At 45.0% G+C, this 121896-nt stretch overlaps 1 protein-coding gene and 1 pseudogene across 2 annotated transcripts; both read left to right on the forward strand.

Annotated features, from left to right (window-relative positions):
• The first annotated feature begins 13873 nt into the window (after positions 1-13873).
• Positions 13874-120949, forward strand: LOC129387165 (uncharacterized). Of its 2 annotated transcripts, XM_055075885.2 has the most exons (9): positions 13875-14156; positions 54920-54999; positions 66634-66979; positions 76084-76170; positions 90261-90311; positions 101639-101766; positions 110656-110881; positions 115529-115624; positions 120605-120949. In XM_055075885.2, the coding sequence occupies exons 1-9, from the start codon at positions 13967-13969 to the stop codon at positions 120649-120651; spliced, it is 1251 nt and encodes a 416-aa protein (XP_054931860.1). In that variant the 5' UTR covers positions 13875-13966; the 3' UTR covers positions 120652-120949. The 2 variants fall into 2 exon arrangements, with proteins under 2 accessions (XP_054931861.1, XP_054931860.1); XM_055075886.2 differs by lacking the exon at positions 76084-76170 and having other exon boundaries at positions 13874-14156.
• LOC140216000 (uncharacterized) lies at positions 48846-50911 on the forward strand (annotated as a pseudogene).
• Positions 120950-121896: the final 947 nt, after the last annotated feature.

Raw genomic sequence — 121896 nt, forward strand, 5'->3', positions numbered from 1 at the left:
GCAGTAACAACGTTGCCCTCACACCACCACAATATAAGGAGATCCGTAAGCATCAGCACATGCACGTGTTTTGGAAATGAATACCTCGTAACTGGTGTCATCCTGAGAATAGGTTTCAACTGGACATGTCTTGCAAGCTCACAGGCTACAACTTGTAAATTGCAATGTGGGCAGCAAAGTAGTTAGTAAAAGAATTACACTTAATGTGGGCTTCATCATTTCACACCAGAAGAGAGATCACGCTGACACGTAATAGTTTTGAGTGGGGTCTTCTAGCGGGAAACTACAGAGGACAAGGGCACTGCTAACAGATACTTAATGTAGCGCACAAACTGCGTTCCCGTTCCTGCATCATGTGAAAGCCCTTCGCAGTGCGCATTTTATGTTATCTTCTATGACCTCGTACGACCAAGTCATAAGTCAGCTTGTCGGCGTTGCCAACTAGCCCACTACTGTATAGAAACACGTTGAAATAGCTCTTTTTTTTTTTTTCACGTGCGCCCCTGAATGCCCATAGCTCAATAAAATTGGCACAAGGTTAGAAGAGTCGCTTAAGTTTTGACTGAAAAATGCTGAACACGCACCGCTAAAGATTGATCTGAACGTAAGCGTGGACACGGGGTTTCAGTGGGCCATGTGAGACGTTGCGCACTCGACGACACCAGCATGGCGGCCGCACATCTTCTGCGGCGTTCTTTACCTCAGCTCGCCGGGCGCCAGCCAAATACGTCACTGCGCTATGGACCTTTTGACGAGCTTGCACCAATGTCGCAAAAATGTGAAAGCATACCTCCTCACCTTGCTTAGCCGAAGCCTTCATCGGCGGGCTCAACACCCCGGCGCCACTTCCGGCGATCACGGGCGACCGGATCTCTGCGAATGATTTGTTTGATTAGTGTCGTGACCTGGAGGTTACAAGTCTCGTTGGCTGTACTACTACCAAGAACATGCTAGTGGATGTATACGACCTTTTATACACGACACTTCAAGCTTCGCATTTGATTGATGAACTTTCCAGCATTAATGAGCTGTACTTCTTATGCCTCTCTTTCGTAATAAATGGCCACCACCTTCCTTGAATGTACCGTACTCATTTTTGCAAGGAATTGCTTCTAAATGAATGGCTACGTACGCTCAGACCAACAAAAAAGTGTCATTGCTACGCTGTGGTTTTGGCCTTCACTGCTCAAATTTCGAGCATATTAAGGAAGTTAGTTTAATAGGCGAGCTTAGCGACTTAATTGGCTGTCCTCCCTACTTCAGTTTTGTTTAGTCTGATGCGTTTACCTATGCGTTTAAAGGAGGACAAACAAATACCACGACAACACAGCGAATAAAAGAGTTAATATAAGTTTAGTCGCCCACAACTTTAAAAAATAAAATAAAAATTGCGGGTAGGTGAGCTGCCGCCGCGATGCTCACTTCTGCACCTGCAGCCAGCACTTTTCACTGTGCCGCTACCTGTTGGTTCCAGGAGCCTAATTTGTGTGTAGAAAGACGCTCGACAGGGTGGGACATTGAGCTAGTTAGTTCGATATTAGGAATGGTAAAGCAGTGCGAATGACGTGGACGAAAGGATGACATAAGACACACACACACACAGGCACTAACTAGCTTCGCTTTGTTTCTTTAGACGGGCATATGTACATAACATGGTGCAATCATACAGCAAATGCGCAAGACTGCACAATAGCACAAAATGCACAATACTGTCTGCTATTCATTGATAACCGTTGCACCCTATTTCTGCATATTCTGTTGAGTTGCGCCAAGGTATTACAGATACACACGCGCACACAAACACACGAACACACAAACACACAAATATATATATACACAGTAAACTCTCAGTTGTACGAACATCGGTTTATCGAATATTTCAGAATAACGAACTTTTTAAATATCCCCAGCAGTTTTCTTATAGATTCTATGCAAAAATGTTTCACTTACACGAATTTCGGAACAGTCAATATTTCAGTTTAACGAACTCGCTCAGAGGACCAAGGCTTATTTTTACGTTATTTTTACGATCGGCAATGTAACATCGCTGGCGCTACAGCGCCTCTGGGGCAAAGCGGCGGCGCGGAAAACGAACGGCAACGAGGCATGGCCTCTGAGATTGCCCGCACAAAACGAGCAAGCATGTAATCTCGGAGGCCATGAACAAAGTGACATCGCCGAGCCAGTTTCAAGCCCCATAACTCTAGCTGAGGTTATAGGGTACATTGGAAAGTTGATAGACTTTGTATCTCAGCAGCAACATGTGCCAGAAGAAGTGTACAAAAACATTGACTCTTCGGACAGTTTTGTTACTTCCTATGCTATAAAAGTACAAGTACAGAAGAAGATTACAGATTTTTTTTTTTCTAAGTGAGAAAGGCAGCATTATAACTGCTATGAACCTTGTACTTGTTGATATGTACAAATTACATTTCACACATTTCTAACACTATCGATGCGATGTCTTGCTCCATGAATTGCACTTCAAGCTTTTGACTCTGTATGCCATGTCTTATGTTGGTCTAGTGAATATTCAGTTTAGTGAACTTTCAGTTAAGTGAACTATTTCCTTCGGTGTCTTGAAGTTCACTGTATATATATATATATATATATATATATATATATATATATATATATATATATATATATATTACAAACAGGGTGTCCCAGCTAACTTGGACCAAGATTTTTAAAAAACCTATGCGTTCTTCAGAACACAAATGACCTGGATGCTACTAGCGTTTATCTAAACTTACAGTACCATTCTTGGCTCGTCCTTTTTTAGTAATTAGCCGAGATAAATAATTAACTTTTAGAGCGCAGCTCTTTGGCGTCCGTTCCTGGGTTTCGCGTCGTCGTCGGCGTTGTCGTCGGCCTCGTAACCAGCTCCGCCCCCCTTTCATCCCCCCAGCGCTAGCAGCGACCGACTGATACCGCTGGATGCCGCTGACGCCGCTAGAGAGTCAAGATAACGTGACTGCATAGAACACCGTCGCCGCCATGCAGAAAGAGGAGGAAAGGGTCCCCCCCCCCTGTTCTTGTGTGGCGGATAGGGTGCTCTTCAGTTGCCGACGCGCCGGTTATTTCACGTAGGCCCCGGCACGTCGACGAATACGTGACCACCTTCCCACGGCTAGACCTGGTTCTTAGCGCTGCGGAAGCGAGGGTATCATATTGTTTGTGTCGGCATCGGCGGCGTTGTCCCTGAAACCAACTCCGCAGCTGGGGTTGACTCACTATCGGCGTCAGCGGCATCAGTCAGTCGCTGCTATCTCTTCCCTCCTCCCTTTATCGTGTTGTCCGCTTGCTGCGCGCGCTTCTGCCCCCATCGTTTGCCGCTGGGTGTACACGCCGCCCCCCTCCCCCCTCTTCCTGCGAGTCTCCGGTTGTCAAAGCGCCGGCTCGAACTTAATTCCTTTCTTCGCTCCTCCTCCAATGCAACCCCTGTGCGGTGGCAATCAGAGAGCCAGATCGGTGGCGGCGGATCTGTATATGTGCACCGCCCGAGCCGAAATTGCCGCTGCCGTTCGCCCTGTGCGGTAACAATCAGAGAGCCAGATCGGTGGCGGCTTGACATAAAGACAAACAGCAATTTCCTAACACTTATGCGGGAGAACATCCCGTTCCTCTCGCTCGTAACGCGTCCCACGGCTGTGACAACCTCGCGAGGCACTTGTATAGATCTCGTCTTTGAGAATCAAGCATTGGTGTACCAAGTCGAACATATATCAGTCTATTTCTCCGACCACAAAGCTTCCTTCATGACTGTCAAGAACTGTTAGTGGAGTCTTTGTTAAAGGAATACGTGTGAAAAATAAAAAAAAAATTCTGTGATAGCGCATACATGTGTTGCTCGATTTCTTTGCCTCAATCTATCGAAAAGGTGAAACAGCTTATTTGCTGCGCTCAAATTTCGCATTAGGAAGTAACGTAATCGTCGGTAATTTTTTTTAAATATAGCTTGCAACGTTCAGGCGTCAATAGGAAAGTTGTGGAGCTCCACAAATATTGCCCAACCCAGCCACTTCCAACGAGATAGACTTAGAGTGGCCGTTTTTATTCGGGAAAAACGAAAGCCCGCGGTGTTTAAAAAATACCACGTGACAGCGCGCTCTGTGCGCCCGAATGCGCCGCGATTACAGCGCTCTCATGAGTGATTTGTAAAAAACACCCTCGCTTCGCGCCTTTCGAGATGCCCACGACAGAGCTTCGCGTAGTGCTTGGTTCCGAGATAAATGCCAGTGGGTTCGGGCGGCAGTTCAGCACGGCTCCCGTTTCTGCGGCGATAATTGCACTCTCATGCTAGCAGAATGCATGCGGAGGAAGAATGACAAGCTCATGCGTTCGAATTTGGGTGCAACCCCAACAACCAAACACGCAATATAACAAGCTTGATAACGCCGTGTGAATTATGCTGGTTGTAAGAAAATGAAGAATTGTAAACTGACACAGAGGGTTGCTTTTTAGCTCCCTGTCCGTTCCTCGTCGGCAGAGAATTTGTAATTTCATATTACTTACTTTGCCTTATCCACGTCGTACAAAAGTTTCACACAGAGGGCTCTTTTCATGGATAACGGTTGCAGAGATTTATTCGCTGTGATGTCTGACTAAAGAATTTGTTCAAACAAGTCGCCCTCTGCTATAATGCAGTATTGGCGGCTTTCGAGCACGTCCGATGTAGCTTTTTTGATGGCGCAAGACGGTATCTCGCTGCGGGTCTCAGCAATCGCTGCCTTTAGCGCTTCTGGTGTAGTTGTAGGTTTGCGGTACACTCTTTCACATGTGCCCACAAGAAGAAGACAAGAGGTGTCAAGTCCGGTGACCTTGCAGGTCATGCCACTGGTCCATGCCGCCCGACCCACTGGCGCTTGAAGACTTCGTCAAGCCAGGCTCGAGCAAGGCGGCTGCTATGAGCTGGTGCACCGTCTTGCTGATACCAAGTTCGCTTTAAAAACGCAAGAGGGAGATCACAGCGAAAATCTTCGTCCGGGCCTTCCAAGATGTCGTTCACGTACCGCTGAGCAGACAGCATGTGGTAAAAAAAATATGGGGGCCAATTATTCTTCCGTCAAAGGTACCGCACCACACACTGAATGACCATTGGTACGGGTCTGCGCCACCCAATGCGAGTTAGTATCGCTCCAGTAATGCGCATTATGAATGTTGACTTGAGAATTTTTGGAGAAGGTTGCCTCATCTGTCCAGAGCACTTTGTGGACAAAATACGGTATTTCGTCACTGTTCACGAGTATCCGATCGGAGAAATCAAGCCGTCATTGAAAGTCTCTTTCTTGCAGCTTTTGATGCAGTTGTAGGTGATGCGGATGCATTTCATGCAGCCTTGCTAACTCTTGACACTGAAGACTTTGAAATGCCGACCTCACCACTCACATCACGCACGCTGGGTAGAGGGTTTGCAGTCGTGAAAGCCAAATGTCTCCTTCAGCCTCTTCACTGATGGTTCCCTTTCTGTGCCGCGACTTCTTGAAGCTATCTGTTTCTTTCAGCGTCAAATAACTCATAATTTTGCTCGCGCTATGTCTTCCCCCACATTGCCCATTTCGGTATACCTTGGCAGCTTTCCTCTTGTCGCCCCGTGCCGCTCCCAAGGCTAAGACCATGTTCGTCTTCTGCTCGCTTGAGTACGACATGCTTTAGGCGCTGCAAACAAATTCGAAACGGTTGCGCGGCACGACAGTAATAGACAGTCGGGCTCGCATGCATCTAGCCGCTGGCACAGCTTGGAAGAAAAGCGGTATTGTAACAAATTATGCTCTCCCTCGCACAGGTTCCAGATGTATGATGCATGGTTTGTGTGTATTTCTTCTATTCCGCATCGACATGAACGGTGGAAAAAAAATTGTTCTCGTCATATCGGAATAAACAGCTGATGACGGCGCTTTCTTCGGCGACAGGCGCGAGCGGCTGCTACGAAGCGCTTTTCCGGAGCGCCGTCGCCAGCAAAGGTTGAAGCCCTTTCTCGTAAGTGAAGGGAAGGCGCGGCGCTGGTGATGTTTTTACAAATCACTCATGAGAGCGCTGTAATCGCGGCGCATTCGGGCGCACAGAGCGCGCTGTCACGTGGTATTTTTTCAACTCTGCTGGCTTTCGTTTTTTCCGAATAAAAACGGCCACGCCTAAGTCTATCTCGTTGGAAGTACCTGGATTGGGCAATATTTCTGAAGTCCCACAACCTTCCTATTGACACCTGAACATCTCAAGCTATATTTAAACAGTTAATTAATTTATCTCAGCTAATTACTCAAAAAAAAGGAGAGCAAGAGAATGGTACTGTAAGTTTAGATAAACGCTAACAACATCCACGCGATTTCTGTTCTGAAAAACGCATACTTCTTTTTTCAAAATCTTGGTCCAAGTTGGCCGGGACACCCTGTATATATATATATATATATATATATATATATATATATATATATATATATATACGTGTCAATAAAGAAGTTAAAAGTCAGCGCTTGTGCGTTCCTGACGCCTTGCTTTCGACCCGCTGTTTCGCCCTAAGCGTTGCAGCCTTTAAATCATCGGCATAAGTGCGAAAGATCGCTCCCAGTTGCAGAGAAGCATAACGCGTCCAGGCAGGCCTTGCTATTTGTCGAACTAGGCATGATGAACGCTCTGTACAAATCACAGCTGGGTCTCATCCGACCACCCAGCGTGAGCGCCACAGACATCCGCATACCACAGTTAGTAGACAAGGTGTAACCTTCTAAACATTTGTTTTATCGTTGCCCAGTAGTTAAAGAAATCTTTTTTCATAAGGCCAAAGTAGCAGGATATGTCATCTTCTGATCGGTCATATGTGACAGTGAATTCTGCCTTTTCGATACATTTATTTAGATATCTCATGGGTTGTCCATACTCTCGCTGTCCTTGTGAAACATGGTTGCGTCTCTTGTTTTGCATTGTAAGCATAACCTCTATTGCTTCCATTTTTCTGCTTTTTCACTGAATAATTTCGGCTGATATTCAGCCATTTTTCTGTGACGTTGCCCTCGTGTGACTGTGGCAACGTTAGTAATTATGTTTTAAGAAAGTGGTTGCGCGGGACCCGCCCTGTATCCTGTCCCGAGAGCGGCGTATATCGATGGTTCGAACACACTCACTGCGCACAGTTTACAACTCTCGTGACTAGTAATAATATATGCGCAACATTTCGGGTTCGACTTTTACGTTGTTGTATATACCCAATGACATCATCATTATCAACCAATACGTGATGGAGCAAATAAATGAAGCATACATTTTTTCTTTTTTTTTTCGAATAAGCATGAGCAATGCGGGCTTTTGCGTTGTCGATGAAAGCATTGCGCCTTCTATATTATGACATTTAGTTACGACGGCTGAAGACTTATAGAAGCAACGCGACAGTCAATTACAACGTGAATGAAAAAAGAAATTATGCATCTCTATAGTGCACAGTATATCTATAGTTACAGTGCATCCATAAATTACGCATCTCTATAGTGCACCGCTATCTGAGGATAACCGCGCGCCCTGAACTGACGTCTCCCTTCCGCATTCCTGGTAGATGTGCGAGAGTTCAGTTTAGGTGCGTAGACACTTTGGCATCGGTGCACAAGTTGCGTTAAACGAAGCCATACAAAGTTTCTTTGAACTTCGGTGTTAGAGGACGGCTATAAGGCGCAGCTCCCCCCCCCCCCCCCCCCAATCCGAATGCCCGGAGAAGACTCTTCGGTCCGTGGATTACCTTCCCTCAAAGCCGTCGCGTTGTTTACAGAGCTCGCTTTATCGCATCTATAAAGCTCGCTTTATAGGAAGCACACTGAGTTGCACGCGGACGGCCCGCTGCAAGCCATCGCCACCCGAGGTGCCCAGTGCAGTATTGCGTACTACATACTTTGATGCTTTCCTTTCACTGATGTTCAAGTCAACAATACCCATTCTCCCATAAAAGAGAACCTGCAAGTGGTAGCCTCGATTCCGAGTGATGAGTATTCAAAAAAAAAAAAAAAAGAGGGACGACTAAAAGAAAGTGTGCATCAATTAGGACTCCTTCGAAATTCCTCATCGACTCACAAAGGCGTTTCACCGCTCGCACAATATCCGTGCTAATGACGCAATAAAAACTTAGGATTTACCCGCTGTTGTCTCGGCTTAATGCGTTCCGTGAGAGCAACAACATAAGCAAGATGTGTTATAAGCATTTCTAACCTTGTTTGTTGTCCTCGTTCGAAAACATCGCCGCTGCCTCTCCGGATGGGGTCCTGGGAGTTCGTGGACGCCGGTGCGTTCGCCGAAGGCCGGGCAGCGAGTTTGGACAATCCGACGGACAGGATCACACGCACTGAACCGAGAACAGATCCGTGGTCTGGTTCGCTCGGCGTGGGCAACGGACGACAGGTGACGAAGGCGAGGTGCTGCAGCTGCTCGCACGGCGCGGGTTCGGCGCAGGTCGTCGCGATAATCGGTCCTCAGAGGCTTCGCGTGCGCAGGCCTCGGGCATTGAGTGCGCGTTCTTCTTCTTCTCGACGATTACCAGGCGCGTGGCAGGCGTATCGATGACCATAGGGACGCATCGATTGACAAAGTCGGCACGCACTTGCGCCTACCACAAATCCGAGTTGTATTGGCCATGCATTGCGCCAAAAGAGGCTGTCTGTTTATCTTTACACATCCCTGTATTATCGCAACTTTAAGTGTGCGCATTCAAAGTACCCTGACACTCTATGGGGTCACTTTCGCAAAATTAAAGTAATTACCCCTTGATTACGTCGTTGGAAGCTCGCCTTAAACACGCGCAAGTTTTGGGGTAATGTGGTATAGCCTTCCTATTTTGTCCATACTGTGAACAATATACTTTTTTTTTTATTATTCTGCCGCCTTCCCCATCTTTACGGGAAAAAAACATTGTATGATAATGCCGCTTAAAGGGACTGACAAATGGCCAGATTGTGTTGTGAAACGTTGATGGAAATAAAATTAGCATGATTTATAGTAATAGAATGCATCACGCTGTTCGCGATTTACGTCGGAATTACAATTTTAAATTGGCAAAAAAATGTCTCAAACCAGCAAGTGGCGAGACCTGGCAGTGAAAGCTTGGTACTTCGGATGAATTCAATGAGATTACTGTACCGAAGTCGACTGTTATTAAGTACATCATAATTATCGCTTAAAACGGCAATTGCTATATTATTATACACTCGCGCATCATTCTATGCTTCGGAAATCAAAAATGCACGCGTGGCTACGGTGACACGCTGAACTGTGTGTCACATGTAAAGGCGTCGTTTCGTTTTTGACCCGATTGGCTTTGTTTTGACTGGGTAAATGCCAAAGCAGTTGGACAGGAAACGACGAAAACACGTAGCTATTATCACAGAAATCATTTAAGAATTCGGAAAACATGAATCGCAGGAGCATCGACTTGATAAACAAAATCATACTTTGTTACAGCTACAGCCACACTTGTCGTATGCCTCCCACTAATGCCGGCGCATAGTCGCTATCTCGCTCACTTATAACCGCAGAAGAGTACTCGTATTGCTCGAAACACTTATAACCGTTTTCAGCGTGCTTAAATCCTCACTTAAGATCGAGAAATTCTCATAAAACATGTTGCACGGCATTTTCCGCCTTATCATTTTACGATTAGGCACTGTTGTGATCGGCCGTTCGCCCCGCGACCCCCTTCGGTCACGGTTCGCATGATTATGGGGAACGGCCTCGTCAAAATGGTTCTCGACACGGATGAATTATGACCAGCGCGGGAATACCTCGTTCAGGAGAGGTTTGAGGAATTAGCAATGATACGGCTGTCACCTGCCCGCAGCACAAATTGGCGTGTCCAAGCCGGAGACGCGGTCAGTGCGATGATCCGGCCATTGCCAGGTGTCAGAGTACGATCGGAGTCAGCGAAAAGGGCAACATACGTCCGGACTGGTGGGACCTGATGTCATCAGTCTCCTGACATCGGATTGGTGGGACCTGTCATCGGCCTCCAGACACCGGATTGGGGGAAGCGGCTAAACAATGATCACGCAAGGCATAAAAGGAGCTACGGACGGCTGCTGTGATGGGCGACTACAACTTCATGATCAACTTTTCAGTTTTCTGTACATATGTAAATATAAACGTGTTTGTCAAACGTCCTGAACATCGGACCCAGCCTCACGTTCACTTACCCCTCCGAATGGAAAGAGGATCCCACGTCTTCGAACCCCGAGTCACAACATCGGATGGCAGCGGCGGGATAGTCTGCGCAACGCTTCGACTTCGGCATGGTGAGTGTACGACCTTTTCTCCTTGAGAGTTGCCAGGCTTAACGTAGTTGTTCCTCGTAACAATAAGGATGTAGGAAGCCTTGTTGAAAGATACCTTGCTTCAACACCTAATTCCTTGAGAAACTTGTCGGCAAAAGACAGGTACACATTGATTGGAGGAAGTTGCGCAGAACGGACCTAAACGCGATATGCGGGGAATTGGGGATTGATTGTGGGAAGCAGCCAGGGAAGGCGGAGGTCATCGATGTGATAGAGGCAAGCGGCAAAGATGACGAGGAGATCGTGGAGGCTTGGGAGCAGTGGCGTAGCTAGGTCGTCTGGCACACGGGGCCCATATGTCTTCTGTCACCCCCCCCCCCCCCCCCCCCCTGATGTAGTCGACGAAGGTGAGGATATCGACAATTTCCGGGTTTCAGCACCAGTACAGCCGCCTTGGATACCGTGCAGGTTCCCCGGGTCCCCCTCTCCTTCGCATTCTTTCCCAGAGATCGCGAATGCAGCAAATATACACGCTGTTTTTCCTGCGCCAAATAACACAGGGTGCTGCACTGATAACGTGTGATAAGCCCATGTGCACATCTTCTGTCAGACTGTAAAGCTTGGCAGCCAATACAAATGCGGCATCGTGGAAAACATGACTCACGTCACAAGTAACAAAAAATATCTTTATAATAAAGTTTTAATTGCCAATTTTAGCGGCAACATTGCATTTGCAAAATTGAAGCCCGACATTCATATCTTGCCCAACGACAACTTCACAAAAATCGTCGTAGGTACTATGGCACGCAGTATTTTGTCTGTGGGCAGCCCTGAACGAAAACGAAAATTAAATTGTTTGTCAGTGACGCTGATCTGCCCACCCTATTAGAAAACGCTACCTGCCTCCCCGCTGCGCGGGCGCCAATCCTATGACAATTACGAGTTCTCTTCATTCTGATCAATAAAGCCTTGTTTTCATTTGCTGCTATACGGACAAACGTGATTATCCGAGCTGCGGTACCACTGCAAGATTGGCAACAGAATAGAGCACGCTTCGCGTCGATTCAATTGGCGTCACCATAAAAAAGAAAGAAAAGGCCGCGATGAAGCCCGTGCCAGCGAAAGCTTGCACTACTGTTGGTCGGCACTCGCAATGGAGAGGATTAAGTGATCAACGTCACTGGTCCACTATTTCATATTTCTTTCGCTGCTGCCATATACTGGGCGCCGCCCGCAATGCCAAAGTACTGTAGGTTGTAGCACCCAAAACGATTTTGTTTAAGAAGTTTTTGTTCAGTTAATAATACGACTTTGAGTCCTCAATTCTCGAATTGAAGTGCTTCCTCTATAAGTACTAATTACGGGATTATTAAGGATATGGTTATTACTTATCTGCGATATTTTTCGCGCTACCGAGTTCCTAGTAATCACAAAAAGGCATAACTTCATAGAATCTCGATCGAGAAATATCCTTACAAAATTCACCTTTTTTTTTATAAAGCTCTGTGCAGCTGATACAGACACTGTACTTGTGACATGAAGTCACACAACAACAACAGTTTTCTGAAACTTTCGAGGGTAAGAAGGAAAGCGTGAAACATAACGGCAGGTTTCGCAGCGGCTTCTCGGAGCGAGCGGGAGAGGGGAAGTACAAGCGAGCCGGACATCGCGGCGGGCCCGCGACTACAGCCTGTCGAGTCATACGCCGCCAAACTCTTCGGATGAACCGAGTCTGAAGACTATCCAGAAAATCCCATTCGCGACTTTTGACGGCCCCACTTATGCAACGTCGCTCTCAACGAACGCTTCGCCGTAAACGCGAGCGCCGGGCGCGCTGGTTGAACGCCCTGTTGCTGGTGTCTTTGTTCGTCTTCGCTGCGCGTTCTGAACGGAAGAGGGACCCAAGAACCAAGAACCCAACGCCTTACAACGCCTCACTGTGTGTTTAGCGACTCCTGCTCCCAGCATGAACGCACAGCACACGTGGCACAGCACGAGCGCACCCCACATGAAACGTTCCGCTAAGGCGAGTAGTTTAGCGACCATTTCGCGAATTGAATTTTTTAGCCCGCACATTCGTGCAATTATTTCGCGGGGTGTTGATAGAGCTGCAGCTGACAATTCTGCGGCGCAACGCATCGGGTGCATGAGCTCGGGCTTCTGGATACCGGAGCATTCTTTGCAATTTGCGCCCAGTCAAGCCGGCGGAAAGAGGGGTGTCTTCAGGCGTATATATAGTTTGAGCAGTGCTCCTCTATGGCTGCCTTTCTGGCGCTCGCTGGTTCTGACCTCGGGATTAATTAAGAGAGAGGGAGGATTACCTGGCCTATCTCGGAGGGGGTTTGGGCGCTTGCATTGTCGCTGCACGGGCTTGGTCACTAAAATGTCAGTTCCGAGTATACGACCTGCAGCCAATCCTCCCTCCAAGATGGCCATTGGACGTGACCCTCCCGGCGAGCCCGGGACTTGGAGCCGGAGCTGAGCCTGCTGAGTGGGCAAGGCTTCTTCAAGGGACACTGATGAGCTGACCCCTTGCGAGCCCTCTTGCTGGCGGTGGACGGGCGGCTGTTGTGATCGGCCATTCGACCCGCAACACCCTTCGGTCACGGTTCGCACGATTATGGGGAAGGGGCCGACGGCCTTGTCAAAATGGTTCTCGACACGGATGAATTATGACCAGCTAGCGCGGGAATACCTCGTTCAGGAGAGGTTTGAGCAATTAGTAATGATACGGATGTCACCTGTCAGCAGCACAAATTGGCGTGTCCAAGCCGGAGACGCGGTCAGTGCGATGATCCGGCCATTGCCAGGTGTCAGAGTACGATCGGAGTCAGCGAAAAGGGCAACATACCTCCGGACTGGTGGGACCTGATGTCATCGGTCTACTGACACCGGATTGGTGGGACCTGTCATCGGCCTCCTGACACCGGATTGAGGGAAGTGACTGAACAATGATCACGCAAGGCATAAAAGGAGTTACGGACGTCTGCTGAGATAGGCGACTATAACATCATCACCAACTTTTCTGTATTTCTTTTTGCATTTTCTTGTACATATGTAAATATAAACGTGCTTGTCAAACGGCCTGATTATCGGACCCAGGCTCTCTTTCTCTTACCCCTCCGAAAGGAAAGAGGATCCCACGTCTTCGAACCCCGAGTCGCAACAGCACTCTGACCGGTAAGCTTTCCATTGCACAAAAAAAAAAAAAAAAAAAAAAAAAATTAAATAAATGGTACCATGACAATTGGTTGTCAGTCCTTTGAGGAAATTTGAAGCGATTTTTTCACTTCATGTCATTTGTTTTCTCGGAGCCTCATCTTTTGAGAAATGTCACAGAGATGATCGTTCAGACGATGAAAAATTTGCAAGGGTGTTTTTGATATCACGGAGGCCATGAGCAGACTACAGACAAGTCCTATAAGTCTTATAGTCGCTGAACTTTTCTTCCCATTTTTTATTTCTCGCATTCGTGATTGCTACAGATACAGGTGTACCAACACCCACTGTACAAAGATACTGGGGCGATTCTACACTAGTACCACGACCTACTGAAGCAGTAGGTCGTGCTAGTACTAGGAGTAGCCAGAAAAATTGGCCGTTTACTGGCTGGATCTGGCCACCATGGTAAATCTGTCAGTCACGTGCACGTTGCTTTATTGGCGGGTAGCTTTGTTTTCGCGGAACGACGCATTGTCGGTGTTCGTTGACAATAACATACCATGTTCATCTATGTGGAGTACGAACATTCCCTCAAGGCCATCGTAGTCGAACACACGCGTGTTCGCTGCTCTCCTACGGAGTCTTTTAGTCCGGAGGACACGAATGACTTCAATCGTGCCAGGACCTACTACGTTCGATCGTGCCACAAGGACAGAATCTATGAAGCAGTCAAAATCATCCACATGACCGGTAAGCCGTCGGATGTACCTTCTGGCGTAGATGCCTCCCTTATAATTGGTTCAGCGAGCTTGAGCGGTATGAGCTGGAGCGTTGGCGTCTCGACCGCAGCGGTACCAGTTGCAGTTGAAAAAGCAGACAGTTCGCAGAAGCACAACTTGACGGCTGGTATCAGATTGCGGGTGTTTTGAATGAACGGTGTGATGAAGCCGCCGTATGTTTTCCAAAGCTGAATGAGAAGGGCAGTCTTAGCCGTACGTGCTACGTTACGTGTGACAGAGAGGTCAACATTGTTTACAAACAGATCTTTGTCCGAGCTCTCGGCGCTGGCAGCACGTTGTCATGTCGATGCAAAGAATGGAAACAAAAACAACATAGATTTACAAGAATGAAAAGAAAGAAATTAGGAGGGTACCCTGCTATTGAGGCTCGAGCTGGTTGCCTAAGGACAAAAACACACCGGAGCAAATATTCGCAACTAGATGAGGCATGTGTATGCTGCAGCAAAAATCCGGAAACCACTCAGCACATCCTAATGTAATGCGAAGGGACTCACCCAGTGAAACCCATGGGTAACGTACAACTTCCAGAGGAGCTTCGATTTAAAGTGGATGGAAGCATCCACCGGTCAGCAGTCGAGATAAGCAAGATACGTTTAGAATATTGGTGGAGGAAAAGCAGGGCAGGGCTCTTTTACAGGCATATGTAGCAGCACAAGGTAGACAGAGAAGACAGAGACAGTAAAAGGAAAACGATTAAAAAGATGTGTACAAAAATACTAGAATGAAAAGCATGTATAGCGTACCTGAGTAACTCAAGCAGACCAGGTGATTATGTTTCACAGCCCCGTTTCAAAGAAGATATCAGTTGTAAAGGTTTGGCCAGATGCTTTGCTTCCAAGTCAATGCTTTCACAGCGAAATTTGGAGCCTTAACGTCAATATTTTTTTAACACTGGAACTTTTTCATCCCCGGCAGTTGGGAAGTACTATTTCCTGGTTATGCTGCATGAATTGTTGCCAGATCGTAGGGTTGAAGTGTTCTGGTGCAGTGGTTCATTTCACCCTTAAGTGGAGAAGGGATTAGCACACGAAGGAGGGATGCCGAACAGTTCAGAGTGCTACTTTCTGGGTGGCGATTCAGCAGAATCAGCTTTGCCCTACAGTCAAGTGATCAGCTGCCTGGCAGCATCAAGTACATCTACTCATGGTTACCGGCAATGATTACTTTCTAAGGCTGTACCATATGTACATGAACATGCACAATATGTATGTGTGCTGTAACAATCAGAATGAGTCTTAAGAAATGTAGCCAGAGTGCCCTCCAGCGGCAAACTGGTGGTGCCAGTTCACAATGTTGCGAAAGCAAAACAATGATTCTTTTCTTTTCTTTCCCCCAATTAGAATTGCAATTATTCCTTGAATATACAGTTGCATCCTCTTTATTTTTCGAGCCCATTACAAGTTGTGAGACGTGACATTTAGTTTGCACAATTAAGTCAGCGACAAAGCTCGTGAAAAGCCGTGGACCATCTGTGTTGCTGACTCCTGTTGAAATAGCTTAGTTAATGTAGCTTGAATGTAGCTACATGCATGTCATGGAGGTATCATTAACTTCGCATCATTTGCTGTGCAAGTTAATTACTGTGTTGTCCCAGCCAGTTTACCAGGAGCACACCTTCACTGTGTGGTAATACTTTGTGGTGCACACAAACATGCATTTAGTATTTTTTCTATGTAATAATGTTGTCATGATTACTGCAGTTTCAACAGATCTGATGTCTTCATTGAACTCAAACTTGCCGGTATCAAAGTCAAGGTATCTTGTTGCAGTTGTGTGTTCATAATATCTGGTGGGTACAGTCATTATAAGCCTGAGAATTGTGCACCATGAAAGTGCGCAGCCATGAAAACGTATACCTGCACAGTATTATCATTGACATAAACACATGCCAGTTGAGACAAAATTGTCTAGATCTACATGCGAAAACTAGACCATCACTCGAAGACATGTACAGAAAATATAGTAATGCAATTCACAATGATAAAATGCCTGATTTGCATCATCAATGTTGCAGACATTGTCTGAAAATGTGCAAATAAGTGCTCTAGTGGACTACTCATTACGAAAAGGACGGCAATGCACTAGATTCATCAACACTGGTGTGTACAAACTTTTTTTTTCATTTAGCTGTAATCGGCACTCTGCATTTTGTGGGTCTGCTTTTTATGTAGAGAATCAAAATTGCTTTTTTTTATATAGCTGGCATGCACAGTGTGCACTGTGCTTATGCACAGCTGTTACAAAAGAAAGGTTTATGTGAAAAGAAAGCCAGTGTTGTGCACAAAATCTAGCTTCGATGGCAAGATCATCAGAGGGTCACATAGTTGAGTTGCCCATGGCATGGATGAAATGTCAATCTGTGTGCTTGCACAAATAGTGACTCCTATATTTTCCAAAAGAAACCACCTATGCCTTGGTCAGAGCAAGATGGTTTTTCTTTTCCTGATCACTCTCTCTCTTTATTTTTTTGTGACGAACAAGAAAACAACAATGAATGCTCCCTCCTTCTTGCAAACAGCACTTTTGTCGGCATCTCTTTCTTGCTGATTTTGATAAGTCTTTCCGAGATGGGTACACTTATGGCAGTTGCACAGGATGAACCCACCTCCCAGACTGCACAACTTTAAGTTCTGGGAAGCTATCCTGGCTTCGAGTGAGACCAGCTTTGAGGTCTTCAGTAGCCTAGGAAGCAACTTCAACAAAGCACTGGGTTTAAAGCACTGGGTTTTTGCATCCACCTTTACTTGCCCTATGGAAATAAGCAGTCAGCTGCTTGCCTTAAACCGAATTTTTGTTTATTGTAGTTTTGCCATTATTTCTTGATTTAAAAAATACATATTACCTACTATTTACTGCATGTGCTTTACAATATTCATATATTTTGCCTTCAGTAGTCTCCTGGAGGTTTTAAAGGCGAAGCTTTTCTTTGCGAACTTTGCTGAGTTTTGTGACCGTGTGCGCTACGGCCTGGCTGTTTCCTTGTTGAATAGGCCAACCAATCGCAGTTGAACATGTGCACTGATGGGTTCCTTGCAGCACCATCAGATGACGCTCGCCTCCACGCCAGCAGCGACCATGCAGAGCAAGGAAAAAGAAGGAACTAGAAAGCTTGCCGCATCCGCGACAGCACAGTAATAAGAAAGCAAACACTTCTTGCAGATAGAAGAGATTCAAAATGCACTACGTACGTATGCTGCCTCTGAAACCATGATGCATTCAATGCATCCGTTGTACTTGCTAGTAGGCAGCAACTCTACTTAAAGGGCCCCTCACCAGGCCCCATAGCAAATTTTGGTTATGCACTGGAAGTTGTTACGTGCCCTCTAGGGAGTGTTCTGCTGCAAAAATTTTTCAAATTGGCTCATTAATCGCCGAAATAGAAATATTTCAGTACCGCGAACTCATGATTTCAGCAGGCAGCCTCCACTGCCAAGCAACACGCTCTCTCCACTCGCTCCGTCTAGCCTCCACAAGCAAAATTCCTTCCCTGCGTTCTTCCATACCAGACCTCGAGGATCGCATGATGCATACGGCACAGTGAAGGCATACACCTTAATTTTTTTTTCTCCTCGCTTTCTTCTTTTCTTTCTTTTTTTGTCGGTGCTATGCACTTCCACTGACGGCGTCGAGCGCAAGCTGTTGTCTCCTTTGTGCAGCGCACGATTTTGTGCGTTGTGCATAAGGAAACATGACTAGCTGCATAATTCAGTGCTATGCGAATACTGAGGCAGAACAAGCGGATCGCAGAACATCTTCACACACTGGAACACGGTAGAAAATGGCAGAGTTTCGGTACCTGCGCACATGACCGCACGTCCTGTGGAACAAGCAGACGAAGCGGAAGTACATCTCTCTTGCTTCGGTGCGAAGTAAAGCAAAAAACACGCAGACATTCTGTTTGTGTGTTCTATTATTTCTCTAAACTTTAATTCGTCAATTCAAGCAACAGATCGCACAGATAATTGCTGCAGGTCCAGCTAATTGGACCTGCAGCAATTTTTTTCTTACTTTAGAACTGCGAAATTATCTAACAAAATGCATTGGGCGGGGCTACATTTATTGCAGTTCATCAAGATCAAACTACTATGCAGCATTTAAAAATTACGGAGCTGTATAGAGAGCATGTTAATGCAAATACCCATTAAGATAGCAAGAACTGTCAGATCTTTCTGTTATTTGTGTGCCGTAACCTTAGTGTAACGTAACCCATATCTATTGCGATGCTCGGTTACTTGAGGGGCATGGCCTAGCCTTTCACTCAGAAAAACTGAGTGAAAGGGCCCGAGCTTCCTCCGACGTTTTCCAGGAAGGGCTGAGCCCCTTCCCGAGCGATGCCGAAGCCCCCCCCCCTCCCCCTATAGCTTTGTCACCCACATCATTCGAGGTTTTTTCTGATTTTCCGTCACCTTTTCACTTGAAATTTTACTGGAGCTAACATCTTACTGCATCATTGTTGCCGCCAACGCGCACGGCTTTTAATTCATACTTTTGCTTTATTTCTGCAAATCCTGTAATAGGAGGACACGCGAATTAGAAGCACTAGCGGCGGCTGCCTCATCTGTATTTTCTCACTTCAAGATTGTTTTAAATTTCCACTGTAAACACCATGCACATACACAATCTATATAAATATACACACAGGACAAATTTTATTATATTTTTGAAGGAGATGGAGGTAGCCAATTAAAAATTATTTCTAAAGGTTTGGATAGCCTATGCCTAGGAATATGAATATGTTGCTGTGCGTTCACCACGCTTCAAATTGCTTTGCATGCTTTTTTGACCGTGAAAAATACCTATAGACTTCACTGCCCCCTACAGCAGAGTCTTTTATCAACGGCATGGGAAATGCACGTAAATGTTGCGTGTCCCAGTGTTGCTTCTCTTTCCAGTAAGCAATGCTAAGGACTCATGAGTAAAAAATAACACTTCTAATCATTTACAACATTTATTGAGGATGGAAACATCGTCACTAGCATGTAATGGTCATAAATATATACAGGGTGTCCCAATTAACCATCATGCACCAAAATTTATAAAAAGAGCAAGGCGTTACTTGAAGAAAACCTAGTGCATATTTTTTACAGTACAGTAGAGTAGCTGGCAGTAATTATTTCGTAACTGATATTTAATTAGGTAATTGTAATTAATTATCTAACTCGAGACATACTATCCTAATTATCAAAGTGTCAATGAGGCATTTGAAAGCACAGCCAAGGGGCATCTAACTGCGGTATTTTCAGCGACATACTAATTGCATACAATTTTTTTTCCGACTGATAAATAAACCTAGCGAAATATGGAGATACCATGTGACTGCGCTCCCACCGGGGTCTAAAGCAGTGCCCTTGAACAGGCTCCCTCTGAGTTATCCAGAACGAAATAAAGGAAATAAAGAAAATCATTGTGATCAAGCTAGTGCCTTATTCACCACGCCCTGGCTGAAGTAACACATCGCGTTTGGTGTTAGTTGGAAACAAGCTGTGATAGCGGTTGTCTTAGCGTAGGTAAAGTGCACAGATGTTTTTTTTTTCCCCAGAACCTATCAGCACAAAAGCAAATTGACAACTTCAATACAAAGGTTTAAAGGTGCGTTTTGTTTCATCCCGATCACCATGTCTTTCTCTAATGAGCAGAAGGTAAACATGATCCTTGCCTTGGGATGTGCAATTGGTAACAAGAGGAAAGCCGCAAATACATATCAGTCATGGAAGTGTGTCGGTAGATGAAACGCATCGTCTATCATCAGAAATTATGAAAACTGAGACAAACCGGCAGCGTCAAGAAGCAGTGGCGGAGGACTCCATCTTTGAGTTCTAGCCTACGCACGCATGTTCTAGCATTTACAGCCTCAAACCCTCATGCTAGCGTGTGGGACATGGCCGCCCAGGTACCAGTTTCCAAGTCATCAGTTTGGAGGATTTTAAATGATGGCCTTTCACTCGTACCACCTTAACCAGCACCAATGCTTGGAAGATATTGATTTGTAGAATCGTCTAGATTTCTCTTATTGGGTCCTCACAAAAGCTGATGAGTCACCGGACTTTTTGAGCAACCTCATGTGCACAGATGAAGCCAATTTTTCACAGAAACACCTAGGTAAATTTGTCTAATGCATATTATTGGACAGACTTCAATCCCCACTGGGTAAATGCAATCGGCACCAGTACCAGTGGTCGCTCAATGTGTGGTTCAGAATTTACACTGATGCTATAATGGGTCCCATCTTCTTCGATCATACACAGAATGGACAGCTTTGTGTGAACGAAATCCTTGAAAGAGTGGTGGATGAGTTTCTAAGCAAAGTCCTGCTGTCATGTCTTCCACTTCTGTGGCATCAGCAAGACGGGGCACCTGCACACAGCAGCAGCCAAGCACGAAACGAGCTGGATGCGACTTTTCATGCACAGCAGATTGGAAGGCACAGGCCTGTAAATTGAAGTAAGGTAGTTGTTGGGCTAGTCGGTTTATGGATTCAGCAAAATTTTAAACTGCACGAGAAAGACGGGACATGAACAGAAACATAGACGCACACACTGAGCACTTAGTGTGTGCATCTATGTTTCTGTTCATGTCCCGCCTTCTTTGCGCAGTTTAAGATTTTGCTGAACCTGTAAATTGGCCGGCTAGGTCACCTGACCTCTCTCCACTTTATTTCTTTCTTTGGGGTTATGTGAAAGATCATGCTTACATGATCGAGATGGATGTCAGATTAGTTCAAGGCAAGGATAACAGATGTCGGCCGTAGAATTCCGGTGTCAGTCATCAAGAAAGCCACTGAAGATGTGATAAAGCAGATACAGTACTGTATAGATGCAAATAAAGACCTATTCGAACACATCCTTTAGGCAGCAGCTGGTGTTCAACGGAGCTTATGAATTCATAGATAATAAGGGCACACTGAAATCTGATGGTTCTTTTTTTTTGTGCAGACACCCTGATTGCCTATTCGGCACATTTAGAAGTGGGTTTCTTGAACGCATTGGCTTTGCCTTTTCTCTACACATCGGTCGCTTCACGGTCTGTTTGTATCGCTTTTATCTTTTGACGCAAACCTGTTTTTGCAGCTCATACACACTTTCATGAAAAATAAAACGGTCACTTTAATTTGGCTTTGGTCCGAAGCAAGTTTCTGGTGCAAGATATAGCTTGGCACGCGCTCTTTCATTTCATTTCATTTATTTTCACGTTAAAGGTCTGGAGGCTTTAATTTTTGCGACAATGTTAGAACAAATGTAAGTCTGCTCGCACCGCTTTCGATGCGGTGCGAGCAGAGCCGGGGTTTTGAAACATTCTATACCTATTACATCGCTTTTCACGTTTCGTGCGTAGTCAGAGTGGTACTTTGGCTGCTTTATCAAAGGCCTTTTGTTATTACTGTAGTCAGTTGGCCTTCAGAAATGGATCATAAGTGTAATGCAGAAATGAGAGGAAGGAATAGCTGCGAAGCCACGATACCTGCTGTTGGCGCTCCTTCCGTACCTTATCAAGGTGATGCGCTGTTACTTCGGGTTTGTGACAGGCAATGCAGTTGCTTTCATAAGCTTATTTGAAGGTGCTGCTTTATGATATGGGTGGGAGCGCACTCACATGTTATTTTTCATACTTCGTAAGGTTTCTATGCCAGTCGGAAAAAATTTTACGCAGTCAGTACGTCGCTGAAACACTGCAGTTAGATGTCATTTCGGGTGCCTACAAATGCCTGTTGGCACTTTGAAAATTAGGACAGTACCTCTCGAGTTAGATCATCAGCCTACTTTATGTCCACTGCAGGAATAAGGCCTCTCCCTGCAATCTCCAATTACCCCTGTCCTGCGTCAACCGATTCCAGCTGGCACCTGCGAATTCCTTAATTTCATCACCCCACCTAGTCTTCTGCCGGCCTCAACTGCGCTTCCCCTCTCTTGGCACCCATTCTGTAACCCTAATGGCCCACCAGTTATCTAACCTACGCATCACATGACCTGCCTAGTTCCATTTCTTTCTCTTAATGTCAATTAGAATATCAGCTATCGCTGTTTGCTCTCTGATCCACACCGCTCTCTTCCTGTTTCTTAACGTTACGCCTAACATTCTTGGTTCCATTACTCTTTGCGCGGTCCTTAACATGTTTTTGAGCTTCTTTGTTAGTCGCCATGTTTCTGCTCCATATGTTAGCACCAATAGAATGCATTGATTGTACACTTTTCTCTTCAATGATAGTGGTATGCTTCCATTCAGTATTTGACAATATCTGCCCTATGCACTCCAACGCATTTTTATTCTTCTGTAAATTTCCTTCTCAGGATCAGGGCCCCCTGTGAGCAATTGATCTAGGTAAACATACTCCTTTACAGACTCTAGAGGCTGACTAGCAATCTTGAAATCTTGTTCATTTGCCAGGCTATTGATCAATATATTTATCTTCTGCATATTAATCTTCAACCCCACTCTTATACTCTCTCGATGAAGGTCCTCAACCATTTGTTGTAACTCGTCTACAGCGTTGCTGAAGAGGACAATGCCATGATTTGTAAATCCAAGGTTGCTGAGATATTTGCGATTGATCCTTACTCCTAAGCTTTCCCAGTTTGATGGGTTGAATACTTCTTCCAAGCATGCAGTGAATAGCATTGGAGAGATTGTGTCTTCTTGTCTGACACCCTTTCTTCATAGGTATCTTCCTACTTTTCTTGTGGAGAATTAGGGTAGCTGCAGAATTTCTGTAGATACTTTCCAAGATATTTACGTAAGCGTCCTGTGCTCCTTGATTACCTAATGCCAGATCTCTACTGAATCAAATCGCGTTTCATAATCTACGAAGGCCATATAGAGAGGCTCATTGTACTCTGCAGATTTCTCGATTACCTGATTGATGACATGGATGCGATCCATTGTAGAGTATCCCTTCCTGAAACCTGCCTGTTCCCTTGATTGACTAAAGTCCAGTATTACCCATATTCTATTGCAGATTATCTTGGTGAATATTTTATATAATACTGGAAATAAGCTAATGGGCCTATAATTTTTCAATTCTTTAACGTCTTCCTTTTTGTGGATTAGTATAATGTTTGCATTCTTCCAGTTTTCTGGGACCCTTGATGTCGATAGACAGTTCGTATAAAGGGCCGCTAGTTTTTCAAGCATTGTCTCCTCCATCTTTGATTAAATCGACTGGTAGTCCATCTTCTCCTGCCGCTTTTCCCCATTTCATGTCTTACAAGGCCCTTCTAATTTCATCGCTAGTTATAGAAGGAGCCCCCGTAACTTGTTCATTACTTCTTCGAATGGAGGTATCGTGGCTGCTTTGGGTACTGTACAGGTCAGTATAGACTTCTTCCGCTGCTTTTACTATATCTTCCAGATTGCTGATGATATTACCATGCTTATCTTTCAGTGCATACATTTTAGTTTGTCCAATGCCAAGTTTACTTCTCACTGATTTCAGGTTCCATATATATTTTACTGCTTCCTCAGTCTTTCTCACATTATAATTTCGAATGTCCCTTATTTTCTCCTTGTTGATTAGTTTTGACAGTTCCGCGAATTCTATCTGATCACTTGAGTTGGACACTTTCATTCTTTGTTGTTTCTTTATTAGCTCCTTTGTTACTTGGGAGAGCTTACCTACTGGTTGCCTGCCTTACTTCCCACTTCAATTGCTGCTTCTGAAGCCAGCCTATTTATGGTTTTATACATTGCCCCCCATGTCATCTTCATCTCTCTGTTCTAAGGCTGCATATTTGTTTGCAAGTGCCAACCTGTATTGGTCCGCTTTTACCCTTACAACGACTAGGTTGGCCTGTTTCTTCTTGACCAATATTAATTTTTCTCTCTTGAAATTGAGGTGAATCCTATCCCTCACTAACCTATGATCACTGCACTTTACCCTACCTAACACTTCTACATCCTGCACCATGCTGGGATCGGCAGAAAGTATGAAATCAATTTCATTTCTTGTTTCATCGTTAGGGTTTTTCTAGGTCCACTTTTTATTGCTACTGTTGCTACGCTTCCTGAAGAAGGTGCTTATTATTCACAGTTTATCCCTTCGCTGTATTCTACTAGCATCTCTCCTAGAGTGTTCCTAAAATCCACGCTGTAGTTGCTAATTGCCTGTTCACCAGCTTGCTTTTTCCCCACTTTTGCATTGAAGTCGCCCATTACTGCAGTATTCTGAATTTGCACCTTTTGCGTCGCTAATTCAACATCTTCATAAAAATGGTCTATTTATTCATCTTCATGACTGGAGGTCGGAGCGTAGGTTTGTACTCTTTTGTTCTATACCTCCTATTCAGCTTTACTACGGCTACTTCTACCCTCTCATTAATGCTGTAGAATTTGTCAATGTTGCCCGCTATGTCCTTATGGATGAGGAATCCTACTCAGAGCTACTTTTTATCTTGTAGTCTTCTATAGCAGAGGATGCGGCCGTTAGCACTGTATAAGCCTCACCAGTTTTTCTAACCTCACTAAGGCCAATGATATACCAAACAATGCCTGATATTTCCTCAAAGAGTCCTGCTAGGCTAGCTTCACTCGAGAGGGTTTGGGTGTGAAACGTTGCAAAGGTCAGTTTCCATTGGCGGCCTGTCCGGGTCCAGAGAGTCTTAGCACCCTCTCCTGCCTTACAGGTCTGACCACCACCTTGGTCAGGTGCTCCGCAGCTGCTGGGGACTGAGGGTCATTGGTTAATCGAATGAGTCAATTGGGAAGGAGTGGCCGAATACTGTACCAGGGAGGCCGATTCCCGTTCTGGTGAGGGAGTGTCTTAATGAAGCTTAGTGGGTCTTCCAAATTTGGCTGTACCTGGATTAGTATAGCCCCACTTGCTCTTGGTTTTTTTACCAGTGTCAGGTGCCACTCCGAGCCTGGAGATGTAGTGTACTGGGGGAGGTGAATTTGAGTTTCCCACCATGATATCAATTCAGTTCAATTTAAAATGCATATAGAGGAAGTTTTCCTCCTCATATTCTTTTGCTAACTCCATATTTTTGTGAAAGTGTTCAGCATGCAAACGCTGACTTTCAGCCCCACACAGGTTTTGATATTACCCAGCTCAGAGCACCCACGAGTAGCAAAACACTGAACATGCATCCATAAGAACATGCTGCAGGAACCTTGAGGAATTCTGCAAAGGCAGACTTACCTTTAGCTGCTTGCTTCGCTGTCTCCATGGCTGTGCTAAAGCTGTTGATGAAGTCACTGTAGACGTAGGGTACGACTGGTGGCATGAGCATCTTGATTAAGAGCAGCTTTTTGAGAAATGTCTTGATAAATGCAATCATCATGGCTGAAGCAATTAGGAGAGCATTCATAAGGTCAGCGCATTGAAAGCTCAGAGGACAGACTGCATTCTACACCATAATTAGTTTTCTTTGCCACTAGAGGTTGTCGACGCCCAGGGACAGCTTGAGTAGATCGACCTGCATTGTTTGCCAGGTCTCAAATGTGTCAATTGAGTCAGGGACGGAAGTGCTGCGCCATCATGTGCAAAACCACCTGCCCGCACCCACATACACCAAAGTGCGACTTTCGGGAGGCACCCCTAAACGTTGCGCGGTGTGCATCTTTAGTGGCAAGTGCAGAGCGTTGTCCACAAGGCCAGTTTTATCCAATCCATTTTAGCGGCTTCCCCCCAGCAAAACAGAGCGTTTTGGCTCAGCAAATGCAATCCATTTCAGCGGTCGCTTCATAGAAAAAGCGTGCATTATTTGTGCGTTGTGGAAATTGGCTATTTTTGGCAACTCTTATGACTTGCTGGATCTATGGCTGCTGTCAAATGAGCAAAAGTATTTTCTCATTTTTCCGTTGCAGTATGCACAGCACTGACTTGGTCGTATACAAGGGGGGAAAAAACATTTTCTGTTTCCAGATCTATTCCGAAAACCATGAGGACACGGTCACCGAGTGATCAGGTCGCGCAAGCTTCCTATATATGCCGTAGTTTGAAAGAAAACGAAATGATTTTAATCGGATACACTGCTTGTTGCATTGTACACTGCCAAGCGATTTTTTAGTGCAAGTTCAGTGATACTCTGCACCTGCGAATGCTCAATGTGATGCGCTTTGTTTCGGTGTGCAGATGCATAACTCTTGAGGGACTATGCTGCACATTTGTGGTATAACAAAAATAGTGTGGAGTTCGCAACAATGTGCAAGAGTCTTTAGCGGTTCTCTCAAAGCGCCCTTGGGAGTTTTCCATGTCGCAGATGGGCGCGCAGCTTTTTGTTAGTGTTTTTTTTAGTCATCTGTAACTTGATCTCCGTCGACTAATGGCTGGCTGATTCACAGTGCAATATGTTGACAGTTGGTGCACTCGCTGCTGTAAAGCCTTTGGCTCCTGCATGCAGCTAGGATTTGACGTCTGGAAAATTTTTTTAAAGTTTTAAAGTTAGATCCTACATTACGCCTTGACATTTATTGGATCGAAGTTGCGTCAAGCCGAGTGGCCAAGTGGCACTTAGGAATCCAATATATTTCGCTTTGGCGAAAAATGCATCAGGTCTTGTTTACTGTCACGATCTTCACGATGCGGTGGTCCTAATTGGTCCAAGAAATCAAACAAACAATCACTACAAACAGTACATAATTAGTTTTGTTTTAGTGAGAACTAGAGGCATGAAATAAATTCGATTTTGTTATGGGGTCCGGGCTTCTAAAGTTGCCTTTTTCTGGTTTCATAACGGTGCACCAAATTCAGCATCGAGATGCTGAACTAGACGGATGGCAGTGGAGACTTATGGAGGCTTAATCTATCTATGGTGTCAGCCAGCACTGAAAGACACTGACAGTTTCTGCACACTGTGCAATGTTACTCTGCATTGCTCGCAGCACGGTAGCACAGCTGTTATGTGCCATGCAAGCTCACAGAAGCACATTCAGAATATGAGGGAAAAGCGCAACAGTGAAGGCATGCTCATGAAAAGCTCTTTGCTTTGCTTCAGAGCACGATTGATCTTTTTCTAAGAATGCTGCATCAGGGCATTTGCCAAACAAGGTTGCCAAAGCGGAAACGCTTTTCAAACTTTCCGTGGTGGCAAACTCTGTGCCGTACAGCTGGGGAGATGTTGCAGTTAACGTGCACCGCCATAAGTTGCTTGATTCAGAAATTGTGAAGGGTTTCCAATGCGGCCACAAGAAACCTTCCTACATTATTTCTGATACACTGGAACTGTATTTTAAAGCCAACGTTCTTGGAGAGACCTGCATTCCCGACATTTTCTACTGGGTCACGATTGATGAAACACCTGTGCTTGAGGCCAGAGTTCAGCAACTGGATAGGCTTGTCCAGTACTGCTCCAGTACTGCACGAGGTGTAGTTGTTGAACACCTCAAATCCTTTCATCTGGGGCTTGCCACAGCAGAAGCACTGTTTTCTTGCATTGAAGACGCACTTAATGAGCTTCCAAAGGAGCGCATGATTTGCTTTTTCAGTAATAGGCCGAACGTTATGAAGGCTCTGAAGCTTAAATCAAAGGCAGGAGTCAGCCCCAACATGGTTGACATTGGGGAGTGCAGCCTCCACAAAGTCTGCAATGCATTTGCCACTGGGCTGGATTCATATTACTCTGAAATTGAAGCATTTGTGTTTGATATTTACCAGTACTTCAAGTATGCAACAAGACATGCAGATGTGGCACAGTTGAAACAAAGTCTTGGATTGGCTCAAGTCGAGTTTTTTTATGACGTAGACAGCAGATGGTTGACATTGATGCCAAGTGCAGACCATGTTGTTGACTACTATGATGCTCCATAGGCGTTCTTTTTGAAATCTGCTGAGCGAAGTTCATCTTAGTCCCTAAGACACAACCGCTTGGCCTTAACATTTGCCGACACCCCACTACGAGCTAGATTTCTTTTCGGTAAGTGCCGCCCAAATTTTTGAGGAATTCCAAACACTGTTTCTATCCAAAGAACCTCTCTTGTACATTTTTTATGGTGAGGTGGTGGCATTGGTTCGGCAGTTGCTTGGTAAATTTCTCAGGCAGGAATCGTATACAAGTGTATCTGGGTTACGCCTGAAAGACCTCGAATCACTGGAAGACAAAGGCTGAAGGAGGGTTGTGCACAATGCCGTTGCTATACATTGCCAATGCCCTGCCGCAAGTCACTAATCGCAATAACGTATCAGCTCTAACAGATAAATGGAGCTCTCTTGTTTGTGAAAGCTGTGACTGGGAATCATCGACAAGCTTTGTAGTGCACTGGGAAAGTGTGTTCGCACTCAAAAGTACCACCGGCGAACCCAGATATCCAAAATCTTCAGAGCTTGTGAGGGCTGTTATTATTTATTTATTTTACTTATTTATTTGTTTATTTATTTATTTATTTATTTATCTATCTATCTACCTATCTATTGTCGCAGCACTGCGCGGCTGAGGCAGAGAAAGAAGTGAGAGTGTGCACGCGTGATCTCGAGGTACTCTGCGCCGGCTGGGCCTCTCCTGTAGCTTCCCTCTCAGACCTCATTTCACCCTGTAAATAAACATAATTCGTAACATCTTTGGTGGACATGCGGGGTAAATCTTGGATCATCCTGGACGACCCAGCTCTACCAACTGTCCGACGGAGTAGACGCTTGGCCGGTTTACGACCACAAGCAGCGGACATGGCCGATTCCGGAGAAGGCAATGACGACCCCACCTGCAGCGGACCAGACAGCAATCACGCAGGTCAGGCTGGCTACTGGACACCGCTGCGAGAGTCACCCACCTTTTCGGGGTAGGCGAACGAAGACGTCGACGACTGGCTTAAACACTACAACAGAGTGAGTCACCACAACCACTGGAGCACTATGAAGCAGCTCGATAACGTGGTATTTTTCTCGCTGGAACCGTGCTCCTCTGGTTTGAAAACCACGAGAGCGTTTTGACAAGCTGGGATAATTTTGTAGAAGAATTCACCAAGTGCTTCGGGGACCCAATCTCTAAGAAAAAGAAGGCTGAGCAGACGCTTTCCCAACGAGCTCAATTACCTGGCAAAATGTGTGCAACGTACATAGAGGCTGTTCTGAAATTATGCGGGATCGTCAGCGCTACCATGACAGACAAAGACAATGTAGGACATCTGCTTAAAGGAATCGCTGAAGATGTTTATAATTTTCTTATAATGAAGGAAGATCTTAGTACTCCGTCTGATCTGAAGAAACGCTGCCGGGCGTTTGAAGCGCTGAAAATGAGAAGGATTGGGCCAAGGTTTGGACGCTTGGACAATGTTACTACTATTGCAAGTGTGTCCGTCCCAACCCACGACGACATCTCCTCGGTGATTCGGCAAGTGGTTAAGGAAGAGCTTGAACGCCTTAAAGTTGTTGACGACGCTCATGTGTGTCATCAGTGTGCATTTGATCACCGCTCTCGTGTGCCACTGTCCACCTGGGCACCTCAGAGTTACCGAGAACCTCGCAGGACCTATGCTAATCGTACGGAGAGCAGCAACTTGCCACCGCAACCGATAAGTCTGGGATGCCGACTAGGTGCACCATAATGATTTGTTCCGCAGGCTCTTCCCTCCTACAACCCGCCTGAGAGTACATTTCTACCCATGACACCCATGTCACCGGTGTCACCCGCGACAAGCCGCGACTCCCACATTTGCTACAGCTGCGGTGTGCCTGGACACATTGCTAGGTATTGCCACCGCCGCCAGCAGCGTGCTGCACGGTTTAATTTCTACACACCCCGCGTAAATATTGCAGCACTGCGCGGCTGAGGCAGAGAAAGAAGAAGTAGAGTGTGCACGCGTGATCTCGAGGTACTCTGCGCCAGCTGGGCCTGGCCTGTAGTTTCCCTCTTGGACCTCGTTTGACCCTGTAAATAAACATCATTCGTAACACTATTTATACCTCAAATGTCCCTGGTGCGGGGTTTTACGTGAGGGGTGGGTATTACATTTGTGCCACATCTTTGATGAATGTCTTGAAGTGGTTAGGATTGGAGTGGTGCGCAGCGTCGGTGGGCAGATGATTCCATTCGTTTGCTGTTCGAATGAAAAAGGAGTTTAGATGCGCAGTAGTGCGCATCCAAGGTGGAAGAAATGGGTATACAGCTTTAGAATGACTCGCGAAGCGAAAGGCGATGAGCAGGTTTGATAATCGAGCAAGCAAGAGATGAGTGATAAAACTTATGGTAGAGGGACAGGCGTGCTATTTTTCTGTATGACTCAAGACTGGGATGATTAACTCTATGTTTTAGTTGAGTAACGCTAGAATAGTTAGAATAATCTGAGAAGACAAACCTAATAGCGTGGTTTTGGATGGATTCGAGAGATTTTTGTCAGATAATCTGATGTGGGTCCCAAACTGCGCATGCGTATTCCAGCTTGGGACAATTAAATGTTTGGTACGTTAGATGTTTTACGTGAGAAGGGATGAACTTAAGGTAACGCCTAACATAGCCAAGGATGCGGTTAACATCGTTTGTTACACTTGCTATATGGTGGGACCAGTTGAGATGATGAGATACTGTGATGCCCAGATACTTACTTACAATGACGCTGAAGATAATTTAAAGCCGAAGACAACGTACTTATATGCTTCGTTAGAAGCTCGGTGGTGGAAGGAGATCTGGAAGTTTTCTTGACATTTAAAGACATTAACCAAGTCTTAAACAACTTTTCAACCATTTGTAAGTCATTTTGAAGGGAAATGTTATCATGGAAACTATAGGCAGCACGGTAGATGACACAATTGTCTACGAAACGGTGAATACAAGAGGAGATTTTGGTTGGTAGGTCATTGATGAAAATAAGAAAAAGTAATGGTCCGAGGACGGTGCCTTGAACACCGGATATAACGAGTGCGAACGAGGAAGTATGCCCATTAGTACAGACAAACTGTTTCCTGTTTGTGAGGAAATCGCACAGCCAGTCGAAGACAGGGCGGTTAAGATTTAGGCGAGAGAGCTTAAGGAATAGCCGTTTGTGTGGCACCTTGTCAAACGCTTTCTCGAAGTCCAGGCATCTATGGGAATATTGTGATCGATGCTTGAGCGATGTCATGAATAAATAATGCAAGCTGGGTCTCACAGCATATGCCTTTTTAAATCCATGCTGCTGTGGGTGAAAGAAGCCAACAGAGGTTAGAAACTTGGTTATGTATGAATAAATGATGTGTTCCATTAATTTAGAGGGCACACTCATTAATGAAATGGGTTGATAGCTGTTACGTGATGAAGTAGTACCTTTCTTTGGAACTGGGATAATCTTGCCCACCTTCCAGTCCTGTGCCACCACACCTAATGACAAGGACTGTTGGAAATATGAGACGGGATAACTCTTGGATATTGTTTGGTATTCTTTAATACTTCGAGTTTATACCATCGATGCCTGCAGAAGATGACAACTTAAGATTGTCAATTAGTTTGCTGATATCATGAGGAGGGCTGAATAGTATGTCGGGCATAGTAGGGTAACTATATTCTGGAAAATTGGGCAGTTCATCACTGGGTTTGAAGGTAAATACAGAAGAATAAGTGTCCTTGAGGGACCTCCGTTTCAGGAAGAGGGTTATTGTTATGGTCGCATAATGATATTTTTATGGTGGCCTGGTTTAATTGTTTTCCAGAATTGCTTTGAATTATTCCGCAGCATGGTAGGTAATGTCATAAACGAAATCGTTGCTTAGCTTCCGCTGTAAAGGGCTGAAATGTTTTCTCTGTCGCCTTGTATCTTGCCGAAGTGCATGCGTTGTTTGAATTTTTGGCAGCTCGTAACTGTCTCTTCTTTTTGTTGTTCAGACATTTTAAGTTTTTATTGAATCAAGGGGAGGATACGTGCTCTGTAACACAAGTGGTTGGTATGTATTCATTAATTAGGTTACGCATTTTGTTTTTAAACAATAGCCAGTTTGTTTCAACTGATCTACCCAGAAAATCAACTAGGAACCAAGCGCAAAACTCAGTCAAGTCTCTAATCATGCTGGCATAATCCCCTTTATTGTACAGTGTTAATAATTTCCTTTCTTTTTTAGGGTGTAATAGCTTGCAATGAATGGAACCGTGAACTATTACGTGATCGCTCAATCCAGGTAATATTGTTAGTGGCGAGACATTATCAGGATATGACATCAGCAAAATATCAAGTATGTGCACGCTTTTATCAGTAAGCCTCAATGGTTCCAAGATTAGCCTTGTAAAACCAAATGTGAGGGACATGTTCAAAAATTCGCATTCTTCATTATTCTTTGATGTAGATGATAAAAAGTCAAGCCAGTTTATGGAGGGAAAGTTAAAATCGCCATATAAAATGATGGAAGCATCATTGTATGCGGACATTACAGAACAGAGTAATTCGTGTAGCGAAACAACAGAGGAAAGTTGAGCATCAGGAGGGTGATAGCATACGCCAAATATGACAGGTGGATGTGAAGTTTTGCAAACAAGAACTAAGGCTTCAATTGGTGTAGCTATGTCGTTTAATGAACAGCTAAGACTACGGTGGGTCACCAGCATGGCACCACCGCCACGCCTACCGTCTTGGTCTCGCCGAAAAATATCAAAATCAGAAAAATGCGGAATAGTTCAGAATCATCAGCGGAAGAATTTAGCCATGTTTCAGTTTACACAATTACTTTAGATTCAGTTGTTTCGACAAGGTATTAAAGTGAAACACTTTTCGGAAGAATGCTTCTAATGTTGGTGCAAAGAAATGGGAAAGGGTCGCACATGTTTCCGGAAGCATTGTGAGGCAGCCATGTTTCAGATCGGATGACCCTATTGTTAGAGTGGTCAAATACGTAGCTCCAGTTATCTATAATCAGCTTGTTGTGGCGAAGTTTAAAAGCTGGCCTTTGGGATTTGCCATATTCTACGAGGTTTCTGTGGGTAATACGGGTGTTGCGGGAGTAATCTTCAGATATTCTGAAGCCTTGCCTTCTTAGTCTTTTGCATTGGAAAGAACACATTGTTTTACTTTGAAGTTGGCGATCATCACTATAATTGGTCTGTTTTTACTTTGTTTGAATTTTCCAAGCTGGTTGGCGTGCTCTATGTCATTTGACTGGATTTCATGATTAAGGTCTGAACTGCAGTGCCAAATAATGAGACTTTCAGACTGATCCCACATTTCACGCTCGGAATCTGACAACCCAAAAAACACTGATTGCTACGACATGACCTATCTTCAGTGTCGTCTATTCGGGCAGCCAGGTTCGTAATATCAGTGGCGTTACGTTTTGTAAGGTTGTGGGTGCTATCTAATTTTGTTTTCATTGCAGCAATGCATGAACAGTCCTCCATGATCTCGTCTAGTCTTTTTTTAATACTTTCAAACACCTTGTCATTTTGTGATAGCTTAGTGCTAATCGATTTCATTTCATTTAGCAATGAGGTCTGCCCAGAACGAATTTCGTCGAGAGCTGACATGATGTCCCCCAATGTTTGCGTAGTAGCGGAACGAAGACTAGGGCCGGGATTTTCTTCGATGTCTCCGGTGAGTAGTAGTAGCTTAGCCAAAACGCACATGCATTGCTTCACAGTGAACAAGAAGCTGCATGGGTCCAGCCGAATAACAAGGGCAGTGTAACTAGTGTGATTTGCAAATAAAGAACATTTGTTATTTACCTGCAAGAAAAGCAGAGGTTGAACGTAAGGTGACCACATCATTGCAGTGCTGCCGGACCCACTGAGAAGGGGTGGGTGGGAGTAGCAATCCTTTTATCGAACAAAGCTGATGCTTGTGTCAATGCTTGTGTTGGCTCCAGTGGGGGCGCCGCAGGGCAGGTGCGCTGTCGGCTGATTCCGCTTTCCAGCTGAGGCGGTGATTCAAACACTGGGACAGATAAAACCAAGGGTTCTGTAGGGAGCCAATTATTGGTTTGATGAAGGGAGCAGCCGATCACGAGACTTTTGGTCACGGATAGTGGCAAGAGCAAGAGCCTGCAAGAAAAGCAGAGGCTGAACGTAAAGTGACCGCATCGTTGCCATGCTGCCGGACCCACTCGCACACGGACCCACTTTGCCGGACACTCTCACACGGAAATGCTGATTGTGAGAGGGGTTGAATGAAAACGAGCACGCAGTTAATCATCAAAGCTTGTTGGCCATAACTAGCATATCGATCCTGCATCAAACAAAAGCTTGCATGAAGGGTTACCATGGAGATGATACCAAATTGCCTTTCATCGAGGACCTGCCTTGTGCTGTGCAGGGATCTTGCAAGGCATACTGGGAATTGGTAGAAGGAGAGCAAGCTTAAGTAACATACCACAAACGAAAGCCTGAAGAACCACCACCTGAGCAGCCAAAAAGAAAGAAACTTATGGACAGGAATGGAAGTGCTGCGCTAATTATGCCATCTTGCACCAAACCGTGGAGCTGCGCCAACTTGTGCCAAAACACTAATTTTGGATGTGTGGGGATGCGCGACTCTCGCGCGTCCCCTGATGTTTTTCCCGCATAGCGCGCCTCCTGTAGTGCGGCTTCGCCGCGTGGCCTGCGTGATGCCCGCGGCGGTCGATGTGGTTGGGGCGCAGTGCGAGAGATGGCGCGAGTGTTGCGCTGCTAACGCCGCCGACAGGCGGGGCTACTTGGGTGCCGGAAGACAAGGCGCTCTGTCTTGGATTCGGGACTGCGAGCGGCACGGACGTGCCGCGCCGCGCGTGCGCCGACCCATGCTTCTGCGAGACCGTCTCGCGTGGCCGCCTTGGAATGCGCCACCATTCGCGTGACCGTACACGCGAACGACCAGGCGTTGGGATCCAGCATGGGGCGAAGATATTCGCTCGCTATGCGGTCGCGGGGAGTCGGACTTCTAGATTTGTCGCGCGCCCATCGGCATGTTTTGGGGATAGCAACTCGGCTAGCAGGCATTGATCTATGAAAGGTGCAATAAATGCCCTTGTGATTGTTTGCACTACTATGTTGTCGTTCCTTTGTCCCAGGAGTACGGGAGGAGAATCCCACAGATGAAGTTACCAAATTTAGCAGGATGTGTGTGTTCAGTGGCAAGCACACAGCCACAGACATGTGTTGGCAAGCGCTTAGCCCTGCAATCGAAGCCTAAGCAATCCGTTTCATCGTCGGCGTCTTTGGAGTGTGGGTGTGTTTGGTGGCATAAAAGAACCCACATGCGTCGTATGTGAATTGCCAAACATCTCGGACCTTATACTAACTAATCACCCGGAAAGTTTATTAACTCCTACTTAACTTTGTGAAATTAGCGACCACAAGATTCTACATGCTTTTTTCGCCTTCGTCCCGGAATCGTGCCAAATGTTCTATAAAACGATTCGCCTTTACGACAAAGGCAATTGCAATGAAATTAACAACCAATTGCTGGCTTTTTCGCAGACTTTGAAAGAGGTTTCCACAACCGATCAATTGAGGATAACTGGCTTCTTTTCAAAACCAAAATTACAGAACTAACAAGCAAATTTATTCCCATCATTACATTTCATGCCCATCTTAAACCATTGTTCACAAAGTCTTTGAAAACACTTGAGAACAAAAAGAAATGACTTTTCCATGCAGTAAAATGAAACCCAAGCGCATGCACATGAACCAAATACTACGAGGCCGAGTCAACATATTTGCAGTCCATTTGTAATGCCAAACGCGCATTTCTTCAACTGAAGATCCTAACCAATAACCCCAGAAAGTTCTGGTAACTTCTAAACCCAGATAATGCGCCTATTATCACTTACCAACACATTTGGTGAGGAAGCGAGTGATGTTGAATGTGCATGTATATTTAACACTGCATTCTCATCCATCTTCACAAACGTAACTGATATGCCACCATGTGTCTCAACTGGCCAACCAGGATCGCTAATGCCACCAGTCACATTTGCTGAGCATGGCATCACCTGTGTCATACAAAATGTTAACATTTCATCTTCTGCTGGTACTGACGAAATCACCAGCACACATTTAAAAAACACTCGGCATGCTTCCTCAGTGTATCTATCATTGTTGCTCACACAATCACTTCCCACAGGTAGCATACCCAGTGATTGGAAGGTGAGGAAGGTCGTTCCAGTCTTCAAATCAGGTAACAAAGAATTGCCCCTTAATTACCGCCCCATCTCTTTAATAAGTGTTCCATGCAAAATCGTGGAACGTGTCATATATTCTTACATAATGACTTTTCTTGGCTCTAATAATTTCTTTCATCCTTCTCAACATGGATTCCGTAAGAACCTATCCTGTGAAACACAATTAGCTATTTTCGTCCATGACTTGCACATGAAACTTGATTCTAACCTTCAAGCTGATGCAATCTTACTAGATTTCACGGAAGCTTTTGACAAGGTTCCTCACATGCACTTGCTACTAAAGCTTTCTGGGTAAACTTATGTCATAACATATTGCAGTGGATAAAGGAATTTCTGGCTAACCGTACCCAATTTGTTCACATTAATAATCACGCCTCTAGGTCTCTTCCAGTAACATCAGGCATCCCACAAGGGTCCGTCCTTAGTCCCCTTCTATATTTAGTATATATTAACGACCTACCAACACATGTCTCCTGTAATGTCCGTATCTTTGTTAATGACTGTGTTATCTATCGCACAGTCACTAACCCCTCTAATCAACTAACTCTCCAAAGTGACTTAAATTGCATCCAGGACTGGTGTAACCAATGGCTCATAAAACTAAACCTCGATAAATGCAAACTTGTGTCATTTCATTAAAAACGTAATCCATTCCTGTTCTCTTATACAATCTTGCACGTCGCGATAGAATTAACATAGTCTTATAAATACCTTGGTGTAACATTGTCAAATGATCTAACCAGGAAGGTGCATGTCACTAAAGTCATATCACATGCAAACAGAAGCCTTGGATTCTTAAAACGTCATTTACGTCAAGCGCCATTAAACCTAAAATTGCTTGCGTACACGTCACTCGTACTCTCCAAGCTGGAATATGCCCCTGCCATCTGGAGCCCTAGCCAAAATTATTTAACAAACTCTCTAGAATCGGTACAAAATCGGGCCACAAGATTCGTTCATTCATGCTGTTCATATTGCTACTCCGATAACGAGGCCTCTGCATTCTCGCATTTATTCGACCTTCTCACAACGCCTCCCGTTCTGGCCCATTTCTATCCTTCTGTGCCTACCGAAGTCCGTACTGATGCCAGCGATCACGGAATTGGCGCAGTACTGGCAAAACGCCAGCGCGGCCATGACCGTGTTATCGCTTACACCAGCAGGCTCCTCTCGCCCGTGGAGCGCAACTATTCCATCACTGAGCGTGAGTGTCTGGCCCTAGTTTGGGCGGTTGCAAAGTTCCACCCATACTTATATGGCCGACCCTTTTTCGTTGTCACAGACCATCACGCGCTTTGCTGGTTATGCTCACTGAAAGATCCTACAGGAAGGCTTGGTCGCTGGGCCTTTTGCCTACAAAAATATTCGTATTCTGTCACCTACAAATCTGGCTGACCACACAAGGATGCGGACTGCCTGTCTCGCTACCCGGTAGACGAGCCTGACAACGCCGACACTAGTACTGCCAACGGCATTTTCTCTGTGTCTGCCTTCGCTAACATCGCCGATGAGCAGTTTCGAGACCTATCGCTGTGAGCACTCGTCTAGCGTCTGCGCTGTACACCTACCGACGCATCCATTCGCCGATATGTCCTCCAGGGCGGCATTCTGCACCGAAGGAACTTCCTCCCTGACAGATCTGATCTTCTTCTTGTCGTGCCAGAACATGTACGACAGACTGTGCTCTTTGAGATGCATGAGACACCCACTGCAGGACGTCTTGCAGTAACCCGCACGTACGACTGCGTCCGCCGCCGCTTCTATTGGCCTGGTCTCGCTCTCTCCGTTCGACGCTATGTTGCTGCCTGTGATCCCTGCCAGCGTCGGAAAACACCTCAGGTGCTACCTGCCGGTCATCTCCAGCCGATCACCATCCCTGTGGAACCATTCTTTCGTGTTGGATTAGACCTCCTCGGTCCTTTTCCCATGTCATCCTTTGGGAACAAACGGGTAGCCGTTTCAACTAATTACACCACCCGATACGCTCTCATGCGGGCTCTCCCTACCAGTTGCGCCACTGACGTCACGGACTTTCTCTTGCGTGACATTATCTTGCTTCATGGCGCCCCGCGACAGCTGCTTACTGACCGTGGTCGTAACTTCCTCTCGAAAGTTATCACCGACATTGTGCGTTCCTGCTCCATTCAACACAAGCTGACTACCTCATACCATCCTCAAACCAATGGCCTGTCAGAGCAGTTAAACCGTACTCTTACCGATATGCTAAGTACGTTTCCAAGGACCACCACAACTGGGACATTGCCCTTCCTTACGTCACATTTGCATATAATTCTTCCCGGCATGACACCGCCGGATTTTCTCCATTTTATCTACTGTGCGATCGTGAACCGACATTGCCCCTTGACACGGCATTTCCTCCTGCTGCGATCTCAACAAGCGAGTATGCGCGCGACGCCATCGCCCTCGCCGACCATGCATGCCAGCTTGCCCGTACCCGACTGACAGCCTCGCAAACCACTCAGTAGTGTCAGTACAATGCCCGCTACCGTGATGTACAGTTTTCGCCTGGTACGCTCGTGCTCCTGTGGTCGCCCTCATGTCATGTCGGACTTTCAGAGAAGCTTCTTTTGCAATACGCAGGGCCCTACAGCGTGCTGCACCAGGTGACGCCTGTGACGTACGAAATTGCTCCTGTGCGTTCAACCTCGTCCTCTACTCTGGCATCTAGTGATGCTCAATCAGTGATGCTGATCAGTGATGCGCATCTAGTCAGTAGGCTCAAGGCCTACTACACTGCTTCCGCGTCCGGCCTTTAGTCGCTCCGGGATGGCGCTTTTGCCGCCGGGGGTAGTGCTACGAAACAGTATTTGCGATGACAAAGAGGCGAGCAGGGTGAAGACGACAACGACGATTAGAGGCTAGCGCAGGCTGTTGCCTCTTGGCCAAGTGCGGCGTCTTGCCTTGTAAATATACTTGTATATAGCTTTAGGTCGGCGTCTTCCTACGTAACAATATAATGCCAGTGGATCATCGTTAAAAGCGGAATCCAGCCTAATAGCCCTGGCTTGGTGGCATTGTATTGCTAGTATGTACGTATTCCATAAGTTTTTTTCAGCTCACTTCATCATCCATCCTACATCAGTCCTCCAGCATGCATTTTACTCTGCACTGGTTATTCCCTTCAAGTCGCCCAGCCACGTGTGCGCACTACCACTTTTGCCTCATCATTCTTTCCACGCTCAGCCTCAGACTGGAACGGCCTTCCACACAACATTGCCGCAATCACCTGCCGATTCACATTTTGAACTGTATAACTACCATATTTAACAGCGGGCAAATGTGTACCGAAATGTTTCTTCTTTGTGTATTTAATTTATTTTATATTTGTTACCCACCCCTTATGTAATACCTCCAATCCTGGGGGCCTTTAAGGTAATAAAGTGAAGTGAAAATGAATTGGGCTCTTGCCTCCGAAGAATTCAAGCCAGGGATGTCAAGTTTCATATTTAGTCAACCTTAGTGGCAAAATGGCGGTCGTAATTGATCCACCGTGGTTGCTTAGTGGCTTTAGTGTTGGGCTACTAAGCACGAGCTCATGGCATCAAATCCCGGCCACGGCGGCTGCATTACGATGGGGGCAAAATGCGGCTGTGTACTTAGATTTAGGTGCACGTTAAAGAACCTGAGGTGGTCGAAATTAAACCGTCGTCCTCTGCTACGGCATGTCTCATAATCGAATACTGGTTTCGGCATGTAAAATCCTATGTACATATACGTTTTATTTTGTGGTCGTAATTAAACATTTTGCGATAACGCAAACCTCCGAAATTGCATTCACAGCAACGATGTTCACGACGCGACTTGCACAGATCGAATCAAAAACTTCTATGAAACATTTTTCGATGCAATATCGGTTGCTGCTTTACACTGGCTTTATGGCACCTGTGGCTGAAGCGCGAATAAGCTCGAATATACGAGCTTATTCAAAATATTGGTCGACGAGGCAGAGTGGAAAGCCAGGGAACGTTTTACGTGCAAGTGTAACTGGCCAGCTCTTCAAATTGGCAGTGTCTGTCTTAAGCCGTAAAGCAAGCGAATGAGGGAGGTGCCTGAAGGTGAAGAGAATTGCGCGCCAGGGAAAGTACGAAGAAGTGCGCTCAGCGTGGGACAAAGTAACTTCACCTAGGGTAATGTTCAGGTAACATTGAACGAAGTGTAGATGAAGAAACGAGGTGAACTGTTGTGTAGGAGAAAGGTAGGCAGTGGCACATTGGGTTGGCATCCTCTGGCAGTTGCTTCAGGTTTTTCGGTTTTCTTTGAGATGCATGTGTACAGGGTTCGTCTGGTGATAATACTGTCCTTTCATGCAGTATGCTGTGTGTGCGAGTGAAAGCATGCAGTGGCGAGCTGGCAATAACGGCTCAATCTTGCAGGCGCAAGGGAAAGAAGCGTGCCGTATTCCATTGCGCACATGGCACCAGGGGAGGAGAGGGAGGGGGGCATTGTACTGCGGTCGCGCAGGCTTTATCTTAAAAGTGATCGGCTTCGGGGGCACAGTCTAGGTGGGCTGATGGCTCGTAGCTTTTCGTGTGCTGTGCTCTCACCGCTCAGTTTGCATTGAAGTGATAGACAGTATGGAAGTCGCTTCGCTTGCTGCTGCTGCCGTGAATTCTCATGCCAGCATTTTGACAGCAAGTGTCCGCGGTCATCGAGTGTGAAGTGTTCATTTTTGCTTGTGCACGCTGACACCATGCTCGGTAATTTGGATAGTAAGCGAATGTTTACAACGGGGCATTCTACTCCGGCATCTGCTGCGTATGGCGTGGCCGCACAAGCCCTGTCTTGAATACGATCCGAGATGCAGACAGTGTAGGTGCCTAGGTGCAACAAGGGCTGAAATTGTCATGTGTGCTATAGCGTCCATACACCTGCATGTCACCTGCGTTTACGAAGTGGAATGCCACTGCATTTTTATCCCTTTATTGTTTTCAAAAGTATCTTTGAGCTTTCTTCTCGGCAAACAATGTTAAATACTTGCATATGTGCAATGACCACTGCGTCACTTCACATTTATTCTACTGTATTCTGCTATCTTAACTTAAGGTTGCCAGAAAATTGCCTGAAGGCTCTACGCTAACGGCGTTCACCGTACCTTTGTGGGTGTTGTCCATGGTGGCACTGTAGATATTTCTTGTTCATTGTGCACGAATACGTTTGATCATCATCACCAGCCTGTTTTATGTCCACTGCAGGACAAAGGCCTCTCCCTGCGATCTCCAATTACCCCTGTCCTGCGCCAACCGATTCCAACTAGCGCCCACTAATTTCCTAATTTCATCGCTCCACCTAGTCTTTTGTCATCCTCAATTGCGTCTTCCTTCTCTTAGTACCCATCCTGTAACCCTAATGGTCCAACGGTTATCTAACTGGCGCATTACATGACCTGCCCAGCTCCATTTTTTCCTCTTGAAGGATATCATCTATACCCGTTAGCTCGCTGATCCAAACCGCTTTCTTTCTGTCTCTTAACGTCATACCTAGCAATCTTCGATCCATCGCCCTTTTGCACCGTTCTTAACTTGTTCTCAAGCTTCTTTGTCAGTCTCCAAGTCTCTGCTCCATATGTCAGCACTGGTAAAACGCACTGATTGTACACCTTCCTTTTCAATGATAATGTTAAACTTCCAGTCAGGAGCTGGAAATGTCTGCCGTATGCGATCCAACCCATTTTTATTCTTCTGTGAATTTCCTTCTCATGATCAGGGTTCCCTGTGATTAATTGACCTAGGTAAACGTACTCCTTCACAGACTCTAGAGGCCAACTGGCAATATTGAACTCTGCTTCCTTTGCCTGGCTATTTATCATTATCTTTGTCTTCTGCATATTAATCTTCAACACCACTCTTACGCTCTCTCTGTTAAGGTCGTCAATCATTTGTTGTAACTCGTCTACATTGTTGCTGAATAGAACAATGTCATTGGCAAACCGAAAGTTGCTGAGATATTCGCCGTCGATCTTTACTCCTAAGCCGTCCCAGTTTAATAGCCTAAATACTTCTAAGCACGCAGTGAATAGCATTGGAGAGATTGTGTCTCCCTGTCTGACCCCTTTCTTAATAGGTATCTTCCTGCTTTCCTTATGTAGAATTAAGGTAGCTGTAGAACCCCTGTAGATATTTTCCAAGGTATTTATGTAAGCGTTCTGTACTCCTTGATTTTGTAATGCCTCTATGACTGCTGGTATCTCTACTGAGTCAAATGCCTTTTCGTAGTCTATGAAAGCCATATAGAGAGGCTTATTGTACTCTGCGTATTTCGCGATAACCTAATTGATGACATGGATGTGATCCATCGTAGAGTATCCCTTCCTGAAGCCAGCCTGCTCCCTTGGTTGACTTAAGTCCAGTGTTGCCCTTATTCTATTGGAGATTATTTTGGTAAATATTTTATATAATATGTTTACTTAGTTCAATTTATAAATTTATGTAATCGATGAGATGGCAATGATAAAGTTGTAGATGACGTTGACAGCCCGCTAACAGAATTTAATACAATCTAGGGTTTGTGAATACATTTTTAATGGGAAACAAAGGCCGTGAAATAAATAAAAAATAAAAGAAGACAGCTGTGACCATAACAATGCTTCTGCCCACCAAAAACTGCAGCAATCATAATGCATACCTTATCAAATAGAGGTACTGAGAATTAGCGGCCACACTTTTTTCTTGCAGTGTCAGCAGTTATTGGCACGCATCTTCAGTCCTCATCAATCGCAAAGTAGCGCGATTTTGTAACCGTTACACAAGACCTTGACCCATGTTTGCATGTTCGTAATATACAAAATGCACTGACGATGATTTTTACGTCTGAGACTACTTATATTACTGGTGCAAGGACGCACGATCATGTAGATTATGAAATAAATATGCAGGCATTTTCTTGTTGTTTTTTTTGTTGGAATAAAAACCACACGTGACCTAGGTCGCAAATACGCTGCTATCGGTCATTTATCTACGTGTTCCACAACCTCTGCATTAGCACATTATTGAATAAGTTAATAGGAGTGAGTTCATTAAAATTAAATATTAGTTGCTTGTTCACAATGAAGAAAAAAAAATTTAGCTAGTATTAACAAAAGCTTATCAACATAGAGTGGGTGCTGTTCATGAAAAACCCTCGGCTATGTTTTTCTCGCCCGAATATCCGATTTCCGGCACATCCGATATGTATTTTAATGGTGGTTTCTTAGGAACCTTTATCTTGGTAGCTTCATGCCACAGTTGGGTGGATGAGAATATTTCCCTGTCATGAATTCTGCTCGCTTTGCGGGCTTCCGCAGAACTGATCTGCCGTAACCTAATAGTGTTCTGCAAAGTGAAATAAAGAACACCTTTACTTCATATGCCTCTATTTCACTTACTTTACTAAGCTGCTCAAAAACGTGTCTTTACTGCTCCAAAACGGACAATTCCTGCTCCAAACCAGCTGCAAAGTGACAAATTTGCTGCTCCCAGAGCGTCTACGACACTTCCTTGGCCACTTCCGTCCCTGTGTGGACGAGAAATATCTCCAAAGTCGTCTGTCTTCACTCAAGGCGCTCCTAGTGAGTGCACAAGAACTCATAAGTAGTATTGTGGCAGCTAAGGACATCTGCCAGTTGTATTGGACTGCGTCTATGTAGTTGACTCTCAGCTTCAATCCACTTGCAATAATTTTTTCGGACTTTTTCGCGGCCCCTAGGGAGTCCGAAAAATCGGATGCTGACTGTACAACTGTCCAAGAGGATGCTTCAAATAGTCCGTGTGGCGAACACGCAGCTGAAGGAGAACAAGAAGACAAAGAACCTACGCATTCAGAAATTAACGGGAAAGGAAGCATGCCGCCGCTTTTTTGGAGGAGCTTCCACTCTAAAAGCAAAGCGTTGGCTGACACCGAGATGCAGGTGTACCTCATCCAAGCAAAAAAAAAAACACTCTTTAAAACAGTGAAACGCAACACTGAGGCGTTGTGCACAGGCTCAGAGTATGTCTGGACAGCTAAGGTTGACTCACCAGCTTCTGCGAGAGAATCTCGCTTGTGATAAAGTTCGGGCCTCATACCAATTAGCTTGCTATCAGTTGATAGAAAAAATATTTTGTATGCATCTCCCTTTTTGATTCGTACTTGAGAATGTTCGACTCAATTTGCAACAGGTTTTACTATTTCTTTCGAATATATTTTATTCACTGTGCATTTTATTAACCCCTCCCTTCTGTTTCCTTTTGGAATAAAATAAACACTGCCCCTTACTATTCAAACTGGATTAAGTTTTTTTTTTTTTTTAACATGCTTACAGAGAGTGACACCATTGGTTGACATGATGTAGGGAGCCCGTCGTGACAGAAAACAAAGTTCTGTGTCACTCAGGGAAAACCTGGAAAACTCAGGGAATTTGGAAATGTCAACTTGGTAGACACCCTGTTCGGTAGGAACGCTTGAGACATGGGGTTTTTCAGAAGAAGCTCCTTGCTTGGTCAATACTGTACATCAATGTTTTAACGTGTTTGCAAAATCATCCCTTGTAACCTTTCCGGCACTTGATCAAACTGTTTCCTCATGGATGTTTGCAGTGGTTTGTGGTCAGTAAGCACAGTTGTGTGTCTGCCATAAGTATACTGATGGAATTTGCATAGTGAGAGTACAATTACAAGCATCTGTTTTTCTATCTGTGCATATAATGAGTGCTCTGCTTGCAAATGCTACTGGCTGATCCTCTTGTAGGAGTGCAGCTCCCAAACTGCGTTCACTGGCATTGCACTGTACAAGTGGTTTCTGGGGATCATAGTATGCCAGTACTGGTGCTTTAGCAACAAGTTTCTTGGCCTCTTGAAATGCCTTGGCGTGTTCATCTTTCCACTCCCACAGTTGACGTTTGACTGCTAGCTTCCCGAGCAGCTCAGTTACTTCTGAGATTCTTGGTAGGAAGCGTGCGGGGTAGTTGACCCTACCACAGAAAGATTGAATGCCATAGACATTGGGTGGCATTTCTCGTATGGCTTTGGCCTTTTCAGGGTCAACACTTAGTCCATCAATTGTGAGCAAGTGTCTAAGAAACGTCATACTTGTACGGTGAAGTTAAGTTTTTTTCCTTGTTCAAACGTCCGCCGATCTCCTGACACCTGTCGAGCAAGCTGTCGATCTTGAGGTCATGATCACGTCGTGCTTCCCTTTCAGTTTCACCGACACCAAAAACCAATATGTCGTTCGATATGCACTGCGCACCTTTGAGACCCTCGAGGGCTGTTTGAAGCTTTTTCTGAAAGATTTCTCTACTCGCTGCCAAACCAAATTGAAGGCGAAGTCATTTGAAACATCCCATTCGTGTCTGGAATATAGTTAGGAGACAAGGTTCTTCATCCAGGACACACTGCCAGCATTCGTCGGGTAGGTCAAACTGAGTTCTCAGCCTTTGCGAACTCTGGAAAAACGTCATCCAGGACAGGTAGCAGGTGTTGTTCGTGTTACAGAGCATTGTTCAGGGCTTGTGGATCAATGCAGGTCCTCATTTCACCGCTTTTCTTTGTGGCGACGACCGTTTAGCTGACCCACGGAGTAGCTTCATTGACACTCAATTTTTCCACACTGCTCCATGTGTCTGAGTGTTTTTTTGAGTTGTGGCTTGATGCTGACAGGGATGCGGAAGTTTGTGACTGCTTTTGGACAAACTGGCGGCTTGATTTACTTTCCCTGGCAGCAAACCTAAGGATTGTTCAAAGACAGCTGGGTGCTTGTGGAAGATGCTATTCGTCGATCCTTTTGTGTGTTCCTCAGACACTGGCGACAAGATTTTAATGAGTTCAGTAATGAGTCCCATGGCCTCAACTGTCTGCCGTCCTATAAGTGGTCTGAGGTCATCTCGCACAATGATGAACTCTGCAGCATGCTCCTATCGATATGGAGTCATCACGCTCAAGTTTTTCCTGCCTATTGGTATCACCTTTGCACCTTTCAACATGCGCAGACTTGTTGATGTCGGCTTTATCTGATGTGATGTGACACTTCTGCATGATGATAACTGCAGCTCCACTGTCAACCTGAAACTTCACTTTCCTTCCATTGACATCTAACATCGTGAACAATGGATTTGCTGTGCCATTTCGAACCATAAGTATAACATCAGAGTCGTCATCCTGCGGTTTCAAGCTGGTGACAGTCTTACTGTTCCTGCACATACTTACAAAGTGGTTGAGCTTTTTGCAGTTGTTGCATGTTTGCTTCCACGCGGACATACGTTCCTTGAGCTTTCGTGACTTCCTCCACAATAATTGCATGTTTGTACAGTTCTCCTTGCTGCTGGGTGCTTCCCTTTGTTGACCTCTGCGTTTGTTATGCGGCGTTTATTCTTTGTGACGGCATGCACATCTTTGGCCGGTGTGGCTGCCGCTTTGGAAAGCTTCATCTGCTGCTTTGTTATTTCATGCGCGAGGCACACCTTGATAAATTTCTCCAGCGAGGGGTCTTCCAGCTTCAAAATGTCAGCATGAGCTCTTTCGTCTTTTGTTCCGCAGACAATCTGGTCGTGTATTATTTTCTCCTTTTCCACCCCGAAGCTGCAGTCTCTGTTCTTCAGTTCCAGATCCGTCAGGAAACTGTCGAAGCTTTCATCGGAAAGCTGTAATCAGGTGCAGAAGATGTAATAGGAGTAGACTTCATTTTGCCTTGGCGAGAAATGCACTTCATACAGTTCTACCTCATGCTTGAAGTTGGATTCTGGGTGCGGTTGCACCAGAGTTGGTTCTCCGAAGCTGAGTGTGTTGTACACATCAAGGAGAACATCAAGGAGATTTGATCTTCTGACCGTGAGAACTGCAACTTGCCTTTCCGAGGATGCCTCAGCGGTATCGGTCGCTTTCAGGTAAAGCATGAAGACTTGTTTGAACGTACGCCATTGTTATGCAGTGTTGCTATCCGCTTCGAATTTCGGTGGTGGCGGTAGCCTGTCCATGCTGCTTGGTTGCTTCGCTCACTTTTCACATCAGCGGTTTCAGTCTTCCACTTCTGACACCATGCTGATTGCTTGTATGGAAGACACAGGATTTCAAAGAGACAAGTTTATTAAGGTTACACTGCCTTAAGTATCACGCTTTGGGGGCTGCGAGGCCTAGTCTGCTTGACGAGAAGCCTGGGAGCGGGTTGTTAAGAAGGGATTGCACCACGGTGTGGTGGCGCCATCTGGAGGCTGCTCATGTAATAGTGAGTAAGCATTTTCTTTTATGACCTGATCTTAAAAGGCAGGCGTAAAACACAGACACAATAAGAAACAAAAAAAAAAGCAAAAGTGCTGTGTTGTCCTTTTCATAGAAATAGTCATTTTCATCTCTTGTCCATATTTTTCATGCCCATATTTTATTATTATGAGTCCTTTACCAACTCTGACAGCCTCTTATCGTAATGTTCTTTGTTTATTTAAGAGAAATGACCCCCGTGTTCATTTACCATCAGTAATTCTTTACAGGCTGTGATTAAAATGGCAACCATGAACTGTTCACTGAAATGTGCATTGTGTCTAATATACTAAATCTGGCAAATCGGAGTATATAAGTGTGTGTGTTCTATATATATATATATATATACATAGAACACCTATTCCAACAACCCCATCCATTCTCTGTTGTTTACATGCAGTATGTTTACAACAAAGGGTGTGCACAGGTCCTTGAAACCCTTGAAAACCCTTGAATTTGAAAATCGTGTTTTCAAGGTCCTTGAAAGTGCTAATTATTTTTTAATCCTTGAAAGTCCTTGAAAAATCTTGTGCGAGATGGAAATCCCGATATACACAAAGAAAAATTAGTGCGAAACCCGTGCATAAAATGGAAAAATTTTTATTTTCTTGGCGCATAGTTTTCTACTGACCGTTAAAAATATTTCTTTATGGTGGAGCCCGTTAGATATCTGGCCACATTGAAGTGGTGTGATCGCCTGTTCAAAAGTCTACGGCCGTATCACTATCGGCATCACCGGCCGTTGGTTCGGCGTCTCGTGGTTTTGCGTTGCACATGCGTATGATGACGTTTGACCCTTTGGGCAGCCGTGGGTTCAGACAGTTCTCTGTGTGTGACTGCAGCAATCCCGCAATGCACTGAAATGCCTCGAAAGTGTAAATTTCAAAGCGCGTGGCTCAGTAACAGCACCTATAAGGATTGGGTGGCACCGGATGCAACGAATCCACATCAAGCAAAATGCAAACCATCCGGGAAGTGCTTCGACCTGGTTGCCATGGGCGAGTCTGCACTGAAAAGCCACATGAAGAGTGCAAAGCACAGCGCCTGTATGAAGAGCGCAGCGGCAGGTTCGGTGCGCGAGTATTTTTCCGCTAGCGTGAGTGCACGACCCATAGATACTCTGTCGCAGTCATCTGACGTCAACAGCGCGTGCAAGGTCAACGAGCTGGTGACAGATGCAGAAATATTATGTACGCTGAAGTTAGTCACATCCCACTACTCCTACAAATCGTTGTCGGAAACAGGCAAGTTGTTTAAATGCAGGTTTCCTGATAGCGAGATCGCTAAAGGCTTCTCATGTGGTGAGAAGAAATGTGCTTACATGACCTGCCACGGCCTCAGACCTTTTTTTCTATGATCGCTGCAACGAGATATAGAGCAGTGCGAAAACTATGTCGTACTTTTTGATGAGTCTGCTAATAAGTGCCTGCAAGAGAAGCAAATGGACGTGCACATAAGATTTTGGGACTCGTCCAAAAAGGTGATGGCTAAGTACTACACATCTGTTTTCATGGGGCATGCAACGGCTGAGGATATTCAAGACCAACTTTTGAGTGCACTAGAACTGTCGCCGCTGGCAAAGATTCTTCAAATCTCAATGGACGGACCCAACGTGAACCTCAAGTTCTTCAAGATGCTGCAATCTCACCTGCAGGAAAACTTTCAAGTCCACTGTCTTGACTTGGGTACTTGTAGCCTCCACGCTGTGCACAATGCCTACAAGGCAGGCGTCATAGCGAGCAAGTGGAGACTCGACACCCTTTTGTCCAGTCTCTGCGCAGTTTGAGGATGCCCCAGCAAGGAGGCATGATTTTTCAGCAGTCACTGGGAAGGCAGTATTTCCTCTTAAATATGTTGCCCATTGCTGGGTTGAGAATGTGGCTGTCATCGAAAGAGCTCTGGAACTCTGGAGTGATGTGCACAAGCTTGTAGAATCCACAAGGAAGAAGCAAGTAAGTCTGCCGAAGTGTGTGTCTTTTCAGAACATTGTTGAATGCATTCGGGACACATTAGTAGTGGCAAAGCTGAACTTTGCTCTTAGTGTTGCTGCCACACTGACGCCATTCCTAATGGAATACCAAACAGACAAACCGATGTTATTTCTTCTGGTGAGAGACTTGGAGACGATAGTCAGAAAGTTAATGACAAAGTTTATCAAGTGTTCGACATTGTCTTCAGCAGCGGGGATCACTGGCCTGCTGCAAATTGATATAGAGGACCCAAAGAATCATACACCACTGGAAAAAAATGGACGTTGGTCACACAGTCGAACAAATCGTGAAGAAGTGCAATAGAAGTGCAAAAGATATATTTCAGTTCAAGATGGAGTGTAAGCAGTTCCTAGTCGCAGTGACGAAGAAGGTCCTTGAGAAGAGCCTCTTGAGGTTCCCAGTGGTTAGAGGCCTTTACTCACTTGACCCTCCGCAAATGTGCTGCAGGCCTAATGAGTGCCTGGCAGGCCTCAAGAAAGTGTTGGAAGCAATCATTGTGGCAGGGAGGCTGACAGATCAGCATCGAGACTCTGTACTTGCAGAGTACACGGAGCTGTTACAAGAAAAACATGAACTGCGATTTTTCGAGAAAGCCACCAGTCTGGACACCTTTTTAGTGAACTTTTGCAGTTCAATGCTTCTTATGCAGAGCTGTGGAAAGTTGTAAAATCTTTGCTTGTGCTAAGCCATGGTCAGGCCACTGTTGAGAGAGGCTTTAGCATAAACCGGCAGATCTCTGTAGAGAACTTGAAAGGCCTCCCTTACATCTCGCAACAAATTGTGTGCGATGTAGTGAAAAAAGCAGGTGGTATCTTTAACATTGTCATCAGAAAAGATTTGAGGACGGCCTTATCAGCTGCAAGGCGTCATTATAGTGCTTACTTGGAAGCCCAGAAAAGGCAGGAACAAGAACGTGTCAAGCAGTAAAAAAAGTGCTGTGCTGAGGACCAGCTTGACAGTCTCAATAAAAAAAGGAAGATACTGGAAGCAGTTGTTAGCGACCTGACTGTATCAGCAGATAACTATGCTGAAAAGGCGGAAGCAGCCAATGACCTCACTTACATAAATCAAATTCCATGAGAAAAGCGGCAAAGGCTAAGGCTGAACAATTGTTAAACCTGAACAAAGAGATTGAGGCATAGAAGCATAAAGGCATTGAGGCAAAGCTTCAAGAGGTCTCTTGAACTTTCCTTGGTGCATCTTGACAGATATGTTATTCCACATTGAGTGCAATAAAAATATTAATTTTTTTGAAAATACTTTTGTGTTGCAAAACTACGAAATACATCTTCGTAGTAAATCCTTGAAAACCTCCTAGAAGGGCCTTGAAAGTCATTGAATAGCCTTGAATTTTTTTCTGTATAGCTTGTACAAAGCATGCATGATGGACACCTCTTCATGAGAAGAATTACTGGCCACGCCACTTTCTGTCACCCATTATTGTGAATATGGTCAGGAATAAAAAAGGTTTTCTCACCAACAGAGTACCTTTTATCAATTCCTTATTATATTTTGCTGGTCCATGTGCAAAGTGCAAGTGTTTTAAATGTCAAATGAAACTGTAAAGGATGTGCGTCATCATGTTCTTTTGGCTGGCGTGCCTTCAAACTACTGAGTGTTATACAAAGACATTAACTTTCTCAGAAGAACTAAACACTAAGTTAACTTGTAAATAATCCAGGTGTAAGAGGTGCCTGAACTAAGCACATAACGAACAAAGAAAGATGTATGAAAGTGTATGACTGCAAAGGCGTAGGAAAATGCTACTGCTGCTCTTTGTTCTACACTTTCAATTTTGATTTGAAAGCTTTCCTAAACCTTTTTTCTTTCTTATGCGCTTTCCTTAAGAACTTCCTTTTACAGCTGGATTATTTATCAGTTAACTGGGAGCTTAATTTTCCTGTAACAAAGAATGTTCTATGTACCACTCAATTGTGCGTCTCTTTGCGGATGACTGCGTGCTATACCAAAAAATAAACACTCATGCAGACCAAATAAGGTTAAACATAGCTTTGGGCAACGTCATAAAGTGGTGCAATACATGGCAAATGGCAATCAATATGGAAAAAACTGTGGTGATGTCTGTCACAAATAAGAAAACAAAACTTAATTTCCCTTACGGTACTGGCAACGGCGCTCTCAGAACAGTAACTTAAAAGAAATACCTTGGTGTGATTATCTCTGATAATCTCAGCTCTAAAACCCAAGTACAAAACATTACCAAAAAAGCAATGAACAGTTTATACTTCCTTAAGCGCACCTTGCGTTTGCGACTTCAGATACCAAGTTACTCGCATATAAAGTCCTTATCCGTCCAATCTTAGAATATGCAAACGTCGTCTGGTTTCCATATATGCAAAAAGATGTACACATGCTCGAATCAGTTCAACGAAAAGCTGTTCGTTTTATCTACCATAGATACCGGCGCACTGATTCTCCCACAGAGCTGCTTTCCTACGCAAGCCTAGCCACCTCATCAAGCCGCGTCACACTCCATAGACTCAAGTTTCTTTATCAATTAATTCATAACGCATTTAACATGGATCCTGCTACTTACATTAGTTTTAATCGTTCTAGAGAAACACGTCACAATCATGACTTTACGATTAATGAATACTCTTGTGCTAACAACACATATTACTTTTCCCTCTTCCCTCGAGCCATAAGAGAATGGAACAGCCTAGATAAATCTATAATTGCGCAGGATTCCTTGAAAAAGTTCGCTGTGCTCGCAGCCTCGTCAGTCTTGTCAACAATCCAGACCTGATGATTATGTTCAGACTGTATTGATTTTGTGTTGTTGCCCACTCGGTGTGTAACTGGCGTATTACTTTACTGTACTGTATACTGTTTGTATTGTTGCCCGCTTGATGTGTAACTGGCGTATTACTGTACTGTACTGTATACTGTATTCCTGTATCTTGCTGATAAATCCACTCCTGTAACAGTCCCAGTGGGACTAACAGTATGTTAAATAAAAAAAAAATTGTTTAAAGGTATGCCAGGCAGTTGGCACGGACTTTCTTTTTAAGTTAGCTATATTTCACAGTTTACTTAAGGTGCTTGCCTTTCATACGTATATTAGAGTAAATGGTTAATCAGTTACCTAGTCGTCACTTCTCTTGTGGTGTCTCTGCAGTTGGCAAATAAATGTTTACGGACCATGGGATCTGTGAAAATATTCAGTTTCTGAGAAGTTTGTTACTGTAGTCAGTAAAAACATATGCTATATTGTTCACATATTCTAGGAGAGGCTGCAAATCTGAATACCAGGCAATGGGAACATTCAAGCTTTTCTCAGGTGCTGCAGACCATAAACTTTTGACGTCGACTGTACGTTCATCTCGTTTCCCTGAGGCTGTGCCACAGAACTAGGTTCCTGACACAGCTACTGTAGTTGCTTCGGGCCTGCAGGGAGATGTCTTTTTTTTCTTTAAGGGACACTAAAGACAATAAGATCTCGCAATGACTGTCGACAGTAACGCACTTAGCACTGAAACAATCTAGTGACACAAAGTATTGCCACCGTTAAAATGCCTTATATATGTGAGGCTTGCACTGCAGCTGTACTCATGACCCGCCGTGGTGGCTTAGCGGCTATGGCGTTGCGTTGCTAAGCATGAAGTTGCAGGATCGAATCCCTACCGCGGTGGCCACATTTCGATGGGGGCAGAACGCAAAGACACCCGTGTCCAGTGCATTGGGGGCACGTGAAAGGTCAACATTAATCCGGAGTGCCCCACTATGGCATGCCTCATAACCAAGTTATAATTTTGGCACGTAAAGTTCCAGAATTCAGCTGTGCTCCTCTCTCACACCTTCTTGTACACCGTGTAGTGCCGTTGGCGTGAAGCCTGCACATTGTTTTTGAAGTGCATGGCGTGCCGGTAAATGTGCTGAGGAATGCATCACGCTGCAGCCAGGCTCCTCTCTCATGCTTCTTTCTGGATATGCTGCACCATCTAGTAGCACTGCCAAGAAGCCTGCACATGGCCTCCTAGATACGTAGCGCAACGTTGCGTGCATACGCTGGGATCGGTTCTCTCTCTGGTCACATTCAAATGCACATACTCGGTGACCCAAGTTGCCGAGAGGTTAATTGAAGAGTGGCACACCCTCAGTGCATTTGTGGCACAGCTTGCTAAAGCATCGGGCTGCTGTCGTTAAAGGACATGAAGTGGGTTATCCTGCCAAGCAGGGGAGAAATATTAAAGGTTTTATAATGGTATATTTGTCTGGTTGAAATCTCTCATTGCAAAATTGGCTGATCAAAATGCACCCAGGCGCCTCACCCACTGCTACTGCAAGCGGCTTTCCACTGCAGATGTTGCACTGTCTATTGGTGTCAAAGGCTTTTTTCAAGAGCGGGACACATCTACTGGCACATACCCCGTGACCCAAGTTGGCATCAAAGAAATTCGTTGAACAGCAGTACATAGCCAGTCCCGCAACCGCAGTGGCCCATGTCGGCATCAAAGGCATGTGGCACATAGGTACACAGTGCCACATGATCATTGACCCAAGTTTTAAACCCTGTTCCCTTGGCAGAGCAGCTCGATGCACTGCCAAGGGAACATGCGCGGCCGATGCGCGATGTGTGTGAAGTGCCCTAAGAATGCTCATTGTGTTAATAAGCTTGGACAGATAAAGCCTTAGTTTTAAACTGTATTTTATTTAATTTCATGGTAAGACGATTACTAAAAGAGAAAATGAAGGCTAAACTGCAATTTGCTTATTTAATTCCAAAGCTCCAGTGACTGTGCGATATCAGAAATGCAAAGCCTTCTTTTTTTCTTTTACTTATTTCAGCTGTAGTGGCTCTGCAAATGTTCTTAAAACTTGCTAAGTTAAGCCTCTGGCTCATTTCTACAAAAAGTTAACTAGGCCTGAGCAGACACTGTCAAAACCAATGATGTCAGGGCAAGCTGGTGTGGGAACTTCAAGGCACCATTGCCGCCCATCTTTCCGTTCTAGCATCTGTACTGGCTTGCAAACTTATTGTCGTGGTAAGGGTTTCTTCTTTTTTTTTGTATTGTAGAAGCATAGTTTACTAAAGCAGCCCAACTTATTGTTGTCTTTAGTGTTGCTTTAAATAGCTAAACAAAAAGAAATGTGGTTGTTTAACGGCTAGTACGACGACTTACATGGACTGGTCAAGAAATCCACGAAGGCGAAAATTTGGCAATTTATGTTCCCCATTAATGTGCAGGTTGCACTGAAATTCCTGGAAAACTGTCTTCGTGTTCATTCTGGAGCAAAGGAAAGCATGTGTACAATGTTCAGCTGTTTTCTTCGCTGGCTTTCTATCTACAGAATAAATTGCTTGTCTTTCTAGATATTTACCAGCCTATGTGAACACCTCACTGTGTGTGTGCCTGTGCAAAGTGCGCACTTTTCCTCCTTATCTGTCTCCTTCCCCAGTGCAGTGTAGCCCACTGGTCTCCTGCCTGGTTAACCTCCCTGCCTTTCCCTTATCACTTCTGTCTCTCTCTAGTGTGTCAGTAACTTTCCTTGGGCTATGCAGAAACACTGGAGGAAATGGCCACATTCAGGGGAATGAGGCCCCGAAGGCTAGTGGAGGCTGAACAAAATGACTGTGAAATGGTAAGTGCCCCATTGAACTGCATCACTAATGTGGAGGTAGTGCAAACATGCAAAGCAAGGAAAGTGCAGACTGTCTCACACTGAGTGGATTGCTCATACCATCTTGTTTCAGATTTAACAAACAATGGCCCAGGAGCTTTTGTAAGTAGTCTGCTCGTATCAGTGGGTCACTCCACCCACCAGAGTAGCTTAGTTGCTGTGGCATCGCATTGCTGAGCGCAAGGTCATGGGTTCGATGCCCGGCTGTGGTGACCGCATTTAAATGGAGACTAAATACAAAAGCGCTTGCGTTCTTAGTTTAGGTGGACTAACTCAGAATTCAAGGGGTCAAGATTAACCTCCACTACAGAGTCTCTCATAACGTTATGCATACTTTCGGGACACTGAATCCCACAACACAACTGTTCTCATAATTTTTATGGTTGTCTGTCACGACACATTCGGTCAGGATACTCAACATTATTGCAGACAGAACACCATTAGCAAGGTGCACTTTCAAAATGTATCATGTAGTTTGTAACATAGAGTGTCATACTTCTATGTCCAAAAATATGATGTAATTATATTGTGTTGGAGCTGTCAGAGATCTGAACCTAGTATTCACTACCAAATGAGTGGAATGACAGATGTCTGCTGCCAGCAGTCACAGGGCAACACTTGCACTCATGACCAAAGCTTATTGGAACTACAGAGGTGAACAAATAAATGTGATTTGACGTAACCTCATGTCTAGGAGTTGTAATAAAGTGTAATATATGAAGTAGTTATTCCATGGAAAGTGTCGCAGATCAAAAACATTTCACTTGATTCTTTTTTTACACTAAACCTGGGCCAAAATCTTCTCCGATGAATGTCAATCCAAGCAACTCGTACATGAAAGCAAAGCTGTGAAAGGGAGTTTTAAGACCATTCGGCAAGTCCTAGGGGTCGATTCTGGCACAGCCCGAAATATACACAAGACCTTGAAAACTTGTTAAATGTATTGTGAGATTCCTTCACTATACGCAAGCCTTTTCAAATGCTTCACTGTATCTAAGCTTAGTACTTCTATGCTTTCCATTATATCCAATGTGTGTTCCTGTATGCTACACGGACATTATCGATGCCAGCATTCAGCTGCACAATCTCACCAATGCCCTGGTTGTCTGGCTGGTGTGGGGCTCTGACGCAGGCTGTGTTGTTGGCTGTTCTTTGGACTGATTTTTGATACTGATGATTTGGACTTTGCCGCTGCTGCACGAGAACTGTTGTGGAATTCTCCTTAACGGCTTCACTGCAAAAACACAGCACTGTGAAATGCTTGGAGCAAGAGTTCTGTGAGTGCACCACTTGCATAGCTTCCACAGCCTTGCCTGCTAGGTATGAAACAGAGTTATGAGAAACAATTCATTCAGATCTGAGCAACTTTCAGTGTCTAATCGTCATAGATTCATAGTCATAATCGTCAAGAATGGGCGCTTGTAGAGAAAGAGGAAGGAGGATGAGGTTCGAACAGGCCGTCGGTGTTCGAGTCAATCTCACATGTTTTTTATATAGACGGCGAGCAGCTGACACACACCACTGAACTTCTTTCACCTCGCTGCTGGTTTATACTTTCTTGTGCAGTGTGACTGGTGCAAGTGCTAGTGTGGGAGGGGCTTCAAGCTGAAGCAGAGAGGTTTTGGCACCAAGTGCAGCAAGGAAATCTGTTCGAGAAAGGAAGAAGTTATTCACTGGCAGAGTACACCATGCATCTCTCCTCAACATTCAGTTAGAGGTTTCCTCAAGTCTGTACTCGGTCTCATGTTTAGCAGGCAATGCTGTGGTAGTTACTCAAGTACTGCAGTCATAGAAGTCTCACTCTGCATGTTTCACAGTACACTTGTTTGTGACATGCAACTTTTTCTGTGGAATAACTACGTCATGTATTACAACTATAACTTCTGGATGTGAACTTAGGTCAAATCACCTATCTTTTGTCAAACTTTGTGCTTCATTCAACATTCTACATTTTGGTCGCAAACACGAGGTGTGCTGCAGCCGCTGGTTGCAGTAATGTGTCAATCCATGCTCGTTTGGCAGTGAATAAATTCAGATCTGCAATGCCTTCAATGTAATGAATACGTCATATTTTCAGACATAAAAGTGCAGGACTACAGCAAACTACATGATGCATGCCTATAACTTTCTTTTGTATGTGACACTATCTTTTGTATGCCAATTCGAGCGGTGATGGCAGTCTCTTTAGCTTTCGTAGCTTGGCCTGTTATGTACGAAACACAGTAGAAGTGCAGCAGAAAAGTGGTGAGAACTACAGGCATCATGCTACTGACAGTACTGCACAAGCACTGTTAGCCTGGCAAGTTCGGTCATTTGAAACTAGCATCGGCAGTGTTCCCTCCATCTTTGATGAGTTCTTGACTTGGTGCATGGGGTGCATTGAATAAGCCTGCAGAACTTCATTCTTGTCAAAGAGGGAATGCTATAAAGAAGCACCATACATTTTAAAAATATATTGGATGATTTAAAGGTGCGAGATTAGTACAGGTGCGTTGTGAGTAACAGTTAGGCTTGTCTCACAAGCACTTTTGATATTCAGCTGGTGTGCTGAGCAGTCGTGTGCCGCAATTGTGAAAGGTAATGTTCCAGAGGTTTTTCATCTTAAATATTTTATGTCGAGGAGCCACAGTTCTTTCAACTAGCAAGGGTGTGCTTGCTCTGACAGTGTGACTGAATGCATGATACTGGTTGTTCACTGCTATTGGCTGGATGGTAAAATAATTGCATCAAGTTTGAAACAGACAGTAGCTGTGTTTGGAGGACTAGTTTTTGTTATTCCTATAGTTTATCAGTATGGCTAATTCGGAATGTGAACTACAGTCAAATCTCGTTAATGAGAACATGCTTAATTCGAACTCCCAATTTATTCGAACTGACGCTGTGATTCCCTCAAGGTTATGTGTATTCCAGTGGGTGAAAATGCCCAGTAATTCGAACATGCGAGCATTAGTGACGGTTAATTAGAACATACCACACTCCGAGAATGCTCTCAGCAGCGTGCCAAATCACTTGGCAGCATCACCGACCAGCATTGCTCTGACCTGCCATAGAGGAAAGGCTTGGGAGAGACCCCTCAGCGCTTCACGCAAGGTTCTGTTTAAAGTCCAGGGGCGATAACACCATTGCCGCACGCCCTACGCTGTATGTACAAGTGAAAGTGTGCGAGGGGAGCCTATGATTGCATCTCAATCTCGCTCATGTGAAAGTGATAGAGAGGGGAAGAAGCGCGCCATCTTCCGTTGTTCGCGAGGCACCCAACTGTAGCAAGCATGTGGCACCCCTCGGGCATAATCCTCGTTGGCTCGCCAGGCTCGGTGGAAAACATTGGTCACCGCAACAAATAAACACCGACGAGCACAGCTGCTTGGTGATCAGTCATCGTTCACCACCACTCCGCAGAACGTCACTCTAACGGAGGGTGCCTCGAGCCCCCCCTCGTTCACGAACCAAGACAGATCATGACACTGGTGACGAGTACCCTCGTATCGACCCATGCTGCCGCGAGCGGTGAAACACCTCCCTCCGTAGCTGCCACCATGCCTCTGTACGGAAGGCTCGAACCGTTCAAGGGAGATGGGTCTGCCTGGCCAGTCTATGAGGAGCAAGTCCATGTGTTCTTCGGGCAAATGACACACCCGAGGCCAAACAGCAGGACATTTTCCTGGCCAGCTGCGGGACTCGCGTCTTCAGTCTCCTGCTCGACCTTCTCAAGCCAGCCACACCGCCTTTTAAGATGCTGAGTGAGCTGCTCACCTTACTGCGCTCGCATTTCAACCCGGCACCATCCACACTAGTGGAGTGTTTCCACTTCAATAACCGGAGTCGCCGGGAAGGAGAGATCCTCGGGCAGTTCATTGCTGCACTACAAGGGTTAGCGAGTGCCTGCGCCTTCAGGGACCAGCCGGACTCGTTGCTCTGGGACCGTTTTGTCTGTGGCATCAACAATCCCGCCATGCAGACGCTACTTGTGGAGCTTCCCGACCCCTCGCTGGATGGCGCCGTTAAGGCAGCACTGGCGATGGAAGCTGCCGCCAAGGACGCTGGCGAGATTGCATGTACGACTGGCTCACTGTCGGCGGAAGCGGCGGTCAACAAGTTGGCGACAAAGGGCAGTACCTGTGGTTGCTGTGGTGGTGCCCAATGCCCCTCACAGTGCTACTTCTCACAAGCACGATGCTTCACATGTGGGAAAACTGGGCACCTGGCACAGGTATGCCAAGGGGGGAGGATGAACAGCAGACAGCAGCAGCAGCCTGGTTCAAGCCCAGGTTCCACACTAGACCATGGCCAGGGTAGCCATCGCAGGGGTTCGCGGCGGAGACGTGAGGCCGCAGGCTCGAGTTATTCCGCGGCCAGGCTCCACGTCGTGGCCAAGGATCCGCCGATTTTCGACATGTGGCACACAGGCCTTGTTCCATCGATGAGGGTAGCTATGGGGAACCAGCGCTGGATAGGCGCGCGTCGAAAAGAGTGCGTTGCACGCCGCCCTGGCGACGAAACGCGGCATATTTCAGCCACACGACCAGACGATACACATGTGCGCGGCCGTATTATAGTTCGTATGTTTCCGTTTTCGCGCCGCTTCAAGTGGACAGTTTTCGTAAGGAAGCTAGCGCCATCAAGTGAAGAATTGACGAAAGAAGCTTTTTAAGCTTTATATATTTTTCACAGTGTGTCGCGGCGAGCACGTGTGTTTCTTTAATGGTTGCGCCGTGTGCCGTTGCCATGCTTGCGTGGCAGCCTGCCTCGCAAATCTAGCAGCTATGGCTCCGGTCGTGCTGCGCTATGGTTTTGGAAGTATTAGTTGGCCTGAAGACATTCCATATTTCTCTGGCTAGACATAAAAAATTCTGATGTTACTTCGCCACAGCAGTCAATGGAGAAGAAAGCTTTATCGCATCAGCTGAGTCGCGCGAGCAAAGGTTTGAGTGCTCCACTGCTGGATCCGTAACAACGCTGGCAACATTTAGCACTAATTACATAATATTATCGGACGCATCTCAGCGCCGAGTCCTCTTCCGCATGCGCATTTTTAAAAACACATAGGCGGCTTAGTCTGTGTGCACCGGCAGTATGCGCACACAACTCATATTACAAGGCAGCTTCCCTCCCACATAATTCTTGGCAGTGAATGGATAATATTTACCTTTCGTATCGTTCGCTTGGTGCGGTGGCATTGGAAGGGGCTTGGCGGTGGTATTGCAAAGGAAAAATGGTTGGTACATATGCCAGATGGTGCATGCTATTGCTCATTTTGTTTCCGATGAAATGCCGACTGCAGATTCTGCTGTTTTGTACTGTCTGCCATGGCTGACTGTCTTCACTATCGAATAAACCAAGCACACACGCGAAATTCGATTTAGAAACCAGCCTGACACCGCTTGACAGGGCGACAAGACGGGAACTTACTCCGCTCGCCTGAGTGCTTGAGTTGTTCGTAGGGTTTAGATGGAAAGACGCAGAAGGATACATCCTCCCTCATCCCGACGTAGTTGTGGCACTTGTATACGCAACAGTATCGTCGGCGTCCTTTGTTTTCCTTCGACTTTCAGGGCACGCAACACCATTATCAGTAGCAATTTTCGTCCGCTGGAGTGGCTGCATTGTGCACGTTCTGACCGCCAGGGCGGCGCTGCAGGCGTCGTGAAAACTCCTGCGCTGGTTCCCCATAGGGGCTTGTTGGTACGGCATATCTTATTTTGTTGTAGCACCAGCTGAAGAAGGGCAACAGAAAAGCACATCTGACACGGACAGCACTAACTTTCAACAACAGATTTATTTCCCGTTCTCGTCGCTATATATACGCCCTTGCAAAATCATATAGCACATGTAAAATTTTACACATGCTTAATGACGTTGCAAGGTTGTATATATAGCGACGAGAACGAGAAATAAATCTATTGTTGAAAGTTAGCGCTGTGTGTGTCAGATGTGCCTTTCTGTTGTCCTTGTTCAGCTTGCGCTACAACAAAATAAGACTTGTTCCATCATCTGTGCCGCCATGCATGCTGACTGTTGAAGTCTGTGAGCACCCCATTTTCATGGAGCTGGACACAGAGGCCAGCGTGTCGGTCATGGCTGGGAAACTGTTCATGTGTACCTTCCCCGGCGTGTCCGTCGAGGTTTCGGGCGTGGTGCTACGCAGCTACTCCGGGCAGCTCTCCCAGGTCCAGGGTCAATCCCAGGTCAGCGTTAAATTTGGCGACCGGGAAGCATTCCTCCCCCTTTACTTAACCAAGGGGTCGTCGCTGACCTTGCTGGGCCAAAATTGGGCGTTCGTCTGCCAGAGTACCAGGAAGCCAGCCTGCATGTGGTGAGAGACGTCCCCAGCCTCCTGACCGAGTTCAAGTACCTGTTTCAGCCAGAGGTGGGCACATTTGCCTGCACGACGGCTGGCATCTATGCACTCAAGGGAGCCCAGCCACGTTTTTTTCAAGCCTCGCCCACTGCCGTTCGCCCTGGAGGATGGGGTCACCCAGGAGCTGCAACGGTTACAGTGAAAGGGCATCCTGGCGCCCGTCAAGACGTCTGAATGGGCCACTCCCATTGTACCAGTCCTCAAGCGAGACGACAGTGTCAGGATCTGCGGGGATTTCAAGGTTACCATCAACCCCGTCGCTACCGTGGAGAAGTACACACTGCCCTGGATTGAAGATCTCTGGTCAGCGTTGTCCGGTGGACAGAAGTTCACGAAGCTCGACCTCAGACGCTTACCAGCAGCTGGTGCTTCAGGATGCCTCCCGGAAGTATGTCACAATATCGATAACTTTGGGCCTCTTCCAGTACATGCACTTACCGTTTGGCACGGCCTCAGCCCCGGCCATTGGTGGTTTTTTTGTTCTTGGGTGATGTACTTGGTGTAAGGCATGTGGTGGTGTACTTGGGCGACATCCTGGTTACCTGCTCTGATGACGGGGACCACCTGCAGAACCTGTACAATGTCCTGGCCGATGCCTGAATGATAGGCTGTGCAAACATGGTTACAATGCTAAGAATTGTATTGCAGGTGGGGGTTTCTTGCACAACACTGCAAAATGTGTGGTTGCGAACCTGTTCTAAATGAATGCGCCATTCTAGGTCGTAGTCATAATCAGCTTACAAGAGAAATCATTGAAACAAAAACTATCATAGGTCTTGGCCATGCATGTGTGAGCCTTCATTATCATTATCAAGCAATGAATTGGCATTTCTCGGACTGCCGCCAACAGGCTGTCTGAATATGTTTTTTCACATGGTTACTCTTGCTTTTGCTGCTTGGTTTTGTGTTGTCTCTTCATGTCACATGGTTCGCTAAGTGTATAAGTAGCCTTCTGAGTCATGAACTGAACCATCTGTTGGAAGTTAGCGCTCACCCTGTTCTCTGTTCCTTTTCATTACCCCTTCAACTTTCTTTTTTTGCTCGCTCTGAGCTGCACTACAAGCCTAAAAAAGTCATGACATACCAACTCGCCCAAACTGCCACCCTTTTGGCCTTTGCTGGAGCTGGGAGCTCCAGTCTTCGCTAGGAACTTCCATTCTGGCCCACCATGGTCCGCCCGACAAGTGTCGTCTCCTGCCAGCCCCTCATCAATGCTCGTCCGCATGCCGGACGGGACCACATGGCACCGGCATGCCAACCATGTCAAGCCTCACCTCGGGACCTGGCTAGCACCTTCAACTGCCGCTTCAGAGGTCCAGCCCGCAGGAGGACCAGCGGCAAAACCAGTCGCTTCTAGCGAAACGCCGCCGACTACAGAGGTGGCAAGTGTTGCCATTAGTGCAACGCCTGTTGGGCTGGTGTCAAGTCCGGCACCACTTACGAAGCTGGTCACTGCGGACCTCCCAGACGGAGCGAGGCTGGCTCAGGCAGCACCCGGTGCTGGCCACACCTGGCCCGTCAACACCGGTGCTTCAGGTGGAGTAAACCGCGGAGGCCACCGCACCATTACTCGCCTGGATAGCAGGCACCGTTTACCCGGCTGGGACGGCGGCTGAGCCTTGTGCTTTGAGCTTGGACATTTGTGTAACAAGCATGTCACGTAATCCCAACGAGGATTACGCCCCCTTGGGCGTAATCCTCGTTGGCCCACCAGGTTCGGTGGCCTGCCAGCCTCGGTGGGAAACATTGTTCACCGCACCAAATAAACTCCGACGAGCACAGCAGCTCGGTGGTCAGTCATCGTTCATCACCACCACGCTGCGGAGCGTCACTCTAAGAGAGGGTGCCTCGAGCCCGCCTTCTTTCACAAACCAGGGTGCATCGGGACACCAATGTTGGGAGGCACTGAGGGGTTGGACAGAGGTGAGGTGGCGTTCTCCAGCGGCTGCAACTGCGGTGCCGTGGCTGCGCGCTGTTGCGCAGCCGTATCTTGAGAGTGACCTGCGCTGTGGTCAGAGTCTAGGTGCATCAGCAGCTCATAGCTTTGTGCGTGCTGTGTCTTCTCGATGCTCACGTTTTGCTGAAGCGATCAACAGCACGAAAGTCACTTCGCTCACTGCTGCTGCCCACGTTTTGACAGTGAGTTTCCATGGTCATCGAGCGAGATGTGTTGATGTTTGCTTTTGTGCGCCTGACACCATGCTTAATAATTTAGTGGTAGTATGCCTATGTTAACAACTTTATATGGCCGTTAAAACTACTATTTTTGCTTCGTATAGCTCTGCACTAATTTGCTATCACAATCAATGCTTCAGTTTTTCAGCAAAACTGTTACTTTTTCTTTTACTATGACGAGTCTAAACCGAGACGTTCCGATGAAAAGTTTGTTAGAGACAGTGTGCCACATCAGATTTTGTACAAGACAGACCTGAATACAAGGACGTGAAGGCGACACCCAGTGCCTCATTCTTATCTTTTGCATGCGGCTATGCCGCAACAGAAGGGAGCACACCAACATGATTATGATCAGTGGCAACGACTTCGTCATCTTCATAAAACATTACACGTTAAGAATGCAGGACAAAGAACGTAAACACAGTGCTGATCTGTGGGCAGACGAAGGAAAAAGCACATGAGCACACAGAGGGAAGCAGGAAGCAGTGGCGGAGGCCCAGTCCGGCCTCGGCAACTCCACAAGCGTTTGGGGCCCCAAAGAAATAGTCGAAACTACTGTGCATGTGCGAGACACAAACTGCGTTTGGGTTTTGCGTCTGGCACGCTATTTCACTGACTTAGCGGGAGCCCCAAAAGCTTTGCGTCAGCAAACATGGCGCCACCCGTCAAAGCGACGGCTCTAACCTAGCACCAAACTGGGCTTGATTTGTGGTAACGCGTGAAGTTTGCAAGCTAGAAGGAGCGACTGTGGTTATCACTTTCTCTCTACTAGCGTGTGTTATGAAGATTGATTCCTTAGATGCCAGTGATTCCGAATTCAATTGTTGATCTCATGGCTTGTCAGCCTAATACGCCTTAGCTTGGCTGGTGAAGGCACGTAAAGTTGGTTACTGAGAACTAAGCGCAAATAATTGCTTGCTGCTAACAGAATAACCTCTAAATTGTAATGAAATGCCGAAACACGAATGTCAATATTACTCTTCTCATCATAAAACGGTATATTTTATTTAATTCTTTATAATAGCTTTTCTTTGGTGCCGCAGTGGTGCTGCAAGCGCAAAGTGCTATCTGCAAAGCAAAGCCCTACTCTAAAACTCCACTCCTGCATGCCCCAACGGTAACACCTGCAAAGCTCTTTGGGGCCCCTAACCTTTAGGGGCCCTATTCTAAAACTCTCTATTAGCACCATCCATCAAGCTGGTGGGAAAGCAAATCTGCTTCCCTCTCGCCTTGCAACTGCGCTCCCCTCACCTTCTCTCTCAACTCCCTCATAACTCCCTCATCAACGATGCTCTCCACGCGCGCCTGCCTCTGTGCCAACCTGGAGCCCACTTAGCCCGCTCCCGTAAGTTTCGTTTTCTGCCGTTATAGGGAAGTGAGCGTTGGCCGGTGCGGGCAGTTTCGTGGTCCTCTCTCGCTGTGTGCTTGCACGTCGCCATATTACACGACTTACACCGTTTGTGCATCGTGCTATAGTGCACAAGTACTTCAAGAACAAGTCCTCCTTTTAATTTGAACTTCTTTTAATTCGAACAAGTTTTCGAGCCCTTTCAGTTCGAATTATCGAGATTTGACTGTACTAGTTCAAAAGCAAAGGCATGAGAAGTGACAAGACTCATCACTGTGTCTTGTCTATTCTCGTGCCCTTGCTTTTGTCCTAGCTGTTCACGCTCCAAATTAGCCATGCTTTCATACCAACTCACCCATTTTTTGTTTCCAATCGATATAAGTATAGCTGAGCTTTTGCAGAATTTTCAACTAATTCTAGCAGAGGTAGAATCCTGGGGAAGTTCAAAGCAATTTATAATGGGTAATACCTAGGTGAAAAATAACCAAGAACAAGCACGTGACAGCAATGTAAAGGGAGGAACACAGCGATGACATTTATTGGCAGTTGTTTTGTTATTATTGGGAGTTGATTTGTGAATACTTTCATTTTGCGCTGACTGTCAGGAATTTTGACCAACTTGAAACATTCCTTAGGCATTTCATTTGTCCTTTCACAGCATTGCCTTTGAGAAATGCATTGTGAACGGGACAGTAAAGAGAAAATTAAGTGGAGTTATATTAATAAATGACACTTCTACAATGACGAAAAAGCCACTCTCACCATGAGAGGAAGCTGGATATGCTGGAGAAGACACAAAAATGAAGGATGAGTAGCGATGGCCGCCGTGAAGTTTCTGCACCAGCTTTCCATCGTGTAGTGGCTATTGATGGCATCTCTTTAGGTAGAGATAATTTTTTGTTGGTAGAGACAGACTGCATTGTATTGTAAAGGTGCAAGAATTCGAACTTAAACAGTTTAGATAACCTGAACAGCACACATACAAAAAAATATTGCTTTGAAATTCTCGATGTGACACTGATGTACCAGAACGTGGGCTACACCACAATTAAAGAAATTGAAGTTTTGTCTTCATTTTCTCATGCAGTAATCAACCTCTAACCGTTAAATTGACGAAGATAGACTTTTAAAAAAGCACTTTGTCAGTCTAAATTGGTTTAGCGTTTTTTTTTTAGTATCCCTTTAAAGGCCAACTGCAGTGAAATTTCACTTTGGCTAAATTGCTTATAAATTAGTATTGTGTACTAGTGAAGCAAACTTGCGAAGCTTCAGAGATAGTAAATGTACAGTTTTTTTATCAGCAGCCTTTAAATGGCACTAAGTGTGTACCTGGGGGTTAGTGGATATATATATATATGTAACGGAAGTCCCAGCTTATCGCCTTCGAGGTTTATCAGCACACTGCAGGTGTCACACAATCTTGGAGGTTGTGCAGAGGAACAATGCATTCTCAGTGGCGCGTCACTTCTAGCTGGTAGTTATGGTGGCATTTATGTATTTTTTTTCTGTTTCGATATAAAAAATGTTTTTTGTAGGAGCTTTTGGTGATGCATCCACTCATACTTCAAATGCAAACTTTTGCATGGAGGATGCTTTCATGTACACTATACGAAACTAGGTTTTGCGTGCGGTCCAAAATTTTGTAATTTGCCATTAATGTTGCTTTGTTTAAATTTAATGACTCTGCTTGACAGACATTCTCGTTGAACTTCAGAACACTTGGGCGCCAGCGTGCAGAGATGGAGAGCACATTCAGGAACAGCAGAGGCAGCGGCAGATTGACGACGCCCTTCTTGAGTACGGACTCTGGCCACTGCCCACGAGTGATCACACAGAGCTCCCGCGGAAACTGCAGGCAGTGATGGAAGAAGTGGACAGACTCAAACGACAAAGGCGGTGCAGTTGTGCTTGTACAGCAGCCAGAAGTGATGACGTCATGTCCAAAAGTGCTTACACTCAACTGAAACGGAAGTATGAGGCACTGCTAGAAAAGCTTGGACAGCTGGAAAAGCATAACATGGATCACCAGGAACGCCAGAGGCTCAAAATTTCACACTCTGGTGAGTATGGTTTTGCATAACTGGCACCTGTTCTTTCTATTATAAAATTCCCAACCCTTAGAGCTTGCTTACGATGGTTGTACAGGCTTAAGCAACTTTACGATTTTTCGTTTACACCCCGTTTAAGGTAAAACTACCGTAGACTTGAAAGGATAGAAATAAGATCACCGTCTGATTTTGGCAGCCCTATTTTTTGAGCCTGATAGATCATTTAGTCGCATGCCCATAGCACTTTCCAGAACCCTCCCCAGATCCCAACTACTCCCCAGAATCTGTGGGATAAGGCAGCTAAAATCTGCATGGAAGATGCACATCCTTCTTTGTTAACATCAAGTTACCTGTCATTCATGTACCGTAGGAGCATTGTGCCAGGTCCACTGATTTATGTCTGCACATTGTCTTCAGGTTTACTGGATGGCTGCAGGTTTGGTGTGCAGTAGAGTATAAGGCCATATTACAATGCAGGAAACTTTCCATTCCCTTCAAGGCACTCTGTGCAGTTTTTGTTTTATTGGCTGTGGCAGGGGATTAGCATCTTACCATTGTTGTTATTATAACAGCAGTAATGCTCTCTAATACATAGAAGTTTCCAACTTTCGAATACAGATTACACACCAATCATTCATATTCTAAAAGTAACCCTAATAGGTATTTTTTAAAGTAACCAAGTATTTCTCAACAACCGAATGTTAAAGTCTAGATACTATTCTCCATCGGCTAAACAAAGCACCAAAAATTATCAGAAGTGTAACAACGACAAATGTTTTCGAAGCAATGCAGAAGCAAACTGGGTAGTGCAAGTTTTGTTTTCGGTTTTATGGTAGAAACCAACCTGACAACCTGTGATTTTTGCTTGTAGCCTGATTAAGTGTTTTTTGGCAGTCTAGTCATGTACTATGATAATTCCATCTTTTGCACTACAACCTGCGATATTTTCTTTGCAATGCGCCGTTGTACATGTGTCTATGACATACATGTCCTTCAGTAGCTTTCTTTCTTTGTTCACAACTTCTGACTTTTTAAAGTGAAGCTGTCTTTGCCTCTTCCTTCGACTTTCCCACTGTTGCTGCTGCTGCTGCTGCTGTGGGCTGCTGTCACGCGCACCACGTCTGGGTGTGGTTCAGAGCGCGTATGCAGATAACAGCGCAAGTAAGAGAGAAAAAGTGACGACGATAGAACCTTGTTTTCAGCCCACCACGTTGAATGTGCACAATGCCCTCTGGAGCTCCCTGGCCGTCGCCACATTAGCAGCTTGACAGCTGTAATTATCCGAGACTCCCCTCAGAAGCATTGCAGAAACTGCAGCGCTTCCTTTTCTGCTAATGTGCGACGCCAGAGGGGCGCAGATAGAACTGTAGAGAGGATAGAAGGAGAGGGAGAAGAGGCAGTTCCAATAAAGAGGGAGAGGTGACGTGAGAAGGCAAGGAAACCCCACTACTATATGACAGCGGTTGCAGGGAAACAGGATAAGCTTAAGTTCAAGATACCGTACAGCACATTGCTGCTATTTCTGAAAAATAAACGCCATGCAAATAGTCAAGCGGGCAACTTACGCAGGGCGTGCAGAAGCAGAGCCGCAATAATTAAAGCGCACCACAGGGTCCAGGAGACACTACGGAAACGGTCGACCATCAAATCAACACTTCTGTAGCCACCGCATTAGCTTTGTGGCTATAGCATGGATATTTGTGGTATAGCATAGTTGTGGATTTTATCCCATTCGCGACAGTCGCATTTCGACGGGGGTGAAATAGAAAATGCATGGGCACTTAGATTTTGGGACACGTTAAAAAATATCACGGTGTCAAAATTAATCCGGAGTCTGCCACTAGGGCTTGCCTCATAATCTGAGTGTGTGTCATATATAAGAGGCATGCGGCACACAAAGAAAGGAAGAGGACGATGTGCGTGGATTGGTTCGAACAGCACGAGCCCTCGAGGCGCGTGACCCGAGCTGTGATTGGGAGAGAAGCGGCGCTGAGCTGGCATTATCGACGTGGCTCTGGGCCAAGAAGGTTGGAGCATCAGCGTCACACTGGCGACAGGAGCCATGGAGTTTCGGTCAAGCCCATGACGCTGGCGATCCAGGGTGTGGCCGTCGATCTCGGCGACATTCGAGCGAGGCTCCTTGGACCTGCTACAGCCTCTCACGGCAGTGCCGGGCACTCCAGGAAGGATCCCCCTTCAGAGGCAGACCAGCACGTACAATAGTCCCCGGGAGGTCTCGTCGGCACTCGAAGTAGCGGCAGAACCTGGCGTTAGAGCCTAGCAAGTGAGGCTGGAGTGCAACGTCACCGACGGAGTTTGGGACACCGGCATCAAAGGTGGACGGGTCGACTGGCTGACATCAAGGCAGCAACGTCTACGGCGTCGGCGATAAGGAAGATCCAACAGGTATCGGACTTGGAGATATGTGAGACGACAGACGTTTGTAAGAACACTCCTTTCTGATGGCGTCACAACGATAGGCTAGGGCTGCCTGACTTTCGCTTAGGAACCACTGAGGACGAACGTAGACGGGGATAAGGACATATTTAGGCTATGCAAGTGTTACTATTCCTTAATGGAGTTTTATTTTTAGTCAATTGAGCTTTGAGTTTTTCATTTTGAGTTTGCGTTAATTAAAATCTGTTTGCTGTGCTGCTCTGCATCTCCCGACTCCATCTCTACTAACATCTGCATGCCCCCGAGATCAGTGACACGCGACAAATTCACGACAGTGTGGTTTTGGAACGTACAGCCCCATAATCCAATTCAAGTTTATACTTCTGGCACAATGCGATGTGCTATATGAGGAAGTGACAATGCTCAACCCTCTCAGAAGTTATAAAATACGGAGGACAACAATGCCTCAAGCAAACACCTCTCCCTGTGTGTTCTGTGTACTACACAAACAAACAGCAGTGGTGCAGGCAAGGTAACATCAACTCATTACTCTCGTGTTAACTGAAACGTTGAATAAATTAAGCTTTAGCTGTAAACATCACTGCTAATTATCGTCAGTCAAAGCATCCAGCATGGAAAGCTACGCTTACATCGATTCCCACAGTGCGTGGGATCTGCATAATTTTTTTATGCGAAAGCATTATAGTATGTCCTATGAGGCAGAAAATCTGGCGTGATCAAGCAACGGTACTAAAATGGCCAATGGTGGAAAGAGTAACAACACATAAAAAATGCTTGGAATTATGTCATATTGACGCGTATACTCTACTTAGAAGACAATGACGATGAGGGCAATAATGGACTCCGTCTAGTGGGTGGCTTAGATTTGTGGGAGGACGAAGAAGACGTGCCTCGGTTCCGTTTGTTTTTGAACAGGTTGTCCTGTTGTTCTTGAACGTCTCCCTGTCTTCTGTCTGCATTGTACCACGGCACTGGCGGAGGCGCGGAGTACTGAGTTTGCCTGATGCTCCGGAGGCCTTCTGGCAGTTGTTCATTTAGGCCGGAGGCATTGTCACCAGTTACGACACCTGTGCATCGCTTTAGTCGCCGACTGCTAGGCCTTGCCCCGGAGTTTTCCCCCACTTCAACCACCTCTCTCCGGCAGCAGCACACATCTCGTAATGGCCGAAACCAGCTCACCGAAAGCACCCCAAAGCAGCCGGTTTCCCAGTCCACAACAGGTAACTGTTCTGCATCCACTGGTTCCCGATCGCTATCGTGGTGCAGTCTTCGAAGACATTGAAGACTGGCTCGACAAGTATGAACGCGTCGCACAGATTAACCAGTGGACTGAGCAGCAAAAGCTTTCCCACATCTATTTCGCCCTTGACGACAGTGGCCGTACTTGGTACGAGAACCATGAAGCTAGCCTGACGATGTGGAATCACTTTCGGCAGAAGATCACGAATATCACGGAGTCAGGAACTCGTCCTCCGCCTGAAGAAAGTAAAGACGCTATGGACGGGACCTCACATAAGGACGGCAGGCAGTCAATTACTGATGCCTACTGGAAGATGTACTTCTAAAATTAATATCGGGGATTCTTCTTTCGTGGCTGCTTTCATTGTTCTGCCTGCGTGCTGTAAAGATTTGATTATTGGAATGGATTTTCTGAAAGAAAATGGCGCTGTAATTAACATCCCGGATTGCATGGTGATGTTTTATTAGAGTCCTGGTTTAGTCTATTGCTTATCGCCGCAACACCACTCCTTTCGTCTAACAGAAGACGACGTTGTCATCCCACCTTGATAATGTACCCTTGTTTCGGTAGCATGTGACATGCCGTTTCATTGCGAAGGCGTTGCCGACCAAATAACCATGTTGTTCACTCATGGTATATCGGTCGCACGAGGAATCGTAAATGTCACCGACGGGCGCACGAACCTGTTGCTAACAAATTTTAGCACAGAGCGATGGCGCCTTCCAAAGGGCATGGCTGTGGCTTATTTTGAGGGTGTTGCGGATGTCCGCGACTGCTGTTCACTACTCGAAGAAGCACCTACGCAAGACCCAGCTCCTGTACTTGACGTCAGCACTGCTTTGTCGCCACACAATCGAGAACGGCTTCTTAAGCTAGTGGCCAAATTCAGCGACTGCTTTGCGTCGACGTCTAGCGTCAGTCGGACACCTCTAACAAAGCACCGAATAATTACAGAGGATACGGCAAGACCAATTCACCAGAATCCTTATCGTGTTGCTCCCAGAGAGCGTGAAGCCATACAACATCAAGTGACAAAAATGCTTAAAGGCGACGGGATCCAACCATCAATGAGTCCCTGGGCATCTCCTGTAGTTCTAGTCAAGAAAAAGGACGGCAGCTTGCGTTTCTGTGTGGACTACCGAAAACTAAATCAGGTGACAAAGAAAAATGTGTACCCACTTCCCCGTATAGACGATTCACTCGACAGGCTTCGACACGCGCGTTACTTCTCTTCAATAGATTTAAAAAGCGGATATTGGCAAATTGAGGTAGACCCAAGAGACCGTGAAAAAATTGCTTTTGTGACACCTAACGGCCTATACTAATTTAAAGTCTTGCCTTTCGGCTTGTGCTCTGCCCCGGCTACGTTCCAGTGCCTCATGGACACTGTGCTTTCAGGCCTGAAGTGGAAAACCTGCTTAGTATACCTCGACGACGCCATCGTGTTCTTCGCAACATTTGAAGAACATCTCGAATGGTTTGAAGCGGTTCTGTACCGTGACAATATTTATTGGGGAGGTTCGTGTAAACAGAATAAATTAGTGGCTTTGAAAAAAAAATTTGGTACATCTGAGTTTGGGTGGGAATGCAACCTGGGCCTCCGAGGTGTGAGACGGGCACCATTCCCCAGTACCACGGTGGTTCCACGATTCTGGCTGACTAAGAATGTGCCTAGTGCACAGGTCACGTCGCAGCTATCTGGCTATGACGTGACCTGTGCAGTGTAAGGTGACTTAAGGTGGAGTAAGTGAACAAAGGGGAATTAAAATGTTTCAAGGTTGACTAAAATGAATGAATGTGGATTAAGGTTTGTATGAATTAGAGCAAGGTGGATTAAGGTAGAGTGGTGAAGGACACTTGACAGTGTATTTATTTATTGATGTCACGTATCATATACATAACCAATCAATTAGAGAACTCAAAATGCTTTTGCATTCTCATTGCGTAAGGGTACTTAACTGTCAACTTTTTTTTTTGGGCGACCACTTATTTAGTGTTTTTGAGAAGTTGTTCGTACAGCAGCCATTCATTCTTGGAAAGCTTGTTTGCCACCAGGCTCTAAAGTTGTTGAGAGGTTGTTCGCACAGTTCTTTTTATTAGTGATCCGGTGTTTAAAACTGATCCTCTGTCCATGAGAGTTCACTCTCTTTTTTTTTTTTAACTAGTCAGTACAGGTGAGATACCCAATTATACCAAAAGAACTATTCCTGCTGAAAGTATATGCGTCTGCATTTTGACTATTCAATATTGAATTCAGTATTTGACACTTACTATTTGTATATGTTTCGCATTAGAAAATGTTGATATTTGCCCACCTCTTCTAGCTTTCAAAATGTCCTTGGTTGCGATTCGCAAAACTTATCTTGCATAAGCGCATCATAATTCGGTGTTAATTAAGTGCCAGACAGTAAGACTGCTGCTAGTCTCAGGATTGCTGCTTAGAGTGCTATAGGGCTTAGCTACCGTGCCTTGAGCATTGACCTACTTAAGTACCGTATTGCAACATCTGTGCTGAGGTTGCTATTAATACATTATTTACTATATGAATTACCTTGCTGGTGACTATCGCCTCCTACAAACCTTAGACAGGAAAAACTGCTATTTTGTCTGGTATCCCCCATTTTAATACCTTTACACAGGTGTAACTTAAACTCATCACATTGGTTTGAATCTAGCACCCTTTGCTACTTTGCTCTGCTCAGGTGTAAGTAAGAGGGTTTAATTAGAGTAAATGAGGTAGAGAGTGAAATTGTCTTCCGAATAAGATATTGTCAATCAGTGCTTGTGCAGCGTTGTGTTTCCGTGTCCTTCACCTGTGTTGACCTGTGTCCAGAGTGCAAAAATCTTCAAATTCACAAGTCTGTCTTTTTCAGACTTTTGTAAGATTAGAAAGCTTTGGCTTGTTCGCATACATATATTTAATCTTATGGAATACTGTGCTACCGGAAGCATGGACGATAGCAACAACACTGGTAGCGACAGATTGTGCTGCTTTCTCTAAGCACAGTGCATTAGACATGTTTTAGTGTTACATGGTATGAGTGTTATTAAGAAAAACTTTAAAAACGGTTGCATCTTAACAATTAAGCTGCGGCCAATACTTAACCAACTGGCTAAATAAAGTATGGTTGGTCACTACAAAAATAGCTCTGTGTCCTTTAACCATTTCAGTCCTCGTTTTTTTTCTTGGATATTCTGAAACAAACATAATTTATTTTCGGTTACCCAGAAGAGAATAATGACACGGATAATGGCAAATGTACTCTTCATATGGTCCTCACATTCCTATCTTCATTTCTATCTCGTACGTAGTTTCGCTCTGACGCTCCGGCGACGGTGCCGCCGTGGCTGTTACAAAAAGAAAGGAAAAATAAAAAACTGAGAACTGTCATAGTCATATGACAGAAACACACAAGAGTCATTCTTGTGCAATGGTACAGACAGTTGAATGAAGAACTGCTGCAGTACTAGCACACAAAGTCCAGTAGCCACCCCTCTGACTGGTGAATGCGCTCTTTGTGTGGCTTAACAACACTCATGAAGGGGCGTGTTCTGCAGTGCGCTAACAAAAATGCTGACTGAGTAAGCCTAGAGAGATGAGAAAATATGCTTCTAGAAACATAAAATACATGGCGGAACTATTTCGGAGTTCGCAGCTTTGTGTTAAACCATTAAAGCCCAAGAAAAATCTACCAGTTACATTTTGTTGATTTTTCGTGTTGGACGATCTTTTCACACTGTAAATATATTGTGAAAGTTTTGTGACTGGCGCTTTATTCTTTGAAACGCTACGATAGTGTACTTTATAAAATATGCTGGGTTTTTATGGGAGCAGCACCTGATGTAGCTCATGAAATGTGATGCTATATCTTGGAGCTTCCAAAAACAAAAAGGCTTGCAGTGAAGAGTCAAACGAGATTTTGCACAAGCCCGCATAACCTTCTAGTAGCAAAATTAGCATTTTAGTGGGAAATATTGTTTGTTATGGAGGTGTCGTTACTTATCAAATGTGTAACATGATTTCATCAAGTAACAAGGAAGAGCTTTGCTGTTGCTTTCAGAGGTGCACGCAATGCAAATATGTTATTGACGGAGATCTAGACACAATAATTGGCTAAATACAGGCATTCAAAACTAAAGCATTCAGCATTCGGTTCAGTGTTAATTGAAACATTCAGAAGACTGGTGACATGTCCTCCAATGACACAGAGTTCTTGCATTAAAATCCTGTTGTATGATTGCTAGGTGTAATTTTCGTTAGAATTTTCTGTCATTTCTAGGGTTGTGGTCTACGTTTGGTTCACCAATCTGGGTTGCCCTACTTTTATTACATAGCTCATTTTGACTGACGTAGGAATATATGTAGACTTCGCTGTTTTCTGTTCCCTCACACTTATTTTCTAATTTGTAATAAAGGATGCAGCATCACCTTTCTTTTTAAATATTATTCATACGATATCTAAATGGTTTCTATGTGCCTAATTTACTCTAACACGCTCGCTATTTTATTTACTGAAAAGACAAGAGGATTGTCATCTTTGTCAGCAGCAAGAAAGGAATGGGGAGGAATAATAGCAATGTTGATGTAATTCTAAATACATTTCTTTCCTGCAACAGTCTCTAAAGTTCTTGTAGCCAGCAAAAAATGTTTTGATGAAATACAGGTAAAAAAAAAAAAAAGTCGTGTGTGCTTCGAGGTCAAGCACACCCTTCTAGCATACACATAGGCCCAGCGTACATTACAGAGTACAACTGCATTCATTTTCTTGAGATGGTATAGATATGTATTGTATTGTATATTGCATATGTATTGTATAATATGTATTGTAGAGCAAGAGGGCAGTCGAAGCCAGAGGGTTCCTGGACTAAGGAGCCTCGCTCGGGACACTGTTTTGAATAATAAACGTTTCTTTCTTTCTCTCTATATGGAATTAGATGCATTCATTGTTTACACCATTCCTTTCTAAAACTTAGCCAAAAACTTCAACTTCAAGAAGCATATGCTATGCGTGACAAAAAATAAAGAAGCTGCATGCAGAGCAGCACCTGCTATGTTCAGCCACTTTTCCAAGTTTGGCGATGAATAGATCGAACACATCATGCAGTTGACAAAAAACTACAATGCGGTCGTCTTCACAGGACCCTTAGCAAAATGGCGTACCAAGGAACACTGTGTGTTTTGTCTTTAATTATTTACGAATGAAAATGGTACTGTGCTTTTAAAGGTATGCTGGGCACTAATGGGTTAATGCGCACATGCAACTAGAGAGTAGAGAATGTACCGGTACGTCAGTGGCACTGAAAATTTTAAGCTCTTCGCCACCAGATGTCATTGCCAGTGTTACTACTGCTGTTCATGTGGCCAGCATCTTGGATGCTAGTACATATGCAGACACGCTAAAGCTCTCCATAAGTGACAGACCTGGGGCCCAGTGGGAAATGAAATGCACTATTTCAGAGGGGAGCTCGGCCTGTGCCACCGCAAGAGATGTCCCAGCAGCTGCCGTTCAAGCAGAGGTGTGGGCTGCACAGCATGTGCTAAATGGCAAGTTGCCTTTGATTTCATGCCAAATTATAAATGGTAGCTGAGTGATAACCTTCGAAATAAACATATACAGTAGAACCTCCTTATACATTTCGGAAAAAACCGTGAGAAAAAAAAAAACATACTAACTGGGAAAATGTTACGATCCGAAGTAATAAACAAAATTTGATGACTCTGCTATTCTTGACACCTACGTAATGCGAAGCGTTGCGCAGATCGTTGCAGCATGATACGGAGACATCGACGCGCATCAAGCTGGTGGCGCTCCCACAGCCCAAGATGCGTTTTGTTGCTTTCCTATTCCACGTTGTTTTAAGAGGGCGACGGGAAACCAAAACGAAATTGAGCTGGTGAGCGACGCCAGCTGAAGCGAAACGTGGTGCCCACATCGCACTGCCTGCAGCAGAGAACCGCGGTGCCTATGAATTCTCACCTGCTAAAAGCGTGCAGTACGCTACCAATGGCATTATGCACCATAGGCGCTGACTACGGGGGGGGGCTCCGGGGCCTGAGCCTCCTCCAGAAATTTCCGAGGGGGGGGGTGGCTCGATGCTTAAGCCTACCTCCCCCTTGAAGTGTTATTACCAAAGTGTTCTGTTACCCATATAATTTCAGGTTTCTTTCGAGTTGTCTCTGCTTTTTCACTTAAAATTTTATTGCAGCCATAAGCTTACTGCATCATCGTGGGCGCGGACGCGGCGGCTCTTAATTCATGTTTTCGCTTCATTTCTGCAAATCCTGGCAATAGGAGGACAAGCGCATTAAAGCAAGTGTGATGGCTACCTCATCTGTACTTTTCACTTCAACATTCTTTTTTAAATTTCAGCTGTGAAAGCCATGTACAGACACAATATATGTAAATATGCAGGGTGTCCCAGCTGTCCTGCACCAAGATTTAGAAATTGCACATTTCACGTAGCTGGGCAGAACCAAGATAATGTTGCTTGCCGTTGCCTGGAGGTACTCAGATTATATTTTTGTTTGCATTTTGCCTAATTACATAATTAATCTTAATTATTCAACTTTTCAAATATTATAGGTAGATTAGAAGTATCAAGAGAAAATTGTAGAGCAACATGAAGAACTCTCGATACAACTTTCTGTTGCTCACTATGCACTACATAAAAGTGTTTTTCATAGCATGAAAGTAGCCCGCAAATACATGCAAAGTGCCTTGAGTTGCCAGTTGCATGGCAATCTTGCCTGTATGGGCTGACTTCTTTAACATTCAGAAAAACTCTTTTGTGTAGCATGTTCTGAGCGACAAGAAGCTGTATTGGGAGGTTTTCATGTTGCTCTACAATTCTCTCATCGACACTTTTCATCTAATTATAAGCTATAATAAGGTGATTTATTCTTATTTTATTTGTACATACTGTAGCCCTATTGAGCAGGAGTGGGCATGAAAAGCAGAATAATTACAAATAATAGAGGCAATATGGGCAATACAGACCAAATGAAAATACTAACTGCTTATTCAACAGTCGATAAAAACAAGTTTAAAGAAAGATAACGAGTTGGGAACCGGGCACGGAATTACAATATTCAAATACACAGGGAAAGAAACTGTATTAAAAACACCTTTTAATATAGAGAGGGGAAAGGGGACAGTTATCATCTTTGCCAATGCCTCCGCCCCGTTGTCAGACTAAACACCGTACGCAAAAGCCGCGTCACATCAGGGAGGAGCTTTGCGCTGATCCTCTCTTGCATGCATAATCATACAAACGAATAAAATTGGGAGTCGGATATCTCGTAGTACAGACGCGCTAGAATTCTTCCAAGTGATACTGTGTAGAGACACGACTGCCTCCAACTTTTCCATACGAACATATACACTTAATTCAGTCAACAAAAAGGTAATTATTCAATTTTAGTTAGTTGGGATGCTGACAGCGATAATTATCATCTCACTTTATGACCCCCTGGCCACATAACTTATTTGCACAGGTGGTCTTCACATGCCTCCCAGTGCTTAATTTAAAGAAAACTATAAAGCTTAATTTTCAATGCCCTATATAATTCCTTCACTAATGAAAATGAGGCCAAGACAGACTCACTCAAAATCAGGATCAGTAGCAGTCATGCTCAGCAGCGCTATACGCAGACTCAAAGTGAAAAAAAAAAAGAATTATAAAAAATGATTCGCCATCTTGGCCCAGGCCTGCGAAAGTAAATGTCCAGTGAAGCTGTGGGAAATCACCACTACAGCTCGTGAGGGAGGTATGCTTTATTGCATTAGAGTAACCGCAGTAATGGTAATTTAGAGTGATGGGAGTAATAGTAATTTTGACAGCACGCTGTCGCTGGTTGCATTGCCGCTCCTTGTATTCACGTCGCTGCTCTGGAGTCCCAACTATGCGTTGCCTACCCATAGCGGTGCTGCAACAACAATGAAATCAGTTGCTATGCTGGTTCTTCTATATACGAAAGGACAGCGATGTCACCCCCCCTTCCCCCCACGTCGCAAGCGGCCGTCACCGGGGCAGCTTGTGCAACAGTAATCTTTACTGAGAAACATATGCAGACAGCTCTACATGCTTCACCTTGTTATGAGGAGCGCTTTATCATCAATTATGTGGTTCAAATGCTTGTTTTGTGCTTGTTTTTATTAAAACAAATGCTGTTCTTTATGTTGTACGTATATGTGATTTCAAAGAACGTATATACTTTTCGCTTCACTTTTCTGAGTTCTTGAAACCTGCCTCACTTCCACAGCGGATCAGCCAGTATTGCACAACCTCTGAGATCGGCCCACTTTATTGCCAATGACGTGGACACGAAAAAGTCGCAGTTTCACCCTTAAGACGTAGCATCGATTGCGATAGCAAATTAGCAGACAACCATACGAAGCAAAAATAGCACTTTTATCGGCCATATCAACTTTTAAACATTCGCTTGCTAACATTGAAGAAGCATGGCATCAGTCTGCACAGAAAACATGAACATATACTCGATCACCCTGGACTCTTGCTGTCAAAACGCTAGTGTGAGAAAAATGTGGCAGCAGTATACCTGCCAACTCTTCCAAATTTTCCATAAAATGTAAGAATTTCGAGGAGTCTTACGGTTTTACGAATCTTGCTTGAAATTTTGCAGAAAACATCTTATTTGCAAAAAAAAAAACAATGCAAGAATGGAAAACTACAGCCTGGTACCTTGCACCGCCACAAGAGGGCAATACGTATGCATGGTATCATCATCAGCAGCTGCAAGGTTGTAGTGACTTCTGTCATTTGCTAGGGGGTCACGAATCCATATCCAAAGCTCGATAGCGCCTCTAGCGCCTCTGCAAACGTGTTGCCATGCTGTTGCCTTTGTTCACGTGGGCGCTGGTTTGGGCTCGAAGCCTTAACAATACTTCCAAGTATTTTTGAAATCGCACAAGGCAGAATTTCGGTGCTTCGTGCCGTCGAAGAAAGGGGAGAAGTTCGTATTCTGCACCACGTGTGTCTGTGATGTGAACATCTCCCATGGCGGCAAGTCTTACATCAAAGTCCACATCGCTTCGAAAAAGCATCAGGGATATGTGCGAGCCGCGGACAGCCAGCCAAGCCTAGCAAGTTTTGTACGCAGCGACAATGACCCCTGGTGTGATTCGTGCAGAATGCCTCTTCACTGTGTTTTTAGTTGAACACATCATCCTGCTGAGTGTCAGTGGTCATGCTGGACCACTTTTCCGGAAAATGTTCTCTAAGTGCAAAGAAGCGAAACGCTACACCTGTGGACAAACAAAGACGACATGACATCCATTTCTCGGGAAATGGCCACCAACGCGGAGACTCCTTTGCTGGATGCCCTAAAACTGCAAATATTTTTGATAGCTGTGGATGGCAGCAACAATAGGGATACGAAGCTTTACTTTGTTGTTGCAACATATTTCGTTAAAGAAACGAGTAGAGTCGAAAGCCGCCTTCTTTGCCTCTGGACAATCCAAGGGGAAGCGACTGGTCACAAGATTGCAAATATGGTTCTGGACGAGATGAAGTCTCAGAATTTGCCTGTTGGAAACCTGTTGGCTATGTGTTCGGACAATGTCAATGTCATGATCGGCAAGAAAAACAGCGTTTCTACTGTATTGAGAGAGGCTCTACCAGGTTTGATAGGGGTTGGTTGCCCGTGCCATCTCATCAACTTGGCCGCCCAAAAAGGAGCTTCATGTCTTCCTGTAAAGGTTATGAGGCTTTGGTTGACATTTTTTTTACCTAGAGAAAAGCTCGAAACAGAAATATAGACTTAAAGAGTCCCAAAAAATGCATGACGCCAAGGTCAGAAAGATGTTGAAGCATTCGCCAACACGTTGGCTGTCGTTGGGAAAGTGTTTGAAGAGGCTGCTCGACCAGTGGAAACCACTACTCAGCTTTTTTTTTTAATCTGAAACAAAGCAGTGCAACAAGCAGAGCTTGTTTTTGGAGTTATACCAAATTCCAAAGACTTCCTCACAAACCACCAAGAACCCTGCAATGACCCCAAGGTCTGCTGCAAATCTTCACAATACTGCTGCAGGCCTCAGGGAAAAGAAGCACCGTCGGCGATGAACTCTCACTAAAGAGGAAAGGAGCTCATTATGGACCTCAAGCAAAAAAAACAAACTTCATACCAAGTATTCTGGGGAAGCTAGCCACGTGACCCGTGAGGAGCACCTGTCTTATTTTTTGTCATCGGAGCTAAACAGGACATGCTGTCTTCTCCAAAATGTTATAGCACTTTTTGAGAAGGCAAACTGCCTTCTTCAGGCACAGGCTCCTCAGATTCATCTACTGAGGAGCCTCTTCAACTGGCTTTTCGAGGATCTCCTGACAAGATTTGTCCGCCCAGGTGTTGTCAAGGCATGTCATTCCTTGCTGGAAGTTGACTATGGAGCTGCAGAGAACCAGAAAGGTGATGAAGACATAGTCATTGGCAGCACAACCTACTCTGTGGTCGAGACACTGAGCTGCATTGAGAGGGAGCAGTTCATCTCTCCTGTACGTATGTACAGTGCTCACGGAATGAAATGGGACACGGAGCATTTAGTAGAACCCTGCATATGTGCAAAGTACGCGAGAGCACCATGTCATGTTGCTAGGAATTTGGTCACCAAAGGTGACGAGGACTCTGATGTAAGTGTACGCTCCAGAATTACGTCGATGTGACACGAACTGCAGCTGGTTGAAACGAAAGTATGCGCATTACTTAGCCCTAAATTGACGTGTTTCATTCCGTGAGCACTGTACTTAATGGCAGCATGCGATTACGTTCGCCAAGAATTCCCGCAAGAAAACGTCAATCTCAAGATGGCTGAAGTTGCTCAAGCACAAGCTCTGGAAACTGCTTCATTCAACAGCATACATCATTTTATTATGGTGTTCCCTGCTATCCTACCCCAGCAGAGTGGTGAATCAAAAGAAGAAGCAATCGACGCACTTGAAGTCGAGCTTGCCAACTTGCACGCATATCAGGTTCCAGCCTACATATTGACTGAGCTGAGGCGCGATGTGCAGTGGTCGCAATTAGGAAGCCTTCGAAGTGTCGACGGATCGCTCAGGTTCCACAGAATTTCAATGGTTATGCTGGGTATTCTCTCCATTCCCCACAGCAATGCTGAACATGAGAGAATATTTAGCACTGTGAACAAAACTCGAATGAAGTTTCGCTCATCTGTGTGTGAGAAAACACTCGAAAGTCTGCTGATGGTAAAGGGGCACCACAGTGGTACTTGCTTTGAGCAAACCTACACGGAGAAGTTTATGAAGCAGGCAAAGTCGGCAACAGCAAAATCATTGCAAAAATAAATTGTGCCCCAGTGCAGTTCTCGCTCTTTACTCTCCAAGACACAGATTTCACTTGCGGTTGTGAAAATGGGAGTAAGCTTGTTGCAAAAGGTAAATCCCTTAAAGAAAGAGTGCTGCTGCACATCCCCCCCTACCCCCGCCACAATAGTTTTATGAATTTCCAAATCTTCAGGTTGGCAGGCATGGAGCAGCCGCGAGCGAAGGGATTTTCGTGCTGTCTATCGCTTCAACACAAAGTGAGTGCTGAGGAGATACAGCACGTACAAAGCTACGAGCCGCTGACGTGTGTTTCTATTTACGCCCAAGCCCAGTGCTCGACCACTGCACCGCCATGCGCTGCCCGCACGTGCCACGTTTCTAGGTACTTTTTCACCGAAGCGCCACGGCACATGCCCTAGATCCTTCTAGGTATTTGATTTTGCATCCCTGGCGGTCCCTGGCCGTGCAGTCTGCTTGGCCCAGCTTGCATTCGCAGAGTTTAGGTGGTGTAGGTGAGTTTGCATTGTAAATGCACAAGCATTTGTATGCTTACCCAATGCCTCCTTTACTAGATGCCCGCCACGTTGCTCGCTTTCCCATTGTAGCGGCGGTTCCCTTAGTTCATCATAAATTCCATGAGGCGGCGCTCGTTGCCTTTTCAACTTCCGGCAAATGTGGCAGCGTCGGCTGAATGCTTTTGCCGTCACTTTATATACGTGGGCATCTGTTAGCGAGCGTTATCGCGAGCCTCCGAGACGGTGACAGATGCCATGGTAATCTCAGAGGCCGCAGCAAGTGATCTAAGTTGCAGGCATTTGCTATGAGAGGCGCTCATTGCCTTTTTGCGGGCACAAGAAAAGGGAGAGGGCACGGAACCGAGTTTACCGGACAACGCGGCAGGCATCTAGTAAAGGAGGCATTGGCTTACCCAACGAGAAAACCGTTTTCGACGTAGCGCCCGCAGCAGCGAGCCAATTTGCCTTTGTACTGCCTCTCGCTTCAACGCCAACGAAGTGGCGAGAACACAGTGCTGACGGTGCTCTCAGCAAAAGCCTCACTGTGCCACTTTGGCAGATCGCTTTCAAGTTAAGGGCGCGCACGTCTCTTTAATACTAAGTAAGCGGCGAGAACACAGCACGCGAAGCTATGAGCAGTGGGCACGCTTTGTAGGCATCGCAGATCACTTTCAAGGTGCAGCCCGCATGGCAGCGCCATACAAAGCCGCCGCCTGTGTACGTTCACAGTTCGTAATGGTTCGACGCGGATGGAAGCGCACCTGGTGCCTCCATCCTTTGGCCTCCACCTGCAGTACTTTGCTTGCATCATCAATGCTCCTTGCACAGCCGTGCGCAGAAACTCGTGTGGCCACTGCGCTATCGTTAGTGCTGGCCTAATCAACTTACATAACATTGCTAGTGACACCTGGCTGTGTGGAGATGAGCAAATGGCACAGTGCTTACGCATACCAAGTCTAACCCCTAGAGGAGCTTCTGCATGATTTTTTTTGTTCCTGGACGTCCCGCAATAATTTGTGTAATATGCGTAGTGCATGGCGCCTGTGCCTTGCTATTGTTTCGGCTGGAAGAGAGATAGTGATGTAAAGAAGGACAGGACGCTTGATTGCAGCAATGATATGGCTTGTAGTGCGAGGAACCCTCCATGCCCCACGATTATCACAGCTTTTGTACATCGAAGTGCCTCGCATACCGCAACCAACTTTTTATCACATCCCTTTATCCCCTTATCCAGACTGAAAAATTTTGTCCAGTGTTACTTCAGCTTCAGCATGCAACTTTTATTTCGAGATAGCCTAGGCGGCGTGTTTAAAACCTATTTGCTCTTAGTGACAGCTGGCTGAGCAGATTGTGCGCCGAGGCATAACATCTCCCTAGTCCCACCAAGTACATAGAAGGATCTAAGGTGCCCGTCGTGGCGCTTCAGGGAAAGAAGTACCTAGAAACAGGGTACACGCGAGCAGCGCATGGCAGCACAGCGGTCAGGCACTGGGCTTCGACGTAAATAGAAACACACGCCGCTATGCACCTAGACTGTGCCCCTAAAGCAGAGCGCTCTTGAGATATGGCTGCGCGACCGCTCGCAGCTGCCACTTGTGCAGTTGCAGCTGGAGTCGGATGCCGCCCCCCTCGCCCTGGTGCCTCACGCACCACAAAAGGGGCGCACTTCCTCCCCGCTATTCCTCCCTTTTGCGCAGATGAAATTGAGCCGCGATCGTCGTCTCCCCTCGCACGCTTTCACTTGCACATACAGTGTAGGGTGCGCGGCGACAGTGTTCTCGTCCTCCAACTTTATACGGAACCTCACAGCAACGGCGACGCCGATGGCAGGAATAAGCTTGGAATAGCCATATAATTGCTATCACAATAGAATGCCAACCAACGAGCGGCTAACAGCTTCGCTGTAAAAAAATAGGCTGCTGTCTCACCGGAAAGGCGAAGCAGTGAACAGTTGCATTTGCACAGTAACAGTTGCATTTGAAGAAATTTCGTGGGAGCTCGAGGAATTGTTCACTGAAATAACGGCCTTACTTTAGTATTTACAAGACTTCATAATAGGAGCCATTTCAATTTCACAGCTAGAGTCCCCTCACACCACCAAGAGATGCCAATCTCTTGGTGGTGTAATCTCTCTTCGTGTGGCTGTCTTATACTTTGCTATCATGAGAGAGTTTTAGAATGGGGGCCTGAACGTTCGGGGCCCCAAAAAAATAGCTGAAAGCCATCGCGCATGCGCGAAACGCAAACTTTGGGTATTGCGTTGGGCACGCTATTTCACGGATTTAGCGGGAGCCCCAAAAGCTGCCCCAGAAGCTTCGAATCAACAAACATGGCGGCAGCTATCGAAGTGACTGCTCTAACCTAGCACCAAAGTGGGTTCTATTCACGGTAATGCGTGAAGTTCACAAGCTAGGAGGATGGACCACGGTTATCACTTTCTCTCAACCAAATTCGATTGTCGATTTCATGGCTCGTAGGCCTAGCGCAGCTTAACTTGGCTGGCAAAGGCACGTAAAGTTGGTTACTCAAAACTAAGTGCGACTAATTGCTTGCTGCTAATAAAATAACCTCTAAATTGTAATGAAACACAGAAATATGAATGTCAAAATTACTCTTATCATAACATTGTGTATTCTATTTAATTGTTTATAATAGCTTTTCTTTGACGCCGCAGTGGTGCTGCAAGTGCAAGACGCTATCCGCAAACACAAAGCCCTATTCTAAAACTCCTCACTCCTGTATGCCCCAATGCTAACACCTGCAAAGATCTTTGGCACTCCAAACTTATAGGGCCTGTATTCTAAAACTCCTTATTATTATATCAGACCCAGACGCTAGCAAGTAACGAGAGTTGCATTGTGGGCTTGTTGGTAATGCATCTTCAAGGGGAGTACGGTAGCGCGATTCAAAGAAGGAACAAAAGAAGACACAAAGGAACACACACAGCGATAACTTCCAACGCGGTTACCCTTCGACTTCTACAAGCCCGTTCGTACCCTAACCTCGTGGTTCTTCATGCCATATACCCTGAAAGATATCCCAGTGCGGACTGCCCTGCCTGTGGACTGAGGGCAACATTGGACCATGTGTTGTGGGAGTGTGAAGCCATCGGCTCCTCCTTCAGCGAGGATAGGTGGGCTGCGCTCTTGGGCAGCCCCGAACTCAACGACCAAACCCTGGCCGTCCAGAGTGCCCGCGATCGGGCCGTCAAGCTCGGCTTAGCGGTCCCTACGTGGGACTAGCCGGGTGGCACGGGGTCTTCCCTGCGTCTTCTCTGGACCGAAATAGTTATTTCACTCACTCACTCACTGTTTATTACCGAAAACCAGGTCGTACTTATACACTCAGACATGAGTCACAGCCACATGAACAGATTAACAATCAGAGCGATACATTTTGTGATATGTTAAGCCATGCGCAAAAATTTCAGTTCTTTTTCAGAGAGAGCCAATGATGGTTTGCCGATACATGACTCCCCTAGGGCATCAATATGCTCGGCTTCTATTATAAGTCTAGTGAGTTCGCACTTATTCCTACCGGTAATGATTGTTGATTCGAAGAGAGGGGAGCACTTATGTTGCTTACAATGAAGGGAGAGAAACCCATGTGATACAAGTTTGTCGACTTTATTTTTGTGTTCGCGCAGTCTATCATTAATGCATCTGCCCAACTGTCCGACGTAATACTTCCCACACGATAAGGGTATACGATATATAATTGAAGTATTACATTCTCTAAACTTCTTCCTGTGTTTAACTTGGTAGCTAGGGGCACTTTCTTTCTTTTCTGGTCTTGTTTTCCTGCACAGGCTGATTAGTTTGTTGGGTGCTGAAAAAACCGCATCAGTGTTACCTCGGCGGGCAATTTTCTTCAGGTTGTGCGACAACCGGTGGATATAAGGTATCACTGTTGGTCTTTTTTTCTCTTGGTTACTATTTCCTTCTGCTCGTTCAGCAGTTCCTGATGGTTTTCGATAATAAACAGTGCAGGAAGTTAGCCCTGTGTGTGTCCCTTTTTGTCTTCTTTTGTCCCGTCTTTGAATCGCGCTACCGTACTCCCCTTGAAGCTAGCAAGTAAAGCATGTTATGCCTCCTTTAAGCTACAGCAAATGCCTCTGTGATCAGTCAGACATGGCTTGTACACTTCGTGGGGAGGTGCAATTGACACCCCTGTTTGCGAATACACGCTCGAGATCCACGGGAACAAAAAGGAAACATACGAAAGTGAATATATGTGCAAATGCAGAAGAAATAAATGAACTCAAATTCGACCATTTTGACGGGATGAAAATCTGTATGTGAACTTTACAACTGCTGTCACTATGTGATTTTTTCTCTTTCTTTGCGTGAATACTGCAGAGCCTTGTCATCGCTTTTCGCTCTTCCTTTTGCGAAAAAATTTTGCATCATCTAAGCAAGCACGTTTAGGCAGCGTGCTGCGGATAAATTTTTGTACATTTATTAGGTTATGAGGTGTACCTATATAAAATCATATCATAAGAAGCTAACAAAGAAAGACACCAAGGGCAGCATCGCACGCGTACGCATGAAGACTTGGGCTCGTGCCGCAACGGCGACTAATCAAAATTGGGCCCTCGGTTTCCTTTCTCCTCGTACACACACAAACACACGCACACACATGCAAGAGAGAGAGAGAGAGACAAGTAGGGTCAGGAAAGCAGGTCGGGCTCCAGCCCCCTCTCCCGGAAAAAAGAAAACTTTCTGCCTATGCTACGCAGCATGTGCTGTGAAACAGATATGAGAAGATGCTTATCGCAATAGGTTTGGCAGCGATAGCTATGAATGCGGTGTGCGATGACCCTGGTAGAGATTTGCTGGTACTGGAATAAGGAACTGCGTATGCTGTCATTTTCACGTGAGATGGGCGTCTATACAAGGTTCTCCTTCGTGCACGCCTCACGCCTTTTCTTGCTCATATGGGATCTAGTGGCTGAAAAACGTCTACGATCACGATCTGCAGCAGGGAACTGCGGCACGTTTCGGCTATCACCTATAAAAAGGATGCTTTACGCTTCTGACGGCACCGTACGCTGTGAAACAGGCAGGCGAAGGTGCTTATTGCAATATGATAGGCAGGGATAGCTGTCAATGCTGCATGCGATGACCCCGTAGAAAATTTGCTGGTACCAAAATGAGAAACTGGGTGTGCGCCGGCGTTTTCACGAGAGAGGGGTGGGAGAGTGTTGCGGTGAAGCTGCTGCGGCGGGCAGGTACATACTGTTCTCGATAGCGCGCTTCGTGTATTTTTCTTGTTTACATGGGATCTAGCGGCTGGAAAAGGTATGATAGGATTGTAGTTTGGTGACATACTGAACGTTAGTGCCAAAAAATCATGCTTTCCAGTAAAAAATGAGCGTAACTCTATTGGCTCATTTTTGTGTTCTCGATTGCAAACATTGGTGTTGGGAAAACGTATGTACAGGAAGGTCAGATGTGGAAACATAAACTATTTCATGCCTAGCTTGCTTGAAAAATATTTGAAAAATATGCCTGATGCTAAATAATTGCACAATACAATAAGAGCAGTGAACCTGCTACATGATAATATGTGGACATCCAAAGCAAACACCAAGCCATCTGCCTTAAAACTTGCTTTACTAAATCACTTCACAGATACGGTATTACTAAAACTTGGAGTACAGTCCTAGTCAAAAGTGTATGCAACATGTCTGCAACATGTTTGAAATGCCGTTATTTCCATCAATGCTATTGCTTTTGATGCACTATCTTGGCATTGCACACAGTGCCTGAAGTGGCTAAATAAATGAATGCTATACAACTAGTGGCTGTGCATACAATTGTGCTTACTTTCATCCTATGCTACATGTCATCTTATGCAATGGTTAAGTTTATGCACCAGGTATGCAATTGCGCCACCTGCTTTATTTATTTATTTATTTATTTATTTATTCAGTACCCACAGGTGCCAGAAGGCATTACAGTGGGGGGGAAGGTTCTTCACGGTGTGTCCGCGTGTTGTTATCAGTGACAAGTGAGTGCGCAATCACAGCGGTGCTCATGGCCTCTCCTTCTTGCTGCATGCACATTCCCTCAGTGCTGCCCTCTCACCTTGTTCTTTTTGATTGGGGTGTTCATGCTGTGCAGCATGCCATTCGTGGCGATCGCCGGATCTACGGTCACCGTAGATAAAGAGCAACTCTCATGGCACCATCACAAGTAAAAAAAAAGTATAACAAAAGGTGCAGCCGGCAGAATGTGCAAACACTCGCACGCTTGTTCCAGCAAAAATGGCGAGTGCAACCACGCGACTCCGCTCCACCAACTGGGAGACGAGGATAAGACCTGGACCCCCTCACCTGCTCTCGCTTGGTCAGCCTGATAAGAGTGTCACTGCCTTTTGTTTTATTCAGGGGGCTTATTTGCACCGAGCGAGCGACCCTCTTCGTCGGCGTACCTTTTTCCTCCGTGTTGCACCTGCACGCTATTGGCAGCTAGTGGAGGCTGCGGCGCTGTGGAAGTAGTGTGCAACAGAACAGACAAACGTTACTACTAATGGGTTATACCTAGCATGGTTGAGTAAGCTCTCTCAAACGCAACCACACCTGCTCGGATCAACAAACATCCTGCCGAGCTGCACCTCTGGGAATGCCAAATGAGGGGTTTGATTTAGCTCCGACTGCATCATGCGTGGCGCGATAACAGTGTCATCTGGGCTTACAACACACATGATCGAGTAATGGGTTCTTCCTTCTACACAACGATACTAAAGTCAAGTGCATGGGTATTATGGTTGCGAAAATATGAGTGACATTAGTGTTATATGAGTTGAATAAGGTAAAACTATTCCAATCTGTTTTTGTTTCAAATATGCCATTAGCTCTCCGTGATGGGTCAAAATTGCTCGTGCCTCTGCCCATGTCCCAGCCCATGTTTTCATTACAATTTGTTATGTGCAGTTTTAGCAAGCGGCCCCTATGCTGACTGAAATGAGAGACATTTCATGCAAAAAGAAAACGGGGATAAATTTGCAGTAGCTTACCGAAGTATCAGCTTTGTTCTGGTTTTTGGTTATCTGGTTACCGAACCGTTTAGTCGTCGCATAATAAGAATCTGCTGACAAGGGGAAGCTGTGCAATATTGAAAGGACTGCTTACTGTCTTGAATAGCCAGTAGTGAAATTGTTATTCGACTTGTCTTGTGATCCACCCAGAATTTAATAGCATGATGAGTTGGAACGACAGTGGCTGTAATTGTGGATGGCGTTGTTCTGAAATGTCATCCACAGCTAAGAAGAGATAATTATCTTGAGATTGAGGAGCAATGGAGCTGGGCAGGCCACATAATCTGTCAGGCAGATAACTAGTGGTCTATTAGACCACTATTATTACACAGTGGATACCAAGACAAAAGAGGTGCAGTCAAGGATGGCAAAGAATTGGTTCGTGCGATGAAATTTGGGAATTTGCAGGCATAAGGTGAGGACATTTGGCTCAAGACAAATGTAATTGGAGATCACTGGGAGAGGCTGTTGTCCTGCAGTGTAGTACATAAATAGGCTGGCTATGATAATAGAGAATGTGCCTAAAATTTATCTTTTCATTTTAATTGATGTTCACTTGTAAGCCGTTTTCATGATGTCACTAGTGTAAAAAATTACTGCAGCCCTGTGAAATTAGACTTACAGACTGTTCTGCATTCTTTCTTTTAATAATATTAATAATAACATATTGCCAGTCAACATTAGCACTTTTGTCTTGTGAGTGCTATTGTATCCCTTTCACACATGAACGTGTATATCAAAAATTTTGTGCCGTGATAATTTCTTTTACTTTCATGTGCAGGCAATTCATCCACACAAGAGGATAATCCTGAACCAGATGTTTCTTCCGAAAGTGAGTACAGTGGCAATTAATTTTTCTTGTTGAAATGAAATGAAACACGGATTTTCTTACAGTTTCAGTGGTGATACCGTTGCGCCAATTGCGCCTAACTGCGCCAAGAGGCAAATCCTGCTATATTCTGCTATATTTCAGCAAAATATAAAAAATCTTCACCCTTCCCCCCCTGCACCGAAAGGGCTGCTCGTGCTTTCGAAAACGAAACTTAGTCCTCAAGCACCGTTTCTCCACACCATCGAAAGTGGCATGGTGTGGACCACCAGCTGCGATAACTTTGAGGTGGACTGAGCCAAGCCTCCCTAATTAATCCTGGATCGTACTGCTCTTTCATTCTTGAGCAGTTGACTATTTTAAATACCTTCCACTCCACCGCGTGCAGGTTGTTTAGGCAACGAGACAGCATCGCTTTTCAGGCAGCAGCAAGCCATCGTACTGGTGCTGAGCCAGAGCCTGCCTTTCTCTCCTCTATGACTAATGTAAAATGGTGATCAATGTTTCGGATGCTGTATGCTGTCTCATGTGATTTCTTGAGCACAATGCGCTCATTGTCGCAGACATGGTGGCCGTGAACAATTTTTCCATGATTAAATTTGTTGCCAATCCCTCCCTTTAGTTGGCGAGGCGATTTCACAGTTTTAAAAATGACGAACAGTGGCTACTGATATTTTGGTCGACTTCATACCAAACAGCAACTTTTGTCCCTGGATACTGTAAAGTGCCGCTGGTTAGGCTATAGCTGCTTCATACGGCCAAATGGAAATTCGCTGCCAGTCGACATGGTAGCGGCCGTGCAGCAGGTTGTCGCGGCTAGGTAGCCTGTGTATTTATGTTCAGACCAATAAACCGCCTCTGTGATTGGGCGTCGGATAATGGGCTAGACTAGTGGGCGGTGGCCGATATTGGGTCTGTGGGCAACGTGTTGGCAACTACCGTGAACGCTTTCACCAAAATGAATTTGTGCATCACAGCCTAATTGGGCAGCCTTGCAGAGTCAAAGGTCGCATGCATATATCTGCACTTCACGATGGCATGCAGTGTACACATCGAGCTGCGGAACGAATGAAAGTTAACCGTGTTGCGATGTCAACCATTGCGGCATTTCAAGTATGCAGTATATCAGTCATCCACGGCACAGGATACAAATTAGGTAAATTTTTCATACCACTGGTATTGTAAAAAGTGATTAAATTGTTTTTCCTGCTGAAGTTGGCATTTTAGTGTTTAGATTGAGGTTATGAACCAGCGACCACTTACTGCTTTCACATAGCTTGTCCACTTGAAGGCTCCTTACAATATAGTTTGCAATCACTTTCTTAAACCTGCTTCAAGAGTCCATTTTACTGCTCCAAAATGCATTTTACCTGCTCTGAAATGGCGTGTGCCAGTAGGATCACTGCAGTTTCAAAATTCAGCTGAACTCTGGTATAGGAAACCTATAGGGACAGATAGAAAATTATCATATTGAGGGCTTTGATATAAACGAGTCACTTTGTATAGTTAGTTGTTCAAATTGATAAACTTAAATAAATGTATTGGCCTGTTAAGAAAGAAATGTTGCAGTTCCGCCTGAAAAGTGAAGCATTGACAGTAATAGCAATGTATTTGACAACTACACGAAGTAAGGTTCATCGTTCTATCAGCCACATAAATTGCAGTAAGCATTTGCTCACTAATTAAATTAACAAGCATGGTGTCACGTGTGCACAGGCAAACATGAACAGATCTCTCTATGACCGCGTGATGAATGCCAGCAGCTTGGAGCAAATGCTTCGTGCTGCCTGTCGTTTCACTGCGTCTTAGAAACTTCTGATTACGTGACCTCCGACACTAGCTGCACAGAAATGCAGTGCGCATTAAACCAGCAGCCATTTCAAGTCACCCTTGGCCTTTGCACCTGTCGCACATTACATCGAAGACATGGCCTGCAAGCCCTGTATGCGCTCAGTCGTGTCATGTAGTGCCACGGCCAGACTAGAGGAGGGGATGTGTACTCGCCTGCCCATTCTAGTACATACTTGATCATGTGGCCTTTGTTGTGGCTCGAGGTGGCGTTTGGGCCAGGAATTCACCAAGCCCATCGGATCATATTCGAGCAGGAGCATATTAATTGTCTGAGTTCACATCAGGACACGTCAGCCCTCACTGCACTAAAGGTCTTGGCTTTTAATACCGTCATCCGATGACTGTATCGTGGCCAATCACAATAGTCAAATCGGTTGCAAAATTCTGCCCATGATATCATATCATTTCGTCAAACTCTGCCTCCGATGTTGCATCTTCATCCCTGCATATTTAGCAATCTGGGAATTCGAGGTCATAGCCGTTCCCACAGTAGCATTCAACGTTGGCTGTTTCATCATTAGTTCAGGTTGTCAGTTTTAGGTAGAGGGGTCTTTTGTTGACCAATCAGCAGTTGGTGTCAACGCTGCGTTGACTTCTGCATAAGCGCTGATGAATGGGGAGGTTGCCTCGTGGTAAACGTCTAAGGAATGCTCATTGCTGTATTGAGACGTAACAGACCCCTCCACCACCAGGAGATTCGACCTGAGGGTGGGTGACCAGCTGTCGGGTTACCCGGAGAGTCGATGTTCGGTTGCGACCTTGGGGATTGTTCTAGAAATGGCGGCTGATGACACACTGCAACTTGAGGTCTCAGACTTCGCTTTGTTTTGGCCTTCTACATGGGAATGCACTAGCACACATACACTCTGGTCGGCATGCTCGAGCGACATGCCCACCGGATGCTATGATTCTCGCATCACTTTACAAGGTTCTACCCCTCTCTATTTCTTCCTTTGTTTTTGTTGTGGTCAATTTTTGGCAAGACAGAATTAAGTTGCCTATCTCAATAACACTGCTAGCGATACACGCAAAGCACGTTCAGAAAATAAAATACCCTGAGTTTGTTGCCTAAAATCTCCGGCTCAGACAATCTGTGTTCTTATTCTGGCTCCCTCTCCTATACCTCACCTCAAGCTTGTATTCCTGCGAAATGAAACTCTATCTCAGCAGTCTCGAGTTTTTTTTTTTCAGACAGTTGCGTCAGCCATGCAAGACTGCAATGATTGCTCTCGACCGTGAAGTTTCTGCCTTGAATATAGCGTCCTAGCTTTTGAATGGCCTTTTCTATGATCAAACAGTCAGTCTTTCTCAGAGGCGCTGAATGCCTCTTCTCGCGGTGTCAGTTTCTGATTGAGGTTGTGGGATTCTCCTCCGTGTGCTCTTGGGACAAAGGAACGACAACACAGTAGTGCAAACAATCACAAGGGCATTTATTGCACCTTTCATAGATCAATGCCTGCTAGCCGAGTTGCTATCCCCAAAACATGCCGATGGGCGCGCGACAAATCTAGAAGTCTGACTCACCACGACCGGATAGCGAGCGAATATGTTCGCCCCATGCTGGATCCCAACGGCTGGTCGTTCGCATGTACGGTCACGCTAACGGTGGCACGTTCCAAGGCGGCCACACGAGACGGTCTCGCAGAAGCATGGATCGGCGCACGCGCGGCACGGCACGTCCGTACTGCTTGCTGTCCCGAGCCAAAGAGGAAGCGCCTTGTCTATCGGCGCCCAAGTAACCCCGCCTGTCGGCGGCGTTAGCAGCGCAACACTCGCGCCATCTCTTGTACTACACCTCAACCACTCCGACCGTCGCGGGCACCAGGCCACGCGAGCCGTGCGGGAAAACAACATATCAGGGGATGCGTGAGAGTCGCGCATCCCCACAAGGTACAGCACGAGATGCTCTCCACCACTTTTGTTAAGTTGGGCAAGGACGACACCTAGACCACGGTAGCTGGCGTCTTGCCAGAGAATGAATTCTCTGCAAAAGTATGGCTAGACAAGCACAGGCCGTGAAGACAAGGCTTTCCTCTCATAACAATACACATATTCTGAATAAGGCTCTGCACATCTTCCACTTTCATGCGACTCATGCACTAACATTTTCTTTCTCTTGTCCACAGTAGACCCGCACTACAGAAATAACCACACACAAAAAAATTTTTGCATAATTTACGCAGTTGAAGCTACACGAAGATTTGAGCTTATTTCTAAATACTTCCATGCACGCTCTAAGTGATATTCAAAATGTTGTCATCTTATGAATACACGTACGAGACATGCACCAATGCTTTGCTTCTGTGGCTGAGCAAGACATGCCTTAAAGGAACGGTACACTTTCTAAAATTGTACGTTTAAACAACATATCTGCCAAATAACACATCTTACTTTCAATGAAAATCTCGCGAGCACTTCCGAATAGTGAACTGGTATTCAAGCGTGGCACTACAGGCTTCTGGAAAACAAATAACCTGTACTTGACATTGCTAGCATATCTTGCACAAGATGAATCCTATCTGCTTATAAAGAAAGAATGAAATATCGAGAAAACAAAGTTTCATTATGTATGCACATGCAAACCGTTTCTTTCGGCATATTGATGAGCTTCTAAAATAAACAATCTAAACAAAGCTCAAAGCTTGCTTACCGAAACAATCTTTAGTCCCAGAGATCTCAAAACATCTAACCAAACACTAGAAACAAAGAAACAAACTGTTTCCACCAAACCTGTATCGCCGTTATTCATTCCGAATAGCCGACGGTTTCGGCATCTCTTTAAACCATACTCGAGGCGGATGTAGTCCGAAAGCTCTTGTCAACATTGTTAACCAGGGATTACAAAGGGCACATAGGCCATTCTTCTCGCTATAGACCCCCAACACTTTAGGTACTGGCAACATGCCTTCTGGGCATTGCATTATGAATTCGCTGCCTCGTATGACAACTTCGCATTGTGTTACCGTCGTGCTCTTCTTTATCATACGGGTTACCCATCGAAAAGAACTCGAGGAGGGGGAACATAATCGCCCCCTGTCCTTTGCCTTCCTTCGCACCGACCGTATCTTTCTTCTCTTTTTCGTTTTGTGGCTCGGACACGCTGTAAATGGAAATATGTCGAACGACAAACTCACCTTTTGAATTCTTTCACTTTGCTCCTCAGAGGATTTAGTGACTTTTGCTTTATTCGGCCGTGTTGCCTGCTCTGCCACATTCCTGACTCTGCAAAGTTTCTTTCTCTTAGCATGCATTCTGGTGCTCATTTTCGAGTGCCTTTGCTTCCCATTGACGGCTCCTCAGCCTGACCCTCTTCCTGAATTTCTGTCGGGGAAATCGAAAAGGTTTTCTCCTCTGCCTTAGCCACATCTCAAGAGCTAGCTGCTTCATCCTCCTTTTTTTGCAGTTTTTTCAGCATTGTAATTAGTGCCTGACCTTTTTCCTGAATTTCGGTCAGGGAAATAAAGGTTTTCTCTTCCGGCTTAACTGTCTCCGGAGCTAGCTGCTTCATCCTCTTTTTTTTTTTGTGGTTTGCCGCCGCCGAGGGCAAGATTGTAGCCATGGGGAAGGCTTTTGATAGTGTAGTGCAGTCCACTTATAACGATATCAAGAAGAACGAAAAATCTGATCATTATAACCGATCATCGCTATATCTGGACTGCCGAAAAAAAAATAACTGTCAAACATACCTTCGTAGCTCCGAAACCAAATTTGCCACTTAAGATAAAAAATTGGCATTATAGAAAGTAGGCTGTGAAAAATGAAACGTTTATCTATACCTCTAAATAGTGTGTCAAGCGTCAGGGACGCTCAAATAGTCAGAAATCTGCACTTGCTTTCGCGGAAATTTCAAATTCACAACCGCAGGGTGCATCGCATGCAGCAGCTGCACGAACACTGGTGGCTATAATTTAGCGTGCATGAAATTAGTTAGCGACTCTATTAACGACAGTGCACTTTGCATGAAAGTTGGGGTCGGCCTCAAAGATGGGCCACTGTGAATCTCGTCATCAGTGCCGTTACTGTCGTTGCCTCCGTCGCACCACGCTGCCGTCTGTGTCGCAACAATGGTCACCCAATTGGAGATTCTTCGCAGAATGAGGCAGCGCTATCTGCACTCGGAAACTCCTCCATCGAAGCGCCATCTATTTTAACACCAGTAGCAACATGCTACCAGAGTTCGGTAATGTGAGCGGCTGCTACCGTGTTGGTTTCACACATGGGGGAGTTTTGTCCTGGTGCACAACGCCCACCTTTTCCTTTGATCAGCATGGTCACTGGTTTTCACTGGTCACATATTGTTGTCTTCCTAAGTGAATAGACAAGGGAATCTAATGACTGTATCACGGCCAATCACAATCGTCAAATCAGTCGCAATATCTTGCCCATGTTATCGCACCATTCCATCGAACTCTGCCTCCAATGTTGCATCTCCACCCTTACATATTTAACAATCTGGGAATCCAAGGTCACAGCCGTTCCCACGGTAGCATTTGATGTTGGCCCTTTCCATCATTAGTTCAGGTTGTCAGGTTCAGATAGAGGATCAATGCTGCATTGACTTCTGGATAGGGGATGATGATGATGATGATGCCTCATGGTAAAAGTCTAAGGAATGCTCATTGCTATATTGAGATGTTGCACTATTGAGTGTTTGTCTATGTCTCAACAAGTGCACTGCCTTCACTTCACCCACCACGACAGCTAATTGGCTATGACATTCTGCACCTAAGCACAAGGTCATAGGTTCGATACCCAGGGGTTGCATTCTGATGGGGGCTCGTGGTCGGGATGCCGCTGTGGTCTTAGCATTGCTGTCATTCAAGCTTTGCCATCGAACACTCATCATGCTGTCATCGTCATGCCATCAATGTCATACCATCATCATGCATTCACACCACTATAGTGATGCTGTAATGGTCATTCAATGGTTGTTGATGTCAGTGGTCCAGCTTCGTGATCTGACTCGTTGTGCCTTCTACTCCGACTCAGTTGTCCAAGTCATCTAATAACTTGGGCCACTAGGCATGTGTTCGGGGCCCTGACGCTGTCGTGGTCATTACATCGTCGTCATTACAGCTTTGTCATGCGACTCTCGTCATGCTGCCGTCGTCACACTGTCATTTTATCGTTGTCATCACCTCAATAATTTCATCCCATTGTCATCATGCCGACGTCGATGGAGCAACGAAGGTACTATGACGATGACGTCAATCTTTCTTTGTCATTGTATTGTAATCATACTGTACTCATTCAGTCGTGATTATGCCGCCCTTATCATGCCGTCATTGTCAGACAGTCGCTATCATGGCTCATCGTCAGACTGTTGTCATAATACCATCATGGTCGTGGCATCATTGTCCGTCCAGCTTCGTCATCGTGACGACATCGTCATCATACAGGTATTGTGATACAGTCATCATCACGCGATTATGATCATAAACTTGGCATCATCTCATTGTAGTCACGCCATCATCGTCATACAGTCATGCATTCATTACCATACCGCTGTCTGGATGCCGTCGTCGTCATATCGTTGTTGTCATGCCATCATCATCATGGGGCTGTTTCATCATTGTCATTACTTAAGTATCGTCATCCCATTGTCATTTTATCGTTGACATACCACCTTTGTCGATCCATCATCGTCATTGCGTGTCCATAGTTTCTATCATAATCATGCTGTCGTAATTGAATCATGTTTATGCCAGCGTTGTCATGCTATCGTCATCATACAGACGCTACCATACATCCATTGTCATACCATTGTCATCATGCCATCTTGGTCGTGCCATCTTAGTCATTCCCGCTTCTTCATCTGGTTGTTGTCATACCATCATCATCATGCGATCGTCGTCATACTGTCGTCATCTCATTGTCCTCATGTCGTCGTCGTTACATGCCTTTGTCGTTTGGTCTATATCACTCCTTCATTTGATCATGACTGCTGTGGCGTCATATAGTCATCTTACGTTATGCCTACATGCACCTCGGCGACCTTAGCAAGCGAGTGCCATAGCAAATGGGATGATATCGGAGTATGGGGAAACAAAGGGGAATGTAGTGCGGGAGATTGAAATTCAAGATAGTGAGCAACACGAGAACAAGGCCAGAGCGGGAACCATCGTTTCGACAAGCGGACTTGTCCTTTTCAAAGCAAGTCCACTTGTCAACCTTGCTCAACCTTGTCCACCTTGTTCTTGTGTTGGATGTCGGAGTATGTGGCATATAGCTGAAGCTACGAAAGTCTCATAATTACCACTACATGTGTTAAATAAAGGCCACTTAAATAATACGGTCTGTGGATCACTGCTCGATTACTTTTCACATTACCGTCGACAGTCATTGTGAGACGAGTCCTGCCATAATTTAAGTAAGACATCCGAAGAGCAGAATTTTGGGTCAGTCTTCAAGCTATCAGAGGAACACTGCTTGACGAGCTGCACAAAGAATCCAAGGAAGAAGTTGTAGGTACCCCATCAAAGAGCTGTTTGTTCAAGACTGTGCCATAAGTGCATAAGTTTTTGCGCAGCTTACAGAAACTTACAGGGAAGCATGAAGTAGATCTTGTTTTCTGCTCCATGCAAATTAACACAGCTGTGCAAACACGTCATGGGATATAAAGTAAGGAAATACTGTACACACGAGTAATAGTGTGTTCCATGCGCTACTTATGTCATGTACAAAATTCCTTTAAGCAGTGGTTGGCTTTACTTGGGACAAACAGATCAGCACCTGACCGACAGGCTGTGATAGCACTTAAGGTATTTGAAATCAGGAGAAGGTTTCAATTTTGCTTTACATTGCAAAAGTTGTGGTTGCCGTCTGCGGTTAAAGAATGCGGAAGTTGTCAGCCATCGAAAAACTAAATTAGAAGGTGAACTTTTGGAAGCGGTGTTTATAGGAAATTCTGTATTTGATATGTGTGTGAATTCTGTGGCACTTCTAAACAAGGAATCACAATTCATGGGTAGCCACAGCTAAGCAGGTTCGTTCACATCTGTTTTGTTTTTAGTGCCTCCTGTGCTAGTTGTGTGCAGTTGAATTACTACGTACACATGCTTTCCAATTATCACGTGCCATGATGAGATTGTGCGTGCATTGTATGCAATTTTTTGTCGTCTCGCCTTGTTTTTTTTTTTTTTGTGTCTGCTCTTTTGGTTGCTGGTTTCAGGGTGTCTTGGGTGCATGCTTTCCGATAAATATTCACAGTTAATAGCACTTGTTTCGTCTGTCTCTCCTTCCTTTAGTTCCATCATGCGCTTCACCGTAGTCAAATAACACATGAGCGGGCTTTAATTTCAAATGCCATTTATTTCCGATAGCATGTTGCCGAATGCTTAAAAATGATTAAATCTTATAGTTAAAACAAGAATTCATAATAATTAAATATATTAAATAGGGTAATTAGCGTTTGTTGAGCATGATGGCTTCTTTTCTGCCATCATTGTCCCTTCAAGACACCTCATAATAAATATCGAAATCCTCTGAATCAGAGTTCACAAGAAATGCTTGAGTTTCTGTGTCATTAAGAAAAAAAAATTTTGCTTTTTGTGCCAGTCTACCATCTTGTAAAAAGAAAGGCATGAGCAACACCAGCACTGTAATATTTGTTGCACCATCTGTCGTGTAAAAACCAAGCCTGTATAAAATTTTAGTTGAACAAACTTCTCAGTAGATGACGTAACCTGCCTGCGGTCGTTTCACGCTCACAGATTATCTCGGGCACTGGCAAGGATGTGCACCAGCGGCCAGACGAGCGTACAGAGCGCAGTGCTTAAAGAGTTAAAGAACCCCACGTGGTCAAAATTGTGACATTTGCACTACGGGATCTCCCATAGCCTACGCATAGTTTTGTGATGTTCAGCTTTATAATTAAAATTTGAACTTTTGGGACTACACTTCCATCAGACACCATGTGTCCATAAAAGGTAGTATTCATAGCTCTAAAGCAGGCTCTATCGTAAGTGCATACAACGCTTTCAGAAAGCAGTGACCTAGCAGATCAATCCGATTGCCAGTTAAATTCTCAGGTGCATGCTGTGTGGACTGCGTGCTCCTCCGAACCCTCACGCCTTTTTTTTTTTTCACCGCTGCATGTAGCAGATGCTGCAGGAAATATTCATCTCAAAGTGGGTGTCGTATGACACCACCGATTTCAACTTCACCCATAGCTGCATTAATTGCGAGATGCCCATGTCTTAGTCAGATTAACTGGCCTAAATTAGTCATATGATATTTTATGGAGCATCGTCTCAGCCGCAGTGCAGAGCTGCTCTCAGAAGGGTTGAAAAGGATTTTCTTTATCTGAGTAGTCATGAGAATTACTATTAATCTATTCTTAAGCTTAGTCTTTTTTCCACTGTACCTCTATTAGTAGTATTGTGAGCTGTCTCCTTCTGTTTCAACATCTGGCTACCTTTGCTGCTTGTTAACGTAATACACAACCATGGCAGACTTTTTGCTGCTAAACCTCTAGGGAGGCCTCTTAGGGCTTACCATATTTTCCAGCACATCACAGGTTGTATCGGAGGCTTTCCCACATATCAAAAGTTAGACGCCACCCCATGTAACCTGTACCCCCAGTTATACAGCCCATAAATAACAGAAAAGCCCGTGCATATAATCCGTGGTAACGCCGTAACTGCATACCAGAATGCTCAAATCTTTTCAAAATGTCTCCATTCGTAAATGCATGACTACCTCTACCATTTCGTATCTTCAGCGAGCGGAGCAGCTCTATTCCCTCCCCTCTTCAGCTATGCTGATGCAGCTGGATTCACACAATGGACGTGATGGCGGACAAATCAGTCACATGGCATGTGACATGAATCGGATCATTTTGCAGCTGGAATTTCTGAATCTGTGGATGACAGCATGAATGGAGTAGCCCTCGCATGGGCTGCTCCGTCAATTACCAGAAATCCCAATGGTGATTTGACTCTCTGCCGCATGGCAATGCACTTTGCACGGACTGAGAGACCACCGTGGGAAGGGGGGACGTATGAGTTTGCTGGTGCCAGGTGCACTATTCGCTGAATACTAAACGCGAAAATGGCGACCCGTAAAGAGGAGGAGAATGGCCGACCATGAAGGTGGAGAGAAGGGTCCTCAAGACAGAGTGGTGAGGACAGGGAGGGTTTTTTTTATGAGATAACGAAACTTTTAATGGCAGAGAACCTTGCCCTTCACCACACCTCAAGGCAAGGTGCTCCTCCATTCGTAGGGGTGTGGTGAAGCTGCACTTGCACGTTGCCCTGAAACCACATATCATGGCATATAACCTGCACCCCGACCTTACTGCTAAATAAAAAAATTCTTGGTGGGGCTTATATGCACAGTAACACGGTATATGACTCATAAGAAACAATTTTACAAGAGTAGCAGCAGCATGCTTTTGGGATAGGAGTGTTTTCCTTCATTCTTGACTTGCCTTAATATCGTCTCACGATTAAACATTCATTTTGGCTTTGTGTTTCCAGATGTGGCTGAATCAGCTGATGATGACTGTGTTCATCAGCAGAGAGCGGACCACAGACCCGCAGAAAATGATTACATGGAAGATGGCATCAAAACTTTCAAGATAGGATCTGCCAGAGAGGATGGAAAGGTAACTAGTTGGCATCTTGAGGAGCTCATTCCAATCTTCCCCGGAAGCCCATTAGAAACCAAACAGCAAAATGTATAGTCAAGCCAGATGATGTAAATTTGCCTGTAACACAATGCAAAAGCAACTAGGAGAAAAAAAGAAACTAACGATGGGACATGCACTTTACAGTGTGCTAAGGAGCTTCAACAGGAAATAATGTACATCTAATCAAATCGCTTTATTTGGTGATCATTCATCCAAGAAAAATAACTAATGCTGGGACAAGAGCTATACTACATTTCATACTTAGCTGGTGATTCTGTGGTAGTTACATAAGTAGTCCAGCCATGAAGGTCACATTCTGCGCGTGTTGCAGTGCTGTTGTTTTGGAAATATCACACTTTCTACGGAATAACTATACATAATATATTTGTACAAATTGTGGATGTAAGATTGCATCCACTCTCTCACTACTTGGGCACCTTTGTTCTTCCAGTACGCAACAAACAGTGTTTTGGTTGCTTGTGTAAGCAGTATGCTGCAGCCACTGGTCACAGAATTGTGTTGTTGCGCCCATTTGGGAGTAAATAGGTTCAAATCTATAATACCTTTCATATAAAAATTGGGTCATATGTTGTGACATTAAGTACGAGATTAATGTTGCATCAGATTGCATGTTGCTTACCTATAGTATACCTGCCAACTTTTACACTTGGATAGTAAAATGCACGATTTTTAAAGCTAGATTACAACTGTGTGAATCGACATTAATAAATTTATGAATGTTTATTAGTTTAGGGCAAATTTATTTTTTTAAAAAGCAAAACAAAGTCCTAGGCCAATTTCACAGCCTCATTTTTTGGACTTGCTGGATTAATAAGACCTTCCCACATTAGCGCTATCCACTTAATATAATGGGAACCAAAATATCAGTTGCCTTTACGTGAATACTTCATGAATAGACATCATGAACATTTTTCCTCGTCAGCAGCACAGATCATTCTTGCTTTGATTACAGACCAGAGTACCTGTTCACAGAGTCTCTGCAAAATACATTTCCTTAATTTCTAAAAAAATGAACAGTTGACATCATGAGTAATGAAACAAATTTAGTATTTTTTGCCAAATACAGTTAAATCTCCGATAACGAAGTAGGTAAAATCGGCAATTTGCTTGGTTAGATCGAAATTTCGTTGTAATGAAATTTGACCTGTTATGCAAATAAGGGAAGTTGCCGATTGTTTCTTACATGGAAAGGGGCCGCAGAATTTTCCGAATTATTGGGCAATTGAAAAAGAAAATTTGAATGAGAAAACAATTCATTTTGATAAATTTGGGAGTTGGCGACTAATTATACGGTTTCATGCCACGTTGATGACATAGTTACATAGGCGGTACGAATTAAGCGAAGCCCCCCCAGCCATGCTTTCATGTGCACTCTGCCCCCGCGACGCTATCACCCGCACTGGGACGATGCTATCATAAAAAGTACCTGCAGCTAGTGCCTCTTGCTCCAACGGGTCACCGAAAGTAGAGATTATGCAACCTTCAATACAGTCGAACCTTGATATATCGAACAACACGGTGATTGTGAAATAGTTCGATATAGCCAGAATTGTATATATAAAATTGCGTAAAAAATGCTTAAAAAGCTTCTGCAAATCAATCAATGAACCAAGGGTGCGATCCGAGATCGTTGTTCGGAGCACGTGTTCGGTTGGCCGCGCACAATTGACCTAGGCCAATCGCGCAAGGGGCAACTGAACGCGCGTTCCGAACGATCCCCGATCGCGCCCCAGTCGTGGCGCAGTAAATACACAAAGTATTTATTCATTTGGCTGAAAGTACTGCAGCAGTGTAGCCTGCTTCTTATTGGCAGCCATGTACTCAAACACGGGAGTCCTCCACATAGTCCAAATGATCCGCAAGCGATAGGCCGCTGCCCTCTATTGCAGTGCAGTAGCAGCATAGAAGGGCCAAAGCAGCTACAGCCTCAGTTGAAGTCGGGAGCGGGGCAACATCAGTGCTTGCGGGATCAACCTCGACAGCGTCTTCGTTTGGCCGCTACTTCTGCTGCGATCTCCACGTCCATCAATCGAAGCATTTTGAAACACTGTAAATAACAAAGTATTAAGTGGCTTAAACTTAGGGCAGGTAGTGACTGCGGATCCGGATCATGAGACTGAAATAATCAGAAGAATAAGAATGGGCTGGGGTGCGTTTGGCAGGCATTCTCAGATAATGAACAGCAGGTTGCCATTATCCCTCAAGAGAAAAGTGTGTAACAGCTGTGTCTTACCAGTACTCACATACGGGGCAGAAACCTGGAGGCTTATGAAAAGAGTTCTACTCAAGTTGAGGACGACACAATGAGCTATGGAAAGAAGAATGATGGGTGTAACGTTAAGGGGTAAGAAAAGAGCAGATTGGGTGAGGGAACAAACTCGAGTTAATGACATCTTAGTTGAAATCAAGAAAAAGAAATGGGCATGGGCAGGACATGTAATGAGGAGGGAAGATAACCGATGGCCATTAAGGGTTACGGACTGGATTCCAAGGGACGGGAAGCGTAGCAGGGGGTGGCAGAAGGTTAGGTGGGCGGATGAGATTAAGAAGTTTGCAGGGTCGACATGGCCACAATTAGTACATGACCGGGGTAGTTGGAGAAGTATGGGAGAGGCCTTTGCCCGGCAGTGGGCGGCACTGAAAGCGGCACTGTAGTGGCATCTCCTGCTTGGTGCCATCGCGATAACACCACGCTGGACACCAATACGGCCGACACGACACAGGTCAAAATGGCGACCTCGCTTGTGTACGGTTGGCTACTAGCACGCCTAGTAGCGGCTGCGATACTGATTTTTCTAGATGGCGCTAGCTATGCACCATATTTAGCAGTTGCAATGGAAAACTGGTGCATTTTTTTAAATCCTCGTATCTAAGCCAACCCGAGAGTTTGGAATATGATTATTTGAAAAATCTATCGGCCTAGATTTGAATAAATACGGTACTTTAGTTTTCTGCAGATTCATTTTTCGACCCACCCTTCTGCTTTGCCTGTCCAGGTCAGTGAGCATGCACTGCAATTGGTCCTCTGAGTTACTAAGCATGGCAATATCATCAGCGAATCGCAAGTTACTAAGGTATTCTCTAATAACTCTTATATTGTTACTGCAGCAGAAGTCGTTACTGTTGTGTATTCATTTTAGTTAAATAATCATACGAGATACATTTTGGGGAAGGTTACAGTGCGATCAGTGGTTAACACAAAATAGACGTCTTAACACTAGGTGATACAATAGATGAGTAGAAAACACCAGAAATGCAAAGAAATATGTTTCATGTTCTCACCACTTAAGGTAGCAGGAAAGTTGTGAAATTGAGGATCAGAGATGGAGTGGGCTGGCTCACTTCTGCATCACTTTTTGTGTTTAGTGTCCGTTTAAAAATACGTCTCTAACTTGCTTTAAGGTTTACAAATTTGGGCTTGTTTTACGAACTAAGTTGGGTTACGTTCTGGCAAATTTCGTTGATGCGGGATTGTAGTACAGCGACATTTCAAGAGGTACAAACTGCATTGAATCCGATGGGTGTTCGCTGGGGATACGAAAATTTCCTTATTGTGGGGTTTCGTATCGCGGGTTTCGACTGTATGTGTTGTACTGGTTTACCAACTGCTGTGATCAATGTGTTGAGCAATGCCATCGGTGTCGTAAAGGAAGCTAATATAGCATAGGGATTTCAGGTCTACTAGACTTGGAATGCGCGGAAATTTAGCTGGTGGCTGATGCAAATATCTTATAACGAGATGGTACTTAGATGTTTTGGGGTTGTGTTAGATTGGCCTGTACATAAGCACTCTCATGTTTTCAGTTCTTACGATAAGCAATCAGATAGAAGATTTTCCAGTTCACGCTGCCAATTCAGAGACGCCGCCGTTGAATAAAAACCAATGCAGGCAAAATAGTTCACAACGCGGCTAATGATGCGCATCGCATTTGCGCAGCCAAGAGAAATTTCCTCATACTGTTAGTTACTGCTGCACTGAAAGGTTGCACAATGGTTCTTCGATGACCTCATACAAAGTGAAGTCATGTAAATTTCACTGAGAATGGGCTAAAACATCTCCAAATCATTCCACAACATGCGACGGCAACACATCAAAGCAGTGCCTCACCGGCTTGCACAAGCCAGAGAGGAGGAAAGGATCACTGCCCCCTCTTTCCTCTTCACCTGATGAAAAGGTCTATACTAAGCTTTGGCCAGTTTTACATCAATACAGGTGCCGTAGAACCCCATTGCTACATCTTTCAAGGAACCAGAAAAAAATAATTCAATCTGGGAAAATGTTTCATTTGATGACGCTTGCAGTGGCAATACTAATGACGCAAGACACTACTCTCTCAAAAAACTTTATTTGTAGTTGAACAGCAAGCCAACAAACTATTAAAAACCCTTGTGGAGTGGTTGTAGCTATGAATCACGTTAAATGAGGCTTGTGATTTACATCTGGCTGTTGTGTAAAAAGATTAAATAAATTCTGGAGTTTCATGTGCCAAAACCACATGATTATGAGGCATGTCATTGTAAACGACTGCTGATCAAGTTTTACCACGCAGGTTTCTTTAATGTGCACCCAACGTGCGGTACACGGGCGTTTTTGCGTTTCGATAAATGTGGCCATGGCAGCCAGGATTTTATACCACAAACTAGTGCTTAGCAGCGCAGCACCATAGCCACTAAGCCACCACGGCGGGTCTGGCGCTTGGGTAAAAGCTTTCATAACAGCCTCTTTTCGAGCACATACAACCCTTTTTTCAGTTTCTTCAAAAACTTGTGCAATTGAATCTCAATGATTTGAACTTGCAGGGGCTTGAATATTTATTCATATTAAATGTAGTTTGAATGAAAGGAATCTCATTGCATGGACTTACTTGCAGTGTATGTACATGGAGCTAACACATGAGTAGCAAGTTCTGGAAGCATTACTTCATGACAGCATGGCGGCACATTCTCCCATGAAGGTGCACATTTAGGCTAGATTTTTGCTGCTCTGAAGTTGCAGCTCAAAGCAGAATTCGCATATAACACATGCCCCGACTTAACTGTCGACGCACACCGAGTCAAAACGAAACTGCTGTTTGCCACAACCGCAGTCGCTATCAATGCGATCATGATTCGCAACTACGCAGTTATGTAGCCACATGGCCGATATGCGCACCGAGTCAAAACGAAACTACTAGGCCTCTTAGATTTTCGGAGTTCTGGAGGCAGCCAGCTAGTTCCAGTCCTGAGAGGAAGTCACATGAGCTGGAATCCTAAGATTACCTGAAGCTGGCCGTGGGAGAAACGTAAACATGTTACCCAAATGGCAGCAGCCATCGAGGCCTGAGCGCAGGCGGCATAGTCAGAAGTACCCGTGGTTAAATGGGCCATAGTCGGCCCATTTGTGCATTGCCAGCTTTAAAATATATGAATGCATTTGGGGCTACAATCACTTTAGTGAGATCTGGTGCAACTTGGCACAGGACGCGCAGTGGGCACCTCACTTTGCACAGCGCAACAAATGGCCTGCGACACGTCTGATGCCAAGACGCTTAAGTGCGTAAAGTGATTGATGTATCCTCGAAAGCAATCACACGGGGATGCCTGCTTGCAGCGATAACGCCACCCACTGGTGACATTAATCAGTTGGCGTTGTGTCATCATTTGACAAGACACGAAAAAGCAGGATATCGGGTACATCTTATACGCATAACATTTTGTGCCAGACTGCTTGGGCTTCGATTTCAGAAAGTTTTTTTGGCTGATGGTGCTTTTCTTCTGCCACTGTGCTGAAGGAGCTGAAGATGCAGCGGGCACATGAAAATGCACGGTCTGTGACCAGCAAAAAGTTTCACACGGAAAACAATATTGGGCGTGATCATGAGAGCAACAAGCTAATGTACGTGTGGCCGTTACTTAACCAGTGCATTCTTTTAACGTCAACGGTGTAGTTGGAACACATCAGTTTTGAGCTGCCATGTAAAGGTACGGTACAGAGACTGAGTGAACACTGGCTAGCTGCGATGCCTTCGGTAACTGCATAAAAAGGAGATAGTACAGTCGAATCTCGTTAACCCTTTGAGGGTCGATTTTTTTCGCCATATGTTACCACCCAGGGTCGATTTCTTTTGTTGCAGATTCCAATTGTTCTCAGGGACTTATTTCGAAAAAAATTTACCGCAATTTTTCTAGGGTGGCTGTCAAGTGAGAAAAAAATATTTTGCGTTTGTATATATGTACTCTTCATTCATGAATTACAACAATAAAAACAGGAAATAAACTTATAAGAATTAAAAATTTGATGCATTTTATACACATATTTCAAGGCCTTGAAAATGCATACACGACAATCTTTCGCAAGACTCAAATGTTCCTGCTCTTACACTAATATGTACATCCATAGCGTAATCGAACTGTGTAGGTGCTCGCACTCAAGAAAACTGTGTGGTTGTGTGCCCGTCAAAAAAACACAAATTGTGACAGAATTTTGCTATGTTCATCTTATCGCCAATCAGAGGCAATTAGTTTTCGCTATTGTCAAAAAAAGAATGAAGCAACGGAAATGCATGCACGGCGGCATCCTTCCTATGCGCACCTCTGTGAGCACTAAACGAGCGAGAAAGAGGCGGTCGCCCTTCGAGCGATTACTAACGAGATAGCCATCAGTTTTGCATGCACAAGAAACCAAAACTGCCCGCAGAACAGAGCACGAACCGCCGCCTGCCTGCGCGCGTGACAATGCGCCAGCGCTAGTATACAGACGCGCGGGTGCGAACTAGCGCTTAAACAAACCATGCAACAAAAACCAAGAGAGGGAGGCGCGTGAAAAAAATTCTTTGTATTCCCACATAGTGCCAGCAAATGACAGAAAAGAAAAAGTTAGGAAATTGGCACGCTTTTTAAACCTACAGATGGCGCCTTAAATATACGGCATCGACCATTTTCGAATCGCGGCGCTGTATATTTACGTCATTGACCCTCAAAGGGTTAATGGAAATACACTTAATTCAAACTTCCGGTTTTGTCGAACTGACGCCGGTGGTCCCGTCACAATTATGTGTATTCCAATGGGCGAAAACGCCCAGTAATATAAATGCGCAAGCATTTACGATGTTTAGTTTGAACATGCTGCACGCTGAATCACGTAGTGGTCCCTCCGACCAGTATTGCTTTGATCCCGCCATAGAGTAAAAGATTAAGAGAAAACCCTAAACGCTGTGCGCAAAAAAAAAAAAAAAAATGTGGTGAGAATTTTACTCTTTCTCAAATGGCTAGGTCGTTGTTTCTGTGTCATGCCGTAGTGCCCCAGCCATACTAGCGGCAAAACACGCGCCGCGGGAGCAATTGGTCCTGGGCCGATTTTTTTGTGGCTCACCACAGCAGCAAGCAAGCCACGACCAAAAGAGACCGATCAGGGTGTCTACCAACCGGGAAAACCGGGAATTCTCAGGGATTTTGAATAGTCTGGAAATACTCAGGGAAAACTCAGGGAATTTATGCTTCTGGCAAGGAAAATTAGCTGTAATTAACTCTTTGAGGGTTGATTTTTTTCGCCATATGCGACTGCCCAGGGTTGATTTTCTTTATTGCAGATTACAATTCTTCTGGGGGACCTATTTCGAAAAAAGTTAGCATAATTTTTCTAGGGTGACCCTAAAGTGAGAAAAAAATATTTTATGTTGGTGTGTATGCACTCTTTATTCATGAATAACAACAATAAAAAAGGAAATAGACTTATAAGAATGAAAAATTTGATGCGTTGTTATATACACATAGTTCAAGACTCAGAGAGTGCGCACACGAGAATATTACACAAGTGTCAAATGTTCCTGCTCTTGCACTAATGTTTACGTCCATAGCGTAATCGAACTGCGTAGGTGCGCGCACTCAAGGAAACTCTGTAGTTGTGTGCCACTCAAAAAAGCAAAACATGTGACAGACTTCCCTTAATTTTCATCTTATCGCAACCAGAGGCAATCAGATTTCACAAGTCTCCCCCCCAAAAAGAAGAAACGGAAATGCATGCGCTGCGGCATCCTTCGTATATGTACCCCTGTGAGCACTAAACGAGCGAGAAAGAGGCGGTCGCCCTTTGAGTGATTAGTAGTGATACAGCCATTAATTTTGCAAGTGCAAGAAGCTGAAACCACCTGCGGAACAAAACCCAAATCGCTGCTCGCCCACGCACGTGCCAATGCGCGAGCGGTAGTATATAGATGCGCCGGAGCAAACTAGCTCTAAAACAAACCATGCAATAAAGACCGAGAAAGGGAGGCACAAGAAAAAATTGCCTGTTTTCCCACATAGTGGAAGCACATGCCAGAAAAGTAAAAATTAGGAAATAGGCACGCTTTTTAAACGTACAGACGGCGCCGTAAATATACGGCATCGACCATTTTGGACTTGTTCGCGGCGCCCTATATTTACATCATTGACCCTGAAAGGGTTAATTTATCATTTCTTTAATTCAATTAGTAAGTGCAAGTAGTTTCCCCTGTTTTCCTTAGTGGCTTTGTTGGTTGGCTTCTCAAGATATGAAGAATAAAAATCGAGCCCCTTCGTTAACCCCCCTTTTTTCTTTCTTGCTCTCTCTCTCTCTCTCTCTCTCTCTATATATATATATATATATATATATATATATATATATATATATATATATATATATATATATATATATATATATATATATATATATATATATATATATATATATGTATGTATATATATATATGAGAGAGAGAACACCTACTTCGTTTGTGAATGTGCCTTGCCATTCAAGATACCCTTAACCACTATCATCGTTTCATTGAGCAAAGTGTGTGCTTCTGGCAATTATAACTACATCTGCAGCGTGCATGCTTTTTACAGATATATGCAGGCAGACATTTCTGGATTAAGAAGCAAGATTGGGACACGTTGTTCAGTGCTCCTACTGATGTGAGATTTTGTTCGGTGGCTGCATCCCTGTTTTGGACGCCGGAAGAGCTCTCGGAGCGCAGTGTCACCGGCTTGCCTGCAAGGTATCCCTCCCCACATGACAAGACATTGCAACCAAGACCACCGCTAACACCTGAGAAGCTTGACACCCTGAAAGGTGTGGTCATGTACTTACTTTTGCACTTTACGCAGTTTTATTTTTGCTGCTGTGTTTTCCTCCGTCACTACTACGTGACAGTATTTACTTGAATCTAAGCAGCAGGTGGGCCGCGCCTCCTATTCTTACCACAGGATAGCTCAAAAGAAAGTCGCATGCAACTGTGAGTGTGCTTTCCTAGTCTTCCATTTGTAGCGTGATTGTTTAACAAATTATTCTGTCCATGAAGCATACATCTGAACATAGTAAAAAACAATAACACTGCATTTGAGTCAGAACCTAATTAGTAGTAAATTGTTTTGTGGAATTATCCGCAACTGAAAACTTGCTCCAGCATATTAAAAATGCTATTATAGACTATGCATTAAATTTCCCATGCCTAAATCTGAATATTAAAGTATGAAACTCAGCCTAGTATGTATATGTTGTGCATTACAGAGTTAAACCAGTGTCATGATGCCTTAAAAGGGCCCTTAAACTGCCTTTGATGTCTAGGACACAATTTACATAAGCATGTGCATTGTGTGCAGAATGCTATGACAATAATCTTTTGTGAATATACGGGGTACTTTTTTTTGGACAATACAGATTTTTTACAGAAAGGCTATAAGAGCAGCGAACATGGCATTCTTACAGGCTAATTCCTAGGCAAGGAAGACGAGGCGGCAAAGCTGGTAACGACGTGAACATTGGAAGACCAATTAACTAAAATATATTAATTACCTAGTGTTTATTAGCGCCTTAGGGGCAGTTGTTTAAATTGCAAATTTGAAGGCAGCCAAATTTTAGTGCTCTCTCATTTTTTTATTTATCTTGAAAATCTCACCTAATTCGAGATATTTATAATCGAATTTCAATGGTAAATCCACGCAATATTGAAACCGAGTGCCGTGGGACGGCGGTCCCACTATTATGTTAGACTGAAATGCCCTGTGGCGACAAGTTCGAAGAAGTTGGAAACTGAACGTCTCGGCGAGTTGCAGCACCTACTGATACGGGGCGCTTTGCCTGGCCAGCGTGTGCTGCTGTGTGCTGGCTCAGGATTTGCTGTGGCGTGCTGTCATTCAAACTTTGCCCCACACTTATTTATGGGGCGTCGCCGTCTGACGCGCTGTAGGTCGTGCTCACTCTCAATGTTGTCTGCATCTGGCCTTCAATTTTGATGATGAATATCTCAAATTACGTTCAATTTTTGCGTTTCTGAAAAATGGGTATCCCATAATTTGTGACGCCCTACAAGTTTTCCATATAAACAACTGCCCTTAAGTTAATAATCTAAATGTAATTAACATATTTGTGTTAATTAGTCTTTTCAGAGTAACCTATGCAGTGGCAAAGTATTTCTGCTTCACCGTAAAGCTTGTACGTGAATATGACAGGTATATCACAGTCATAGGCTTTTTATGAAGAATCTGTATTGTTTTAAAAAAAATTTTTCTGTTGCAGCAGTGCTACATTCCATGGGTTAGACAAAAAAAGGAAAACAATTGCATGCTCCTCTCCGAGATTTTTTGGTCTTAACACGACACTCCAGCAGGTTCATGTATGTGATGTCACCAGAATAAAAGCTGATTAGTTGATCTGTTGATCTGTGAATAACATCAGTTCTGATCTGAAGACTAGCACGCCTTCGTCGTGCAATTTCATGCCCACTCTTTCTTCTTTTGTTCTTTGTGTGTCGTGCACAAAAGGATCGTTTTGTACTGATAGCAGCAGGTGCAGTAGCTTGAGGGAGCACAAAGAACCCGAAGACAAATGAAGCTGCAAATGAGTGGCCATAAAAGAATGATGTGATGGTAAGCAGGCAGTTTTTATTGAGAAGACAAGAACATTTTCTCAGGACTGGCATAATTTGCAGCAGTTAAATTTTGAGATCACTGAAAGAAATGAAGTAAAGGGTCTGAGTCTGTAATGCTGCTTTATCTGCTTTGAATCTGAGCAGATGACTTCACATAGGCGATTATGGGTACGTGAAGATGACGGCGCCTAGCCCTTGCAGTCACGCTGTCTCCATATTTCTCCAAATGAATGTTCTGACAAGTGGCGTAAAAAAATCTTGATGTCAACACAACTCTCTACTACACAAGAACAATGTCTTAAGTGAGAATAATGCAAAATAAAGTAATTTAAGAGGTGTGCACTACCACGTTTGGCAGAGACGTTTTGGGAGAGGCGTGCGTCGCAGATGTAGCTGGCACTATGGAACTGGCGGCTCAGGATTTCTCGGCGGTTGGGCAGCCATTGCTGGTGTTAACAGCCCTACGGAGCGCTGACGAAAGTGACTGGCAAGCGTCGGGCGGTATTGGTTGTGGAGACGCAGGGCGGCCTCCCATTCTCCATTTTGGACTTCGGTAGGGTCGATATCAGTGCAATTTACTTGATACTCCATGACTTAGTGGGCTGGATGGGGGGGAGGGGGGGGGGGGGCAGGGATGCTAGACCAAAAAGAGGCCTAGATCCGGCGTGCACCAGGGAGATAAAGGGCCGGGAAATCTGGCCCGGGCAGGATAGCGACAGCCGGGTGGGCTTAAAATGGGCACCTCACCTTCCCGAATGCGATGATGGTGATATCGAAAGGGTGACATCAAAATGTACAGCTGCTGTGGACTTTAAGCTGGAGCCCATATGCAGTGCTTTCGCTTGCAGCGGCCCTGAAAACGGTCCTCTTAATGCAAGGTCACAAAGGAATACTCCACCCGATAGCCTATTCTAGCAGAAATCTCCTGCCAAGAGAGACAGTCTACAGCACAATTGAACGAGAATCTCTGGCACTTGTGGGGCGTTTCAGAAATTCTCGATGTACCTCTATGGGGCCTCATTTGTCATCCAGATAGACCACCAACCTCTCCGCTATTTAAGACGGGCAAGACAGTTGAACAGTAGAGTCCTTCCATGGAGTTTGCTGCTCCAAGAATACCAGTTCACTGCAAAACACATAAAGGTAAAAGCAAATGTGGGGGCGGATTATCTGAGCAGATTATAAAAGAGAAATTTTGCAGCTATATTACTCGTATGTGCAACTATCAATGGATACGAGTTCTGTTTTATTAATGAATGACTTTTGTTGTATCATGAGTCTTCTAAAATAATATCCTAGATGTGGGGGTTTTGTCATGAAAGTCGAATTATTTCATTGTCTCCACCTCCTAAGTGTACACACCTATTAAGCATCGTTCCCTTAAGAATGGGTTGCAAGCCTTCGTGCATTGCCTTTTCACGTAAATAGTAAGGAACGTGATCTTTGGTACATCAAGACGACATTGAGCTATGTGCATTCGTGGCTGTTTTGTGTGGAACCAAATTGTTTGCCGGAGAGAGTGACCGCTGGCAGTCTGAACTGCAGGGGGAGCATGTCCAGACTCTGTGAAGAAGTCTTCGTTTGAAGCTATTACTTTGTGTTTGAATTATTTGCCTGCTGGTGAAGGTGACTGCCAGTGGAGTCTGAACCACAGTGAAAATGAGTGCATGCGTGTATGCTTCATGTGTGCATCTAGATGGCTAGAGGTGAATGTCAACACCTGAAGAGGTTTATAAAAATGATCTGGTCTGACACTTCATCACTCGGCTCTGCTGCCGATGTTGAGGCACTGACTTTCAAGGTCACTTACAAACTGCGTTTTTGTGGATGGACTGTCGACATGACTGGTTTACTGTATATCGCTATTGATTCTGTGGACTGTGTGCTCGAAATATTTTCTTTCCCAAATGCTGTTAAGAAATTTGGTTTGTATCGATATGCATATATATAGTTCATTGCTGATCATACGATACCACATCCTAATTGTTCTACATTGTTACACCTGTTCTTTGCAATTGCGACTTTCATAGATTTTCTGTCAAAGAAATTCACAGCTGTCTCTTAATGATGAAGTTTGTCTTGTTGAGAGATATGTCAAATCACTGTCCCTTGTTTTGACCGGCCTTTGTTTCTTTCACGAAAGAACTGGCGAAAGCCACGCACCGGACCTCATCCCCTTATGCCAGTGCTCAGGAGGAGCTAATGCATCAATTCTGAGCCGTGACAAGGCTATTTTTTATCACAAAGCGTTATAAACACTTGATTTATTGGGTGTCATTTCTTTAGAATGCTTTGCAGTTTTTCTTTGTGGATAAGCAATGAGTTGGACCTGAGCAGACAGCATCAAAATTCTTGACATCACAGGAACTGGTGTGGGAACTTCTAGGCAGCGGCTTGCTGAGGCTTTGTTTGAGCTAAGAAAATAGATTAAGCTTTTTCACTTATATTTTATTGGTTAGCCTCATGATTAACGAAAAGGGATCACTCAGAAGCATCTCTTCTATAGGTGGCAATTTTCATTATTGGTGGTCCAGAAGTGTAATTTACCAATCCAACTTAAATATTGCATTCGGGCCTAATTAAAACGAATCACTTCTGGCACAAAAATACCTTCATTACATTCAATATTTAATGTGAGCACATAGTTACATGTTGGTATCAGCAAGAAATATATTTGCTTTGTTCTGATAAGTCATTATATCTGTGTTCATTTTTTGTTTGATATCCCTCTTTAGTGTCCCCATTTTGATCATCTCGCAAGTCGTTATGTGGCATTAAAATTGCCAGTTCCTCCTAATCAGTGAGAGCACTGTGTTGCAGGGAATGTCTCTTTTTTTCCCTCTGTACAGATCTATTTCGTATCTACGCTGGCAAGGACGCATTTACAGCGCGAAGGCTGAACGCTGTTCGCAGGCACCTGTCAAACAAGATCTGTGACATCCGCAGTGAGTGACCTCGCTTCATTGTGGAATACCTTGATTTTACATTGAAATTTGTAAGGCATCATCTAGGGAGCATTCTACCTCTAAATTTTTCAAATTGCTTCTTTATAAAGGAGCCAAGAGAAATTGAAATGTTGCATTCTCATGCTGCTGAAAAGTGAGCTTCGCTGCCTACGTAGACACTCTCTTCCCTTCCCTTGACTGGCTTTCGAAATACAGTGCGTTCATTCTGGTCAGAACTGTGTGTACTTTTTATGTGATTGGCATTCTTTGCCTACTTCAGTCATGTTGAGCATTATCTATCTATATATCTATCTATCTACCCTCTTAGCTGACCCAGCGACCCGAGTTGTTTACCTACTTAGGCCCTATGTATGTGCTCATGGTCGGGATGCCGTTGTGGTCATTTCATTGTCGCTATGCCAGCGTTGTCATCGGACTTTCGTCATGCTGCCATCATGACACCTTTCACTCCAACTTGATGGACCAAGTTGTCTTTAGCGTGTGCCACTAGGTATGTGCTCATGGTTGTGATGCCGTCATGGTCATTTCATTGTCGTCATTGCAGCTTTCTTATTCAATTCTCTAAATGTAGCTGTGAAGCCATCATTGGGATACAATCATTGTGCATTCGTTGTCATATTGTCATTCTGATGCTGTTGTCATGATGCTGTTGTGGTCATTCGATTGTCGCCATTCCAGCTTCTTCATGCGACTTTCATTATGCAGTCGTCGTTACACCTTCCACACCGACCCTGTGAACCAAGTTGTCTTATAGTGTGGGCCACTAGCTACGTGCTCATGGTCGCGACACCGTCTTGGCACACTCGAATCTCATTAATTCGAACACTTACTTCAAACTGACCCTGTGGTCCCGTCAAAGTTATGTGTATTCTAATGGGCGAAAATGCCCGGTAATTCGAACGTGCAAGCACTTATGAAGGTTAATTCGAAGATACTGCGCTCTGACAATGCTCTCAGCTGCTCAGCAGTGCGCCAAATCACACAGCGGCGCCTCCGACCAGCATTCCTCTTACGCTGACATAGAGGAAGAGCTTAGGAGAGACCCCTCAATGCCGCGCGCCAAGGAAAAAGAAAATTCACGGTGGAAATTTGGGCACAGGCGGGCATCACCGAGTACTTCTATTAGTGATGGGTGTCCTGTACAGTCAATGACCGATTTTCCGGACCCCAATTTTTCGCACATGCCCGATAACTCGGACGCCTTCGCAGCACCGCCATGTACCCCATAGAGTCAATGTCTAAGAATGTCTGAAATTTCGGGCGCAAAAAACCTTCGCTGTCCGATTTTCCGGACTTTTTGCCATGACCGCAGGGACCAAAATGGCAATAATCGAAGCCACCGCCGCCACCATTTTGATTATCTCGCTGGCTCGAGCCGGCGCTCTCGCACGCAGATCTGCTAGCAGCCATAGCCACACCGGCAACTCTAGGCCTAGCTACTTCGACGTTCACTATCAAGCTTCATGCTGTGCGGTGCTGTGTTTTTCATCAAAACAATTCGCCGCGGTTAGCAGTGGCGCCGACTCCGCCTTTGTAATTTTCGCCAATGGCTTTGGAGCGCGGAAAGCGTGGTGCGCTGAATAAAGCCAGTTCCCGAAAGTCAGCTTTGCCCTAACACAGCAGTCTTGTGGAGAATTATACCAAAAGCTAGAAGGGGCAGCTCTCATGGGACATGGTATATTTTCTTTAATTATGCACACATGCGCCTGCCATCTCCTGTCACAGTACGAGCACCGATATGCCTAATAACTGTACTGGCAGGCTTTTATGGCTATTTCGGACATGGCTGTGGCAATTTGGCCGCTTGGGGGCAGTAAAAGGCATGCATTTATGTTTTCGGACTGCTCGATCTTTCAGACGTCTTCGCGGCCCCTTGGGAGTCTGAAAAACCAGACGTTGACTATAACTTGTAAATACGTTTGAATAAATATTCTGGAACATTCCACTCATGTGTTAGCTCAGTGCACATGCACCACTGCAGGTAAGTCCTCTATTCAGTTAGCTTCCTTTAATTTGAACTTCTTTTAATTCGAACAAATTTCAAGCCCTTTTGAGTTCGAATTATCGAGATTCGACTGTACCTAGTTGCATCGTCATTATTCCAGCTTCGACATCCAACTCTTTTATGCCATCGTTGTCACACCATCGTCATTGCACAGTAGCCGTGCATTCATTTTCATGTCATCATCGTGAACCCGTTATGGTTGTTCGATAGTCATCACTTCAGCTTCCTCATACGGTTTTCGTCATGCTGTCGTCGGCATGCCATTGTTGCCATACAGTTATCATAATGCTATTGTCATATCCTCATCGTCATCCCATTGTCCTCATACCGTTGTCATGCCATCGTCATATTTGTGTCGTCACGCATTCATTATCATACCGTCATCCTGATATCATGATCGGCCTGATCTTTGCCATTATAACTTTGTCACACGACCCTCATTATGCCATCGTTATCACAGTCGTCACATCGTCAGCATGCCATTATGCTCAAAGTTCACCTTGGCAAGCGAATGCCATAGCAACATATGCTGATACCTGAGTACAGTGTATGCGCATCTACCCAAAGCAATAAAAGTCTCAGAATGACCACTATAGGTTATAAATAAATGCATCTTCATTCAGCAGTGCATTGTGCTGCTATACATTGCATTAATGACAATCACATTATGGTTGAAAGTCATTAGGAAATGGGTTCTGTCGGAATATTTTAGTAGCGTCTCAGGTGTTTAAGGTTTACTCAGTTTGATATATTGATCAAAGACGACAGTATTGTACTGTGCCACTGAAATTAGTACTAATTCAGAGTGAAATTGTAGTTTCATGCAGTTACCATGTGTTCCTGCTCACTATTATGACTGCGCAGTGCTTATGGTACAGATGTAAGCATTCAGCATGTAGTAAAGTAAAGCTGCGACTGTGTTGCCATTGGTTGAAGTGACAATGATAAATCTCCCAACTAAATGATGCCAGGAATGGGAAAAATAACTGACGGCATTAGGTGAATGGTGCCCAGTGTATGTTGATGGGCATTGTTCATACAGTTAAACCTCAATATAAAGAACTTCAATATAAAGAAATTCTCTATATAATGAAGTATTTAACATTTTTAACTTCGTGTCCTTAGAACACAATGTATTTTGAACCTCAATATAACGAAGTGTTTACACTCAAACCTTGTTATAACGAAACAGGATATAGCAAAATAAAGGATAAAACGAAGTAAATTAACTTCCCCTTGATTCCCCATAAAGATTCATGTACTTGAAACCTCATTCTAAAGAACTTAAATTGTCCTGCCAGTAAATATAACGAACTAGATTTGTCTTCGAAGCCAAAAAATGCCTGGCTGTTGCGCAATGAAGACATCGCATTCCATGGGATTCAGCAGTGGTTCGCTGTGGCAGTTTAAAACTCCTGTGTCACTACTTCAGTTATGCCTTCAAATCACACTGGTCTTTTCCACCACCGCGTGTAGCTGCGCTCAAGCGGCACAAACAGCAGCTTGCTATCACACTTTTCTGCTTATCTCTCTCTCACAGGCGTGCCTGGCTGTGCAAGTTGCATCCGCTGTGTTGCTATGCATGGTGGTGCAAAAGATTAGTGCATTCACCTTTACTGCATGCCTAGCTGCATGCTGTGCAGCAGGGCTTGGCTTTCGAGATCTCACTGGGGCAATCTGGGGGGTCACATGCAAGCCTGCACGAATTGCATCGTACTGCGTGGCAGCGCATGGTGGAGCGAAAGATTGATGCATTCACCTCTCTCTTTCTCTGCTGCGTGTTGCGCAGGCGCCCACATCTGGGCCTGGCCTTCGAGATCTCCACAGTTGAATCTCGGCAGTCACACTCAGGCATGCCTGCGCCTACTTACGTTGCTATAAGCAGCGGTGCGAAAGATTATGCATTCACTTCTACTTCTCCCTGTGGCGAGCCATGCGGGCTGGCGTCTGGGCGAGGCCCCCGAAATTGCATTGGCACTGGTGCAATTTCGGAGGCCTTAGGCCGGTCGAGCCAATCCAGCGCACCAAAGTTCGCTTGCCTCTTTGATGACACTGGGAAGTGCTGTGTTGTGTGCCACATGCTGCTCAACCGTGACGAGCCAAGTGGAAAGCAGAAGTGAAAAGCAGAAGTGAAAGACGATCACAATGAAACAGAAGGCAGCTATCTAAAGGCTGTCACGTCAGGTGCTAAGAAGCTGTGTGTTGCACACACCGAAGATTCGTTTCTTGTTTTATTCAAATTTAATCGCATGTGTGGCCGTGTAGCAGTTTTGCGGGGTGCAAAGCTGCTTTCTTATTTCCATGTTTGCAATTGTGCACCCTATTGGGCATATATTGCAGTAATTCTTAGTAATTGATATAACAAAATAATTTCGCCCCCTCCCCTTCAACTTCGTTATAGTGAGGCTCAAGTGTAGTGAAGGGACCATATCGAATAGGACAATATTCAGCTCGTTATTTCAAAGTTTCAAATATTTGAAATGTGGTGATAACCTAAGAATTGCAAGGCCATATGTACACTGTAAAGCTTGAACACAACTGGCATGGATGTGCCAGCCAACTAGGTTCCCTTATTTGCCTGGTGTCAAGCAGTTTCGTGTTTCAAAGAACTGTTCTCATAGTACAGATTGATATTTGTGCTGCTGGCTACAGGATGAAACCTGAATGTCTAGGAGAAATTTATGGGTGATCTTAGTATCACTGCTCAGCTACCGATATCACTGTTCAACTAAGACTTTAGCTTGAAACGATTGGCCTAGCTACATTAGCAGAGCAAACTTATTAAGGTGTGAGCGGACTCCAGCTGGCTTGGCTCTTTCTCACTGCTGAAGGGCAGGTGCACTGCGTTTTTATGGGAGCAGCTTGTTTGTAATTCGTAGGTTGTCACTGACTATAGAAGCCTGATATGAAGATTGAAGAGCCCAGTTAATGGTATTTGTGTACTTGCTTTTCAGGAGCCAAGTACAGGCGCAGAAGGAAAAAGAATGCTAACAAAGCGTAGAGGATGCAAGTTCCAAGATTGCTAGTGACCAAGAAGCCTGTTCACGCGATTGTGTTCAGTCGCTGGCTCTGAAGGAGGCCAATGTAGCTTTTAGTGTTCAGAAATCATGACAGCCTTACTGACTCGCATTCATATAGTGCTTATATAAGCTCTGCAGTAGCGACTGCAATGAAGCAGCATCGACAGCAACATTTAGTTCCAGAGTTCAGAGGTGAGAAATCACCTTGTAACCTGGGTTGTCAAATGGTCATTTGCTGTCAGAATTGCCATTTTTAATAAAAACTCCATTAATATCATGTGTCATTTGTATTATGATAGAGACAGTTGAAATGTGCAGACTGTTTGAGGAGGCTACACTTCATGCTCTCTGATCCTGAAAGAATCATAATGGTTCACTAGGTATATCCGACATAGAGAAAAAGAAACAAAACCATTCTCAGATATGTGAGTGTCAGCGATGCTAATTACACAATTTGTAGGCTCGGTGCAACAGATAAATATGGCTCTGGTATTTCACAAATATCTATGTGTTGCATCACGCTGGGTCTAGGTCTCTGTGTCATAATTTTGGACCCTGCTGCCTAATGTATATACGTATTTACTCGAACCTAGGCCAACCCCGATTCTAAGCTGACCCCCTAAAGTCCTAAGCAAAAAAAAAAAAAAAAAAAAAAAAAAAAAAAAAAAAAAATATATATATATATATATATATATATATATATATATATATTACCTCGAATGTAGGCCGAACAAAAAAAGCGAGGACAGCATTCACAAAATGCAAACAGCATTGATTGAATCTGAACGTGCAGAGCTCATTCAACGTCGTCGTCGCTGTGTTCCTTGTCACTGTCAACTTTCAAACAGAGCACTATCTTCGGTACCATCAAGCGCATTGGATATGCTGCACTTTTTAAAGGCGCACGCGATCAAAGTACCTGGGATGTCGTCCCACGCTGCAGCTACCCAGCCCGCCAGCTGCTATAGCGATGCACGTTTGATGCAGCCCGTTGCCGTTAGCATCAGTCTTCATCAGTCAACCAGTCCGTGTAATATTTCCGCAGACGGTCCTTGAAAGGTTTGTTGATGCAGACATCAAGTGGCTGCAACTGGCCCGTCATGCCGCCCGGTATGTCAGCGAGGTCCGTGTTCGCTTGAGCGAGCGCAGCCTACATGTTGTCAGTCAAGTGCCCACGGTAAGAGTCGACGACAAGGAGCGAGTTCTTGGTCAAAAGGGCTCTTGGA

This window comes from Dermacentor andersoni, chromosome 2 (assembly GCF_023375885.2).
Source record: "Dermacentor andersoni chromosome 2, qqDerAnde1_hic_scaffold, whole genome shotgun sequence".
NCBI lineage: Eukaryota > Metazoa > Arthropoda > Arachnida > Ixodida > Ixodidae > Dermacentor > Dermacentor andersoni.

Bases quoted from the DNA above. Each gene is read 5' to 3' on its own strand.
- LOC129387165 (XM_055075885.2), top strand. From the start codon at position 13,967: ATGTTCATCTATGTGGAGTACGAACATTCCCTCAAGGCCATCGTAGTC. The intron at 66,980-76,083 runs GTGAGTATGGTT...GCACTATTTCAG, and splicing joins GCTCAAAATTTCACACTCTG to AGGGGAGCTCGGCCTGTGCC. The intron at 110,882-115,528 runs GTGTGGTCATGT...CCCTCTGTACAG, and splicing joins GAAGCTTGACACCCTGAAAG to ATCTATTTCGTATCTACGCT.